Source organism: Equus caballus, chromosome 26 (assembly GCF_041296265.1).
Source record: "Equus caballus isolate H_3958 breed thoroughbred chromosome 26, TB-T2T, whole genome shotgun sequence".
Classification (NCBI taxonomy): domain Eukaryota; kingdom Metazoa; phylum Chordata; class Mammalia; order Perissodactyla; family Equidae; genus Equus; species Equus caballus.
In genome coordinates, this window is record NC_091709.1 from 46,123,284 (window position 1) to 46,251,514 (window position 128,231).

The following is a 128,231-nucleotide window of genomic DNA, read 5'->3' on the forward strand; positions in this document are numbered from 1 at the left end:
TTTGGTTTGGTTTTATGGTTGTTGGTTTGTTTTCGCTTTTGAAAATGCCATGGCTTTTTAAAAACTAACTTAACTACCCAAGTGGAACAGAAAGTTATTCTCCTTGTAAAAATTTAAAAATGAAAAATCACAGATCAGGGTACTTCTGGGTTGGTAAATGCACTCATGTGCTGGGAGGGTGGCACACCCCACCCCGCAGGCACAGAAACGCCACACTCGAGACCCCCAGACCTCGCCCTTCCTTTTCATGTGGCTGTTCATTTCCATCTTTATAATAAAGTGGTAAATATGAAAAAACCCCAACAATTACAGAGCAGTGCTGAAGTCCCTTCATAGCCCCTATCCTGGTCTCTTTTCCCCCCGACATTTGAGAGCTTGGGGTGTGTCTTTCCAGATCTTTTTCTAAGCATTGATGCAAAGATGGACGTATATCCACAGAGTGCATACAGTAATATGTGGGTTGAGTTTCTTCCCATAAATGGCATCATATAACATATCATTCGGACGTTTGGTTTTTGTATTCAACTCCATGCCTTGGAGATCTTTTGAAATGTCCAATATCAAAATCAAATATCAATATCAATAGACGTGACACCAACACGTTTCACCCAGAATCAACGCCCCATCTCTGTTCACATATGTGGATGGGTCTTGCCAGGGTGTTGTAGTCCAGCCAGCGTTTCCATTTTGCCTGTCATCCTGGGTGCGTTCCTGCAGGATCATACTCTCCAAAGACCAAAATTGTGCCAAAATCCAGTAGCTTTCCTTGAATCTAAAGGGAACACTGGATCACAAGCAGTGGCAGTGAGGTGGCACTCACTGTTAAATTCACGGTGACCTCGAAGGGCCTCTCTGTGGGTGCTGAGGAGCACCCAGCCCAGGCAGCCGCGTGGCCTGTCCCTCCCTGTCCCAGGTCCTGTGTCCCGGGGTGAGCGCCTGCTGGCTGTCCGCCCCCATACCCTGTGTCTGATGATGACTCAGAGCACCCAAACTCGGGGTCGGGGCACGAGGGGGGCGCGAGCACGCAGGTGGTACCTGGAGAGGTGATGCTCGGCCAGGCAGCAGCCTGGGGGCCGGAGTCAGAGACCTGAGGGGTGAGAGTCAAATGCAGGCTCGGGAGCTGGACCAGGAGTGGGCAGAACGATCACTCACCCCAGTGGGGATGGTGCCAGCGCCTGGTTCTGGCAGGGAGGTCAGCTGGGATGGGGAGAAGGTGGGTGGAAGCAGATGTGGAAACCTCGCTGTTCAGGGAAGCGCAGTTAAGAGGCTGTGTCCTGAGGCGGCTGGCTCAGGCTGGTTCCCCCTGGAGTCTTGGTGGATGGATGGGGTGTGGGTGTGTCTGATAAGCTGGGCCCCATCCAGTCCCTCCCCCAGGTTGGGAGTTGCTTCAGCCATGTGGCCGGGGGCTCTAGAACAGAGGGCCTGTGGAGTAACTGACCTCCCAGGCCCCATTACCTGGGGTTTTGTGTCCCTCATGTGTTTGTCATCGCCTACGAGTGCAGAGATTGCACCTGGACAGCGAAGCCCAGGCCAGGTGAGGCTGCAACTTGTCAGGCTGTGTCTAGGATTTCCCAGGTGTGGGAGGTTGAACTGTGTCCCCAAAAAGACCTGTTGAAGTCGTGACCTCGGTACCTGTGACTGCAACCGTCTTTGGAAGCTGGGTCATCACAGCTGTAGTTTGTTGAGATGACGTCAGACTGGAGCGGGGTGGGCCCTAATCCGCTGACCGGCGCCCCAAGGTGGAGGCCGAGTGAAGACACGGACACAGGGAGGACCACGTGACGATGGAGGTGGAGCAGGGGGTGATGCTGACATGAGCCAGGGACGCCTGGGGCCACCAGAGCTGCGAGGGGTGGGAAGGGCCCTCCCCCAGAGCATCCGGTAGGATTGCGACACTGCGTTTCAGACTCGTGGCCCCCAGAACTGGGAGAGAATAAATCTCGGTGGTTCTAAGGCACCCGGTTGGTGACGGCAGCCCCAGGAAAGTCATACTCAGGCACTTTGTCTCATGGAAATGGCTTTTTGGCGTATCCTGCCCTGATCCCCATCCCCCAAACACGCCCGGGGATGGAGAAGCACCCGGCAAGCAAATCCTGTAAACCTGTCCTCTTACTCAAGGCCGCAGAATCGAAACAGAGCGATCTGGAGGCAGCAAGGGAAACAGGAAGCCGGTGGTGTAAATGCAAACACATTTCCAAAAGAACCCGCCCCGTGGATGACCCTCCTGGCTTTGGCAACAGGCCTGGGAGGCCTCCTGGTGGGTGACCTTCTCGGGCCTCAGGTGGGCCTGTTCCTGCAGCTCCTGTGAGCCTGGCTCACCCACTCCGCCAGGGGAAGGTTGAGATCAAAGCTCTCTGCCCTCGGCTTCACCGCTGTCCAAGCCAAGGGCCACCAGCTTCCCTTTCTGGTTTCCGGGTTCCTCCCATAGAAGCCGAACTGCTGACCCTGTGCCCTGGGGCTCCTGGGGCTGGGTCCTGGCCCCACTAGCACAAAGCTGGGGCCTCGCTGGGTCACACTGGGTTTGTCAGGAAACTTTCCTTGGCCTTGAGGTGAGCGGCTGCTGGGCCCAAGTCACTGCGTGGACCCCAGGGGCCACAGAGATGGGGCAGGCCCCTCGGAGCCCTCCCAAGTTGGTGCCAAGGCTCCAGTCCCTTGGGCTTCCAGCCTCTGGGATGGTGAAGGGGTAACACTGCTGTCTGTGCCCCCACCTCCCCCGCCCGGGGTCATTGATTACGGCGGCCGCAGGACACTCCCCCGGGCTTGGTTGGGGGCTCAGGGTCAGAACAGGGCTGTGTGTGGCCGTCTGAGCGTAATAAATAAGTCATCTTGTCTGGTATAGGAAGAGAAGGGACAGACATCTCTGCTTCCTTTTCTTGTGAAACCCTGCAACCTGGGTTGCTGAATTTATTTTTATTTATTTGTTAATATAGAGCCTGTATAGCCGCAGTTCTCAAACTCGAGCGTGTCTCGGAATCCCCTGGAGGGCTCGTTAAAACAGAGATCGCGGGGCCCCCTCCCGGGGTTTCTGATTCAGCAGCTCTGGGATGTGGTCTGAGAATGTGCTTCCTCATGCCCAGGTCTTGCTGTCGGGCCGGCCCTGGGGTCCAGCTTTTTAGAACAACTGCTTTATAGAATCGAACAGGTAAATTCATAAATAATTCAGATTATAAAACTCATCCCTGACCTTCCATGCTGAGTGGAGGGAGGAGGAGCAGATAGAGATTGTCATCACCCGACCCCAAACGTTGCCAACACAGCTGGTTTTGTTCAGCGCTTACCCCACCCCAGGCACTGTGTAAGGCCCTGTGGACGTGATCTCTTTTGGTCCTTGCAACCCTCCTAAGAAGTAGGTACTTTTATCATCTCCATTTGAAATGAGAAAACTGAGGCACAGAGAGGTTAAGAAACCTGCCTAAGGTCACACAGCTGTAAATTGCAAAGCCAGGGTTCAAACCCAGAAGACAGGCCCAGACAGGGTGGAAACAGGTTGTTGAAGTTCTGAGGAACACATTTCAGGGGGGTATATGTTAGTTTTTGCCAGAGCCAGGAGAGAGGAGAGAATAGAGGGCAGAGGCTGCTGGGAGGAGCCGGGAGGAACCCTGCTCGAGTTAGTGAAACCCACGGCTGGGCGGGGAGACCGAGGCCAGCTTGCCGATGCGGCCGCCGCCTGGGGAGCAGTCTCTTCCTTCAGACACCGACCGCTCAGACCAGTATAACAGTGTTGATTATTTCAGGAAATAGATCATAATTATTTATAATTAGCATTTCAGTTTCTGTGAGAAGATTGCTTCTAAATTGCTTGAAAATTGTCCTCCGGTATTTTAAACATTCCCTCAGCAATTTATTTACTCTGTCAATTTGCAGTAAGCCACCGCACTGTACACAAAAACTGTGCTCAGCCCAGCACCTGGGCTGACGACAAAGCTCAACCCGCTTGCCCTGGTCGTCGGTGTTGGCCTGTCGTGCTGGAGTCTTAGCTGTGTGGACATGTTTTGGGTCTCTCCATAACCATCAAGTCCCAGAGCGAGGATCGCAAAGCATGGGACCTTGAGGATGTGTGGGGTCTGACGCCGTCCTTCTGCCCACCTGCCAGGGGGCCCGAGGGGGTTGCCGGCCTCGACCTGCCCTGGAGGCCCCAGCTCTCAGGAGGTGCCCAGTGAGCATGTGCTCAGTGGAAAAATGAGGGAGCTCCCTGGGGGTGGGCATCGCCCACTGACTGCAGTGGAGGCAGAGCAGGCTGAGGCCACGCTGGTGGGCAGAGCCACTCAACGGGGCGAGAAAGGGCAGGTTGGGGGGACAGGAGCACATCTTGACGTCCTGGGGGTCAGGGCTTCCACCTACGGCTTCTGGGGGACGCAGTTTGGGCCTGGCTGAGGTGTGCTCGCTGCAGCTGCAGGTGCATTGGCATCCACACCTGCGAAGGGAGGCGGAGGAAGGAGGCTGGGGCAGAAGAGAGTGAAGTGCGATGCACCAGGAGCTCCAGATGGACACTGACCGTCAGGGTGCCCCAAGCTGGGCTGGGATGGCTCGGCTCAACCCCTCGCCCCGTGCCCAGCAACCTCATGACGGCTGTGAGGCAGCTCTCCGTGGCTGAGGTCGACCCCGAGGAGCTGAGCCGGGGCATCTGCATCTGCTTTGGGGGACAGGAAGGAGTCCAGGGGTCAATTCCCTCTTCCTCCTGCCTCCGTGGACACCTCAGGGCACAAGTTCTCCGTATACTCTGTCTGAGCCAAGCTAACCTGGGCGCTGAGACAGAGCAGCCAGTGTGGATGGCACCCCGAATTCCTCCCGCCCGTCCTGTCCCTCCGGCCTCACTTCCTTTTCCCTCCCTCCAGCTGCCCAGGGAAGGAACCTCCAGGATGAAGCATTGCGCTCCAGCCTCTCTCAGTTCTGTGTTCTGGGACCTCCAACGGGCCAAGCAGGAGCCCAGCCCGGAGAGCGTGGACCACAGGGTGAGGGTGTGACCCTCGGCCACAGGCAGGGGGGTTCCTGACGGCTTCTGGGCGTGGCAGGGTCCAGCCAGCCTGCCCCTTAGGAAGATGAAGGAATCCAGCAGCAGCACACGGACGGACGCTGATGTGCTGAAATGCAAGGTGTGGCGAGGCCCAAACGGCCATTACAGAGACACAGGTGGGGTGGTGGCATTGGGAGGGGGCAGAGGTGTAGGGGGGAGGTGCCACGGAGGGAGGTACCTTGTAGTTTATTATCTGCACAGAATGAAGGGTCTGCGTGTTACTGGGATCTGCTTCGAGCCGGGCTGCCCAAGCCACCCTGGCGTACCAGACCCCTATCTGTCCACTTCCTCCGTGGCAGTCACAGAAAATGAGCATGCATTTGCTGTACCTTGGGGAGAAACGATAAGTGGGGTGAGAGCTTATGTTTAGATAAAGTTCAAGGGGATGAAGCCGCTCACAATGCCCCTCCTCTTCAGGGACGGCTTCCATTTGAACCTGGCTCCAGCTGCCGTGCCAGGACGCGGCTCCAAGAGCCCAGGTGGGCCCTGCAGTCTGTGGTCGTCCCCTCCCCTCGGAGTCACACTCGGCCATGAGGACGTGCTCAGGAGATGTGCCCAACCTCCTCCATCCCGCGGCCCCCGAAACACTTCCCGTGGTCTAGATGGAGACCCAAAATTCAGCGTCACTGCCTTCCAGGGGAAGCCTGCTGTGGCCACGGGGCCGTGGACCTCACTACATGCTCTTAAAGCCTGAGAGGACAGGTGGGCCACGTAGAAGGAGGGGTGGTGCAGAGAGCAGCCATCGCTCCCATGTCTGGGGCCCCCTCCTGCCCACGGGGCAAGGAGGCAGTGACCAGTGGGGCGGATGCTGAGATTTCAGATGTGCAGAACTCTTGCAAAAGGTAGGCTCTGCAAAATGCTCAGAATAGGTAAATCTCTAGGGATGGGAAGTAAATGAGTGGCTGCCTGAGGCGGTGGGATGGTGGGATGGCCGGGGCTCACGGGATTAACAGGAAACACGCAAGAAGGATGGAGTCCGGAGGTGGGGATGTTCCACACGGACTTGTGATGGTCACATAGCTCGGGAAATTTATTAAAAACCATTGAACGGCAAACTTGAAATGGGTGCATTGTATGATCTATAAAATGTCTCAATAAAATTATGAATAATAATGTTTTTTAAATGAAGTCGACAGGTTTTGGTCCCAAACTCGCAGCCAAAATGGTTTGACTCAGAGGGAAGATGTTTCCTCCGTTTTTATGTCCTTCCCATCAACTAGCGTTCACTCCAAATGAAGCTTCTAATCTGACTCTTGGTTGCAAGGACAGGAGCATGCTCGTCAGCCTGTGGGTCTTATTCTTCTCATCTATAAAATGGGAATAGTGTCGTGTGGACTCGTAGGCCTGTGCGGATGAAAGAGATGCAGGCAGGGAAGGACCCGGCCGGAACCAGGACAAGCAGGTGCTCAGCGGAGAGCAGCTGTTGCTAGTATGTGAGTGTCACTGTGTGTGGTGCCATTCCACTAGGAGGACACTGGACAGTGTCCAGGACTCTGGCTCTGTGGCCGTCCCTCGCACCTTCAGCAAGAGCAGCGTGTGCTTGTGTGTGTGCATGTTGAGGGGTGCAGAGGCCGGACAGCCTGGGCCTGGGGTGACACAGACGCAAGCACAGCCCTGTGTTTGCTGCCCTTTCCACCCAAACACTCTGCCTCCAGGCATGTTCTCAGCTGTCCTTCAAGGTTCTGTTACATTCCACATCCGAAACCTAACGAGACCATCTCCACCCTGGGGGTCCATTTCCATCTTTCCCGAACCTGCTCTCTCATTGCACTCTGTGCCTGTTTGATCACACTTCTTGTATTGGTGAGTGGGGCACGCCCCAGGCTGGGACTGGGCACCGCCCCCCCCCCCCGCCAGGGTGGGCAGAGACCACGTAGAATCTACCTCTCCGCCCCCAGCTCCTGGCTCAGTGCTGGGTGGGTAGCACGTCATGCCTAAGCGTTGGCGCTCCGTTCCTCACCGTGGGCATCGTCTCAGCGGCGGGGTTTCTGTCTAGAGCTGATGCGGGGGGCCGTGTGTGCTGGAGGGCGGTCTGCGGCCCAGCTGGGTTGTACAGCAAATGGGAATCCCACCCGATTCCCAACTTTATCCTCGCTCAGGCAAAACCGTCAACAAGGTACAGTAATTTAGTTCAGCATGTTCTGAAAACCAGCCCAGTCAGAGGCTCCCTACATCATATTCTATAAAGTTACAAGTCTCGGAGCCATGATTCAAGCCGCCTCCCAGTGGGGTCAGGATAAATGAACAGCACGGGTTTCATTTCCTTTTAGATCAACATTAAGGCCGCTCGAATGCTACAGCAATTTGAAAGCTATCAACTCATCGGAGCTAGGAAAGAACGAGGTGAGTCACAGAAAGCTAAGGTGTTAGTTATCTCTTCCCCATCGATGTCAGAGGGAGAGCATGCTGAGAGCTCTCAGCATGAGCTGGCAGACGGAGGGAAATTAGCTGGTGTCTCAGTTATCTACGGCCGTGTAACAAACCAGCACAAAACTGAGTGGCTTAAAATAACGGTTTATTTAGCCATGATTCTGTGGCTTGGCCATCAGGCTGGGCTCAGTGGGCGAGTTCTTCTGCTGGTTTGGCTGGGTTCGCCAGCATCTGAAGTCAGCTGGTGGTCAGTGGCCTCACCGTCATGATGTGGTGGGCAGACAGTCAGCTGGGGTGACAGGGTGACTGAGCTGTCTGCCTGTCACCATCCAGCAGGCTAGCCCTTCATGTGGTGGATGACACGGTCACCAAGAGCAGGTCCTTTTAAAGCCACTTCTTTTTTTAAAAAAATTCATTCTCTTATTTTAAGTTGTGGTAAAGTACACGCAACATAAGCGCGTTATCATTTTAACCACTTTTAAGCATAGAGTTCAGGGGCGTTCTTTGGAGCCACATCTGGTGCTGCCTTTGCTGTCATCCCATTGGCTCAAGAGAATCGCAAGAGCAGCCCAGGTTCAAGGAGTGGAGGAGGGTGCCCCCCATGACAGGGGGAGCTGAATGGTATTGGGACTATTTGTGCCATTGGCTGCAGCTGGGCAATGGCAGGGCCAAGCGGGGCCATGGAGCCAGCTCCCCTCGGGGGGGGGGGGGGGCGCCAGATGCCTCAAGGCCACCACTGAGGAAATGTGGTGCGGAGTGGCCCTCACTGTGTGGCTTTGCACAGCAAAGACGCCTGATGGGGATGGGGTACTGGGGGCCCTGGCAGGGGCAGTGGCTGGAGGCGTGGACCCTGATCCAGTGTCCTGGGGAACAGGCCCAGCAAGGCAGGTTATCAGGATGCCCCCGACTGGCCTGGCACTTGGAATGGGGCTCCAGCCTGTTTGGGAGCAGGTGCTTCATAGGCGCTCCATGAACACCAGCCTTGCTGTCTTGAGTAATGACTGTCAAAGCCCACCGCTGGGTGGTGCTCACGGTGACATCACACATGCCTGGGACCTGCTGGACACCCCCCACTCCCACCCCGGGAGCTCCCTTTGCAGACGCACAGCCGGACTTTCTTTCCAGACCTGCTGGGAGCTTCAAGGCCAAGAGCCACAGCCAGAGCGGAGGGGGCCTGAAGGACGGGGGTAGGGGTGGGGTAGCTGGTGCTCGTAAGGTCTCCTGGCAGCGACAGTAGTGGGTACTTTCCATTTCACCCTCACAACAACTCTGCACCAGGAATTCTGATTCCCGTGTTCCTCCAGGAGTCAAACATGCCAAGGTCACAAGCTGTGAAGCTGGGAATGCCGGCAGGGATGTGGCCACTGCGGGAGGGGCTGCGCATCTCTGGGAGGGATGGGAGACGGGTCGGCACCTCTTCCCCAGCAGGCATCCTACTTGAGGACCAGAATCCAGCTTTCTCTGGAGCCTTAAGGCTGAGAGGGGCGTCAAGATGGTCCAGGCCGACCTCCAGGCTGACCTCCATGCCAGGGCCTCCCCCGCCTCCCCATCCCTTCCCTCTCAGCCGCTCTCTGTCCAGGCTCTCTGTGCTTGGCAAGTGGCTGGCAGCTCTGACTTGGGAGGGTTTTCCGCCCGGGGTGGAGGTGCTGCCTCCTCTACTTTTATTCCAGCTGTTCCCAAGGAGTTGAGCCAACAAGCTCTCCAGCCCAAGGGACGGGTTTTGACGCCACCCACTGTGTGACCTCGGGCAAGTTGCTCAGTCTCTTTGTGCCTCAGTTTCCTCACCTGAAAACAGGGAGCACAACAGTCCGGACCTCACAGTGATGTCGGGAAATTACGTAAAAAGCACCGAGGCTGGTGCTGCACATGAGGTCGCTTAGCAGGCGTTGGCTGTCCTTGCTGCCTTCACTGTTCTTGTCGTCATTATTATTACATCGGAATTCTTGGCCCTGATTCTGAGTCTCCGGTCGGCAGGGGGCCGGGACTCTGCCTGTTGAAGGTGACCCCGGGACAGTGTCCGAGGTTTGCTCTTGTCCTCAAATTGTTGTTACTCCTGTTCTTGTCTTCTCTTTCCCACCAGACTCCAAAGTCCCTTGAAATCCTGTTCGAAAAAGATGTGAGGCCCAGCAGCAGTGGACGGGTGGGTGGGAAAGAAGGAACTTGCTAATTGACCCGCTAATGAGCCTCCCATTTCCCCTGTGGGCGCTTCTGCTTTCTCAGACGGCAGCTCCTCAGGGTACAGCTCTGCTTCCCCCCCCCCCCATCCTTACGTTTAGAAGACACAGGTTACTTTAAAATGCCTTTCAGTGTTACATAAGTAAGACGTGTGTATTGCAAAAAATAATAAAGAGAGAGAGAGAGAATCCACATCTTATGGGCTGAGTGTTTGGGGGGGCTATGCCACCACCAAATTCATATGTTGAGGTCCTGTATTCCACATGTTAGAAGTTGACTATATTTGGAGATGGAGTCTTTAAAGAGGTGATTGAGGTTAAATGAGGTCATTAGGATGCACCCTCATCACCACGACTGGTGTCCCTATGAGAAGAGGAGATCAGGACACACGCACAGAGGGACGGCCGCGCGCGGACGCAGGGAGAAGCCGGCATCCACACGCCAAGGAGAGAGGCCTCAGAGGAACCAGCCCTGAGACACCTGGATCTCAGACCTCTGTTTACAGAGTTGTGAGGCAGGCAGTTTCTGTTGTTTAAGCTGCCCAGTCGGTGACACATTCCTGCATCCCTGACAAACTAATGCAAGATGTGAAGTTCAGAGCATGCTCCTCCCCACAGACCCGCCAGCCAGAGGTCTCCAGGATGCATTTGCTGCACAGCCTTCCACCTGCGAAAGCGCGTTTGCGTCCTTTCACATAGATGGTGGCGGGAGCCTCACAGAAGCCAGGCACTGCCCAGGGGCTGGGGCGGCGGCTACGGCCAGTGGGGCGCTGTTCCCAGGGAGCCTCTGTTCTAGGGCCCTGCTGGGTCGCCCGTGGAAGACAAGGAACAGGAAGCAAGCAGGAACTCAGATGGTGACAAGCGCTCGGAGGACACTGAAGGGTGGCGATGGGAGAGGCTGGGAGGGCGCCCCTTAGGAGCACGGAGGTCCTCTGGGAGGTGGCCTTGCAGACGACAGACCAGGGGCAGAATTTCAGAGAAAAGTCTAGCCCGGCTTTCCCGTGTGAATCCACCTGGTCCTCCCGGAGACATTTTCCTCTTAGGAATCAGGAGACACGGTGGGTCTGTGAGATGGGTTGGAATTCTCCCACATGCATCGGACATACCAGATCCGAACAGGTGAATTTTCAGAAACTGCATGTACTTTTTTTTTTTTTAACTTCAGAGAATAATTTGAAAAGCAATTTGGTGCAAAGAAAAAAACTGAAGTTTTTGCTTGAGTACGTATGTGTCTGGGTGGGGGTGGAGGCGGGGGGGAGACCTTCCTTTGAGAGGTCATGTTTACTGTGTATTTCCTGTGCACCAACCCTGTGGACAGAAGCCTGCCCAGGGTACTGGCTCCACCTTTACGAGGAGCCTCAACCACTTTACTGATTTCGAGACCCGTGGGCCTTCAGGCGAGAAGAACGCGCACGGGCACAGAAGGCCCACCTCCGCCTGCAGAGTTGGGTGCGGCCCTGGGAGTGCCCTGGTCAAGGCACTTCGAAGTGAAAGGGGAGCGAGGTCTCTTTTGCAGGCTCCTGTGTTGGGTGGGGCCTCCAGGCAGAACGGGCAAGGAGGGAGCTTAGTGGGCAAGGGGCTCCGGGGGATGTTGTGACGCCTGTGAAAGATAAAGGGGGGCAGGACTGGGCAGACCTGAGGACTGGGGCCTCAGGCCTCGATGCAACTGACAAGGCTCAGAGCAAAGATTGCCTGTCAGGGGCATCGGGTCAGGGGCAGACCGGCCCTGGTACCCTGCCCTCTCGGACTTGCTGGGGCTGCCTGGGGAGGGGTCCTCGGGCTGTGCCCCACAGCCCGGTTCTGGTCTCTCTGTCTCTGCTCCTCGGGCTACCCTCTGACCCAGCTGCCCTCCATCTCTACCACCCCCTGAAGCTACCATGGGACTCATTAAAGGACATTGATGACAGTCTGCAGCCAACAGCTAGGCGGCTCTCGTGGGAGCAGGCCCTGAGCTCAGGTCCCAGGTCCTCAGTGCCCGCAACATGGCAACCGTATGCGGAAGTCACTATTATCCTCACTTGGCAGAGTGGGGCACCAGCTCTCAGAGCTAATGCGAGATAGAGCCCGGATTCAAACCCAGGACTTCACCCCTGCACACACGGCTTCCCTGTGTGCTGGACACATGCCCGAGGCCTATCCTCGGCTGGGCACTGGCTTCACCTGCTCTTGTGACCTTGACGTTGACCTCCATGCTGAGCAGGCCAGGCTTCTCTCCAGTGCCCCCTGCACACCACTCCTGTATTCTCAGCTGCCCCTTGGATGTCTGAGGGATGTCAACAATCCCGTCTGACTCGGCCCCTCCAGACTGAACATGGTTTCTCAACAGCCACTGGAGGGTGGGGTCTTGGTGTGTCCCGGGGCTTCCAGTCTCTCTGCCGCAGAAAATCCCTTTTGTAGTTTTTGCCCTTGTAGAAGCCTGTGTTTAAAATAGTTTGTCTTCTGAAAAAATTGCATTTGTCGTCACTGTTTTCCTATTATGTGTTAATCAAAAACATGTAACATTTGCCCATTTCAGATTGGTGTTAACCTGCTAGGGTTACAAATTTCCAGCAAAATTCTTATTTTTAGTTTTGGTCAATTTTTACATCGAAATGTGCCTTAGTCTGTTAAAAATGCCTGAAGTCGCCCCCACGGCCATGACTCTCTTGACACGCTCTTGGGGATCAGTGAAGTCTGGAGTGGGAAACTGCTTGTTTCACAGAAAAGGAACTAAGACCTGAAGGGGTAATGACCTTGTCCAAGGTCACAGGCCGGCTCTGTGCCTTGGGTCTCAGTTCCCTGGGCTGTGGCAACAGCTTGATGGCCGTGTCCAGCTGCCCGGGGAAGCCTTCCCTGGGCCGTCTGCCCACCAGGCCGTCCTCTCTCCGGACCCACCCAGAGCCCACACCTTCACTCCCTGCACCTGGGCCTTCCCAGTTCTCCAATGAGAGCGCCTCTGAACTGGAAGACCCCCCTATGGGCTTGGAGGTGGGCAGCTGTCTGTCATTTGTGCCTTGGGATCAGCTCTCGGGCTCCAGTTTACTTACCTGTGAAATGCGATGCCAGCAAGTTCCTTCTGAGAACTAGAAAAAATAATGAACTGGGGGGGGGGGGGTCCCTCTCCCAGGACCTCGCTCACGCTCATGGTAGGTACTCAAATACCACTTTTCTTCTTTTCATTCATTGCAGAAACCCCTTCTCTCTGCAAATTGGGCCAAATGACAGTCTGGGTAGGAATTTTCCTTTCCTCATTTTAATTTAAGAGCCTGGGGACCCGAGTTTCTGTCCTAACAAGTAAACATCCTTCCTGGGGCCACGAGAAAAGCTACAGCACAGTGGCCGAGTCCTGGAGCCGGGCTGCTGGCTCTGCCACTGCCTGTAGACTGGTGGAAAATGTATGGAGCTTTCTTGTGCCTCAGTTTCTGCAAATGCAGACCGGGGTGCCAGTCATCTCTACCGCCTGGCCTGGTTTTGATAAGCAGGTGAAATGACGCGCACATACACTAAGCTCAAGGTTCGTCCTGGTGATGACCACGTCCCATTAATCTGAGCGTCTGGGCTGCACCGGCCCCGTCAGCGGGTTAGGGCTGGTCGGCTGACTTCCCGTCCCATTTACACGTTACTCTGCTCCTATGCTCAGCCGAGCTTTTCCAGAGGCAAATTCCTGCTCAGCTCAGGTCTGAAGGGTCACAGATTCTAACTGAATATAGGTTAGATCATATTGATGATGCTTTATGCTGTCGAGACAAACGCAGTACTTCGAGCTAATCTAAAAATTCAAAGTAGCTATGAGGAGCCATCCAATGTCTAAATGATGAGGTCCATTTTACCTTGTTTTTAACAAGTAGTTATGAAGTGTGTGCCTTTGATAAATTTAGACATTACCACCTGGCACTCAATAAAAAGTTACTCCTCTCCAGCCAATAACAGTGTCATGTTGATACTTTTGGAAGTCTTCTGGATGTGTATATGCATATATTCCTTTTTAATACAGGAAAGGGGTCATTGTATACACACTGCATCGCCTGTGCATTTTTTAACTTAACAGACCTTGGAGATTGTGTAATATTAGCATATATGGAATTACCACATTAAATTTTCTTAATGTTTTAAATTAAAAACATTATTAAAGGAATATTCTGGAGTTTATTAAACCAGTCTCTTTTGGTTGTTGTCAGGTTTTTTGTACTTATCTGCTGCAAGAACACCCTCGTGTACACATCTGCGGGTGTCTGTGGGCCGGATGGCTGGAAGAAGCCACACAGGGTCGAAGGTCTTACAAATAGTAACTTTCCACCAGCGTTGCAAACTGCGACTTCTTTTTCAAAGGTAAGGGAATTGGGAGCAGAGCAGGTGCACATATGTTTATTTTATTTTATTCTAGTCTAGGTGTTTTCCGAAATAATTCGAGGAGGCTTAAGATAAGGCACAGCAGACAATAAGGGCACCTAGGATTTTAAACAGTTTTCAAATGAAACTTCTCCAACTCAGGAGGTCCAGCTTGGCCGGAGGACCGGAGCAGTGTCAGGTCACATGAGGTATCAGGGAGAGAAAGCAGAGTGGACCCAGAGCAGGACAGTCCTGCCTGGCGCACTCTCTTGGGCTGGTTCCAGACTCAACCCCCCGCAGGTGGCCCGTGGGGGACACAGGTGGCCCTGTCTGGCCGCTGGGGTGACTCTCTTGGGCCAGAAGGGGACAGTGGTCAGTGATCGCGGGTGTAGGGGTGCCGCCGCAGAGGCCAAGTTAGGGTGAATCCCCACATTACTCCCAGCCCCCGCCACCCCGGTGCGGGGAAGCTTCCTCCATATCAAACACCGTTACAATGTTGCCAGCCTGGCGCCAGCTATAAATAAGTCAAACGGCGCCACGCGTGGGTCTGAAAAGCGATCCTGGCACGGAGCACCCGGCTCCGAGCATGGTCCCTACTACGACCCCACCCCCACGGTGACCCCTGGACGACGACCCACGACCCAGATTCGGGGTGGGGGGAGCTCATGCTCGGATACACCCCCCAGTGCCCGCAGGGGGGACTCCTGGGGAGATGCGGGGAGCCTAGGCGGGTGCGCACGGCCCACGGCGCTGTCTCCCCCTCGGTCTGCCTCTACCATGGCACCCCTGCCCCACCCCCCGTCCCCTCCCTGCGCCGCCCACACCGCTCCTCGCCTGACCTCTCGGGTCCCGCACCCAGTGTGCCCCGCCCGCCCTGATCCCTGCCTCGTCCGTTACCAACCTGGCCCCGTCCCCTCCCTGCCAGCGCCCCGCCCAGGCCCTCCTCCACCTGTCTCTCCCGCGTGTCCCCCATCAACCTCGCGTGTCCCTCCTGAGTCCCCCGCGCGTGTTCCTCTGGCCCCCCGCGTGTCCCCCGGGCACCCCTGCGTGTTTCCCCATGTGTCCCCCATCCGCCCTGCGCGTCCCCTTCCATGCCCCCGTCCCCCTACGTGTCCTCATCCCTCGCGTGTCCCCTTGTCTCCCCCGCGTGTCCCCCCACGTTTCCCCCGTCCCCCCGCGAGTCCCCCTCACGTCCCCCTGTCCCCCCCGCGCGTCCCGCACGTGTCCCCCTGTCCCCCCCCGCACGTCCCCCCACGTGTCCCCCTGTCCCCCCGCGTGTCCCCCCACGTGTCCCCCAGTCCCCCCCGCGTGTCCCCCGCCCCGCGCGCCGGCGGAACTGTGGGATCGCCGCGCACAGGAAGTGGCGGGGCGGCGCGGCCGAGGGCGGAGGGCGGCGGGCGGGCGGGGCGGGATGGGGGCCGGGGGCGGCGGGCGCCGCACTCGCTGAGGCCCGACGCAGGGCCGGGCGCCCAGGGCCGGAGCGTAGCGGCCGGAGCGGCCCGGAGGCGACGCCGGCGCCCCGCGCGCGGGGACGAGCAGGTGGCGGCGGTGCAGGTGAGCGGCGCGGCCCCCCGAGGTCGGCCCCGGGTCCCGGGCCGCAGTGGGCCGGCTGCGCTCCGCCGGGCGCGGGGCCTGCGGGAGCCCGGCGCTGGGGGCCGCGGGCCCGGTCCCCCCCGGCCTCCACGGGGCCTTATCCGGCCGGGGCCCAGGCCACTTCCCGGCCCGCTGCAGCCCGGCGCGCTGGGCCCGGGGCGGCGGGCGGGGGACGTCTCGGGAGGGACCGGCGGCGGGGCCGAGGGAGGGCGCGACACCCCTTCCCTCTCCCTGCGGACTCTGCCCGGGCGCCGCTGCTCCACCGCGGGCGCGGTGCGCCCCCCGCGCGGCTTCGGGGGCGCTGGGGACCCGGGCCCGCGCGGCGACCCCGACCCGGCCGCGGCGGCCGCGGCTTAGTTTCACTTTTTGCCCCTGACCCGGAGGGAGGGAGGGCTGCATGCAGGTGCGACTGCCGGGCCGCTGTGTGCCCAGCTCCGGGCTTTGACTTTGGCGTGGGGACCAAAGGCCGGCTGTGAATTTCCACCGTTCCAGTCAGGTGATGGGGTCCGTCAGTGATCCATGAGCCGTTTGGGAGGAGAACCATCGCCACCCCAGGGCCGCCCAGGGGACCCCCGATGGTCTGATCCCCGGGGTCTCAGGAAAGGAGGACTGTTAGCAGTTGAAGCTACCTTGAAAAAATCGTGCAGTGTTGTGGGTTTTTTGTTTTTTTTTTTTTAACTTTGAGAGAAGTTCAGTGGAATAGGCAAAATGCTTTTACAAATGGCTTCCTAGACTTTTTTGTTTTTTAAGCACAATGTTAGAAGTCCTGTCTAAGAGAATCCTTGAGCTGTTGGGTTCTTTTTTGTAGGAAATATGATCTTCTGAGGAGGAGAAATGAGGGCTGTTGGCCTTGAGACAGACTGGAAGGAGAAGCGGCCACCTATATTAAAAATCAAAATCACCGCAGAGCCCAAATTCCTGATTGGTGTGTTGGCGGCTGGTGATGACTGGTGTGCTGGTGCTGGTGGGGCCCAGCAGTGCTGGGACTAAACCGGAAGCTCCCCTATGTGTTTTAATTACAGCTCTGCAGGCTGATTGTACTCATTTAGGGATTGCTAATCAACATTTTCTCTGTTTAAAAGCTTCATAAGGGGTCTCAGTCAGATTCTGAACATTCTCTAATTTGATCATTTCCTCACTCCCCGCCCCCCCCCCCCCATGATCTTGACTACACCCCTCTCCCCCAGGAGGTTTCAGAATTAGCCACCAGTTAGCCACTGTTACAACTCACTTCTGTATCCATTTCTTGGGCCCTCTTAGGAAACTTCTTAATTACATTGTTGAAAAAAGAAGTTACCTGTCATTGACATAACTTGGAAGGCATATGTGCCTTATTGTTTTGAACCAAACTTGACGTGCCTGCAGAGTGGCCGCAGTGGCCGGAGTCTGCTGCTCACCCCGCCTGCGAGGGGCCCTCCCTGGGCATCTCTGCCAGGAGGTCTGCGTCCTCAAGAATGTGCGAGAGCAGGGTTGAAGTGGTGTCGTAGGACGGTGAAGGAAGATTCAGGACTGACGCTTCACCCGCCCGAGTGTGGGTTCTAGCAGGTTGCCCAGATGCTCCCTGGGCCTGCACACACGGTTATTATGAAGCAGTTTCAGGAACGACAGATTGAGTCATAGTCATTTCACTTGACAACTTGAAACAACTCATTTAAAACCTCAGGCGTTCTTTGGTTAATCACAAGTAAAATTCATGAGATTTCTGAGAAATTCTTTTACCAGCTTCAGGCCAACCTTACGGTAATGTAAATTTCTCAGTGAAAAGATGGAGCAACGCAAGAGCTCGGTTCTCCAAGTCGTGAAAAAGGAAACAGGCCGACACGGCCAGTCGCATCCAATGCTTAGCTCTATAGAAATCCATCAGCCGCTTCTTGTTACAGTAACATGTTAGTTTTTGACAAGGCCAGAAAGGTAAGAAAAGGACGGAGGAGGAAGCCACTGCTTTTGCCTGAGGTGGATTTTGATGGTGACAAGGGGCGGACCGCTAACAGTGTGGGCCCTATCCACATGGTCAGCCTCCCCCCCCCCATCTCCCAGGTTCGGTGCGGCTGAGGGTCAGTGGAAGGTATGCGCGTCAGGGTGAAATGGGACTGGACAAGTTAGCCAGACCCTCTTCCCCCAAAACCCCAGTAAATATGGCTCTTCTCAAACACCACTTCTGTTTTTCATTTTCCCTGTTTATGAGGATTTCAACATTTCCCTCCTACTTCTGATTTGACCAGAGCTAAAAATGTACGGACTTTTAGCAGACTGATGGGTCCGAGAAGATGGGAGTCTGTGGGCCTCAGTTTAAATTCTGGGCATGCCGACTTGTGAGCTAGCCTTCAGCAGGTAACTGCATCACTCAGTTTTCACAGACGGCTCTCCCACGCGTCAGGAGCTAGCCTTACGTCGTGGGACCAGGGGAGCGGGGTGAAAAGGGGCAGACCAGATCACTTGGGTGGACAAACTTTTTCTAACTTCCAAAATAAAACAGCTCCTTTCAGTGTGCCTCCCTAGCCCCGGCCGTGTATTGATTCTCCCTGCCGAGCAAAGTGCGAGTGGCTGAAGCAGCAGTAATCTTGGGACGGCCTCTGTGTGTCTCGCTATGGAGGTGGAGGAGCAGAGTGGATGGGAAAGTTGGCCCAGGTCCTCCCTGCAGGGCTGAGGCCGAGCTGGCCCGGCTGCTGTGGTCTCATGGGCCCCGCCTTCTCCCGGGCATAGCTGGAAGGGCTCAGATAGGTTCCGTTGTAGATGTTAGTGTTAGCAAATTGAAGAAACACATGTCCTTCCACACGAGACGGGCAGGATTCCTCCACCTGGCCGGAGCACTTTGTATCACCTAGGGTAGAAGCTAAAGCCGGGCGCTCAGGGCGGGGGCAGCATGCCAGCAGCCGAGAGGTCTGTCCCCAGGCGACTCGGGGAGGCCATGCATCATTGATGTGGACCGTCTCCATTCCTTTCTGAAAGTGGGTGGGTGAAGTCGGTAATAAAGATCAGAAGCAGTGACTTTTACCATGATTGGTGGTAACAAGCTGCTGGGAGGAAGTACCTTTCCCCGGATCTCTCGCTCCCTGGTGATGGTGTTCCCAGGTGGTCGCAAACCATGTGGGGGAGCTAAAGTCTGGAGCTCCCGAGGTGGTCTTTTTCTCTTCACCCTGTCGTGTGCTGACCTGGAAACTTTATATGTATATGCCGATGTTAAATGTGTCCCCTGCTTTGTAACTTAGGCTTCGCTCATTATTTTATAATAACAGCTACAATTACTGCGCCTCTGTGAGACGTTTTATGTGCTTATTTTGTTAATTCTTAAAACGACCCTGTAAGGACAGTGGTGTTGCCCATTACACAGAAGGAGAAGTGGAGGTCAGGGAGCTTGGCCGGGGTTGCTCAGCTAGCAAGCGGTTGACAAAGGTCTGCTTGAGTCCAAACCACCTTGAGGCTCTGAAAACCCAGGATATGAAAATCCACCCTTTTAAAATAGAAACAAAGTGACTGGCTTCACGGAAGTATTCATTTTAAAACTTTTCACTTGTGGAAGCTTACACTCAGTGGACCGGGGAATGAGAAATCCCACCTGAAACGATAGATGTGTGCTAGATACAGTGTGGAATCGGGAGGAAAAGAAATTCCGTTTCTGCAAATTCATTTGTGCTCAGCTTTTCTTTATATACTTGGTAGGAGGAAAATGAAGAGCTGTTGATTCAATATACAGAATGTGTGATGATTGGGTTAAGCTTTCCATAGATTGATTTCTGACTTAGACCCTTGTCCCGGTCTAACTGGAGTGATTGAATGAAGGAATGTGTCTTCTATCAGGAAGATACACTTAATGTTTACTTACGTTCAGAGAGAAATTGATCCGTTGGTGTACCTTGCAAGATATGGTTTAATCGCAGCGATTTTTGCCAAAATGTGACAGAAGTCAACTTGGTAAATGAAGACACATCAGTTTGGGTTATATGGGAGGCAGGTGCCAAGATGAAAAGTGCCAAGAGGTTTACGTGGAGGCTGAAGGGAGGGGGTGGGAGGAGGCGGGGAGAGCCCTCGGACTGCCATGCTGGTCTGACCTCTGTGAGGGGGGACGGGAAGGGTGGAGGACTGGGGAGGAAGAGCCTGGGGTCCTCAGGCCAGGATCATCTCACCCCCAGGGGCCCTGCATCCCTCAGACCGGGCCCTGCCTGAGTGCCCCCTCAAGCTGCCCGTTGGAGTGTGGTCTCAGCTTGTCCCTGTGCTGGGGTGGGGGCCAGAGGTGCTTCACCTGGAGTCTCACCATGGGGCAGGTTCCCTCTTGAGGCAGGTCTGAGTGACAAAGCTCTGTGACTGTCCCAGAGACCAGGCCAGTGACTGCGAAGTCCACAAAAACAGAAGACACTGTAAAAGTAGTCCCAGCTGTTAATCGTCATGTGGCGCGGGTGGAGTTTGGGTTTAGCGTTAGAAAAGCTCTGATGGTTCCTGCAGGTCTCCTTGAGCCGCTCTGTTAGCTCCTTCGCTGTACCCCGCAGTAAGCTGGTGGACGGAAGAGGGTGTCAGGGATGAAGGGGACCCCGAGGGCTTCCAAGTGGAGGCCAGCGCCAGCCCATCTGTTCTCTAACTCAGGGGTGCATGACTACAACTGACGTTCTGGAAACACTGGTTAGAAAACATGTTGGTAGCCCACAGTTCAGGTCTAGCTCCAGGCTGGCAGGGCATTTTCCCCAACTGCTTTGTACCTGTCACTTCTTTTCTTTAAATTTTAGTGATTAGACCCAATTTAGAAAATTAGGTCTCAGTGTTTCTTTTTTGGTAAAGAAAGCTACATGTGAAATTCGTAAACACAGATCCGACCAGGGCCAGGCAGGCGGGTGGGCTGCAGAAGGCAGGTGTGGGCCGGATCGAGCATGGTTCTCTGTCCCACTGGCCAGTGTCTGCGTGGGCAGCCCCTCAGCCCCGTAGCATCGTGATCGCTCAGCTCTCTACCGGCCTTGCTGTCTGGACATCCTTCACCCGGGGCCTCTAGAGCACCTGGCTATTCTGGCTCTTTGCTTTTCTCTGAAAGTGGTAAAATCAGCTCGTCAAGTTTCATGCAAAACTTTGTCAGGATTTTGATTGAAATTGCATTGACCCTGTAGATCAATTGGGGGGAATTTTTCATCTTTATGATATTCAGTCTTCCTGCTGTAAAACGTGGCATGTGTCCTCATTAAGGTGGCTCTTCCTAAATAGCTTTCAGTAAGGCTCTGTGAGATTGCACACACTGTCTTACCCTCTGCGGCTAAATTTATTCCTGTGCGTCCGTATTACTTTTGTTGCCTTCGTAAGTGGTGTTTTTAAAATTTATTTTTGATTTAAAAAATGTTTCTAACTCCTTGCTGGTGTTGAACAGAAATGCAGTTGATTTTGGGTATCGATTTTATAGCCTGTCACCTTGCCAATCTGTTTCTTATAATTTATTTGGGGATTCTCTGCCCAGACATCGTATCCTCCGGGATGGGGACGCTCTGTTTCTTCCTTTAGTGTTTTCCTGCCTGGGCCAGGCCTTCAGGTTGGTGTCAGATGGGAGCAATATGGGGCGTGCTTGTCTTGTTCCTGGTTTTAGGGACTGCTGCCGACGTTTGTCCTTCTGGTGTCAGTACGGACACTGAGGCTGCTTAGTCCTGAACCTTCCCATGGCTCCTCCCGGGGTCACAGGAGGTGAGCAGATGGGAAGAAAAAGGAAGTGATGAGGAGACTACAGACTTCCCTTCATCAGTGAGGACAGAGATGCAAGATACAGCCACAGTGAGATGCCGGCCTGGCCCGCAGGGTGGCTGAGAGTCAAAGGCGTGCCCATTCCAAGTGTTGCAATGATGCAGAGCAAACGGAGCGTGGCGCGAGTGTGCGCGGGAACAGCGCCTCGCAGACTGCGCACCAAGCCTGCACAGAGGCCCCTCCCCTCTCGGTGCTCGCCCAGGACGCGCTCATCAGGACGCGGGAGCAGAGCGCTCACAGCAGCACGGCGCACGATGGTCAAACCCTGGAGGTGCTCTAATGCCCATCTCCGAATGAAATGAAGGAGGAGGTGGTGCGTGTTCACACAGAGGGGAGGAGGATGAACCGGCTGCCACACAGGCAGCAGGTATGATCTTACAGGACGCCCTGCGGGGGCACGAAGGGCACAAGCCCTGGATTCCGTGAGCCTGAGCACAACAGCAGAGCCAGGCCGTGCTGCCAGAAGTCAGGAGGGGTCACCCGCAGGGCAGGGGGCACATGCAGGGGCGTCCAGGGGCCCCGGGAGCACTTGCGTTCTTCATCCATGTGTCGCGTTAGTTTGTGAAAGTTCAAGCTGCACACTTAAGATGTGTGCACTTTCCTGTGTGTGTATTATGCTTAAAAGTTTTGAAAAAAGAGTTAAAGAGAAAATCATAGGCACAGAAGACAAAGGAATCCGACACATGCGTCCTCAGTAACCAGCTATGCATAATCGGGAAACCGAAACAATGCAGCTGGTGGTATTGACACTGCAGCTTCCGGAAGTTTCACTCAAGTGGAAGAGCTGCCCGGGTGCTGAAGGGCCCTGTGCCACCCAGAGGGGGCAGCAGAGAGGGCTCTCGAGCAAATGTCGGAGGTTCCAGCTAAACACCTGGTGGGCATCTGAGAGAGGGTTGCCCACTGAAGAAAACAGCAGACGGCGGCAGCTCCCCACAGGACAACCCACACATGTCACAGCGAGAGGGTGTCAGCAGACCACTTGGCTGCAGACTCTGTATCCTGCCAAACTGCCCTTCAAGGGCCCCTCGGAGCTCAGGGAATGTGCTGGGGGAGCCCTCCTAGAGAAAGCGTCTGAGGGATGAGCGCCAGCACCCTGAGAAGCAACAGTGAGCCAGTGAAGCGGCAGTGGTGACGGGGCAGGGGTCGACTGCAGGGCAGAGGGGCTGGGAGGGTGGGTGTCGCTGAGAAGGAGGAGCACTGTCCAAAGGATACAGCTGACGTGAGAGTGAGGAGGAGAGTGGAGGGCCCTCGCCTGGTCGTGCGGCTGGGAGTCACCGCGGACAGACCCTGCGGTGGCAGTTAGTGTGGTCGGAGCTCGAATGTGCTGTTGGCCACAGTCAAGAGGGAAATGGGATGGAGATGCTCTGATTCCTCAGAACAGGTGGTCCAGCATCCCCGAGTGGGATGCACTCTGCCCAGGAGGCTCTGGAGGGAGTGAAGGGTGCAGCTGCTGGGGGGGGCGAGGGGGCTCCTCATGGTGACCTAGCCACCAGGGCATCTGCCCTTCCGTCTGGCAGCTGCACTTCTGGGACTCATGCTACAGGTACGCCTTTGCAGGTGTGAGCCGACCTAGGCAGGGCGATACGCTTCAGCGCTGGCAACAACCCCAGGGTCTGTCTCCGGGGGCCGGTTGGGTAAACCAGGAGATGCCCCCAGACCTGAACCCTCTGCACCTTACAAACCGAGGCAGCCCTCTTCCCCCCAGGAGAGCTCGTGGGGAGGACCGTTAGGGAACAGTGCAGGGCTGAAGGGGATCAGAGCACCTTTTCACGTTTTCCTGTGTTGGGATGATGACGTACCGGGAGGAAGAGTCGAGAAATGAGCGGTGACTTCTGGTAAAGGGTGGGACAGTGCCACAGGATGGGGTTATTAATATATCTCTTCAGACTATGCTACCCATTTACAACAACGAAATTATAAAAGAGGAGAGGGCTTATTTCCGTATAGATGCCCCCTTTCAGATTAAGAAAGTTCTCTTGTTTCTAAGAATATTTTGCTAAATATGTTTCATCAAAGACTTTTTTGCGTGTGTTGAGCTGATCACGTAAGATGTTCTCCCTCTATCTGCTCACTTGCTGAGGTACGTGAGTAGATGTTCTTGCTTTTCTGGAAATGCCCCAACTTGGCTGTGAGATACAATTTTTTGCTACATTGCTGTTTGGTTTGTGCATATTTTGTCCAGAATTGTTTGCACCTCTGTTCAGAAGCAAGTTTGGCTTACACATGTCCTTTGCTCTCCTGTCCTCGTCCGGGTGGGTGTCTGGATAATGCTGGTCTCATGATCTGAGTTGGGTAATGTTGCCTCTCTTTCTGTTGAATAAAATGCTTGTGTAAGATCGAGATTACACATTTCTTATGTAATTTCTTAGTCTGGGCCTGGCTTTCGTGTTGATTGATTTTTATGTCCTGGTTCCATTTCTTTAATAGTTGTAGATTCCAGGTTTTCCAGTCCTTTTTGAATAAGATTTGGTCAGTTATTTTCCTGGGGAGTGATCTGCGTCCGTTCCCTGTGGCTGTGTGACAAGTGAGGCCCGCACTGACTGCTACAAACAACACGTATGGCCTCACTGTTCCTGTGGTCCAGGAACCTGGCACAGCTAACCTGGGTCCTCAGCCTCAGGGTCTCTCACAGGCCGTGATGGACGCATTGCCTGTGCTGCGGTCTCATCTGAAGGCTCACTGGGGAAAGGCGCCCTTTCCAAGTGCCCTCAAGGTTGTTGTCAGGATTCGATTCCTTGCCAGTTGTTGTTCTGGGGCCTCCCCAGTGTGGCAGCTTGCTCATCAGAGCGAGCACGCAGGAAGAGAAAGAGAGAGCTAGCAGGAAAGTCCTCTCCTCGGAGGTGAGCTTCCATTACTCTTGTTAGAAGCCAGTCGCTAAGCACAGCCACCCTTGGGGAGGCGATCACGTGAGGGTGTGAACCACGGTGTCGTCTTAGAGCTGTTTTCCACAGTGTCCATTTTATTAAAGTTGTTAATTTCTTAGTACAAAGCTCATAATATTTTCTTAATTTTTAAATCTCTACTATCTCTGACGTTGAGTTCCCCTTTCCTTCCTAAAATTGTTTTGCCTTCCTTTTTTCTTGATTCATCTCAGCAGAGGTTTATCTGCTTTGTTACTGTTCATGAAGAGAAGAGCCAGCTTTTGATTCTGTGGATTGTCTCCATGGCGTCTTTGTTTTCCATCCCATTAATTTCTACTTTCATTGTCATTATTTCTTTCTCTGAGCGTTGGGTTTATTCTTGTGTTCTTTCTAGGTTATTGAGTTGAAAGCTTAACTCCTTTCTAAATGTTTTCTGAGCATAGTTTCTTAATTTTCGGAGTTTATTTCTATCACAAGCTTTTGAGGCTGTAACTCTCCCTCTTGGTCCTGCTGTACTGTACTCTGTGTATTTTGGGATGCAGTATTTTCGTTGTTCAGCTCTACGCATTTTAAAATTTCCCTTCTTCTTCTGTGACCTATAAGTGATGTAGTAGGCACTTTTCTTTTCTAAGTGCTTGGGGATTTTACGTTGTATTTTTATCCTTGACTTCAGCTCAAAAGCCTGGTGGGCAGAGGGAAAGGTCTGTATGGCGCTGACTCTGGCATTTTTTGAGACACGATTATATCACGTCGCCGTCTCCTGGCTGATGTTGTTGCTGTCAGGAGTCGGCGTCAGTTCAATTGTCCTTCCTCTGTCAGTAGTAGCTTTTCTCTCTGTCTGCATTTATAGTCTCTTGACCTCTGCTTCTCTTCGGTTTCAATATGACACCTCTAGAGAGGATTTATTTTTATTCATCTTGCTTTGGATTCAGTGTGCTTCCTGAAGATAAAATTTTGTGTCTTTCAGTGATTTTGGAAAAATTGCAGCCATCATTTTGTTGAATTTTGCTTCTACCTTGTGCTTGACCTTCTCACACCACCCTCCAAGCTTCTTAAACTCTTGTTCACGTTTCTTGTCTTTTAGTCATTTTGTGCTGCACTCTAGGTAATTTCTCCAGCTTTCTCTTCCAGTTTGCCAACTCTGTCTTCATCTCTGTCTAATCTGCCGTGTAACCTGCTCGTTGAGCTTTTCATTTCAATGATATATTTTTGTACCAAAAAGTTCTCTTTGGTTCTGTCCACATCTGCCTCTTCTCTTGCTTGGCATTCTTTTCCTTGCACAGACTCACTATCCTCTTTTATCTCAAAACATACTTAGTTTATATACTGCAACTAATAATACCAAAATAATAATAATAATAAATAGAATACCAAAGGCTGAATTTCTTGAGGGTTGAATTCCACAGCTTCTTCTGCCTCTCGCTCCCTGAAGCTGGTTTCTCCCGGATTTGTAACTCTGGCTGTGGGCTTCTGTGTGGGTGAGCTTGGTCTGCAGGTCCCGTGTGGTTCATGGGGCAGAGTCTCTCTGGAGACGCTCTGCCTGTGCGAGGAGCCCGGAGAGGGACGGATCTGGAGCCATTTTTGGTTCATTTTCTGGACTCACAAAGGGGACTTCTAAAAACGTCATTGACTGAGAAGAAGAATGATGCGCAAACAAAACTCTGGGGTTGACAGCATTGCTCCTAGTAGGGTGAATCTATGCAAATCCTGGTGAATGAAACAACAACGAGAGCAGAAGGAATGGCGTGGATTTCGGTAGACCTCCGTGACGGAGCTGATTTGGGGGTGATTTTATCCTGGCCTGAAACCGCCTTGTGGAAGACAAATGTGACATCCGGAGAGTTTACAGCTGGGGGCACCCTCCCTCCCGGCAAATCATTACCAGGTGCTTTTAACCAGTTTGGGGCACAATTGCAAAAGGTGTCTCAGACTTTGCCCTCAATGAGCTTAACTTTCCATTGACTTCTCTATCATCCATACAACTCAGGTGATTTCCGCTCTTTTAGAAAAGGCAGACTGAGTCACCATTTAAGCAGTTTTCTCCAAATAACTTTTTTTTTGGTAGGTGAAAAGCTATCATACATACACAATACATGGTGTCTGCCAGTAATAGTTAAAGAGCAAGATTTTTTATAGGTGATTGATAGTAATTAGTTAAAGAGCATGATTTCTTTGAAGATGATCATTACATCTTAATATGTCAGACTTTGAAACTAGAAAATAAACGTGAAGGAAAAGACTCTTAAACAGCTGAAACGGCCTTAACCTTGGGGCTCTTTGGAGCGGCTGCATGCTGCGTGGTCCTCCATCCCTCCTTGTTGTCTTACTTGCCTGTGAGGCGGTGACCCCAGCCTCTCTCCTCCTCCGCTCTGATTCCTGCACCCCAGGCTGCGTGTTCCACTGCACGCTGCGCATCTTCCTTCAGGTCAGGGAGCCCATCTCATCGGGCCCTTTCCTGTCCATTCTTCCGGCACCCACAGAACTTCCTCCCGTCTTCCCTGTCTCCTGCAGTGAAATCACTGTCCACTGGTGTCCAAGCCAGACCCCTGGACCCTGCCTGCGACGCCCTTTCCTCTGTGTCCCTCACAGCCTCCTCCAGCTGCTCACAAGGTGAACCTCACTGCTTCCACCTCCCACATCGTGCACTCACCCCCCCCCGCCCCCAACTTCCAGAAGGTCTGCACTCGGGTTACTCCAGGGCCCCCTGAAGGCCCCGTGCCTCAGCTCCACTCCCATCAAACTCGCTCCCTACAGTGCATCTGGAGGCATATTTCTACAGCCCAGATGTGGTCCCTGTCACCCCCTGCTCTGGTCCCCCACCGCACCTCCCCACGGATGCCCCACCTGCTCTTCTTTGTGCTCGATGCTCCCCCACCCCGGTCTTCAGGCTTCTCCACTCAGTGTGTTCTGCCTTGGACCTTGGCACACCTGTCTCTGGAACGCTCCTTCCCCCTATGCATGGTGAGTTCTTGCTCATCCTCCAATGTGGCTGTCACTTTGCTAGGGAGGTCTTCTCTCGCCCGAGTGTAAGGACATGCAGGCACACGCATGCGCACGCATGTGCATGCACACATGCGTGCTGGAATTACATCTGCATACCATCTTTGCGGCCGGCTTTCTTCGCTGCACATTGTACTGCTGACCTTTGCCATTTGCCCTGGTCATTAGGTAAAGACCGTGAAGAATGCGCCTGACTCTGTGTGGACATGGGTGTGTGCAGCTCGCATTCACATGTCTGAAAGCGCTTTGTGAAGAGGGGTGTGCGTGCGCGGTGCAGCTTGTGCGTGTTGGAGAAGCGATGTTGCGTGTGGCGGTGTGCAGCAAGCCCTGGCTGGGCTGCAGCGAGAACAATAGCACTTAGAAAGTGACTCAGATGGGTGAGTGCCACACTGTGAAGGGAGAGCGAGCTAGAGCCGAGGGCTGAGCTCTGCCCAGTTTGCCCAAGATCCGGCTGTCCTGCCCTGGGCACCTGGTCATCTGGGCCCCCTAGGTTGGCTCCCTCTGCTTTCCCCTTGGGTGCAGACGGAGAAGCTGGTGGGTGTGTCCACCTCTGTGACTGTTTATTCTTGGAGAAGCTTGAGGGCTTCGCGCCGATGTCTTGCTGTGTCCGGGTGCATTTCTGGAACGCGGTGAGGCCGTGTGCTCCATCGCTGTGCCTCTGGTCCCCCAAAGCCCGTGTCTGTGGTCGTGGTACAGCACATGTTTCTGTGCCAACTCTTGATTTTCCGTGTTGCTGACTCATCTCGTGGCTCAGCAAATCTGCGAGTAGCATCTTTTTTCCCCTTAAAGCCAGCAGTCTGGAGGAGCCGGGCTCGCTGGCTGTGGCACTTGCGTGGCTGTTTGGCGGGACGGGGTCGGGCCCTGTCCGTCTGTCCTCGTGGTGCTCGTCTCGGGGGTGTGAGGGCTGCATCCAGGAGTCACTGGAAGAAGGCCAGCGGGGACTGGGTGCGGAGCCCGGGAGGGTCCGTGCTCTGGCTCAGGTCAGGCTTCCGGGGAGGTGGCCCTCCTGTTTCATTGTCAGGGATTCTCACGGGCTCGGAGGGGTGACTTCCCTTTTCTCAGCAATTCTGTTTATTGCCATTTGTGTGGGGGTGGGGGTCACATATAGGCCTGTGGCCTTTGAAAAATAAATTTCAAAGTTTGTAGTCCCTTCCTGGGAGGACAGGCTTATTTAACAACAGTGGCTTTGCCGCTTATTCCTCTCGTTCCCAGTCACGTCCGTCCGCCGAGAACCGGAGGTAGCACACGGCAGAGAGAGGCCCCGGGCCCGCCCCGTGCGCTACGGTGGAGCAGCGGGCAGCGCCTCAGCGTCTCAGAGCAGCTCCACCGGGCGTCCTGTCGAGTTCCACACATGTGACAAGTGGCAGTGCGTTAATTGTGCATAGCAAGAGATTTGTCACAAGTGCTGGTTTGACTACAGAGTTTATCCTTCCTAGCATGGCAGGGGGCCCAGTGCGGGCAGGGAGAGAGACAGAGAGAGAGACACAGAGAGACAGAGCGAGACACAGAGAGATAGAGAGAGAGACACAGAGAGACAGAGACAGAGAGAGACACAGAGAGAAAATATGTAAGAGAGAGGCTTCTTATAAATAAGAACTTTTTTAGGAAGAAAAGATAATTGAAAAGGAAGTGATGATAATTCTTTATACTTTGTCATTTATCAGTTATTTCTTTCCAGAAAGGGGTCGATTTCTTCTTCTCTTTCCAAATTTTACAGAAGAAGAAGAAAAATTGAAAGTATTTAATAATTTTATCGTAAATTTTATTTTGTATGTGGTTATATTGCATTTCCAGGAATGAGTTCGCTGCTTTCTTAAGTAAGAAATCCTTGAGTATATGAAAACACATAAAGTGTTGAACCCCTCTCCACATCCAGCTGAGGGATTAATTAACCATTATAGATACGTCTGAAGCCAAAGAGTTGGTGAAACCAAAAGCTTCTAAAATTCTTAGCATGTAAATGGGAAGGAGAAAGCAGCCTCAGAGAGCGCGCTGTGTCTGAAGCCATGCTGTCCCACGGGACACGCTTAAACGCGCCGGGCTGAATGGAGCGTGCCCTCAGTGTGCTGTGCACGCCCATTTCAAAGACTGAGTGTGAAAAACAGAACGTTAACTATCTCATTAATGTCCTTTTATGTTGATTAGATGTTGAAATGATAACATTTTGGATATATTGGGTTAAATAAACTGTATTATTACATTACTTTTGTCTGTTTCCTTTTATTTTTTAATGCGGCCGCTGGAAAACCTAAAATTACAGATGAGGCTCGTATTGGTGGCTCTCGTTGTGTTTCCGCTGGGCGGCGCTGGGCGTGGTTCTGAGGAGCCTCAGGAGGGAGGAGCTTGGTGACCTTGGGCACGTCCCTCGTCTTCGAGCCCCTCGCCCCCCAGTAAAGGAGAGGTCGGCCTCGTGTTCGTCCTCACCCTCCCGGCCCCAGTGCCTCCTTTGTCCAACGCAGTTAATCCCCATACAACGCTTAGAACAGGGTCTGCAAGTGCCAACTGCCAAGTGTGTTTGATGTTATTATTCATAAAACATCTTGTAATGTCTCTGACAGTGTAGAAATGGATTTTGTGGATTGTGTATTCCAGTCTGGAGTTACTCGGACATGTCTACACTGGAGGACAGGTGGATTAGCACAGACAGTCTGCCTCTGCTTGGCTGGAGCGCACTGAGAGGCAGGTGGGTGGGAACCCCGGTCCCTTGTGGCGTCGTATTGGGGGTGACAAGGCAGAGAACACCATCCCGGAGGGTCTTGCAGGCGGCTGAGCTCCCGGAACACTGAGTGTGTGGGAAACCAGAGCATGCGGTGTTCGCGCTCAAGAGCAGAGGTGGGGGGGGGGTCTTGGGGGACGGGGGGGGGGGTGGGGCGTGGCAGGACCTCCCATCGCTGTGACAACAAACACCCCCCCCCATTTCTGTAAACGTCCCTGGGGAGCGAGCAGCACCATCCTGTGAGAGCCAGGTCACAGGGCCGCCGGTCTGCGGAGTCTCGGGCCCTCTCAGCGCTGCGCCCCGGGTGGCCTTACGGGGAGCTGCTGCCCAGCTCTGCCTGTCGTCTCTGTCCTCAGGGCCCCGGGCACAGCAGGCCGACCACTGAGCAGTGTCCTGTGCCGAAGCCCCGATGCAGTCTCTCCTTTGTTGTGTGGACCCCCCGTGCCCACGGGAGCAAACGCCGGGTGTCTGTGGGCCCTCGGGCGACGCTGGCTGCAGGGCTGCTCCCCCCGGGGCCCCGAGGAGGAGCGGGCGAGCTTGCCCTTCGTGTAGTGGAGGTTCTGCATGTGGACAGTTCAGAGAAGCCCAAGCTGCTATAGATCTGGAGCTGCGACACGAACAAGGTTGTTTCTTGTCACCACCTGGCTCAGAGGCCACTTGAGGGCTGGCCTGCTTGGGGGCAGCGCTGTGTGGACTCTCAGAGCAGCAGCCCCTGGGTCTCCTGGGGACACGGCCAGAGCAAGGTGGCTCTGGGCTCCTCACCACCCACCTCCCCCGAGCAGTGGGGCCCTGAAGTCACTGCAGCTCCCTGGGTCTCCCCAGGCCGACTTGGCCCTCGGACAGGAAGGCCCATGAGACCGTGTGCCCTCCAGGCTGTGGGCCCTGGAGCAGCCGGTTCCTTCTCCCTCAGCCCAGCCCCGTGTCCTCCACAAGCAGCCCTGGAGGGGCCTTCTTCTCATCAGCTGGCTTTAGGGCTGGGTATCTCTCCCATGGGCATAGATATCTGTCCCCTAAAAGAGGCACCTTTGACCAGCTGGTCACCACTGTCACCAGGCCTGTGTTACCCTGTCTCGGAGTGCACCGTCTTCACAGGGCTGCGGGCCAGGTCCCGGTGCAGCCCTGCCCAGCCCCCTCCCCTCACGTGCCTCCTCCCCACGCCCCTCCCCCTCCCCCCACCCCACCTCCCCCACGGACCCCTCTGTCCCCTGCTCCCTCGCTCCCTGTGCTCCCTGCACTCACCTCTCCCCTCCTTTCTATGTCACAGGAACATCTGAGTGTCAGTGATGCGGGTCCTGCCTTTCCCAATACTTAAGCTTTTCATCACCCGCTCACTGCTTTAAGACCCATCGTCTCTGGTCTTTCTGTATCTCCTCCACATTCTTGCCATATTTTCTGCAGTGTCTCAGTGGGGAGCGTTATTTCCTAATCTAAATGAGCCACAGCAGCCACTCCCCGGGCCCCACCCCGCCTGCGTGGGCCATGCAGCGATGGCAGGCGGGCCGCTGGACACAGAGCTGGGTGTGGCCAGGCACTGGGGTCTGAGGGACAGCTGAGGACTCGCCCTTGGGTGTGGGCAGCCCAAAGCAAATACTGGCTGTTGCTGTGTATTTTGTTTCTTTGTCTCTGCTCTCCCTTTTCCCCATTTCCTTTAATAATCCAGTTGACAATGATGCTCTATTTTTTCTTCAAAAATATAGCATTCACTCCCACAACAGGTTTTGGTTTAATGGAAGCACGGGTTTTACTGAAGAACAACGATTTGCCTTGGCTCAGTGGCCGAGCTCAGCAGCGGGACCATGGGCCTGGACAGTCGGTGGACACGCGAGTGTTCGGTAGCCCCCGGACCTCCAGCGCCTCCCCCTGGCGGCCGCCCCTCCTTCAGGACCCCCGCAGGGTGGGCACTTGGCCCCGGAGCACAAGCTCTTGAGCTGTCTGGCAGACAGCTCACCGCCTGCCCCTTGGTCCCTGACCGCCAGGCAGACGGGAGGTCCCCGTCTCCATGCTCCTGGCTGGTTCTTGAATAAATAACTTCCAGTTTAACTGTTTTCTCTACCCAGGATTGCCAGTTTCTTACCTAAGCTGGTCTGGAGGAAGCCTGTGTCCCCCTGTTCTGCAGGTCTACAGGCCAAGGCTCCCGCCCACCAGGCCAGGAGACGCCGCGCGTCTGCAGAGGGCAGCGTCCCCACCCCAGGAGGGGGGCCCAGGGTTTCCAGGGCTCCCAAACGGGACTTCTGCTCCAGTCTTTGGAAGGTTCTAGTGTTCTTTGGGTTTCTGTGTCTTAAGTCTACTTTTGTCAATTATTCTTCCTAGGGATTTGTCTTTCTACCTGCATTTTCCAGTTTATTGCTGTAAAGCTCTTCATAATCCTCTTTTATTTAAAAAATTCTGCAGTACGCAATGGTGCCCCTTCTCTCTCCTGACATGATCCATGCTTCTCTCTCTTTCTCTTGACTCCCGTATCAAAACGCTGTCAGTTTTATTGATCCTTTCAAAGAACCAACTTTGTGGCTTTCTGTCTTTTTCATTGATTTCTACTTTTTAAATCATCTCCTTCCTTCCTTTTTAATTTACTTTTTGTTTTTCTGACTTCTTATGTTTTATGTTTGTTTTCAGCCTTCTAAAATATTCTACCACACACTTAAGTATGACCTTCCGTCCCTTTGAGAACTGTTTCAGCTTCAGCCCATAAGTTGTGGTATGAAATATTTTTGTTACTATTCCATTCAATAGATTTTCTAACATCTAACTGATTTACTTTTTGATTGTTGATAACTGTTCTGAATTTCTAAAAATATTCCCAAATATCTTTTTGTTGCCTTTTTTTTCCCTTCACTTCAGTGCGTTGTGATCTAAGAAGGTGCTGATTGATGGCTGTCTTTTGAAATTTGTTGAGACTCGCTTTATGGCCCAGCATATGGCCAAATTTGGGAAATCTTCTGTGTGTCTGTGCAAAGGTCGTACTCTGCAGCTGGTGGGCGTAAAGTTTTGTGTAGGTTCATTAAGTTTGTTAATCACGGTGTTCAGACTGTGTGTAACGTGTTGGCAAACACAGGCCATGGGCCAAATCTTGCTTGCCGCCTGTTTGCAGAGAGAGAATGTTATGGGATCCCAGCCACAGCCGCTGGTTTAGGTGTTGCCTGTGGCTGTTTTGCACTATGACCTCGATAGAGACCATTTGGCCGGAATAATCTAAAATATTTACTCTCTGGCTTTTTCCAGAAAATGTTTGCTAACTCCTGTATCTTATTGATTTCTCGTGTCTACCTGTCCTGTCAGTCACTGAGAGAGTCTGTTAGAGTCTCAGGATTTGTCAGTTTATTCTTGCACTTCTCTCAGGTTTTGCTTTCTGTATTTGAGGGTTGTGTCATTGGTGCTACAGTGTTAACATTGTCGCGTCTTCCTTGTGAATGAAGAGTCTATTATTATGATCTTCTGGTCACTTCTCCTGCTTTCCGCCTCTAACTCTACTTTGTCTGAACTTCTCGCGGCCGAACAGCTGCCTCTGGTTCGCGTTGGCTTGTATAGCCCTTCCTATTCTTTTATTTTTAACCTTTCTGTATCTTTCTTTCTTAAACGTGTCTTGTAAACAGCATGTGAGGAAAGTTTTTTTCTTTAACGGAAGTTTGACAATCTTTTTCTTTAAAGTCTGGCAATTAAAAATATTTTAACTGGAGCGTTTACCCGTTTCACCTTAAACGTAGTACCGACAGGAGTGCGTTTGCGCCCCGCCACGTACCTGCTGACTGTTTCATCTGGGCTAGCTCTCCCCCTTTCCTCCTCCTTTCCTGCTTTTCTAGAGTGCTTATTGATCCTTTCATTGTTTTGCGCTCTTCCAGTTTGGAAGTTATAGACTCTTTCTGTTCTTTGGATGGTTTCCCCACAAATTACAACATTCTTACTTATCAAAAATCTAGAATTAAGCAATCCTTTACGGTTCAGGAAGACCCAGGGGCCTGAGAACGCCCCCCCCCCCCCACGGGTGCATCGTCGTGTGTTTAACTTTTTTAACCTTACAAGACGTCGCTGCGGTGGTATCAGCCTTAGTTCTGGTTTTGGATTTGTACACATATTTGCCACTTTCTTTGCTTTTTACTCTTTTCTGCCTCTCTGACCTTCCGCCTGATCCCTGGCCCCTGCCTGAAGTGTGCATGCGTTGGACATGCCTTCTGAGAGGTTCCCCGGGTGGCAAACCCTCACTGCGTGGGTTTGTCTGAAGGTGTTGGTTTTCCTGCTCCTTCAGAGGTGAGCTCGCTGGCTGTCGAGTTCGAGGTGGGCAGTTAGGTTCTTGTGGCGCATGGATGCGGTCGCGCAGGCCTTCAATATTAGTCATTGTCAGGCTGTCTCCCTTTGAAGGTAACCTGCCTTTTTCTCTGGCTTCTTTTAAGCTCAAAATTAAAAACCTTTGTTCTTCAAAGGACTCCATCAAGAAAGTGAAAAGACAGCCCACAGAATGGGTGGAAATATTTGCAAATCACATATCTGACAAAGGATTTGTACCCAGAATGTAGAAAGGTCTCTTGGAAGCCTGAGCTCTTTGTGACTGAATGCCAGGATGTTCTTGCCTTACCCAATGCCTCGTGCCTACCATGAAGCAAGGCCAAGGCCCTGCCTCCCACTGCAGCATGTGCCTCTCCTCGTGAGCAAAACCCTGCAGTGGTTCTGAGACTGCGTCCTGCTCTATGCTGCAGCCCTGCGCTCGCCCGCCCCCACCTGCTCCACGTGGTGGACGACCTCTGGGCATCTCTTAAGGTTTCTCAGGCATCGCCTCTTCTGTGCAGCTCCTTCTGCCCCAGCCCTAGGTCAGAGGGAGAAAAGGTGACGTGAAGTGGTGAGCTATTCGCAACTGTCAGTGATGTTCTGTCCTTACTGAATAAATTGGGAAGAGAGAATGAGCTGAGAAGAAGGGCCTTGAGCATCTGGGCGTTACCGAGTGCACGTTTGGGTCCTGCCTCGTCTCCTGGCTGACTGACTGCGGGCTCTCCGCCATGCTAGACGGACATGGGCAGGCAGATCGTCCTGATGCTGTATTCTAGACCAGCACACGTGCTTTTGCTGCGAGGCTTCCATTGAGAGTACGTGACCCACAAGGGGAGGAAAAGGTGGGTGTTTTTGTTCTTTTCAAGGACGGCGCCGGTTAGCTGTGCCGTAGGCAGGAATTTTCTGGAGACTGAGGTTCTGCTTTAGATGTACAAGTCAGTGCTTCTCAGATAACATACGTTGGTCCAATCCATTAGAGATGCCCATTTTGGGTTAGTGAAAAATGGAATTAAAAATGCAAGATTCCCTCCTCCGCTTCCAGCCATGATGGGATGACAGGGACCAGATTTCACATCCCACCTCCAGCACCTGGAAAACCAAACAGCAGAACTCGAGGCTACAGATTTCAGACACTGCCCAGGAGGAGCACGGGACGGTGATCCCCGGAGAGGGGAGGAGCAAAGGGAGCCCTTGGCCCCCCAGCTTTCTGCCTGCAGGGTCCACCTGAGCACAGGGAGAGGGGGCCCAAGACTGGGTGGAGGCAGAGTCTGGCACTGAGGGGCTCCACAAAGCCTAGAATGTATGGAGAACGTGCTGGAGAGGGTGGGGCTGCCTAGAGAAGAGCTCTGAGAGCTGAGGGGGCCTCTAGTCTTTGGCTGAGTATCCATCTGGGTGTGTGTGCAAATACCACCAACATGTGGGGGGGCCCTGAGAGGAGGAGAAGCAGCTACTGTGGGCACACAGGGCTGGGAATGAATCGTATGTCTCACCAGCTGGGTGGAACCAGACCTCACCATTCAGGGGTCGTCAGGTAGAGTCCTCAAAGGTCATCCCCTGAGCCCTGGACGCAGGCCTGCTCAGGACTCACCTGAAGGAAGCGTAAAGCAAGGCTTGAAAGGACCAAACTGATGCTAAGTGAGTTCACAACATCCCAAAACAAAGGCTGGCAATATTTAAGGACAACATCAAAACTCGGCCTCCAGCATGTCAAGTTTACGATGCCCAGGAGCCGATCAAAATTATTCACCATCCAAATAAGCAGGAGAATAATGTGAAATGCACGTTATAAATATGCACGTGTGTTCGGTGACACAGGAAATAAGGACAAGAGGAGGAGAAAATGGAAGATATGCAAAGACCAAATAGTGCAACAAAGGAACAAAGATGAAATGGCAGCAGACTTCTCATCAGAAGCTGTGCAATCCAGAAGACGATGGAGGAGCATCTTTAAAATACAGAAAGAAAAAAAAGCTTCAACCTACAGTTCTGCAGCCAACAGAATATCTCTCCAAAGTGAAGGCAAGATATAAAGACTTTTTCACACCTTCAAAGACTGAAGGAATTTCTCAGCAGCAGACTTGCACTCTAGGAAATAAAGAGGAAATGATACCAGGTGGAAATTCAGATCTGAAGGAATAAAGAGCAGCAGAAGTGCAGGCAAATAGAAAAGACGTTTGTCCTCTCATTTGAAAAACGTCCTTTAAAAGAGGTATTTTACTGTTTAAGGTAAAAGTAATAACAATGTTTTCTAGAGTTTGTAATATAAGTAGAAGTAAGAGGTATGACAGGAATATAGCATCTAGGAGGGAGAAAATGGAGATTGTTTAAAGTTCTTAAAATGCACGTGAGGTGCTATAATGGAATTGGAAGGTAGACCGTGATATAGTGGAGAGGCACAGTGTAAACCCCGGGGCGGCCATTAAAAAAACAGCAAAGAGGGGCAGCTAATAAGCCAAGAATGGAAATACAATGGAATCATCAGAAAAATCGCTAATCCAGAAGAAGACAGAAGGAAGGAAAAAAATGAAACAAACAAACCCAGATAGAACAAATAGAAAGATGGTAGGTTTCAACCCAACCATACTGACCATCACATCAAATGTCCCTGGCCTGAAAACTCCAAATAAAAGGCATTTTGTCAAAGAGTGTCAGACCAGATAAAAAAGATTAGGTAAAAGTGCTCTTCAGATTAAATATAAAGACACAGATAGGTTAAAAATAAAAGATTAGGGGCCGGCCCAGTGGCACAGCAGTTAAGTGCATACGTTCTGCTTTGGTGGCCCGGGATTCACTGGTTCAGATCCCGGGTGTGGACATGGCACGGCTTGTCAAGCCATGCTGTGGTAGGCGTCCCACATATAAAGTAGAGGAAGATGGGCACGGATGTTAGCTCAGGGCCAGTCTTCCTCAGCAAAAAGAGGAGGATAGGCAGCAAATGTTAGCTCAGGGCTAATAAATAAATAAAAGATTAGAAAAAGATAGACCATGTGAACGTGAATCAAAAGATAGCCAAAGTGGATATATTGGTATCAGACAAGTTAGATTTCAGAGCAAGAAATATTTCCAGGAATAAGAAGGATATTTTATAATGATGAAAGGGGTCAGTTCATCAAGAGAATGTAACTTACTGAATATGTGTGCCCTTAATAACAGAGCTTCAAAATATATGGAGCAAAAACTGATAGAACTGAAAGGAGAAATAGACAAATGCACAGGTGTAGCTGGAGATTTCAAGACTCCTCTTTCAATGATTGACAGAACAAGTAGACAGAAACTCAGTAAAGGTCCAGAAGACTTGAACAGTGCCGTCGCCCAGTCTGGGGAGTTGAGCCCCCCGCCCAACAAGAGCAGAGCACGCATTCTTTGCAAGGGCACGTAGAGCATTCACCCAGACAGACCAAATTCTGGCCGTAAAATGAGCCTCAGTAAATGAGAAAGGGCTGAAACCATACAAAGTATTTTCTCTGACCAATAGAAAATTAAACTAGAGATCGGTAATTGAAAGATATCTGGAAAAATCCCCCAATATTTGAAAACAAAATGAACAGACTTCTAAATAGCTCATGGGTCAAGGAGGAAATACAAAGAAGTTAGACAACATTTTGAACTGAGTGAAAGTTGAAACCCAATGTATCAGAATTAGTGGAATGCCGGTAAAACAGTGCTTAGAGAAGAGTTTATAGCATTAAATGATTATATTAGAACGTAAAACTGTTCTCAATCAGTGATTTAAGTTTTGACCTTCAGGGAAAGTTCACAAAAGAAAGAAATAACGAAGAGCAGAGATCAATGAAATAGAAAACAAACAAGAGGAAAAAATCGATGAAACCAAATGGTGGTTCTTTGAGAGGATCGTTAAAACTGGTAAACCCCTAGTTAGACTGATCAGAAAAAAAAGAGAGAGAGAGAAATCTCCCAAAATTAGAAATGAGAGAGGAGAAATCACTACACCTCCCACAGATCTTAAAATGGTGGTAAGGAAATATTACGGAAAACTTTATGCCAGGGAATTTTACAACATAGATGAAGTGGACAAATTCCTGGAAAGATACAGATCACTAAGACACTAAGTCAAATTTGATAACCTGATAACCCTGTATCTATCAAAAAATTAAATTTTTATATAAAAACCTTCCAACAAGAAAACTCTCGGCCCAGATGACTTCATTGGTGAATTCTATCAAACATTTAAGAAAGAAATAATCCTAATTCTACACAAAATCCTCCAGGAATTAGAAGAGGAAGGAACACTTCTCAACTCATTTTACAAGGCCAGCATCACCCCGACACCAAAACCAGACAAAGGCTGTGGCCCAGTGTCCCTCACGAACAAAACCCTTCATGAATTAGAAAGTTTTAGCACATCAAATCCAGCACTATATGAAAAGGAGACTGCCTTAGAAGCAGGCGGGGGTCATCCCAGGAATGCAAGGTTGGTTTAAAATTCAAAATCAGTCACTGTAATTCATTATATTCACAGACAGAAAAAAGAAAAACCATATAACTGTCCCAAAAAAGTGACTGTGCAAGAAAAAAAAACAAACACTTGACAAAATGTAATGCTCATTCGTGGTAAAAAAGAATTCTCAGCAAACTAAAGTAGAAGTGGACGTCCTTGATCTAATAAAGGGCATCTAGGAAAACCCACAGCTAACATCATACTCGGTGGTGAAAGACCAAAAACTTTCTTTCTAAGACTGGGATGGCTGCTCTCACCACTCTTATTCAACATTATATGGGAAAAGTAGGGAAGAAAAGGAGATAAAAGATAGACAGAATGGAGAAGAAGTTCAGTTGTCTTTCTTTACAGAGGGCGTGATGGTCTATGTGGAAAGTCCTCAGAACTCTACAAAAAAGCTACTAGCACCAACAGATGAGTTCAGTGAATTTACAAGATACAAGGTCAATATAACAAAACTAATTTTATTTCCAATACTAGCATCGAACAATTAAAAACACCATTTACAATAGCATCCAAAATATGAAATTCTTGGATAAATATAATAAAAAAAGTCTCAAGAGAAATTACAGAAGACCTATATAAATGGGGAGCTGTGCTGTATTAATGGACCAGAAGCCCCAATGTTATTAAAATGTCAATTCCACCAAAATTGACGTATAGACTCAATGCAATCACAATAGAAATCCTGGCAAAGTTTTTTGTAGAAATTCACAAGCGTATTCTAAAATTTTCATGGAAATCCAAGGATCTAGAATAGCCAGAATCATTTTGAAGAGGCAGAAAAACTGCCAAGATTTAAGACTTTCTCTCTCGCTGCAGTAACTAGACGTTCTGGAAGGTCAGTGGAATGGAATAGATTTCAAGAACGAACCCGCGCATTTACAGCCAGTTCATTCCCAACAGAAGTGCCGGTGGAATTCAATGGGGAAGCAGCAGCATTTTCAACCAGCGGTGCCAGGACTGCTGGACACTCAGATGCACAAATGTCAAACCTTCGCCCTACTTCATCTCATCTTACAAATTAACTCAAAAGGCATCACAGACCTACATGTGAAAGCTAAAACTATAAGATTTCTAGAAGAGAAAGTGTGGTATAGACATGCAATGGAATATTATTCAGCCTTAAAAACAAATAAAATTCTGACACCTGCTACGACGTGGATGAACCTTGAGGACATCATGCTGAGTGAAATAAGCCCGTCACAAAAGGACAAATACTGTATGATTCCACTTATGTGGGTCCTAATGGAGTCAAATCCACAGAGACAGAAAGTGGAAGGGTGGGTGTCTGGGGCTGGGGGAGGGCAGGGTGGGCAGTTACTGTTTAATGGGGACAGTTTCAGTTTGAGAAGATGGAAAGTTCTGGAGTTGGGTGGTGGTGATGCTTGTGCAACAATGTGAATGTGCCAAATGCCACTGAACTGTGTGCTTAAAAATGGTTAAAACGCGGGGCTGGCCGGGTGGCGTAGTGGTTCAGTTTGCGTGCTCCACTTCAGTGGCCCGGGGTTCACAGGTTTGGACCCTGGGCGCAGACCTAGCACGACTTGTCAGGTCACACTGTGGTGACATCCCACATAAAACAGAGGAAGATTGGCACAGATATGAGCTCAGGGCCAATCTTCCTCAGAAAAAAAAAAGAAGAAAGAAAAGAAAAAACTGATTAAAATGGTGAATTTTATGTATATTTTACCACAATTTTAAAAAACAAGGACCAAAATTAGCCAGTCAGCCTGGGGTTTTGCTTTGTTGCTCTCAGGCCGAGGCTGTGCTGGAGGCGCTGGGTGGCCTGGAAGGAGCTCCACACAGGGCCTGGGCTTGGGAGGGAGCGAGAGTGCACACGGCGACAGGCACAGTTGCTGCGCCCGGAAATGCAGTCTTCGGTCCAGGGCCCCAGAGGCCTGGAGGCCGTTGTGCTCCGCATGGCAGGATGCCCCCCACCTTCAGCTGTTCCAGAGCCGGCGGGGAGACTGAAATTGCTTGGCAGTCTTTTCTGGGCGTGACCACGGGATCTCTCTGCGTCTGTTAAGCGAGGAGCCATCTGTTGGGCCTCCTTATCAGGCAGTGGGAAATAACCGCCCTCGAAAAGGCCCCAGTGGGCTGTGTCTCTGGTGTTTGCTTAAGTCGGTGGAAGATTCAGTTCATCGGGAAATCAAGTGTGTTCGGAGTTGTCCGTTTCCCCGACCTGAGTCCTTTTGCACGTACTTCAGTCACCGCCTGTCTTTCCAGTCTGCTGTGACTACGTCTGTCTCTCTGTGTCTGTGCCTTCCACTTCCAGGCCTTCAAGTCGGAAACCTAAGGACAGTTGCTCCTGCTGGCCCTGCTGACCCTGTGCCTCAGTGAGTCAGGAGAAGAGGCGCCGGACGCCTGAGCCGGGTGTGTGTGTGTGTGTTTCTGTGCCCTGGAGCCAGTCCCTCCTCAGCGATCTGGCCCTGGCTCTTGCTGGTAGATGCAGAAGTCCATCCGCCTTGACACAGCTTCAGTGACACTGAACGACCATGTGGGCACAGCGAGGCCTTAATGCATGGTTGATTAATTTTCTGAAGTGCTGTGTACTTTAAAGTTTTCTTCTAACCAAAGGATATTTATCATAATCAGTTCCCACTTGTCCAAAATCCAAATGAAAAAGTTCAGGTAATACAGTTTCCCCTTCTGTTCTTTCCTGTGGGATGAGCTGAGGAACCAAGTGACGATGCTGCTGGGTCCGAGGGCGTCTGTGTGGCAGAGGTTTCAGCGCAGCAGTGGACCTGGTCTTTGCTAGCAGACCCCGAGGTCCATGTGTCTCTGTGAGATGGGTGTAGCCATCCAGTTTAGACGCCCACAGGCGGCTGTGTGACCTGGTGGTCGGTGGACACGTTTGCCAGGAGAGGGAGAACCTGGTGCCATGGGGCGGTCTGCTCCTTTAAGAGCATCCTCGGGAGGCCCGGTGATAACCAGCGGCTTTGGCGGAGAGCACACACTGGGGGACCTCGTTCATCCCGGCCTGAGGACAGAGCCCATCTCGCAGAGTGACCTCTGGTGACCCGAGCGCTTCTCCCCTGTTCTCCTGTGTCCTGACCCCATGGGGTCCAGGACCATCTTTTCAGGTCCATGCTGACCCCCCTTATGCGCCCACACTCACTCTTGGGATCTGCTGCTATCAGGTGACGCAGCAACAGGTTCCTTTTATATTCCTCAAGCCTCGAGCACCTCTCTGGGCGCATCACTATATACACTCTCTGGTGTACATCACTGTATTTCAAGTTCTGTATACACTACACCGTGTTGTAAACCTGAAATTTATGCAGTGTTATACACCAATGTTACCTCAAAACCAAACAGTGATAAAGTGCTTTCTGCAGAGAGTGAGTCCCAGAATTACATCTGAAAGTTTGCGAGTTCACCTCACGGTCCCCATCCTCAGTGGGCAGGGAATGTGACCCCCTGCGTCGTAATTACACCGGATAGTGCTCTCAGAGCTGCTAGTCGTAAAACAGGCTTTTCGGATACGAGCAGGATTGATGCAACCCGATGCCAGCCTCGTACTTTTTACATTTATAGTCATGACTTGTTTAAAATAATGTTGCTCAAATATATGAATCGAGCACAGCGGTATCTCCTTAGTTGTCAAATTAAAATTACCTTGTTCAGCGTCTCTTCAGATTTCAGTGTTTCAGTATGAGTGCGTGTTTGATAACTGGTAACATAAATGTGATACACATGGCAGCTCTCTGCTAACTAGCACTTTGAGCCTTTTGTCGCCAACATTCTGAATCAACAAGTTTGTTTGCTTTTTTTGCTTGTTATTGATTTAATAATAGGTAGCTTATGGTGTCGACTGTTAAATTGTTGCAGGCTGCTGTTCTGTGCACAAGAAAATCAGACGATATTGTATCCTCAAGCGAGTCTCAGTGTGTTCCTTCCCTTTTGGTCGTTATCGGGCAGTAGCTGAGCTGAGGGCTCAGAGGATCCTCCTCACAGTGGGGCCGGAGGTGCTGGAGCCCGGGTGCAGCCTGCGACGGCCAGCCAGGGCTGGGGGTGGCACCGGGGGCTCGGATCTGTGAGCACAGTGCACTGTGCATGGCAGACGTGCGTCGTCCACGATGGTTTGTTTCTGGGGGAGGGTGGCTGAGGGTCACTAGTCATCAGCCAGACCTCTCCCAAAAAGATGGAATTTGGGGAAGTTAGAAATGATCTCCCTCATTTGTGGGGACGGGGACCGCAGAGTTCTGTAACAATTGAGGGCTGGGCAAAACAGTGGGCAGGAGAATGGCGAGTTGAAAACAGTATGCTTTTTAGGACTAGTAATAACTAAGGGAAATTCCCAGATCAGATTTATAACCAAGCATCTGGTGATTAACTCAACATTTACGAAACGAAACGACTTTCAGTTACACATATATAACTTAGCACTTTTTTTAAAACTGAAGTGTAATTGACATACAATATTAGTTTCAGGTGCACATCATAATGGTTTGATATTTTTATACATTACAGAGTGATCACCACAGTAAATCTAGTCACCATCTGTCACCAGACAGTATTATTGACTGTATTCCCTGTGCTGTGCGTTCCGTCCCCGTGCTTGTTTTATAACTGGAAGTTTGCACTCTTAATCCCCTTTACCTGTTTTGCCCATTCCTCCACCTCCTCCCCTCTGACAACCATCAGTTTGTTCTTTGCATCACTGAGCCTGTTTCTGTTTTATTTTGTTTGTTCATTTGTTTTGTGCTTTAGATTCCACACGTAAGTGAAATCACATGGTATTTATCTGACATTTCACTTAGCAAAATATCCTCTAGGTCCATCTGTGTTGTTGCAAATGGCAAGATCTCATTCTTTTTTATGGCTGAGTAATATTCCACTGTATGCGTACACTACATCTTCTTTATCCATTCGTCCATCAGTGGACACTTAGGTTGTTTCTGTGTCTTGGCTATTGTGAATAATGCTGCAATGAACCTAGGGGTGCAAATATCCTTTCGAAATAGTGTTTTTGTTTTCTTTGGATATATACTCAGAAGTGGAATTGCTGGATGATATGGTAGTTCTATTTTTAATTTTTTGAGGAACCTTTATATTGTTTTCCATTGTGGCTGCACCCGTTTACATTCTGGCCAACAATGCCCAAGGGTTCGCTTTTCTCTACATCCTCAGCAACACTTGTTAATTCTTATCTTTTTGATAATGGCCATTCTAACAGGTATGAAGTGGTATTGTGTTTTTGATTACATTTCCCTGATGATCAGTGATGTTGAGCATCTTTTCATGTGTCTGTTGGCCATTTGTATGTATGTCTTCTTTGGAACAAAGTGTCTTTTCAGATACTCTGCCCATTTTTTAATCAGACTGTTTTTTTGATATTGAGTTGTATGAATTCTTTATATATTTTGGATATTAACCCTTTATTGGATATATTGCTTACAAATATTTTCTCCCATTCAGTAGATTGCCTTTTCATTTTGTTGGTGGTTTCCTTTGCTATGCAGAAGATTTTAGTTTGATGTAGTTCCACTTGTTTATTTTTGCTTTTTGTTGCTCTTGCCTGAGGTGACAGATCCAAAAAAAATATCGCTAAGTCCGATGTCAAAGAGTTTACTGCCTATATTGTCTGCTAGGAGTTTTGTGGTTTCAGATCTTACCTTTAACTCTTTAATCCATTTTGAGTTTCTTTTTGTATACAGCGTGAGCTAGTGGTCCAGTTTCATTCTTGTGTGTGTGGCTGTCTGGTTCTCCTACCCCGTTTGTTGAAGAGCCTGTCTTTTCCCCACTGGATATTTTTGCCTTCTTTGTCGTAGATGAATTGACCACAATTGACCACTTTTAAGAAGCCAGAATGATATAGCAAAACAGGTCCCCCCCACTAGTAACCGTCAGTATTGAACTTTGAGGCAAATCATTCATTTATGACTTGAACCAGCACCTCTCGAAAGAAGATGTCCAATGTCTAATAAACTTCTGGAAAGGTGCACAACTTAATTAGTTATAAGAGAAATGAAAATTAAAAACCACCAACGTCATGTCTGTCCAGAAGCAGAATGGCTAAAATGACAAAGCACTGAAGGTGACAGTGGTGGGACGGTGGGCGCTGGAGCGTCGTGGGGCTGTGGCCTGGTCCCAGTCACCGTGGAAAACTATTATTATTATGCATGTCAGCTCCGCACTGACCACTTTAAAAATCCCTCATTATTCCCTTCTCTTCCCGCCCGTGTTGAGCGAATCCTATTCTTCGTGGGTGGGGTCTCCGCATAAACGATTTCCCTGCCCTCACCCGCAAGGGCCGTGCAGGATTCAGAGCCCCCTGCCGGGCCCTGAGGGCAGGCTGCGTCCATCCTGTCCCTGCCAGGTCCTGGGGTCCTGGTAGCCGCTTGTGCCGGCTGTCCCGTCCTGTGCCAGCCCCACAGACAGGAGCAGGTGCTGCCCTGGAGCAGGAGGCTGGTGGGAAAAGCCTGGCGGGCGGAGGACCCCAGCTGGCGGAGCTTGTTCTGGGCATCCATAGGCCCCTGGGACGGAGCGTTCCCGAGCAGGCCGCTCCGCGTGGCCCCTGCGCAGAATAGCTCGTCCCTCTGCCCCGTGGCCCCTTCACTCACAAACAGCAGAACAGATCCGCGCTCCTATATAACTGTGACTGCAATTTAGCTCAAGCTAGTTTTCCACTAATTTTTCCGTACATGTCTTTGGATGATTTGAAGCTTTTCCTTCGTCTTTCTTGGGTCCTGCCATTGCAACGGTGCCTGTCCGACGTGCGTCCTTCCCGGCCCCCGTCTCCTACCTCGGCCAGGGGTCTGCGAGAGCCTGGATTCCAGCGCTGCCGGCCGGCTATGGGCACTGCCCTCTGCAGCGGGAGGGGTGAGGCGGATGGCAGCAAGGGTCCTCTCGGCCCTGAGGGCTTAGTCCCCTGTCCTGCAGAGTCTACTGAAGATGACCCCGGTGGGGCCAGGGCTCCCACCGGGAGTGCGAGGGTGCAGAGCGAGGCCCGGGGTCTCTGCTCCCAGGGTGGCTGGGGTTGGGAGCCCCGGGAGACCCAGAATACTCTCTGAGGAAGGTGAGGCTGGTCTGTGGTGCTGTGGTCTTCCATGGGTGAAGCAGGCAGCCTCTCGGATTGCTGGGGTGCCTCTGTTTTGTGAGTTCTAGAGTGAAGGGAACCCCAAGGCTTAAGGTGTAGAGGTTTGTACCCCCAGCCTCTGTCTGCAGAACAGTTGTTTCGTCGTGACCAAGACGGAGGCCAGGCTGGTCCTGCACCCCTGCTGCGGCCCACGTGCCCCATGAGCCTCAGTCCCGGGCCCTGAGGCAGGAGGCGCCTGACAGTGAAGGCGAGGGGTGGCACAGGGCAGGGGCGCCCTGAGAGGGCAGGCGGGCGGGGGCCAGGTGCAGCCGGCTCGGCTGTGGGTCCCCACGCTGTGGCTCTGCTGGAAGGATTCTCTTTGCTCTGAAGGTGACATCGGGCCCAGCAAAGGCTCCGACTCTGACCAGCTAGGTTGTATCTGGAGAAGGCATATATCCTTCAAGGTGAACTTTTTCCCTTAAAAAAAAATCTTATCAGTGTTCAAGATAATTGATTAGATTGTCGTAACTACTATAGAGACAAAAGGTTAGAGCTTAATAAAGAAGCAAGCAACTTTTTTCTTAATATTTAAATTTTAATTATAAAAGCACTACATGCTTGTAAAATTAAACGCAGAGCCCAATCTAATAAATAATCAAAATTTCATTCTTCACTCCATCCCACTCTTTTCCTAGAGGGAGCTACTATAAATGGTTTGTGGTTTATCCTTCCAGAACTTGTAAAAATACACATAAGAACATACATACACAGGGTTTCTAAAAGTGTATTCATGTGTCATAGCATACATCTGTGCAACTTGGTTTCAACTTGTCCTGGAGTCTTTCAGTACATATCGATCTACCTCATTTAACAAGGCTCCTTTGTGTGCGAGCTCTAAAGAGCATGCATGGACTTACACATGTACACACACACATGCGCGAGTTACAGGAAATGTCTGTGTGGTCATTTCAGAGCACGGTCACCGATCGTCAGTTTGTTAGAACTGGAGTATGCTTTTAGCGCTTGGAGTGAGCATGTGGCTCAGAAAGCGTTGAACTGGCATACTCATTCTTGCTGATGAGCTGGCGGGGATCAGGCACATGCAGTGGAGACAGTGTCTGTGGAGAGGGGGGACGCTGGCCCTCGCGCTGTGTAGCGTGAGTAAGCCCCGCCTGGCCCGGACGCCTGACCCAGTGAAGGTGGACTCTGCCTCCTGGTGTGGAGCCAGCTCTCCGTTTCTGTCTGTGCTGTTCCTAGGTCGGCAAGGGTGATGGGAAGGCTCTACCTGGACGGCGGCCTGGGCCAAATCCCTTCTCTACTGAGGAGCGCCTGTTTTCTGAAACACTCCACACTGTGTCCCTCTTGTTGGAACACATGTACAGGGTCATGTGCAAGCACATTTACAGGCACTTTATTGCCTGGATCTGCAGCTTTCGTGAGGAAAGCTGTTTTCCTTTGAGCATCTGAAGTGCAGGCACAGCAGAAGCAGAAGTGGGTCTATGGCCTCTGTCGAACTCTGCTTGGCCACGAGGCCACTGTGTCAGGGTGCTGTGTCTTGTCTCACAGACACTGTCTGCCTGGCAGCACCTTATCTCTTGGTGAACACACGTCTGCCTCAGAGCCCCAGACGTCTCGCCACTTTGGTGTGGCTTTGTGCTGAGGGGCTCTGGCAGAGCAGAGGTGGAGCGTCTCGGGGTAACCTCATCTGCAGCCCCCGAGCTGTCTTAGCCGCCCTCAGGGACTTGGCACTTGGTATTGCCTAAGTTCTCGCCAACTTGCTTCCGTGTGAATTGAAATTGGGAGGCGTATCCGTAGAAGCACCAGGACCAAGCCGGGAGGGGTGGTTGAGCTCGTGACCTCCAGCCTCAGATGCAGAAGAGGCGGCACAAGTCCGAGCAAGCCTGCCCTCAAATGAATGTCCCGCGCGTGTGGCCCTTCTCACTTCTAGCGCCACTTTGCTGTCTTCCTTGTCCCAAAGTGACAGTGACCTCCGTCAAGGACACGTGCTGGCTGCGAGCAGACCTAGAGAGGAAGGAAGACGATGCCGCGGCTGCAGTTTTGTTGATGTTCTCACCCAGCGACTTCACTGACTCGCGGTGTTTCCAACAACTTGCCTCAAGAACCTCTCGGATTTTCTGTGTAGACGATCGTATCATCTACGAATGATGAAAACTTGTTTTCTTCTTTCTGATCCATATTTCTCTTATTTTTTTTTACTCGTCTTTTCCTAGCGGCTGCACTAGGTTCTCTGAGGACTTGACGCCTCGAGGGTAGGTGTCCTTAAATGTTAGGAGTGGTGTTAACTTCATCTGTTGTTGCTGTCCTTTGATCTCTTACTGTCAATCATTAGAGTAACTGATTCCTATAGTAAACCATTCCCGGGCCCTGGTATAAACCACACCTGGTCATGGTGGTGCTTTGTTTTTGTGACTCCGTGGCCAGGGTCAGTTTGCTAATATATATTTATTGCTAGTATTCCATCGATATTCACGCATGTGATTGGCCTGTTAAGTAATGGGCATTTCGTATTGTTCCTGATGTCCACTGGAATGCCTCTAGTGTTTCTCCGCTAAGTAAAGGCTCACTTTGGGTCTGAGACATTGTCACCTGACAGGGAGCTATATAGTGAGTGTATCACCGTAGGGGAAAGCATATGAGTGTGCACAATATATTAAATTACTCCTACTTTATTGAGTGTTTTTATCAGGAAGTGAGGTTGGATTTTGTTAAATTATCTGCCCAGCATTCTTATTAAAGAAAAATAATGAATTTTGTTAATAGATTTTCTACTATCAAACCATCCTTGCATTTCTGAAACAAACCCCACTTGGTTGTGGTGTATTGTCTTTGTAATGTGCTGTTTGATTCTGTGTGCTAATTTTTTAAGGAATTTTTGTATTTATATTCATAAGTAAAGAGCAGTGGTTCTCAATTTTTTGATCTCTTTATGCTCCTAAAAAATTATTGAGGACCCCCAAGAGCTTTTGTTTTTGTGAATTGTGTCTGTTATGGTTCTAAACTAGGGGTGATTCCCCCCCCACACACACACAGGGACATTCGACAATGTCAGGAGATGTTTTTGGTTGACGTAACCAGTGGTGGGGGGTGTCACTCCTGGATGATGCATAGAACTAGCGGGTAGAAGCCTGGGATGCTGCTAAATGTCCTGCAGTGCTCAGGAGAGCCCCAGCAACCAAGAAGCATCTGGTCCAAAATGTTAATCGTGCCATGGCGGAGAAACCCTGCTGTTGATATATACTGTTTTAGAACTTAACATTGAGAACATTTAAAAATATTTACTTAAAATAGCGGCAATAAACCCATTACATGTTAACATAAATAACATTCTTTTATAAAGAAAAACTGTAGTTTCCAAAACTGAAAAAAAATATAGTGAGGAGAATTGGCACTGTTTTATATTTTTATAGTGTAGGAAATCTCTTTAACATCTGACCTAATAGGAGACAGCGGAAATGATCTGCTTCTGCCTTCAGTCTGCTGCAGTGCCGTTTGGTTGAGGTACATAAAGAAAAATTCTGCGTCACCAGCACGTATTTGGAAAACAGAGGACTCTCAGATCCCTGACAGGGTCTTGGGGACCCCTGGGGTCCTCGCCTCACACTCGGGAACTGTGGATTCAGACACATTGCCTTCCTCCCTTCCTTCTGCATTCTTTCTCACATTGTGAATTTACTGTCATACTTGCTTCAGGAAAGGCATTTGGTAGTTTTCCTTCTTACTCTGTGTTCTGGAAAAAGCTAAATAGTGTAAGATGGTCTGTTCTTACAGGATTGGCAGAATTCTCCTGTGAAGCCATCTGGGTTTGCTATCTTTCACTAGAGGTAACTCTGACAGATATCTTTTAATTCTATAAAAACATCTGCTCAGACTTTCTATCTTTTCTATGGTCACTTTTTTGTAAGTTTTTTTCTCCTAGATTTCATCTGGTTTTTCAAATTTATTTGCATAGAGATGTGCAATTATTTCCATGATTTTAAAAAAATGTTTATATTTTCGTTTGATGGTTATTCCCTCTTTTTTATGCCTTTTTATTCTTTTCCTTGATTAGTTTTTTATTGCTATAGATGACATCTATTTTATTGATTTTCTTCAAAAACCAGCTTTTTAAAATTTAGCTGTTAATTAGAATGCTTTTTTCTACCTCATTCTTTTTTGCTCTTACGTTTATTAATTCCTTCAGTTACTTCATAGTTTTCTTTTAACTTTTTGGAGGCTCACCTCTCTTATTTGCGTGCTTTCATTCCTAAAGTTTTTTTTTTTTTTTGAGGAAGATTAGCCCTGAGCTAACATCTGCCAATCCTCCTCTTTTTGCTGAGGAAGACTGGCCCTGAGCTAGTGTCCGTGCCCATCTTCCTCTACTTTATATGTGGACGCCTACCACAGCATGGCTTTTGCCAAGCGGTGCCACGTCTGTACCCGGGATCCGAACTGGCGAACCCTGGGCCACTGAAGCGGAACATGTGCACTTAACCACTGTGCCACTGGGCCGGCCCTCATTCCTAAAGATTTAAGGTATTTAATGTGATAAATTTTCCTCTGAGCACTGCTTTAGTTTTCATTGTTTCCTAGAAATTCTGCAGCTTTGGTTTCCACTTCCCCTGGAGAAGAACATCTAAGAGGAGAGTGTTTTCACTTCAAGGAGTGGCCCTTGCTGTTTTCTGACTTTGTTTTTAATTTCCAGGGAAGATTGTTTGTGTTTTACTTACTGTTTGGAAATTGTTGAAAATTTCTTTGTTGCTTAATGTGTGGGCGCTTTCATGAACGTTCCTGGGGCTGTTGAGAGGAAGTGTGTTCTCTCGTATCCGGTCCAGGATCGACTGTGTCACTTAAGATCCACTTCATTAAACTTGCTGTTACGTCTGCTGTGCCTTTGTCTCGTCTTGACCACCTGTTCTTTCTTCGGCTGGAAGAGAGTTATTGATGTCTCCTGTTCTCAGCATGCTCTGATTTGTTTCTACAGCATCCCCGGTAATTTCTGCTTTATGGAAAGCGCTGCTGGATTATTTGGCACGTAGATATTAAACTGTTATATCTTCTTTAAGGATTTTTGTTTCCAGCATTATAAGTAGTCCCACTTTGTCTCATTTAATTTCACTTGGACTGATATTTTATTGTCTGATACCAAGATTTTGAACCCTCCTTTTTTCTTTTGCATTTTCCCAGTATACATTTATCCATTATTTTCAGCCCTGCTGAATTGCTGTGTGTGGGCTTTCTCGCAGACCTAGCAGAGCTGGGTTTGCTCTGTAAGCCAGCATGAAGCTGTCTCCCCGTGTTGGATGCTCTCAGCCCATTTGGATTTGTGCTGTCGGTATTTTGTGTATTTGGGGTTACGGGTAAAATGTGTGCACAGGCAGCAAGATGCTCACAGCACAGACACACACTCTTGCCGCATGTGGTGTATGTTCTGCGCCTTCCTGGGGCTTGTTTTGTGTATTGGTGCTGTTGACCTGGTAGCTGGGGAGTGTGTGTTTGTCTTAGTGGTTACCTAACTCGAGTTTCTCTATGTCAGATCCTTAGTCTATGGTTTCTCCACTAAGAGCGACAACAAAACACCCTGGAACCGCCTCTCCCCGTGGCATCGCCTTCCCTCGCACCTGCTCGCACACACCTGGCCTTGACCTGCCCGCTCTGGCAGCTGCTCTGCTGTCATGTACCTGCTGCTGCGTGTGAAGTGCCGGGGGCTCACTCTCTTCCACGTCCCCACGTTCCAGTTAGTTGTCAGAGCAGGTGACCCTCACCCGCCGAGCCCTCGGCCCTCTGGCCTCCGTCCTTCTCCAGTTAAACGCGTCAGAGCTCAGCACTGAGCATGGTGGCTCAGGCGTGTCCTCCAGCTCTGTCGTGGCCCAGCTTTGGACCATTCCAGCAAACGGAGCTGCCTGTTGCATGGCCCACTGTCTGCATCTCTCCCAGACCTCTTGCCCGCATGTCCACTTCACACCTGTACCTGTTACCCCAGCGTCCTTCCTGTGGGTGTCTGTGTGTCTTTCCTGTGCCTTCAGTGTCTCTCTCTGTGACATACTGTTTTAGCTTTGTTTGTCTCGTGGAAATCTAGCAGATGGCTGCATTTTAAACTACTGTTTATACTTACTGTGATTACTGACATGTTTGGACTTTCTGCTTCGTCATCATCATCATCATCATTTACCATCCTTTGCCTGCCTTCTCCTGGATGTAATCTATTAAATCTGTAATCTATTTCTGTCCTTGAAGTGGTACCCTTACAACGTTAGGATGCATGGTTGTCTTAGCTGAAGTTCATCTGTGTGTCTACTGTCTTCCTGAGTAGTGTCGAGACCTTAGAACCGGGATTTTGGCTCCAGAGTGTTTTCAAACCCTTGTTTCCTGGGCACGTGCAGCACGGCACTGAGCACTTGCACTTCTGTGCTCTCCCGGAGTCCTCGCCTGCTCTCAAGACAAGACAGACTCTTGGCGTCATGTGTAGACGAGGGCCCTGGAGCCAGAAGTGACGCTGGAGCTGGGGTGCTTCTTCTGTGGTGTAGGTCCCTAATGTTGTACAGGCTAGAAAAATACCACAACTAGCGATGTGTGTTGTCTTTTCCAGAAGTCAAGCTGCCTGTAAAGAAGCATGCCATTTAATGCTTTGAAAACCCACATAGCTTTGACGTAAAGACAGACTTTGGGTTTTCCATGGCTGCTGGAAGGGGCCCATTGATCTGTGGATTTGGAGCCTTGGTGTCCAACGTGGCTTGTCGGAGATGAGAGGACCTGGGTCGTCATTTGTGGACTTGCCAAGGCCCCTGGGGAAGGGCCCCCATAGGAGCCAAGCACCCGGTGCGCACACAATGCCAACCTTCACTGCCCTCACGTGGCATAGATCTTATTTAATGATCTACCAGCTTGAATCGAGGGCCAACCACGTGCCAGACGACCCACTCTGTGTTCGGGGCAGAGACGAATGACCTGGGGACCTCAGTGCCTGTGGCTGGCACAGGCTCGTGGCGGGAGTGACACGGATAAACGTGAACCATGTGTGAGGTCCCGCCCTCAGCCCATCTGTTGTCCACAGACTTATAGGGGCCCCTCTCAGCCCTGGGGGCTGCATCCCTGGGCAGTGGGGGAGGCGAGGGGACAGTGATCGACAAAGAAACAGACACACACGAACGAACTGCCAGGTGACCAGTGCTGACGAGGAATCCACCTGGGGGTCTGGGTCGGGGGTGAAGGGACCACCCCTCCCAGGAGGTGGTGGGAACAAATGCCCCCAGCAGGAGGGAGCTTGGCCGGGGAGGGAGGGAAAAAGGAAGGATGTGGTGAGGCTGGTGGACAGCTGGGAGAGCGCGGACCGCAGGCCGGAGCAGGCCAGGGCTCCCGGCTTTGTGGACGCCAGGGCAGTGGCTTCTGCTCTTGGTTCAGTGGGAGCCACCGGGCAGATGCGGGGCTCTGGTGGGATCTGCACTGGGCAGGGAAAGCCCTGGCTTTGCTGCTGTGGAATCCGGAGAGGGCAGCACACCTTCGTGACCAGCAGGCAGGGCTCTGGGGGCAGAGGGCAGCCCTTAGTCTGTGCGTGGGGAGCCTGTCCCTATTCACCCTGGCTTGAGCCCCAGGGTGGTCTGCACACCGCTGGCTGGGCCCTGCTTGGCGGGCATGCGCCTGGCCCTTTCCCTCTGATGCTCACGGGAGAGTGTGGTCCCCAGGAAACCGGCTGCCAGCGTGCGTGCCGTGTGAGGAGCAGCGAGGCCGGAGAGCACGGTGCTTTTGAGGAGGTGGGAGTGGGCCCGGCCATGCTGGGGGTCGTGCTGGGTGCAGCCTCCATGGCCTGCAGACCTGCGCACACCAATGCATGGCCAGTGTAGACCTCCTGCTTGTGCACAAGCGTTACCAGTTTCACCTCACTCTGGTGCGACTCTGACCCCCACTGGGAGGGAGCTCTGAGGAGGGGCCCACGGGTGGGCCTTGTACACGTAGTCCATCCTTCCTCGGAGGGTTCTTCCTGTTCTGTGTCACAGATTTGAATCAAAGCCGAAGCCGAGTGCTCAGCAGCACAAGCTTTATTCAACGGCCGAGAGCGGAGAAGCAGGAACAGAGTCCACGAGTGAACCCTCTGCTCCTGGGGCGGTTAAGCAGTTGTTATAAAGGGTCTGGGGATGCAGGGGAGGGATGTTCATAGTTACTCGGGGAACTGGGCAGGCTTTTCTGGGGAGCAAGGGGGCCACCTCTTCTCTTGCCTTCTTTGTCCGTATGCTGCTGTCGCCGTGGCAGCTGTACACTGTCGCGGCGTCGGTGGGTGTGTCCCACAGTGTGTAAGGTGTTGGGCGGAGAGGATGGGGCCGAACAGCAGGAGGAGGAAAAGGGCCACAAGCGGGCCAAGAGCCGGGGAAACCGAGTCATCCAGGCGTCCAGGACCTCCTGGACTCCCTCCCAGAGCTGGTCCGCCCGTTTGTGTCGGGTTAGGTCCTCCAAGTTGTGAGTTGCCAACTTCACCCTCTCTCAGCTCCGATCGAGATGTCCAGAGCTGTGAACGTGGAAGCAGCAGGAGGTGTTTGCTGGGGCCCAGATTCCCCCTTGTTCGGCGTGGTCGTCGTGGCGCAGGCAGGGACAAGGCAGACTCGTAACCCTGGAGCAGGCTTGGGAGACAGCGGGTCAGGCTCACAGCAGTAAAGATAACGACTCCGCGTAATATTCCCGGTAAAAAAGAGAGACACGCATTAAGGAACGGGCTCCCCCAGAAGGTGGTGAGGTTTCCCGAGACTGGTCTGCAGCTGTGTTGTGCAGAGTTGATGGAGTGTTTTTCAAAGTCTCCAGCTACCTGTCCCTGGGAATGTTGAGCCCAGGGAGCGATCCCTGTAACTTAATCAGTGGGTCACACGAGGACGAGATGTTGGGACTGAGACAGGGCGCACCCGAAGGCAGGACCTGGAGGTGTGTCTCCCTGTTCATGAACTAGGAGGTCGTGTGTAGCTCAGGATATAGTTTTCTTCGATTCAGGTATCTACCACTTAATACACGTTTGTCCCGGAGTTCCACACGTGTTCAGGCAGGTTCAGCCCACGTAAAAGTGAGGTAACAAATCAGCGCAGGTCTGTTTTTCTCCTGTTAACAGTAAGACAGCCCTGGGCCAAGCTAACAGCTCCACAGAACCACAGCCAGGCTCCCTCTGATATCTTTTTCAGCCTGCAGCTTCTGTTCTCCTGATTATGGCTTGCTGGTCTCAAGAAGGCTGCTCCTCTCTTGCCATTTCATCTACGTTCCAGGCAGGAAGGAGGAAAAGGGCATATCTGGGCCATTTCATTTTGAGGAGCTCTCCCCAGGCTCTACCCAGCAGCTTTCACTCCATCTCCCTAACTAGACATGGCCGTCCCTGCAGGGTGGCTGGGACCTCACCTTCTAGGCTGGGCCCAGAGCCTGCCTGGCAGAGTGTCCATCCTGTTGGTATGGAAGCAAGGGAGCATGAGTTTCGGATCAGCAGCCAGCTCCTTCCTACCACTTGGCAGAGTAGTCAGTATTTCAGAAACTGTGTGTATCCTTGACCTCTGCCCTGAATCTGACAGAAAGAAGGCTTTTCCCCATTTCTTTGTGCTTCCCTCTCTGCACTCCACATGCTCGAGCTGTTCTGCAAATGTTGACTTCATTTCTTTTCTCGGTACGGGGGCTGGTCTGGTCCTGGCTTTCAGTATCTTCATGAAAATAAGAAAAAGGAGGAGGCACCAGCCGCCGTCTCAGGCAGGACTTGTTCCCTGCCACTCACCTGCCTCAGTTGGTGCCAGACCAGCTGGGTGTGGGCAGCTAGGTGCTCTCCCCTTGGCCCTGCAGCCGTTGCCCCAGGCCGTGCTCCTGGCTGCTTCTGCCTCCTGCAGAGTTGAGGTCATGGGTGAAAGGGACACTGTGAGCCCCCCTCCTGGCAGCTCCCGCCCTCCCGCCTGACTGGGAGGGGCCAAGGGCAGGATAAAAGCCGGCCACCTCTGGGTGTCTGAGGGACCGCCCTGCAGGTCCGGCCCAGGGAGCCCGCAGGTAAGGGCACCACTCGCCACGCTGCTCTACACCGGGGCCTCCTGCCTCCCCTGGACGGGGTGAGCCGCCTGAGCAGTTGCTGCAGAGAGAATGGGAGCTTAGGGCCGTGCTCCTCAGACCTCACAGTTTCCAGGTCTGCACCCTCCATGGTGGGTTCAACCTCTCCTGAGCTGTGGCCCAGGTGAGCGGGGCTGGGGTGAGCTAGTTATCCGAGGACCCTCCCCACCTCTGGTTGCCCCAAAGAAGAGCCTCAGCTCTTAGTGAACGTGCAGAAGTCCCTGTGGCTGTCTCTGTCTGTCCTCACCCTGAGCTCCAGGAGAAAGGCCGGGACTGAGTGAGTAAGACGTTCTGATCTGTCTTATGGCATCTCCTGCTTCAGCTCGACACTGGACGCTGTCAGGCTGTAATAGCAGAACGGTTTCCGCGTCTGTAGCGCCTGCATGATCAGGGAGGTCAAAAGGTTTGTCGGCCAAAATGTCATATGGGTAACTGAAATGACAGAGCTGGATGGTCCCATGTAGCTGCCACGGCCCACGTGTGGCCACTGGACCCTTGGAAGCAGAGAGGCGAAGTGAGAGGTGCTGAGAGGTAAACACCCACACAGCCTTAGAAGACGAGGCGGGGTGGCGTAGATGCCCCAGCAGCGCCTTTTTTGTGTTGAGTGCACCTCGAAATCATGATATTCTGGCTCTCTCGGGTTAAATAAAATCCGCTATTAAAATTAGCTTCACCTTTTCTTTCCACTTTTTAATGCAGTTCCTAGCACCTATAGCTGACGTCCCTGGCACCCTTGTTTCTCCGGTGGGCCCGCAGGAGAGGGTTGTCTGGAAACTTCTGCCTGGACAGACTCTTGCTGGCAAAACACACGACCGTGTGGCTCTGCATGCCAGGGGTTGTGAAATCTGGAGAGTTCCTGAGTCACGTGTTCTCTGGCAGCGGAGGTGGCTGGTTGGCGGTCACCCCTGCCTTCCTTGACAGAACGAGCTGATTCTTTGGGGATTATCATCAGGTTAACTCATCAACGAGGAGGAGGTGGTTCAGCAGGGGGGGCGTGTCCTCGAGTCCGTGTGGTGGGACAGGAGTTCATTTTATTGGGGTGCTTGAGGCTAGGTCAACCCTGGCTCAGGTGTTCGGCTCTCAGAAAACAGGCGTTTCTCACTCACCTGCCTCAGTTGGTGCCGGGCCAGCTGGGACCGTGCTTGTGTGAGAATGAACATGGGCCAGTAAGTTCTGGTGGGTTTTATGCTGCAAGAAGCACCCACACATTTCAGAGAGAAGACTTCTTTGTGGTCTCTCCAGCAGTTTAGTTTCTGTGAGCTGAAATCGACTGGGTACAGGTGAGTGTGGGGTGGGCTGAGACCTGGGGCCCTGGCCGCCCTGCCTGGCAGTCCTGTGTGATTCTGGCACAGATTAGCCGAAGGCCAGGCCTGGGGTCCGGGGGCTGGGCACATGCGCCACCTCGGGCACAGTGGCAGGAGGTGAAAAGATGTCCTCATGAATTAAGCTGTGCGCCCCCTGCCCCCGTTCAACGGGTCTCTGGTGAATGATAGTAATCGTCTGTGGCAGAGCCGCCCATGTTTCTGCGCTGTGCACGGTGTTAGGACGGTGAGTACTGGGGTGGGGAAGAGGTTCTTTTCTGCAAGGACTCCCCCCGCGGTTACTAGGCATCTAACTAGATGCTTGCCTTAAGAGACAGCTGTCAAGCGGTGGTTCGTTTCACAATCATTTGATTACTGTTGCTGCCAGGACCTGTAGGGTGAAGGGCTTGCCCACGTTTGTGGAGGAGCAGGTGTGGTGGTGGCCCTGGGGTGGCGGGCTGTGCCGGGACCCCGAGGAACACACCGAGAGCCATGCCTGGTCGGGTCGGAAGAGCCGGATGCTGGGAGGGCCTTAGAGCGGGTGTCCAGGGCCTCAGCAGTGGAGCGGGCGCTGGAGCCAGCCCTGCCAAGTCCGCTGCGCCCACCCTGGGCCCCGCAGGGTGGGAGGCTCGATGGAGGCAAGAAGGGCTGAGCCTGGAGAGCCCGGCCCGGGGCGCCCAGGGCTGCCATCGTCACCCGCCCTCATTAACTGCTCTGCGGCGTTGCCTGCGTCAGCCCAGCTCTGGCTTCTTTAAGGAGCACTGAGCCCCGAGCACCGCGGCTGCCAGCAACTCTCTAAGTGCGGAGTCCTCCAAAGGCCCGGCTGTTTCTTCCGTTCTCACGTCGTCCCTCCCTCAGTGGCTGGATGGCTAGCTCCTTGGATTTACAGATATTTCCAGGGGAGCCAGTGTGATGTTAATGGGCTGACTGCCCCCTTCTCCTATTTTGACTCATTTCCGTGGCCTCTGCATTATTTCATGAAGTTATGCAGCTACGGAAACAGTGGCTGCCGTTAGTGAGTTAGACACAAACACAGTGATTCCTGCTGAACTTGGAGCTCGAGGGGGCAGGAGTGTGAGCCGCTGGAGGACAGTCGGCTGGGGGTGCACTCAGCGCCGTGGTTTCCCGGGATCAGGGGGCCGCGTAAGGGCATTTCTGCCGTGTGTGGAAAGCACCCGGTGGGCGCCCAACATGAACGTGGGGTCCTGTGATCAGTAAAATGTGAGCAGACGTGCCCACCCCCCACGGAAACCAAAGCAACGGAGTGTCTGAGTCCAAAACAAGGTAGATAAATGCCCAAGGTCCAGAAATGGAACTGAGATGCAAAGCAGGGGGGACAGCCAAGGTGGAGGCTGTGGAAGTGCCACCTGGAGGTCCCACTGGTCGGAGGACAGGGTCCTAAGTGCTCTGCTGCAGAAGGGGACACACATGGCCAGCTTGTTGCTTGAAACCAGAGGTTGGCTTGGGGGAGTCCTGCCGGTGAGGGGGCCCAGGTGGGAGGGAGGGCTGAGCACAGAGTGACTGCTGACCTGTCACAGCAGCCACGGTCTTCTAGGGAGCTGGGGGCCGAGAGGGCAAGCGGGACAAGGCTCTTGATGCTGCAGAGTGCCACACCCTTGGGTGCCCCTCTGAGCTGCAGCATCCCCAACATCACAGCACAGCCAGAGCCCCAAGCGCTGTTCTGTGCCCGGTCTGGACCAAAGGCCTCAGATGGTCAGACGGAGGGGGCTGCACCCAGAGGGAGGGAGTTTCAGCAAAACAGCTCGAAACTCCCGACCAAGGTCAGGGTCGACGGGAAGTCTGACACCAAGACGGCGCACAGAAACCGAGGTCAGAATCGGATTTCTCCCCAGGTGGAACTTGTTTTGTGAAACAGTTTGGAAAGAGGCTCGAAAGTGTGCGCTGTGTTCAGGATGCTCAGAGAGGGGGATGAAGCTGTAGCACCTGTCAAACGAGACGAGAGTTGGAGGCAGAAATGGGCGAGTGAGGGGCTGGTAAACAACCCCGGTGTCTCTGATTTGGAACTGGGGGAGGTAAAAAAATGTCAGCTTTGTCACTAATCTGTTGAAGAATGTGGCTTAAATGTCCCGCGATGCTGGGCTTGCTGATTCTAAGCCCCAGGGCCAGCCAGGTGTCCCGCCAGGTGTCCCGCCAGGTGTGGCAGCCGTGGGCAACTGCAGCCCACCACGGGGCAGGGCCTGCCCCTGCGATGCTGGGGCAGGAGGGCGAGAGGGTAGGGGCTCCATAGGCAGGGGTCCCGGGGAGGAGGGGCTGCCCTGGACTGAGTGCTCAGTGGATGGTGGGGTGAGCAGCGGCCTCCCCAGAGGGGACTGAAGGGCCGGCGCCCTCTGCTCCCAGTGTCAGAAAATGCAGCCACACGGGGTGCCGTGGCCCGTCCCCTAGGCCAGCCAGCACCAAAGGATGGGCTGTTGATTCACCTTCCTGCCCAGCCTCGGGCCTGGCCCACCGATGGAGTGGTCCTCGGGGGCCCTGGCGCCCTGTGTGAGGGTGCTGCTCTCCCAGCGCGGGGTGTGGCGCCCCTCCTGAAACAGGGCTGCTCTCCAGTCACCTGTTAATGGAGCAGGCCTCGCGCTGTCTCCTGTCTCCATTCTCTCTTAAAGATTACAAAAATAACACTGCCCACTTTCAACAATGAAGCACTTTAGACTTCCTTCCCCTGGGTCCTGGGCCGCATCTCCCCTCCTGAGCCTGGAGCGGGGGCAGGGAGCCGGGGCCCCCCAGAGCACCTGCACCACAGCTGGGAGCTGGGGAGCTGCAGGAGCCTGCCTTTCGCCAGCTGTCACTTTGTCACTTCTGCCCTCCGCGGGCAGAGAAGGGGCCGGCCATCCGCCAAGCTGGTCAGACTCCGGGTCAGTACAGACCGTGGGTTCGACCACTGGAGGTCTGGGGGCTTTTCTTTTCTCTTTCTCTTTTTGAACATTAGAAAAATAATGCATCCCCATGTTCAAAAATAAAACTAGGGAGCTTTCTTAACCAAGGCTTCTGAGCACAAAATGTCGGTGCTCCGAGCCATGGGGCATTGCACAGGGGATGAAGTTACTTGCGAACTTCAGTGCGTGAATTTTCGTGGAGTCTCTTTTGGAGGGTCTGCCACCGCGGGGGGTCAGGCGGCGGTTCTGCCCTCTCCGTCATGGGCGGTTTGATGCCTCCAGCCTTGCTGGCAGGTGTGCCGTGGAAACCACCGTTCGGCTTGGACAGAGTCACAGTTTCAGGGAATGTGGGCATAAAGTGGGGTTTGCACTAACTGCAATTACAGATTGACAAGGATTACATGCACACCCATGACTTGGGGGAAAGACTTTGGTTCTCTTTCTTTCCTATTTTTTCCTTGCTAGATTTTTTTTATTGCTTAGGAGAAAATTTCTCTAAGTAAAAAGATGGTAATTTATATTACTTTTTTATTTTGAAATCTAAGGAAGCTTTGATCAGAAAAATCGTTCATGGACTGACTCCTAGGTATTAGGGTAGAAACAGCAATGAGCGGAGCTGGTGTTTCTCCCCGGAAACCGGGCATCTGAAAGCCTTTTGTGTGTCAGGTTGAGTCCCTCTAGCAAATTTTCATTTTGTAAATCTGCATGGTAAAAAACTTCTCTTTCAAATTTTTTTCTACACGCTGGGCTGACTGAGGGTGGGGAGACCTGTTCCACAGGTCACACTTGGCAGCCCTGGTTTCACACTCTTGTTCTGAGAGCCCTGTCTGGCCTGGAGACCATCGGTGCACCCAGCTGGGGGCCGAGTCGGGGAGGCCAAGAGCTCCAGGCTGTGCCCAGCCCTGGACAGTTTGACGACACTGGCTCAGATGCCAGTCCCTTAATTACGCCTGGAGAGAGTGCCGTCAGTTCTGTGAGAGGGGCTCAGCCAGTTTGGGAGAGTTGTCTAGGACGGAGGTGGGAGTGTGGGGAGGGTGGGTGGGGCCAGCCCTCAGGGGCCCTCAGCCACATCCTGGCACCTCACTCCCAGGGGCCTTGCAGAGGGGCGGTTTGTGTTCACGGCTTTGTTTTGCTGTAAAGTTAAAAAAAAAATGGTTCGCCTCCGTTTTTTGGAAAAGGTTGAGTGTCAACTGGCGACATACAGGTCAGGAATTTTATACCTGGCCCCCGAGTGCCCTCCCGCTGGGTCTCGAGTGGTGCTGTGGGGACCCCCTGTCCATCCACCAGGGCAGACATCCAGGCCACAGTGTGGAGCACGGAGTGAGAAAGTCCAGTCTCAGAGCCGCAGCATCACAGTGAGGGTGGCATTGGACACCCACATCCATCGGAACAGACCCAGACCCCACAGCTGTCAGCCCTGGGAGGGGCTCTGGCTGGGAGACCCCTTATTACTGTGCGCCTCTGTGCAGTTTCACTTTTTTACAGCAATAATGTCTTACTCTCTATTAATCTACAAAATCTCATCAATTTACAAAATCTTTAAAAAACAGAGCTCAAAAGTTGGACTCTCTTACTTGCAATGTTCTATCTGAGCTAAAGCACAGGACGGGCTAGTTGACTGCAGGCTGGGAGCGGGTGCAGCCTCTCGGGGTCCCGGGTTGGGTGGGGGTCTCTGGCGGTCTGCCCCAGTCTGTTCAGACCTGATTCTCGAGGTCAGCGGAGGAAAGCTGCTGCTTCACCGCCTTCTCCCGGGCGTGTCTTCGCCCCTCCCTTCGTGAACCACAGCGGGTTTCTCTCCCGCCTGAGGCTCGCGTGTTCTCAGCTTGAGAGGAGGTCCACCTTTCCGTGGAGATGAGAGAATAGGCATTTCCGGAGCATCTTGGTTGGGTTTTGCTCCTTAGCTCTTTAGGGTGCAGTTTTTGTTTGTGGAAATGGTAGTTTTGCAGTTAGATGACCTGGATTAGAATCCTGATTCTGCCACCTACTCGCCGTGTGACTTTGGGCAAGTTGCTTAACCTCTCTGTACCTCAGTTTCCTCATCTGTAAAATGGAGCTTGTAAGAGTGTCCGCCTCCTAAGAGTGCTATGAAGAGTGACTGAGCAAATGCATGCAGAGCCGTCGGGTGCCCAGTGACAGGGACCAGCGCACACGCAGGGGCGCTAGTTACAGACAGCCGTCACCCCGCACAGGACGGTGACCTCCAGGGTCTGCTGCCTCCTGTGGGGGGCTGATAGGTGTCAGGCGGGTCTGCCAGCCACTGGGCACTGCCTGCCACTCACAGATGCAGCAGGCGCGTGATAGCCACTCAGCTAACGGAGGCGGCCGTCCTCGAGGGATGACAGCCCCTGTCAGCAGAGAGGGACGGCGCAGGTGGTTCAGGCCCCAGCCGAGCGCCCCATTCGGTGATCGTGGTTCAACGGCTTCCAGCACATCCCCGACGCGGTCTGCTCTGCTGCAGAGGAAGCGGGACGGAGCCGAACTGCACTGTTTGGAAAATGCATACTGGGAAGGTTGGAAAGGATATCAAGGGACACGCAGGCCCCTGCCACCTGTGCGTCCATCCAGGGAGAAAGAGCAAGTGTGCGGGTCCATGTAAGTGTGTGACACTTTACTGTGGGTGTCACCCTGTCCTTTCGCCTCAGCGGCCTGGAAGGTCCCTCTCTTTGCCCCTTCACGGCAGCCCAGAGCGCGTCACTGACCCATTGCTGGCCCGGAATCCCCTCTGGAGAGATGCGTGGAGGGCCCAGGCACGGGGTACTGACGGAAGCGCCATGGGGCTTCCCTCCTGGGCTAGCAGCTTCGGGTCTCTCTGGGCCTCCCACCCCCCTCCTCAGTGTTCCAGCCCCTGGTCCTGCTGGGGAGGGGGGAGGTTGGGTCCAGCCCAGCTTCCTCCTCCTCTTGTAAGAGGCTGTCCCTGGGCGTTATGCTGCCGCTAGGGTTTGTTGCATATGATGGTTCTCACTCCTCCTGCCACTTAGTACATCGAGCATCTTAGAACCGTGTCCTAGGTCACCGCATGGTCGGTCTGTCTGTCTGTCATTTGAACAAACGCACACCGTTGAGTCAGATCAACACTTGGGTATTCCCTGTTCCCCACTCCAGGTTCCTTCTGTGCCCCAACTCCTGCGGACGTGGCAGAACGGACCTGTATGCTCACAGTGTCACACCGGGCACAGCTCCCGGCTTTGTTTTCTTGAATTAGGGTAACTTTCATCAAGGGATTGGAAGCCCAGGGTGACAGCTCTCTGGAGGGCTGTGTGCGCCCCCAGACTGCCGCGTCCGCATGCCAGTCACACAGCCTGAAGGTTCAATAGAAATTTTAATAGTGATTTTTAGATGAAGTGGTTAGGAACATAGCAAGCTGATGCATATGAATTTTAAGATTCATGATCATTGTTCAAACAGATTTCATGTCTGAAACTATATTTTGTTTAGAAGTTGCTTTCCGTGTGGGAGTTTTCTGTCTGGAGTGAGTTTTAAGCTGGTGGTGCCAGTTATGGAAACAGTGTCTAGTTTATGAAGATGTGTCGGCTCCACGCGGAACGCCGTGCTGTTTGGTTCCATCTCATAACAGGCTGGGATTTGCCACACACAGCTCTCTTTCTTGCCATTCTGTGGTTTCACTTCTTCGACAACCACTGGCTGGTTCTTGCAGGAGCCTCAGTGCTGTGTGCCCGTCGTCCTCACCACGTCCACCGCTCACGTCACTGCCTCGTAGAAGGTCGCACAGTGAGGAAACAAAGCCTGCCAACCAGTCCCAAAATGCAGAGTCTTGAGAAAATAAGTGTCTTCTCATTACCTGAACACCTGGTGCCCAGGGTGGCTGAGGGCCGGAGAGCCCGTCACAGGCCTCGGAAGACTTTGCAGGGTGACCCCCTGTCAGATGGGAGCTGGTCGTCTTGTAGCCCACCCTTAGCAAGCGAGCCCCACCTACGAGTGTGGCGTTATCCAGGACACCTGCTCCTGGGCACGCCCTCTGAGCGTGTTCCTCCCCCTGGCCTGCATCAGCACCGCAGAATAATTGCGAGTTGCACAAACAGCGTCTGGTGTAGAAAGTTTCTGAATACGCTTCAGAGCTCGGGAGACCTGGCCGCTGGTTTTCCTGGGCTCACACCGCAGACTGTTTACTCGTGTTTGGTTTGCATAGTAACCTGTGTGCTCCGTGTGTCCCGGGGTGGATTGGAGGGGCGCTGCATCAGCCGGTCCCTGAGAGCACCAGCCCCGTTCCCAGAGCTCTGCCACCAGCGGCTTCTTCCCCAGAGCGAGTCAGGGCGAAGAGCCTTTTCCTGTGGGGCTTTATTTTTGTTATTTATTTGTGTATTTAAAGCTGTGCAAGGGCAGCTTGGGTTGCAGAGCGGAATACAAAACTGCCTGGCTCCTCATGTGAAGCCAGGAAGTCGCCTGCTGTAGGCGCCACCGTTGTGTCCTCAGCTGGGCCCTCGGTTGTGTCCTCCAGAACAGCGTGGACGTGCGTGGGACCGGAGAATGCTTCTCTAGACGGTGTGGGGCTGCGGACACTGCGTCTTCCTCTTCTTCCTGGGAGCAGAGGGGAAAACTCAAGAAACGCACAGCGTTTCCTAGTAAGTGCAGCCAAAAAGCACTGGGAGCTCCACGTGCCAGCAGCGGTCAGTGGGAAGACACCCTGGGCGGAGCGTGAGGCGGGCTCGACGTTCTCAGCAGGAGGGAGCCCTGTGAGGCCTTGGGGAGGCCGGGGAGTCTTGAGCAAGTGCTTGTGGCACCTTTCCCCCTTGTTGGTCGTCCTGCACCACGTAGCGGGCATCACGACGTCCTCTCCCACTTCTAACGCTGAGCCAAATCTGGATAAACAGGCTGGTGAGATGACGTTCCCAGTGGGCTGGCGGCGTCTTGTTAGCCTAATAAATGCAGTGGGACTTTGGAGGGGGTGCGGCTCGGCTGCCTGGGACAACTGTGCTTGGCGAGTCCTGAGAGCCAGAGGTATAGAGCAGAGCCATAACTGCTGAGGCTCCTTTCCTTCTGGAAGCTCCGCCTCGTCACTGCTATTCTGTGGGTCTGGGCAGGACCCATTTTCTCGAGGTTTCTGATGTCAGGAATGGACATGTGTCTCTGGGGAAACCACGGGAAGAAGGGTAACGAACTGTGATTTACCAGCCAGCGTCTGAGGCTCGGAGCAGCTGGGACACAGCCCTGGCCCCTGGGAGCCGCTGGAGACAGAAGAAGCCAGGGTTCACCCCTGGGGGGTCTGGGGTAGGACTGGCCGCACCGGGGGCAGGGAAGAGCTCCGGGGCCAGCGTCAGCGCAACCTGGGTTCAGATCCTGGTTCTGGCTCTTTGGGATCTTGGGCAGCATCATTGGAGTTGGCGGGAGTGCCGACAGAGCAGAGCTGTGTGGTCTTTGAATGAGTAACTCCTGTGTATACCTGTCGCTTAGTGTGACCTTGGCGTGGCCTCTGTGGCCTCTCGTCTGTGTCTGGGCGTGGTCTCCCTGACCTCTCACCAGTGCATCTTGGCCTGCCTTTGTGGTTTTCTTAGTCTCCCCGTTGCCTCTGTGCTCTCTCACACCACAGTGTGAACCAGCCCTCCCAGCTGACTTACAGGTTGTCAGCACCCGATTCTGGGGTGTTTCCAGATGGGGTCCCCCTGGACGGCCGGGACAGGAGGGGTGAGGCTGGCAGAAGCTGGATCCTAGTTTCTGTGAGGGCCCAGGGTGAGGCAGGGGAAGGGTCAGAGCTCTGACCCGCACACATCTGGACTGCAGGTGAGCAGAGGGAACAGGGCAGGGGAGGGGGTGGCTCAGACGGCAGGAAAAGTGACAGAGGGAATGGGAGGGGCCAGGCCCCGGGCGCTCAGGCCTGCCAGCAGGCATGGACAGGGCTGGTCGCCGCTGTCCCCACCTGCCCTCCGCTAGAGGGGAATCGTATGTCTGTTCTGGAAGCTGGCTAGAGGCACGGCTCGCTGCATGGCTCCTGCAGGTGCCACCGTGGACCCCGCGAGCACCGGCAGCTGCTGCACGCCCACATGGGTGGCCCACAAGGCCAGGCTTTCTCTCTTCCCCCAGCCTCAGGCACCCCTCCCAGAGGTCGTGCTTTAGCTCCCTCCTGGAGGTTCGCTCTCTGAGGTTCTACTGCATGTTTAAGTGGCGGTTGCTCCCTGTTTCCCAGGGCGGGAACTCGTGGGCTCAGCAGGTGCTGGGTGAAGGGGCGGCTGACTCTGCCTAGGGACTCCCTTCGCCGTGCACCTCACCGTCTCTGGGCAGACAACTTGGGGTACCCCACTGGATGGGGTGGGTGTCAGCGGGGCTAAGAATGAGAAGTTCTCTTTGAAACTACCTAATAATAACTGCTCACTTGCCGTTGCCTGCTTCCCCGCTGGCGGTCCAGCCGTGCTGCTGGCTAAGTGGGAGCCATTGCCTTCACCTGAGTTTCTCTCAGTTACACGTGTAACAAAGGGAGAGCAGAAATTTCATGAGGACGTTTATCTAGTCTAAAGAAGGTTTTGTCAAGTTTTTAAAACATCCCTTTTATGTTGCTGCTCTGAGGAAATCACCAGGAAATCCTATCAACTGATTCCCAGGTCTTCTCTTTTGATATTTTGGTATAAATCATTCATTTTCAGGTCCAGGGAAGTAATGCAGAGATATTATATTCCTGTGACATTTTCTTGTGCAATGCATTCAAATTAGTTTTGTTCTCCTTAACCTTAAAAAAGAGACGTGGAGAATGACAACCCCAAGAGTGACACAGAGGCCGGGGTGAAGTTGGCAGTGGGTGTGGCTCTCAGGCCAAGGAGGGTGAGGACCCCTGGTCGATGGGGCCTGAGCCCGGGCTTGCCGCACAGTGGCAGGCAGGACCCCAACTCGGGGGTGTCTCCACTCAACAGAAACACTACGGGAGGAGAATTTTGACAAAATCCCAATGTCAACATTTCAAAATAAGTGAAACCAAGACTCTAAACATTCTAGGCTTGCTGCGTTTTACACGAATAATTAAAGAGCATAATAAGAAGCAGCAACCATCTCCACATTCCATGCAGTTAATGTAACCACAGACAGGGCCGAGGTTTTGTTTCGGTCCTGTCCCTAGCCTGGAGAGACATCGTGGGGACACCTTGTCATCTCTGTTGGCTGTCTCCTCCACGGCCAGAGGTTTGGGAACGATGGTGACATCATCATCAGAGATAACCGTTTTCAGCATTTGCCATGCCAGGCCTTTCTCTAGTTGCTGTCCCTGTGTAAACGCTGCCACCACCCATTGCCATGGGTACAGTTATTACTTGCATTTTGCAGTTGAGGAAACTGAGGCTCAGCCAGGAACTGGGGGCGGTGCTGGCACTGGACGCTAGTCGGATGGCCAAGGCTCGCTGGGACCCTCTCCTCTGGGGCTCTGTCTGTGATGTGCTGAAGACCCCAAAGTTCCACAGTCCAAAGCAAGGGCAAGAGCCTGGGCCGTATCAGCAGACCTGCGCCCTCGAGCCCGCCCGCGCTCAGCATCGAGAACCAGGAATGGCACAGCCTGGAAATGATGCAGGTGCAGCCGACTGTTCCTCTGTTCTCTGTCCCCAACCCATCGGGAGCTCCGTGCTCAGGGACGATGCTGAGCCCCGGGAGCAGAGGGCAGGCCCTGTCACTGCTCCCAGGGGCCTAGAGGCCAGCAGAGAACGGGAGAAGGGAACCCAGCACAGCTGGGGAGCCATGGTGCTGTTGACAGGCCTGGAGGCAGCCCCAGGGGTCCAGTCTCCAGGACAAGGGCTCAGAGGGGCCTGCAGCAGTGTGGGGTATGCAGGAATCCCACAGGCCACCCAGCCTCCTGCCGAGGGGCCAGCCTGCCTCCCAGCCTGCAATCACAGCAGGACGCTGGGGACAAGGACAGGATGTGGGGTGAGTCTGAAAGGGCTGGAATTCGGAAGGCGGCTGTTGGGGGGCACAGTGGCAGCCGGGGGTGGGCCATGACCCGATTTCCACTTTGGACATGTTGTTCTGGCTGCACTGTGGAGGAGCAGGTTGGCACAGTGAAGTCCTGGGGGCTCCCGAAGACAAAGCCTTTCTGGCGGAGGGCAGAGCCAGCCCCGGCCTCAGGAAGTCCTCACAAATGCCTTTTTAAATGAGAACTGGCCTCGGGCAAAGGCCGACTCCAGGTGCTGCCTCCCACCGTCCAGTCAAGGGCCCCGGCCGCCCTTCCGAAGGCCTGAGAGCGATGCAAGGTGGGGCTGCACAACCTCGTAGGCCGGCGTCCCCACGGCTCGGGCACGCCGAGGCCCCCAGAGGTCTTAATGCTGCCTCTGCCCGACTTTGGGCCGCGGTCGTGTAGACGTGGAGCACTGCACAGCTCTCCGAGAAAGGAGAGTTTCTCGTTATTGTTTGTTAGAAAGGCCGAGGTCCGGATACAGCAGGGCACACGGCCTTGCCTCTCAGGCCTCCCCGTCACCAGGAGCGCTGTCACCTCTAGGAGAGCACGCACGGCTGCTTAGGAGGGGTCCTCCCGGGTCAGCAGCTTCTCGTGCTGCTTTGGGGATTAGGGAGTAGGAAAGCCTTAGCCAGCAGTGTGCTGCTCAGGGCAATCCTCCGAAGCCCCGTCAGGGGGCCAAGTGGAGGAGCAACGCCCGCCTGTCTCCTCGCAGCCTCTGGGCCAGAGGCCAGGGTATGGGCGACAGACAGATGCCTGTGGAAGGAGCCTTACAGTAACCATCCAGAGGGCCCAGGCCCAGCCGCCTCTGGGTCCCACGGGCACGTTGGCACACTGCAGACCCCCTGGGGAGCACAGGGGGCGGGGTCCAGTGTTTCCAGCCGTGGGGTCCTCCCGCTGTGCAGGGCGCAGGTGGGGTGGGAGGGGCTGTGGCCAGGTGGGCGCAGGTGGCCTGGGCTGTCATCTGTTTGCAAGTAGGTCTTTTGTGTCACCTGCCACGGGAGATGCACACAGCAATGACTGCCATTTTGTCCCAGTACGGCGTGATGCCCTGAAGGAGGATCCCTCAGCCAGAGGATCCAGCAGATGCTCTCGCAGGAAGACCTCTCTTCCTGTCCCTCTTGTGTCTGTTGAGGGCCTTCTGCACTGGGAGCAGGTTCTGGGCACGTTTGTCCCTTCATCGCTTTCTCTCGTTTCAGCTCTGTCATTGCAGATCTGACGGGGAGCCATGGGGAGCAGCCGACCTGTGCGTGTCTGCTCATCCACTGATCCAGTTATTCAAGGCCGTTTTCTGGAGAATGAGAGGTGTGCCTCTTCCCCACAGTTCTTCACTCGGGAACAAGGGGCCTGGCGTCGGGAACGTGGTGTCACATGTGTGGCCTCTGGAGCCCTTGTCCGTCCGGGTGGGGAGCCTGGGGAACCCTTGAGCAGGGACCTGGCCCCACATAGAGGATGTCTGTCCATCCCTCGGAGGCCTTTCCAGGGTCTTTCTGGCCCAGTGGACAAGCTTGGGCTGAGCCTCCCTAGCTCACCCTGTGACCCCGCCCCAGGCCATGCTGGTATCAGAGTTGTCGTGCTGTCGGGGTCTCCGTGGCTTCTGAAAGGTTGGGGGACGGATGTACGCTCTGGGTCTGCAGGCCTGGGGTCAGGTGCAGGGGCCGCCTGCAGACCTGCATCCCGGCCGGCCGTGACGCCACCTGTTTACAGCCGCGCCAGCAAAGCCGCTTATTGGATTAGCGGCGCCGGCAGAGCCCACAGCGGCCGAGGAGAGGCCACGTTTCGTGTGCTGCCCTCAGGGATTCCTGTCTTCCTGTGAGTCGCTCTCTGGGCCTCACTTGCAGGTCGGAAGGCACGTCCAGAGTGCGCGTGCCCCTCTCTTGTGGAGCAGGTGGTCTTAGCAGCCATGGCCCGTGAGACGTAGGTGGCGGGCCTGGGTAATCCCTCTTCCTCATCCTCTGGCGAAGGCTGACCCCACTTCCGCCTCCAGTCTCCTTTCCACTGACCTTCCGAAGCTCCGGGACAGGGGGTCCGAAGATGCTGGCCAGCTGCTCGGCCTGCCTCTTCTCAGGGGTGTGCGCCGCCCTGGTGGCTGTGGCTCTCGCCTATTACTTCTACTGGTGAGCGTGGCGGGCTGGGCTGGCCAGCCTGGGGAGGGGTTCCTGGGTCGGGGCTTGCTTCCCTCTGCTCTCCCCCTCCTGTTTTCCACATGTCACAGACGTCCTGCCCCCAGGATGGGGACCCCGTGGTGGAGACGGAAGCACATTCCCATCTTCTGGTTACTTCCAGAGCGCAGCTGGGCTGACCCCGCCTCGCCAGGTCCTTTGGGGTTATCCTACCCTTCGGTGAAAATTTTTTTGTCTGAAATGTCCTGCAGAAGTTCAGAGTTTTAGCCCGTCAAGTAGCATATGGGTGGGGCTCGTACGTTCAGAGAAAGAGTAAAGCGGATGCTCGAGCGAGGCCGCCCCGCTGCTTCCCCATCGCTCTCTCCCTCTTAACTCACGTCTCCCGGGGTGGGGGTGGGGTTGCTGATTTACAGGGTGGTTCATAAATTAAGCAGAACACCCTGCTGCACCCATAAATGACGAGCTGGGTTATGGTGAATCAGCCACGACCCTTCCCGGCGGTTGTGACTGGAGCGCACACGCGTTCTTGCTGCGAACGTGGGAACCGGTGAGGTGTCATGGCCACACCAGCCTGGGCTTCCGGGGCTCGGCTCCAGCCCAACCCCATGGGAGGCTGCGACGGTAAATGGGCGTGTGTGCACTGAGCCCCAGTTCCCGTCTGTAGAATGGATGCCAATCTCTGCCCTGTCTCTGTGCGGTGACCTGTGCACACGGGGCCGACAGTGCTGGCACTGCAGGACAGAGCGGTCCAGGCGGGGCGGTGCCCGCATGATGGCCGTGCTCTTGGGGTACCTGTGGGAGACCCAGAACCCTGGGTCTGCACTGACTTTATTTTCTAGAGCTGGATAATGGGGTCGCTTCCTGTGAAGAGACGTCGGCTGTCCCACAGGCTCTGGCTCTGGATTATTTTTGTTCCTCAGACGCGCCTGGGCGGTTGGCAATTCTCTCTGGTCTGGAAGCTTCCTTTCCTGTCGACCCGATTAAGGCTGCTTCCCCTTCTGAAGAGACCGTGGCGTCAGGGCAGCAAGGCCGGCAGAGGCAGGGCTGGCCCGTCCTCCTCCGATTGGGTAGTCATTTACTTCTTAGAGTGAATTTACGCCCCAGAGGTATTTGCATTTTCGGCCTTATGTGAAAATGATTGGTAAGATTCACAAAGAGAATTACAAGGAACCCAAGCCTGGGTTTAGGGGAGGAATTAGCCCAGCTGAGGGGACGAGAGACTTCTGTCCTTTGCATAAGGAATTGCAGCCTCCACGAGCATGGGGTAGGGGCTGGGGTTGGTAAGGGGGTTCCTCAGACCCCAGGAGCCCCCGCAGGAGGAGCGGCTACTTACCTGATCATAAACCTGGAGGCGCTTTGGGGAGTGAAGGGCCCCGCACAGGTGGGCAGCCCCACAGCCTACAGGTGGCTGCCGCGTGGGGCCACCCTCGAGCCCCTGGTGGAAGGAGGTGTGTGACATCGAGGGCTCACCCCCCTGGTCACCCATTACCCATGGCCGCCAAGGCAGCACCAGGAGAAGCGGCTCGGTGGGTTCCGAAGGCCGCCTCCGGCTGGTCCCGAGTGGGGCAGGGCAGCACTGGTCAGAGTTGGGCTTGACCGGGAAATGGACACTGTCGCGTGCCCACCCAGCAGACCTCCCCCCTCGCCAGGGGAGGTGCACGCGGGTTCTCTAGCCCATCTGTCCTCTGACATTTCCGCTGCTAACACCCATCCCAGCCACTAAATAATCGCTTGATCCACAAACAGGGAGAGACTCTGTTCAGAGAACATTCTTGAAGCTTGTGACCTGGCTGGAGGAGTCAGTCAGCCACACCTAGGTGGTTCTCATCCCTGACCTCAGAGCTGGGAGAAAATGTTGAGGTTTTGTTCTCTGGGTCTTTGGAACCGTCTTTGCCCCAGCGAGTACAGGACTCGGGGCTGCCTTTTCAGCTACAGTCTCCCGGGTGACGGCGTGTCCCGCTCTGGGCTGGCTCTGGCTCAGAGCTGGCGTGGAGGAAGGCCCTCCTGTACAGCACGCCCCTCCTGCCCCCCGTGACCACTGACTGGGAGCCCGGCCCCCACGTGACAAAGCCCCGGCCCTCTTCTGCATTGGAAGGTGCTGGAGGGGAACCCTCTGTTCCTCTGAGGCTGCTCGCCTTTGCGAGTTTGGAAGCGCTCCAAAGAGAAGCCTCATGACCTCTGCTGGGCTGTTTTGAGCTGCAGAAAATATAAATCTTGGCTCCAAGGTGCTGGCAGGGACCCTCGTTCTTTCCTATGCCCTGCCCCATGGCATCTTCCTGCCACGCACGGGTGGCCACAACAGCTACAGCTGCCCACCCCTGACGTCACAGCATCCAGGAGAGGGGCCCTCTCCTCATCTGCTGTTCTCATGGGAGAGGATGCTTTCTGTAGAGGCTGCCTCTGGTGCCCAGGTGTGAACCCATTGCTAGCAAGGGGACTGGACATGATCAGTGTGTGGTCTGGGAGGTAGATGTCCCCACCCCGTGAGGGCGGGTCTCTTTCTGAAGGGAAGTCTGGCAGAGCTACACGGTCACAGAAGGTGCCACACAGAGCCTCTGACCGGATGAGCGAGGGCGTGGGAGCACAGCCACGTCCCCTGCGGGTCTGCAGAGCTGCCACGTCAGGGCACAGTGGCTGGGCTGCACCTGTGCTTTGCTCAGTAAGCCCTGGCCCAGCCTTGGATGTTAGAGCCCAGGACCCGCCTAGGACACGGAAGAAACGTTGGTTCCAGCTCCCAGCTGTGCATCTGCCACCTCTCGCAGGTCCCCGTTGTTTTCATTCAGCAGTGTCACCAGTAAATGCTTTCAGACACTGCATTCATTAAGATTCATGACGTGCGCCCTGGACCATAAAATCTGAGCATGCTTCTTTAAACTGCTCAATAACGAGGTTAAAGTAACCTGCCGACCCACATACTGTTGGGCACCACCCGAGAGCCGATAAAATGCCCTCTGGCTGCGCCCGCCCGCCGCCAGGGAGAGGCGTGTGCCGTCGCTGCTGGAGCAGGGAGGCCGTCGGGGAGTTGAGGTGGCGGCCAGCCGCCTTCTCTTTGGGGAGAAAGTGGGAAGAGCTGTGTTGCCCTCCTCTCGAATCTTAAATATTTACTGAGTTCATCGACCTTGTTGCTGAAGCTGTTCAGTACCTTGGCTTACGCATTCTCTTCATCCTCAAAGAAAAGAACTCCCGCCCCTGAGCGATGGCCTCATGTGAGAGAGACGTTTTCGCAGCTCGTCTACAGTGTGTGGAGATGTGTCGGGAGGCCCTAGCGGGAATCGCTCTCAAGCCACTGTCCTGCATACACACATGTGCACACGCGCGCTCACACACACACACGTGCCCACACACCCCGCCTGTGTGTCAGGGGTGGTCAGTGCCACCTGTCAAGGGCTCCCAGACCTGGTTTGTTGGTAAGTTTCCCCGTTTTCTCACTTAAAGTGTGGTCAGCCCACTGGACTGTTTTCAGAAAGACAAACTAGCACCAAAACCCATATTTGAAATTACAGCAGTAGCTGTTTTCAATGTTAGTGATTTCTAACCAGGTTCAAGAACCGGATTCCAACCGTGCCCTTCAGGACAGCACATTGTGTGGATGTTAAGAGCTCGCTAATGCAGAACGCCTGGGGAAAGCGTCTGAGGGGTGAGACTGACAAGTGAGAGAGCCAGGCTTCCCCGAGTGTGCAGCGTGAGAGAGTAGCTGGTCGGACCGTGCTTGCCTGCAGAACTTCCCAGAGTACGCATCCATTGTCTCAATGGAGTGGGGCGCGCGGAATTTCCCAAACTAATGTGACTACGCAACCCTCTCATAGCAAGTCACTTCTTGGGGTTAGCAGCTGAATTACGCAGTTTTATGATTGCTCAAAATGATTCAAATATCTGTTATTCGCAGAGAAAATAGCACGTTTGTTTGCTGGCCTGGGAGCCTGACCATCCTTTTAAATTTGGCCATTAAAGGATCTTTCAGACCTCGGTCTGTTTGTAAGGCAGGGAGGAACTCTCTCCCTTGAAGATTTTTCAGGAGTTTTCATGCATGCCCTTATTTAATGCTCAGAGCCAGCCCGTAGTACTGGGAGAAAAGTTTATCTTATTCTCATCTTTGAACAAGAAACTGGAACTCAAAATGATCACGTCATGTGCGGAGGCCGCAGGCGTGGGACAGGAGCCCGTTCCTGAGCCCGGGCCCGAGGCACTTGCTGCAGGCAGGCTCCTCCTCTGCTGGAGAGCTTGCCAGGGCGCCTGCGGCTGGCAGCGGACACGGACATGTTGACTGAGTGGAAACCTTCTGCAGGTCATTTTTACTCGACTGAGTTACAAAAGGACCGGCTGTTCATCGTTAAAGATGATATCATTTCATAATCAATATTAACCCCTGCGCTAACATGTTTTTACACTTCTGTCACGATAAAAGTCGTAATGTGCAGTGGTTCAAAGGGAAGTCAGTTTCCCAGCTGCCTCCTGCTCACACCGCTGCCCGGCAAAGGAGCCCGCTGAGAGTGAGTCCTGGTCTCATTCTAGATAGTTTGCACATGCCCCTGTTTCTTGATTTATTAGTTTTATTCAGCTCCCCGACTGATATTTACTGAGCGTTTCCCATGTGCCCGGCACTGCTCTGGATTTCTGGTGGTCGGTGAACACGACAGACAACCCCTCACCCTCGCAAACAGTACTTGTGTGCAATGAGGGATTCAGGCAGCTGACGCGCCTGCTGCCTTCTCTCCAACTCTGCCGCCGAGTTTGGATATTTTATTGTTTTTAGTTATTTTACTGTTCCCTTAAAACCTTGATGTAGTTAAACTTCCACTTTTTCTTGCATCAACTTAGACAAAAATCTCCTGACCCCCATTATGTAAAATAATTGAGGCTTATGATGTTTATAGTCTGCTCTTTAATTATAAGTAAGTTCTCCATGCTTCTTTCATGGGTTGATTCTAAATATTGAAAGTCCAGAAACAGCATTCACAATAAAATTGTTAAAAATTAGTTGCTGCAGACACTACAGAGAAGGAACTAGAATGCTGAGGCGTTAACTCTTTGCTGCTGGAGGAGGAAGATTTAAGCTCTTCATTAAACCGATTGTGGGAAATCATGCCCCATGTTAACTGGATTTACATTTGGATCACAATTTCCTTGCATACCATTTTTTATTCCTTGAAAATCTTAATTGCTTTGCTTTTTATTTTTGAGAAAAGAAGCGTATTCTTTCTTCAATACCAAAATCTTCCAGCTCCTTAATCTTCTTCTTTGTTGAACAAATTCTGCATTCTTCCTGAGAGACTTCTGTTCTAATTTGGACCGGTTTCCTTCCAGGGCAATCTATAAAGCTGTTATCCAGGCGTTTCTCTCATTGCATAACTGGGCCATTTCTTCTTTTTCTTAAATCCCGTGTCTTCCTTTTCATTGGATTTTTCCTTCTTTTGCTCAGCTACATCCTCAAGTAGTCTTCTTACAAAGGATGAGCGGAAGTTAAATTTTCTGAAGCCTGGCCTATCTTGAGACTGCCATAATTTGTGTTTTCATTCTTTTTCAGGGTCCTGAGAGAAAACAAAAGGTATTCGAACTGTGTAAAGTGAGGAGGATTTCGTTAATAAAGGGGCTGTTTACAAAGGTGTGGGCAGGAAGTAGGGAAAGTGATAGGAAAGTTAAAAACTTGAGTCAGAGCATTCTTGCTGAACATGTGCCTTATTTCAGCCACATTCTCACGGGGAAGGGAAGGGTCCTGGGGAAAGTAGGAGGAGTGTCATGGAATGAAAGTTTACTTTTCTTGGTCCCAGGGTCCAAACTCCGTGACACGTGTAGAGTGATCACACTTTGGATTGTGCTCAAGCATTGGATTCTAGAGAAAACCTGGTTGTGTTCCACTGCTGTTGTTCTGAAGGTCCCGGCCTGCAAGTGCATGTGAAATGGCAGCTGCTGGTGGCATCAGTGTTTCAGGACGTTCATGATGAAGCAAGGCGTTCGTAGCAGGAGGGCGTTGTTGTTTTCTTGTTCAGTCAGCAGGCCTGTTCTTTGTTACGATTCAGAAAAATCAGTGTCCCGGGAGTGAGGGAGTTATGCAGGAGAGAAGAGCAATGATTCCGGGGTGCATTTTCCAAAGGGGACTGGGCAGAGTGGGTGCAAGTGTCCTTCTGTTAGAATGTTCCAGCAGTTCTGTGAGGTGTATGGGGAGGACTTGGAGTGTCTATGCAATTAGAAGGAATTAAAAATTAAAAGCAATTGAAAAAATTTAAATGTTGCAAAATCATTCCCAAGTCGTTGGCGTTTTTTAGATAAAAGCTGTCTTATTGTTGGAAGATTGATTGGAATGGTTGAACTTCCGGGCAGGTTCCGCCACATATCTGGAATCGGGGGGCCCTGTGTTGACCATTTAATTGAAAACACACGTGGAGCCAGCAAGTTCTAGTCTAACTTTTTAGTTTCATTTAATCTAAGAAACATCCCTAAAACTAGTGCAATGGATAAGCCACCTCTCTAGTGGTGGGGCCAACACGCCCAGCGTCCTGCGTTCCTCGCAGCCTTTGCCATCCTCTTTCTGGCTCCCTCCTTCACACCCTCCGCAGACAGGCCTTGAGGGCTTCCCCAAGAGGGCGGTTGCTTCTGAGCGTTGTCTCGTTGCTTGGTGTGGAATGCTTGCCCAGTAGAAAGGGCAGCTTTATCAGAAGGTGAGCTCCTAGAGGAGCAGCAGGCGGTATCAGACGTCGCCAGACTCGCTGGCAGAGAGCAGCGCATGCGGGGTGCCCCTCACGGGCCTGGGGGCGGTGCTGCTAAGCCGGGCCAGGTTCAGAAACGGTTAACTTACGCAGTGTTGTCCGTGAAATATTTCCATCGTTATCTGCTATCAATGACTCCTTAAAGCAGTTTTAACTTCAAAGATGACTTTTTGCTTTTAATACATTTATAATTATATAAGTGATAATTAGTCTGTGCCAAAACAGTTGAATGAAAAATAGAAAGGTACCCCAAAAGTTCCTACTGTTTCATGACCCAGAGACACTCCCGCGGCATATTGGTTCAGGTTTTTCCAGGGTGTGTGTGCGTGTCGCGTAACAGCAGGTGTAGGCACCTTTTCAGCCGCACTGTGGTGGACGCATTCTTCATGTTCGTCAGTCCTCGTCACGCTTGATTTCTGACGGCCAAAAGCACCCAGCGAGGTGGCTTTGCGCCTCGTGGCGCCCGTCTTTTGGTGTCACCCGCAGCACGCATGACTGTCTGGAGACAGTCACCTTCCCACTCGGCTCCTCGTTTCCTTAGGGCTCCCTAGCGCTGAACTCCGGGCTGAGGCCGCGACTTTTGAAGGACAGGAGCGGGCGTGCAGCTCGCCCTGCGGAAGAGGAGGCGTCCCGAGGGCGGCACTGCCCGGTGTTGTTCAGCCCGCGCCGGCAGGAGTCCGCGCTTCTGTTTTTTTTTTTGAGGAAGATTAGCCCTCAGCTAACTACTACCAGTCTTCCTCTTTTTGCTGAGGAAGCCTGGCCCTGAGCTAACATCCGTGCCCATCTTCCTCTACTTTATATGTGGGACACCTACCACAGCATGGTGTGCCAAGCGGTGCCATGTCCGCACCTGGGATCCGAACCAGCGAACCCCGGGCCACCGAGAAGCGGAACGTGCGAACTTAACCCCTGCGCCGCCAGGCTGGCCCCCGCCCTTCTGTTTTAAGGCTCCATCCTAGGAAAGTGATTCATGGAGCTTGAGCACTCTCAAGGCGTCTTCAGAGTTATGATGGCCTGTACCAGGGGCCATTCCGTGTGCTTGCAGTGCGACCTGGAAGCTTCTGGAACCCATGGGCTCCCATGGCCTCTGCTAATCCAGTTTGACGTGCAGGGCTTGTTGGGGTTGGTTTTTAGAGGGCAGAGACGTCGAGCCTCAAGCTGGTTGCTCGGCCCTCCGGAGAGAAGAGCCTGTGTTTGGCAACACTGTTACAAGGGGACATGGACACTCGTGTCCCATGGTCACCTCGGCCAGTTATTTCCAGAAGTAGAAAGGGATGCCGTGGCGAGAGGGCCAGTTTTAATGCCACATTTAGTGAAGGTGGGAGAATGTTTTTAGCAAGGTCAGAAGATAGTTTTATTTAAGTCCATCATGAGGAGACAACCAGATGGAAAGCTTGCTGTGGGTGATCATGCTGTGTGACTGCTTTCTCGCCATGCTCGATGTCCCCTGGGCTCGTGGCTCTGGGTGTGAATGGGGCTACGTCAACAGGCAGGGCCATCAGGAGGGGGCTGGCGGCACCGCCTGGGGGAGGGAGGGCCGGGCCTCGGCGTTTCCCGAGCTCCCCCAGATTTGTTCATTGTCCTGTCTCGCTCCTTCCTTCTGTGACCAGCTGCGACCTCAGTGCCAAGTAGCAACGTGTTTGCAGCACAGCAGTGCCCCAGGCCCTAACATGCCACCACTGGAAGAATGCATGTCCCCATCCCACTCCCGGGACTGGACACCCCAAGAGCTGCTCTCAGAGATGTGTAGGGAGGCCCCTCGCCCTGGCGGCCCACCCACTGGTGGCTATTTTACGCTCAGGAGGTGTGTGCTGTGTGGGCCTGGGGCTGCTCCCACCCTGTCCCTGTGTCCTGCCGCCTGAGTCCCACGATGTCACTCCCAGCTCAGGCCCTGGTTGCCTGAGTTTTTGAGTGGAGGAGAGAAAAAGATGGAGAAAAGGCCAGGGAAGGGGCCAGCCCCCTGCAGGTGCTCTGTGTCCCCGGCTGTCCCCTCACTGCCCTGCAGGTGCTGTGTGCCCCCAGCTGTCCCCTCACTGCCCTGCAGGTGCTGCAGGTCCCCAGCTGTCCCCTCACTGCCATGCAGGTGCTGCAGGTCCCCGGCTGTCCCCTCACTGCCCTACAGGTGCTGCAGGTCCCTAGCTGTCCCCTCACTGCCCTGCAGGTGCTGTGTGTCCCCGGCTGTCCCCTCACTGCCCTGCAGGTGCTATGGGCCCCCGGCTGTCCCCTCACTGCCCTGCAGGTGCTGTGTGTCCCCGGCTGTCCCCTCACTGCCCTGCAGGTGCTGTGTGCCCCTGGCTGTCCCCTCACTGCCCTGCAGGTGCTGTGTGCCCCCGGCTGTCCCCTCACTGCCCTGCAGGTGCTGTGTGCCCCTGGCTGTCCCCTCACTGCCCTCCAGGTGCTGTGTGCTCCCGGCTGTCCCCTCACTGCCCTGCAGGTGCTGTGTGTCCCCAGCTGTTCCCTCACTGCCCTGCAGGTGCTGTGTGCCCCCAGCTGTCCCCTCACTGCCCTGCAGGTGCTGTGTGTTCCCGGCTGTCCCCTCACTGCCCTGCAGGTGCTGTGTGTCCCCGGCTGTCCCCTCACTGCCCTGCAGGTGCTGCAGGTCCCCGGCTGTCCCCTCACTGCCCTGCAGGTGCTGCAGGTCCCTGGCTGTCCCCTCACTGCCCTGCAGGTGCTATGGGTCCTCGGCTGTCCCCTCACTGCTCTGCAGGTGCTATGGGTCCCCGGCTGTCCCCTCACTGCTCTGCAGGTGCTATGGGTCCCCGGCTGTCCCCTCACTGCCCTGCAGGTGCTATGGGTCCCTGGCTGTCCCCTCACTGCCCTGCAGGTGCTGTGTGCCCCCGGCTGTCCCCTCACTGCCCTGCAGGTGCTGTGTGTCCCCTGGCTGTCCCCTCATCCCCCTGCAGGTTTGCTGGGGCGGGGACGGGACAGAAGGTCAGTCAACCTGTTGCTGTGGGTTTTCTCTGAGTTTTTAGGGAAGGATGTGGGAAGAGGTCTGCTCTGATGGGGCTGTCTTCCCTAAGCTGCTGGCCTGTCCTCCGTAAGCAGGGTTGCATGAAAGGGTCACAGAAAGAGGTTGGTTCCCTAGGAAAGAATGAAAAGCAAGGCTTATTCCTCAACTGCAGCGGTGTTCTCTCGGGAGCGTCTCAGCACATTCTCTGGTCGTTCTCTTCCGAGATCTGGAGGTCTCCTGCCCACCAAGGACGTGCCCATTTCAGGAAGGTGGCTGAGGCATCGCGCAGCCCCGGGGACCCGTCCCCAGACGCCTGCTGCCATCCTGACCGCTGTGGAGTGGCATTGTTAGGGATAGACTGGAGAACACAACGGCTTTGGTGTAAACTTTTTGGGATTTGGGGAAAGCAGAAGAAAAGAGGAAGCGTGAGAAAGGGGTGAATTCACGTTCGAGGAAACAGAGTGAGCACGAATGTCAGCATGCCCTCCACGTGTCTGTCATCGTGTCTGCCCTTTGAGGAAGGAGTGGGGTGCTGGTCAGGACTCGCAGTGGGGGACCGCTTACAGACTCTCATCAGATCCACCGCAGTTTCCTATTTTCACTGGGAAAACTGATTTCAGAGTGAGAGAGGCTCTCATCGTAGCGGGAGGCAAAAAGGGAGTCGTTTCTGACCTCAGGCCCCTGCTTCTCCCCCACCCTGCAGGCCAGCTCTCCCCCTGTTGCAGCCAGAGCCCAAGCCCCTCCCCCTCCCTGAGCCCCCGAGGGGGCAGGGCAGCCTGCTGTGGGCTTTGTCTCACCCGGTGCGCTGGGGCTCCCTGAGGACAGTCTGCAGTTCACTTTCTACTCAACATTGTGTTTGTAGCTCTGATTGTTTTTAGAAACTATCCTCTACTTCACCTCAGATATTTGTGTATCTGAGATGCTCTGGATTTGTATTCAGCTGGGAAGTTCAAATGTGAGACAAACGGCCGAGTGACAGGTGGCTCTCCTTCTATATCTGGGGATGAGTCTGACCTTTTCCAGACCACGCCGGGATCAGGGGGCCACTGTGGGACCCTTGAAGTGACATGAGGGAGGAGGAGGACATGTGGGGGCTCTGAACAGAGCCGAGGATAGGTATTTGAAACCCATTTAGTTTATTCCATTTTGAATCCCTGCCTTTTCTAGAATCTATTTAATTTATTTTTTAGTTTTTATTCTTCTTTGCTGGGTAAGATTCACCCTGAGCTATATCTGTTGCCAATCTCCCTTCTCTCTCTTTTTCTCCCCTCCTGAAAGCCCCAGTACATAGTTGTATATCCTAGTTGTAAGTCCTTCTCGTCCTTCTGTGTGATCCACTGCCACAGCATGGCAGCTGACAGGCAGGAACCGAACCCAGGCTGCCAAAGTGGAGCACACTGAACTGAGCTGGGCCACCAGGGCTGGCTCTAAGATCTGTTCTCTGAGTGAATCATGATGCCTCTTTAATAGCAAATGTGAGAACGCTTTTTTCCTTGTAAATGGCCTTTTTCCTCCTCTAAGGTTTGTGTTCTCACTATAGGAAACACTGTTCAATACCTATGCACTCTGTAGGTGGCTTTGTACGGGAGAAGCTCTCTCAGGACTCGCCCGCATCCCTGTAACGCCTGGCGGGGGAGGATGGATGGGGTCACCTGCAGGAGATGAGCCACCACCGACAGCCCAGGGGCCTCCCAGCCTCCCAGCCGCGTGGCTCCCCCGGGTCTCTGCTGCTCCAGCTGAGTGCCTCTTACTCGCGTCCCATCCCATGTCTGCCCCAGGGAACCGAGGCTCAGTCCCACCCCCCACAGGCTCCCATCTGGCCCGGATTTCCTGTTCGTTGGTTGTCCTGTGACCTCAGACCTCTGATGGGGCCAAAAGAAGTCATGAACTACAATGTGTCTGGCTTTATTCTTGTTGTGAGAGTGGGAGTGACAAGCTCTCTGCATTCCCGAAGGGAAACCAGAACTCCTATGTAACTTTTTAAATTGTGAAATATAATGTAGCTGTAGAAAAGTGCATTAACAACCAATTTATTGAATAATCATAGAGCAAACAATATATATAATTATATAGAGAGAGAGAATAAATAGTATAAATGATTATAGAGAAACACTCCTCTGTTTCTCTAAGAGTGAAATGTCATTATTACAGCAGGCAGTTCATTGTCACAAGATTATGTCCAAGTCAACTTAGCTGTGACTGTTTTGTGTGTGTGTGCACGCATGTGTGCATGTGTGTGCATGTGCACAGGTGCGCGTTTTGGACCGCGGTCCTACAGTGGGCCCCTGTTGCAGAGCACTCTTCTGCTCTGGCACCGCCAGGCTCCCTGGCGTGAGGGGCGCCTGCGGTGTCCTGCAGGCCCAGGGACTTGTCACAGGTGTATTGTGCAGTCACCAGGCCTAGGAACTGTTCACCTGCCTCCCACCTCCCACCGCAGACATCACCACTGCTCAAGCCGGTGAAACCATCAGAACAGCCTCAAAAAGACAAAAGATTCTGCAACGCAGGGAATCGGGGTAGGTGGGGTGTGAGCTGCCCTGGAGGTCCTTCACAGCTGCCTCTGGTGGCACTGTGGCCCCCTCTGTCCCTAGGGTTCTGCCCCACGCCCCCACTGTCCACAGGCTGGCGTAGGCCTTGCCCTCTCCCTGCCCAGCCACCCCCTCCCTGCTGGGGCCCACGTTTCCGTGGTGGAGACAGACCCAGAGGCAGACACCACTGGGGAAGTGACAGCTCTCTGCCGTCCTGGTCCTTGTCTGTGGTTCACACTCCCTTCTCTGACAGCACCTGGCTGGGAGCTTCTCACCTCCTTTGGAGGTGGCCTGGGGCCCCAGGGACCCGTAATCCACGTGGCTCCTCTGGTAACCTGCGGTCAGGTTGGGTGCCTGCTGTGCATGGCTCCTGCCCTTCAACCCGGGCCACCCATAGGTATTCGTTTGACCTCTGCTAGCTGGAATGATGCCCCTACGTGTCTATAGTGAGATCCAGAGACACGGCATTCTCCCTTCTCCTGAGTCCAAAGTCACTTCCTCCTTCTAGCAAGCTGGACTGGCCTGTTGCATGTCTGACAGGATGTTGCAATTCTCAGATGAGACTGTCAGGTGAAGTGCTATACAAGCTTTCTTGCCACGTTCTTTCAGGAAACTTCTCGCCAAGGCAGCTCATAAGACCTGTGAGTGGCGCAGGATTAAGAAGTCATGCTGCTGTTTGTCACGTGTGTACGTATAGCAAAGATGAGGCATCCTTCGGCAAACTGGGACCCAGCGCCAGGATCTTGTATGCCAGACCCACGGGAGTAATAGTCACAGAAATGACGGGGGTGCACCAGGGGCCATTTCAACCGCAAGTCACAGAAACGGCACCTTAAGCAGCAGCGACCCTTGTCCTCTCTGCCTCTTGAAGGGACAGCCGCTGGCTTGGACTCAGCTGCTCACTGATGCCTCAGAGGGCCTGGGGCCTGCCACCTTCTGCCCACATGGGGTCTTTTGTCCTCATTCTTGTCTCTTCATGCTCCTCAGGTGGCTCCTGCACCTTCAGACCCCCCCCCCCCTCCGCCCCCAACTCCAGGAGGGCAGAGAGGGAAGGGGCAGTGCTAGAGGGATTTCTCTTGTCTTAAGAAAGCACACGCCTTCCTCGAGGCCCTGCAGGCTCCTCCCTGATGTCCCACTGCCTGGAACGGGGCCGCGTGCCCAGCAGTTGCTCGAATGGAGATGGGGTTACCTTTATGGCTGAGATCTGGGGCGGGACTCCCTTCCCGGGACGTGCACAGCTGCAATAGCAGAGCCCTCTCATCAGGAACCAGGTGGCGGGAGGGCACCCACGGCGACCCCACTCTCCAAAAGCAGAGTTCTGCTGTCGAGGCCTGGAGGCGTGGTTGGGGGTGTCATTTACTTACACCTTCATTACCCATTAATGGAGAAATTATGTAATGCTAAAGGATTCCCACGAGCCCAGTAGTGGTTTTAAGTTAATTCTGTATTCTATTTATTGTAACAGTGTCTAAATACTAATAGAAATACAAACTTGCCTAAATACAGATACAGCGGAGAGTGCTTACATGGGCGAGGTGTGCTGTTGGTCTGGCCTGCCGCAATGCTCAGTGCACACGGACTCCAAGTCCCCTGCCCGCAGCTGCAGGTCACACCTGCTCCAGGTGCCCAGGGCCTCTGGACGGCCTCTCACAGCCGCACACTGTTGGCTAGTGTGTTTCATGGGTCTGCGAGGCTGTTCAGAGGCCAGGACCACACAGTAAATTCTCGAGGCTTCGTAGTATGTGGTGATGTCTTTTAGGGCTATTCCTTGGGTCTTTCTCATGCCTTTTCTTTCCTGTTTGCTTTTCCACGTGGACTGTAGAATCTGCTTGTCTGGATCTGGGGGTGACAGGTGGGGGACCTGTTGAGATTTTAATTGACTCAATTACATTTACAAATCAACTTAGAAAGAATGGTCTGGGTGTCATTTATGTACTAATATCTAACAAACCACCTCAAAATGTGGCCAATTAAAACAACCATTCTATTGCCATTTAACCAATTTGAAGCCGTTTTATTGGCTCACAATTCCGTGGGTCTCCAGTCTGTGCTGGGCGCAGCAGGGTGTTCTTCTGCTGGTCTCTCCTGGGGCATCTGGGTGGCTGCGGTCGGCTGGCGGCCTGCCTGGGGCTGTGGATCCATTTCCGCCCCGTGTGGCCCATCTTCCTGCAGGCTGGCCCAGGCTTCCTCACCTGGTGGCCCGGAGGGTAGGGGGAAGCTGCATGGCCTCTGAAGGCCCAGGCTGGGAGTCATCTGGGGTGAGCCCTGAAGCCAGCCCCGGTTCCAGGGGCCGGGCCCAGGCTGTGTCCTGATGGGAGGGCCGGGGCGCAGCTTTGCAGAGGGCGTGAGCACAGGGAGGGTGATTGTTGCCACCTGTTGCGCAGTGTTTTTCCATTTCTTCTGCTTTTGTATCTTTCAGGATGTTCTAAGGTTTCCTCTTACAGGCTTTCTTTATGTCTTGTGAAGTTTGTGACTAGCCCTTTTGTCTTTTTCTTGCAAATGTGCCGAGGTCTTCTCCTCCACCGTGTCCTCCGTTTTGCATGTTCACGTGGAGCATGCCCACTGGGCTACACTCCCCTGGCTGCCTGGACACTCGACGGGGCTGTGTGTCCTCATCTTCTGATCACTAAGCGCTTGGACTGTGAGCTTGCACCCCACTGGCTGTAAAGAAATCCCTCGTCCTGGACTTCCCGTTTCCCCCTTTCTGCCTGCTGGAGAGGGACGGTGGAGCCACCTAGGATGCTGTGCACTAAAGACCTGGGGGCTCCCAGCAGCTCCCAGTAGCTGGGCCCCAAATGACCACAGGGGCGGCGCTCCCAGCAGCTGGGGCCCAAATGACCGCAGGTGGCGGAGCTCCCAGCAGCCTGGGAGCTGAGACCACGTGCTGGGAGCTCCCCCGTCTTCCAGGCATGGCTTTCTAGGTTGTTCCATTCTCCCAATGACCACCTGGGGCAGCTGACCTAGAACTGGTAAGTCAGAAAGAAAAAAACTTCTCCATTGTCTTAGTGCCTGTTATTACTTCAGTTAAAGCTAGTTATTGAAATTAGTAGAATGTTGATTTCTGCCTACTGTATTAATTTTATTCCTCTCAACATCACTGTGATCTCTCACGGTTTACAGTAGCGTTTTGGTGGCAGTGAGTTCTCTTGGGTCTATAGGATACAAACTTACCATCTGCAAATAGTGATCATTTTACTTCCCTGTTCCGTTTCCTGACCTCTTGGTGATTCCAAATGCTGATGAGGTGGGACTGGCAACAGATGCAAAAAAAAATGTCATGTTTTTCAGCCTTACTGAAAGATAAGGTGGCCCCTGTAAGTGAATTTACCCAAGAACTGAAGTTGGCCCCTTTAACCCTCAACAATAGGATTACGTTTGTCGAATGTGAAACTCTGGTTGGACTCGTGGAAACGCCTCCCCTGCTTTCCAGTCTTCTTCGTTGGCCCGGGCGTGTGCTGCAGCCCCTTCTCTCAGCGCTGTGCGGGGTTAGGGGGACAGTTGCTGCATTATGTTCTCATTAGTGATGTCATCGAGCGGCCGCAGGGTCTGTACACCTGGTCCCAGCACTGGACCCTCTGAGGTGGTGCCGTCTCAGGTCGCGGGCTTGCCGCCGCCCCGTGTGCTGCCGTCAGCAGGATGTCTGCCTCCAGCATCCGCCTTTCCCTCTGTTCTCATCTGGTGCTTCGGATTGGCTGTGGGCCGGGGAAGCCCCCGGTCACGCTGGTCCCCACTGTGCTTGACGCAGGAGCGGGAGGGGCGGCTCCGGAGCTGAGGAGCCCTACTGTGAGTAAAGTGTGTTCCCTTTACTGGCCATACCTAGGCTGGCGGCTCAGAAGGCCTTGGGGGTTATGCCGGGTTCTTGGCTGTGTTCTAAATAGTAAACGTTGCCACCTAAATTATTTTAGGATACTTTAAAAATATTTGAGATGATATCTCTCTACTATCCTTTGTGTCCAATAGTCAGTCCTGTTCATAGACTTTCTCCTCCCGTGTTTACTGACTTGGAAACAATAGAACTATTCACACACAAACAAAAAACCTAGGACTCAACCCCAGTGTACTCCCCTCCCAACCTACCGTGTAGTCAGCCGTCATGGCCTTTCCATTCAGCCACCTCGCAGCAGACCAGGTCCGCTCTGCACACTGCACGTATAGGCACTCAAATATGGGATGGTGGACAGGTGGATGGGTGGGTGGGTGGGTAGAGAGATGGATGGATGGATGGATGGATGGATGGTAGATGGGTAGGTGGGTTGATGGATAGGTGGGTGGATGGGTAGGTGGGTAGGTGAATGTATAGGTAGATGGATGGATGGATAGGTGGGTAGATGGGTAGGTGAATGGATAGGTACATAGATGGATGGATGGGTAGGTGGGTGGATGGATGGGTGGACAGATGGGTAGATTGGTAAATGGATGGAAGGAAGGAAGGAAGGGTAGATGGGTGGGTAGATGGGACAGAGGGAGAGAAAGAAGGAAAGAGGGAAGGTAACAACCATTTCTTGGTTCTCCTTCATTATGGACTTTGAATTTGGGTCACTGAAATTCACATATACCTGAAAAGTTCCTTAAGATTTTTTCTTTACTTTTTCTCCCCAAAGCCCCCCAGTACATACTCGTATGTTTTCAGTTGTAGGTCCTTCTAGTTGTGGCATGTGGGATGCCACCTCAGCATGGCCTGATGAGCAGTGCCATGTCCGCACCCAGGATCTGAACCGGCGAGACCCTGGGCCACCGAAGCAGAGCGTGTGAAGTTAACCACTCGACCACAGGGCCGGCCCTGAACAGTTCCTTTTATCCTATGATTCAGACCTCCCAGCCTGAACATCAGAAGTGATGCACTTTTGGCATATTTAATGCTTCCTTCCTTCCCATCACCGTCTGCTCAAGGTTAGAGCTGCTCTTGGAAAGTCCACACAGACGGGGCGAGGTGAGGCTGCCCGGCTCTGAGCACGCTCACAGGGGCGATGGTCCCAGGGTGGTTCTCCACGGCTGTGCCTGCTCCCTGGGTTTCAGGAACCCGGGCAGCGGGTCACCTGAAGTGGGGCCCATGTGCTGGGCCGCTCCTGCTCCAGCGCTGTGGGTGGCACTTGCTGTTGCTTTAGGACGATGGTGCAGTTTGGGATGGGGTGCGGCTCCCCGACTTGTGTGATTTAGACCATTGGCAAAGGCTGGAAAGGCACACAGATGGGTGGACTGCCGTGGAGCCCGTGCGTAGATGAAATAGCAGTCCTCCACACCCAGAGAAATCCGTCAACGCTGCAGAGAGCGAAGAAAGGAGGTGGCTGGGCGCCCCTCTGGATAGCGTGGAGCATGGTGGACTCTCGGCTTCACTTTCTCTTTCTGTGGAAAGGCTTTGTTGAGAAGATGGGGATTTCAGGAAAGACGGGGGGTGCCTTGGAGAAGATCTGAAGCTCAGACCAGCTGACTAGCTAGTTCTTGAGGACCCTAGGGGCGCCTGGTGACAGACACTGAGGCAGGAGCAGGGGACTGGGTGTCTGCCCTGAGCGCAGCGAGGCTGGGCCGGGGTTCACTGGCGGGTGGTGGGCCACCTGGGCAGCAGGGCCATGTTTACAGCAGGCCATGGGGAGGGTCCTGTGCACGTCCAGAATTCCGTGACCTGGGAGCGAAGAGGCCTGAATATTTGCAGGAGAGGTGTGTTCATTCGCTAGGGCTACCATGACAAAGCACCACAGGCTCGGGACTCACCCAGCAGACATTTGTGGTCTCACAGCCTCCAGGTGTCGGCAGGGCTGGTTCCCCCGAGGGCTGTGAGGGAGGATCAGCTCGTAGGCGCCGTCTTCTCACCGTGTCCTCCCACAATCGTCCCTCTGTGCGCGTCCGTGTCCTGATCGCCTCTTCTTAAGGATATGGGTCATGTTGGATTAGGGCCCACCCTAATGACCGCATTTAACTTCATTACCTTTGTAAAGACCGTATTTCCAAGTACAGCCACATTCTGAGGTACTGGGGGTTGGGACCCCAACATATCTTTTTGGGGGGACACAATTTACCCTTAAGAAGTGCCAGCGTTGGGTCTGAGAGTGGCCAGGGCAGTGCCCAGCCGGCGGGGCCAGGCCCTCGCGAGATGGTGGGGGCTGGTCCACGGTCTCCAGGCTCCCGGCTCTTCCCTCCACGCCAGCCCTGAGCCTCCAGCAGCTTGGCCACGGGAACCACAGGCTCAGAACCAGCAGCAAGAGCGCCTGGAGGGAAGTGTCAGAACTGCCAAGCACCCCCTTCTCGGGGGCTGGAGCTGGGAGGAGGGTTGGTTGGCGTTCCCAGCCCCTCCTGCCCCTCAGAACTCTGGCCAGCCGCCCCAGAGGGCCCGGAGTTGTGTCTGTCCCCTGAGGATGAATTTAGAGCCGAGCATCGTGTCACTTCTCTTTAAGGCGTGCTGGCCATGGAGCCATGTTCCGCAGAGCCTTGCTGAGCCACTGGCCCATGCCGCCTCTCCAGCTGGTCAGCAGTCCGTTCTGTCCCTTTTGTGCCGAGGGGACAATACCACCCATGTCTCCCCTTTGGGGCGGGTGAGTGCAGCTCGTCCCCTGCCCTCAGAAGGTGGGGTCCTGGTGGCTTGTACGGGGTCGCAGAACCCAGGAGGCAGCCGCCTCACCCTCAGAACCAGGCTGTGCAGGAGGTCTGACAGTCCGCCTGCTGTCTACTGAAGGGACTGAGAACAGGCTCAGGGTCCTCGCGTCCCAGCGGCAGCATCTGAGCATGAACGAAAGGCACCAGCGAAGGGGCTAGGATGGTTTGTGCGTCTGACACGTGAAGACTGGGTGTCATCAGGGGTTCCCTTGAGAAGAGGCCAGGCACCCAACTCTTCCCCTTTTCCCATCACCTTGATTAAATGGGAAAGAAAACCTGGGTGAGCCCCCGGCACCCCCAGGGCCTCAGACGACACCAACCACTTCTCTGACCTGGGAGAAGAGCCATGTCCTGGTGATCTCGGGGCCTGGAAGGTGAGCGGCTGGCCTATCCTGCAGTGGGTGGCAGTCGGGCTGCGAGAAACTTGTCCCAAGAGCAGGGGTGGCTCTCTGGGGTTCTGTGGATGGACTAGACCAGGTCATGGGACAGACCAGGGACAGGCCACTGCACAACCCCGAGGACGGTGCCCGTGTCCACACAGACTTGCGCGGGTGCTCGCTGAGTGCATCTGAGCTGTGTGAGTTAGACCTCCAGGAAGTCGCTTTTAAAATCAGGTTCTTGTACTTTATGCCCAAGTGATGGAGTCAGCAGGCCTGGCGTGGAAGCTGGGGATGTGCTTTTGACAGCATCACAGCTGATGTGCCCGTCTGCGGGCTGGCTTCTGGGGATTCTGGTTATTCTGGCCCATGTGGCAAAGCATGTGCCCCGACCCAGGATGTTGGCGGTGGGGGTAGAGCCGGTCTCCAGGGGCTGTCTCCAGGGGCTGTGGGGTGCAGAGAGCCAGCTGGGTGCCAGGCTGGGTGCCAGGTGATGGGTGGCAATGCCAAGTCTGGTTGAAGCCATTATTTCTAGTGCCAGAAAAAGTGCCACCTAAGGGCTGGCCTGAGACTCTGCCTTACAGAGGGCACCCCACCCATAGAGGGCCCCAGGAGGGAGCGAGGGCTCAGATCTCACTGCCTGGATCAGAATCCTGCTCTGCTGGTGCTCACTGTGTGACCCTGAGCAAGTCTCTTAACCTTTCTGTGCTTCCGTTTGCTCACCTCAAATGGGGCAATGATAATGTCCACTCACCGGGGTTTGTGTGAGTTCAAGAGACAGTACGTGGAAAGTGTTTGTGCTGGACCCCAGTTCCGCATCGAAGAAGCATCCTTACGGCCCCGTTGTGTTAGTTACCTTTACCCGCTGGAGCAGTGAGCTAGTTTTCTGCTGCTGTGTAACAAATGGCCCAGCACAGAGTGACAAGGCCACACTACACACCCATCCCCCTCACAGTTTCTCGGGGTCAGTACTTCAGACATGACTGGCTGGGCGGGCCAGGGTCCCTCATAGGGCTGCAGAGTCTGAAGGCTCGGCGTGGCCCTGGGGGTCAGCTTCCACGGGGGCTCCCTCGCCTGGTGCGATGACTCAGCTCCTTCCACATTCAGGGCCCGCTGCTCTAGTGTCTTCCTGACGCGGCAGCCGGCCTCCCCCAGAGCCAGCCACCCAGGGACCCAGAGCCGGGCGAGCCGCCCCTCGCACAGCTGGGCCTCGGAAGTCACGTGGCCTCCTATCCTGCATGGCCGGTTTGTTGGAGTGGATCCGCGTCCAGCCCACACTCAGAAAGGGCAGCGTCCGGCTCTGCCCTCTGAAGGCAGCAGCGGAAGCGTCTGCAGACGCGTTTTCAAACCGCAGCAAGCAGCCGCGGGGAGGAAGAGGAGCTGCAGACCGGGCTGGGCCGCGAAGGGCCCGAGTTTTGGGGAGAAGTCACAGTCCATGCCCTGCAGGTTTGAGAGCGTCCAGAGGGGCCGCAAGGCTGACCCGGCGGCCGTGGGTCCCAGTGCGGAGGGAGGCGCCTGCCCGCAGACTCACGCGGGTGAGGGAGGGCACAGGCAGGCACCCTGTTGGCTCAGTGCCATGGTGAGGACGGTGAGGCCGGCCTCGGTCCAAGCTGGGCGATGACGGGCGCTGTGGGCAGCCGTCCCTGTGCCCCTGGTGTGCTTGGCACAGGGGGTGAAGCAGGGCTCCCCTGGAGGATGAGGGAGCCTCTGTCACCCTCCAGAGCCAGCTTCACCCCCCGCCACCGCGGAGAGCACGGGGCACCCGGGCCAGCCCTGAATTGGAGTCACTGCTCCCCGTGTGTCTCCGTCCACATCGGAGCATAGAGCAGCTCGCAGAACGAGCACGGCCAGGAAATGTGAGCTTCTGGCTTCACCTTTGAAACCAAGACATGCGTGTTGAAAAGGGGAGAAAACCAGGATACGTTCTTGGGGGAGTCACCACTTTTGTGTCAGAACCAAAACAAAAGCCTTTTAGCTTAAAAAAAGTGCACAACAGCTTGGGAATTAAAAGGCTTTGTTGAAGTCTTGTGGATCTGTTTTTATAGAAATCTCGCATGCAGTTTTGATCTTTTAAATAAAATACTGAAAACACAAAATAAAAATTACCAGTCATCCTTTACCTAGAGATAATCACTGTCAATACGTGGATGCATTTCTTCTAGTCTTTCCTTTCTTCCTTTCCGGCGTGCATGGGTGTGTCTGTGTGAGTGTGTGTGGTGTGTGCGTGGCGTGAGTGCGTGATGCGTGACCAATGACTTCGCCTGTCTGCCCTCTGTGTTACTTTGAGAAGGGAGAGATCCCCAGTGCCTTGAGGGTAAGCCGTGCGCTCGGACGCGGTGGATCTGGGCTCTGTGTGAGGACCGTGGTTTCTCCTCCTCCTGGGCCCTGGGTCTCTGGCACAGCTCCTGACCGCTGCCCCTCCCTTCCAGGACGGCCGTTCTCAGTGAAGGACCTTGCGCTCGCTACTGAGTAGCGACCATGGGCCTGCTCGCCTACCTGAAGACGCAGTTCATAGTGCACCTCCTCATCGGGTTTGTCTTCGTGGTGAGCGGGCTGGTCATCAACTTCGTCCAGCTATGCACACTAGTCCTCTGGCCCCTGAACAAGCAGCTGTACCGCCGGCTGAACTGCCGCCTCGCCTACTCGCTCTGGAGCCGTGAGTATTGCCCACCCCGAACACTGGGAGCTGGGGGCCCGGCAGCAGGTCGGGAAAGCAGAGCTTGCTGCTAGATGATCCCCAAGGCAGTCCCACGCAGGGGCTCCTGGGGGGGGAACACTCGCGATGATGTGACGTAAGGCGTTGGGCCTGGCTTCCTTCCCCAGACTGGGAATCGAGGGCCTGAGGGGGAACACAAAGGTTTTTTATCCCCAGCCAGCAGATGTGCAGGAAGGCGCTCAACCCAAAACTCTTCATCAGGTTGAACTTGATGACATTCCACCATTTGACCATTGAGAACACAGAGCTGGCAATTTCATATGGTTTAACGTAGTACTTTGGATACTGGAAAACAAACAGAAGTAGAGAGAATGATAAACTCAGTTTGCCATCAGCCAGCTCCGGCAGCTGCCAGGATGTGGCCAGTCTTGTTGCACCTCGACGCCAGCCACCCTGACACCCTAGTATTGTGCAGCCAACCTCAGGTGGCCTGTCATTTTGCTTGTGAATATTTCAGTATCTCTCTCTGAAAGACAAGGACTCTCACCCCCTTAGTTTAACGTGTGTGTGGAGACGTATCTGTTTTCTGCGTGTACTCGTGCATGTGTGAGTACAGTCAGTCTTCAGTGTCGGCTGGAGAGAGACTCAAGGACAAGACCCGCCGATGGCCGCGGCGGAGGCTCACACCGTGGGTCAGGGTGCACCCGGCACGCCCACGAAGGGCAGTTTGCCAGGGGCTGTCGGCAATCTACATGGTCGTAATTTTTGACCCAATTATCCACAAAATAAGAATGTAACCTAGAGAGATATCTGCAAAAGTACATACCTGTGCAGGTATTCTCATTTTATCATTTTTATGTGAGCACAGGACTGGCGGCAGCCTCAGTGCCATTGGGGGGACTAACTGGTCTGTCTGCACAGTGGAATCCAGTGCAGCCACAAAGAAACAAGGGCACTCTCTCTTCACTGACAGCGCCAGCTTCAAAACACACTTTTAAGTGGAAAAGGAAGGTGTGCTACATAGTATGCTCCCGTTTGTTTATTTTTAAAGACAACATGCGTCTGGTGCGTGTGCACTCGTATGTGGCTAGAAAAATCCTGAAAGGATGAAAGAGGAAACTGATGTCCGGGGCGTGGAGGAAGGCGGGGACCTTGGCCCTTTATTTCTTCCTGCTGTGCTCCTTATGTTTCTAAGCATGAGCACGTATTTCTTTATAATAAAGGGAAGGTAATACACATTTTCTGTCCCGTGGGAAATGGTGAGTCCCCGTTAGCCCTCCCAGTTCAGGAGCAGGTGAGAGGAGGCCGCTGGTGTTGGCTGAGCCGTCTGCACAGGATTCTCCGCGGCCATGGAGAGACCAGCGCCCCAGGCCTTCCTTTCCGCCTGCCTTCAACGTGTAATAGCTTCAGTTCCCAGGGGTTTTTTCCTACATAAAAGTCTGCTTTTTTGTGGGAAGGGAGAGTTAGAAGTCCTATCATGTAACACATACCACTGAGTATTCCTGAGCATAACTGGGCAAGGGGAATGCACACCAAAAGGGCACCTACTAACTAACAAAACCTAAATTCTGGGCTCTGCTTCCAGCAGTGTTCTGAAGCTAAAACCACTACAAAACAGCTAAATCCTGGGCGAGACCAGCTTTTAATGCATTGCTGGGTTCCCAGTAAGTGAAGGAAATCTCTCAGCCCCGCCTCCCAGCCCCTTAACCCAAAGGAGGAGGTGCTGAAATCGAACATCAACAGTGCCTGGGCCAGCTGGGAGCAGGACTGACTCTGAACCAGGCCTCCCGAGGGGCGGCTGGAGGGGGGTGGGCTGGCGGTGCCCTGTGGGCTCAGCACCCGCCAGGGAAAGGCAGGGCCCACCGCACAGATTAAGATGATGAAGCAGGAGCTCCTGGTCACAGAACAGCAGACGTACAGCAGACTCAGACAAAACTGCCCCAGGCACCCAGGGTGAAAAAGAACCAAATAGAACTTACAGAAATGGAAGTTATCATTGTATTGTTTAAAGTAGAGCCTTAGTGAACGAATTTTACATCAGATTAGACACAGCTAATGGGAGACTGGGTAAACTGGACGTTAAGTATGAAGAAGTCATCCAGAGCACGGCCAGTGACAGAGGAAGATATAAACAGGAGCTGGAAGGAGTCAGGAGAGGAGAAGGTCTGTGTATACTCGGAACAGGCCTCGGCCTCCTGTCCCGGGAGGAGCCGGGGTGGTGGTGGGGGGGCGGGGGAGAAGCAGCTGGAAGAGAGGAGAACTGATGAAAAGCAGGACTGTGTAGCTCTAGGACACTAATGTGTCCCAGGCAGGGTGAATAAACAGAAATCCACGCTCAGACCCCTCACGGTGAAATCACAAGCCATCAGGACAAAGAGGAGATCTTAAACCATGAGGGGGGAGAGCTGGCACCTGCGAGGATTGACAGATGGACAGCACACTGGGCACAGCAGTCAGCCCAGAGACGAGGAATGCCTCCACCCTGAGCGAGGTGACCGTCAGCCCAGAACCCCACATCCAGCAGGGTCACCTTTCAAAGGAGAAGGAGATGAAGACAGTTGTAGGGACCCAGGTGGGAGCACGCACTGCCTGTCGAGCGTCGCCTGAGGTTTTAAAAAAAGGCGAGAAAGCAGAAAAAAGCATAAGAACATTGGTTAGAAGTTAAGATTAATATAAAATCCCCCCATATTTGGAAGGAACACAGACACTATGGAAGCACCAGCCGTCCCCTGTGCACTGAACCCACGTGCCCATGGGATTCCCCCAAGGGATCTGTTGAATTTGGGGGTGTTCTCCACCTGGGTTTATTTCTTAAATCCATGAGTCGGAGTCCTTCTCAAAAAGAGCTGAGTGGAGCCTTCCCGGAGTCCATGGGTGTATGGTGAGAGCTAGGACCGCATTAGTGTTTTAATAACCACTAATAATGAGCCACTGTTTTATTTTCAACGCACATTCCAGTTCTCATCCTATGACACCTGGGCCTCCTTGCCGCCCAGCCAGAGCCCGTTTCCAGTGCGACTCTCGTCCAGCCCACGGAGTCGTCATGCTGTGGCTCAGGCCGTGGCTCCCTGCTGACCTCGGCCGAGGTTTTAACTCCCTGTCTGTAAAACAGAAATGAAATCACCTATCTCACAGCTGTACTATCGAGATGAAATGAATGCAGAGTGTGTACAACAATGCGCAATAAATGATTACGATTATTAGGTGAATTTTGAATTTTCTTTAAATCAGTGGATGAAACATGCAGAGAATGCTTGCTCATTGTGTGTAAGGGCGAGCATATATTTGAATGAAGGAAACTGCTAAAAGAAATTAGTGCTGAGCCCAGGAGCCAACCAGCAAAACTCCTAATTCCGAACACTCCCAGCCTGACCATGAGCGGATGTGCAGACGGCAGCCCTGGCAGCTGTGTGATGATCTTCAGAGACCCAGGCCTCCTGAATCAGCTGAGAAGGCCCCTTCGTGTCCTGATAGCCGATGGAAAAGAGCGGCCTTGAAATTGCACCTTCCCGCAGGCGAGCCTCCGATAGAGACTTTGTGCAGGACGGAGCAGGCTTGTTCTCCTTGGAATGTCTGTAGGGCGTTTACCTTGTCTGTCTGTCTTCTCTGCATCCCAGTTGCTCACCTGTGCTTCCACCTGGCAGTCGTGACGACCTGAAGATGCCTTAAATGCGGTGGGAATGGGCATGCGTCCCTATGTTCTGACACCGTGTGCCTGGATTTCCAGCGCCTTGGGGTGGAATGCAGGCCTCAGGTGGTTGCCCTCTGCCCACCTGCAGAAGCTGGCAGGCTGATATCACCAGTGTCCTTTCCAGCTGTTAGCGGTCAGCACGAAGACCCACCGCAGCCTCGCAGACGGTACACATTTATGCGCCAGGAGGCAGCTGCTCTGGGCCTGGGTCACGGTTTCCTGCGTATGATCTGCAGGTTATTTCTGGGAGGCTGTCGTGGAAACAAGGGGCGTGTAGACAGGGATGTAAGTGCCAACGGGAGTGAGGCACATGTCAAGCCCAAAGGAAGAAATGGCTTTGGAAAGTAATTTTCTTAGAAGATTCAGTGTCTCGGGGGTGGTGCTCTTAGAGTTGCACCATTCCTCCTTCCTTCTGGGGTTTCCACGTGTGTCCACCTCCGTGTAACACAGGGCGGCCCCGAGAGCCTGCATGTCCTGAGCACTCACCGTGTGGCGGGCACGTTCCCAAGCGCTCGCGCGTGAGCTCTCCCCACCCCTGCTGCAGCCTGCCGGGTGGGGGCTGTGCTGCGCTCCCCCGGGTGGGCGCTGCGCCGCTGACAAGGGCTCGGGCTCCTCCAGGGCGCTACTCCCCCATCCTTGTGTCTGTAAAGTCAGTAGGTTGAGCTACGTGATTCCTCTCAAACCAATGATGAGAGAATCCTGCGTGATTCCACTCACACGGGGACTCCAACACAGGCAAACTCGGAGCAGAGAGGGGATGGCTGCCGGGGCTGGGGCGGGGAAGCGGGGAGCTGCTGCTGGAGGGTGCGAAGGTTAACTTACACAGTGTGAACAGAGTCTAGAGCTCTGCTCACGACACTGTGCCGACAGTTAACAGGACTGTGCTGTGCACTCGAGGGGCTGTCCGCTGAGAGGGAGGACAGGTCTCCAGTTAAAGGTTCTTCAATAATGAGAGAAAGCTTCTCCACTCCCTAGGAAATCGCTTTAGAAGCCTCAGTCTCTTTCCAGTTCACACGTAGGAGTTTGGCCAAGCCCTGCTGGAGGGCCGTCAATTCAATGAGTCGGCTCGAGAGGGGGAGCAGGACAGAGCAGGCACCAAGCCGCATGGGTGTCGTCTGGGCTGCGGCTCCTGGACAGAGGTGGAAAGGCCCCCAGGCTGGGCTTTCAGATGCACAAATCGCCTTACCCTGGGCCTTCTCTTCTTTCCTTAAACAGCTTTACCGAGAGAAAACTCACCCATTTAAAGCTCACAGGCCAGTGGCTTTGGTATAGTCATAGAGTTGAGCAACCACCACTACAATCTAATTTTAGAACATTTCACCCAAGAAGAAACCCGTACCCGTTAGTAGTCACTCCCCATTCCCGCCTCCCCCAGCCCCTGGCAATCACTCATCTGCTTCCTGTCCCTGTGGATTTGCCTGTTCTGGACACTTCATATAACTGGAATCCTACAGTATGTGGTCCTCTGTGTCTGACTTCTTTCACTGAGCGTGATGTTTTCAAGGTTCATCCCTGTTGTAATGTGTGTCAGAATCACATTCCGGTCGCAGCTGAATGATGTTACACTGTATGTACACATTGTTCGTCTAGTCATTCGTCAGTGGATGAACATTTGGGTTATTTCTGCTTTGGACTATTGTGAATAATGCTGCCGTGAACATTTGTGTACAGGTTTTTGCGTGGACATGTTTTCCTTCTCTTGGGCACATGCCTAGGGGTGGAATTGCTGGGTCAGCTGGTAACTCCATGTCTGGAACAGTTTTCCAAAGCAGCGGCACCGTTTTGCGTTCCCAACCACAGTGTGTGGGGTCCGACGTCTCCTGTCCTTGCCAACACTCGCCATTGTCCGGCTGTTCGATGATAGCCGTCCTAGTGACTGTGCGTGGCACCCCACTGTGGTTTTGGCTTGCATCCTCCTGATGACTAACACTGTGGAGCATTCTCTCGTGTGCTTGTTGGCCATTTGTATGTAAGCTTTGGAGAACTGTCTGTCCAGATCTACCTGTCCTTCATTCCTTGTGCCTTTACTCAGTGCACCTGAATGTTGGCTGGAAGCAGCCAGGGCTGACAGGTTTGTTGTAGGTGCTGAGTTCACCCCGTGACAAATGGCCTTTTCTGTTGACCTGGCCTGCGTCCCCTCAGGGCCCTCTCTGGTCCCTCGATGGTGCTCATGGTGAGCTTGTGCTTGGAGCTGACCCCTCACTGCCTCCTCCCCTGATTGGCCCTTGGGGAAAAAGGACCATGGCTCCTGAGTGTTAAGGTGTTGCCTGGGTGACAGACCTCCCGTCCGATTCCCGCCTTGTGTTGAGGAGGGAGCTGGGACCCCAGAGGCCGTGTAGTCAGCAGCATGTTGGGGGCAGAGCTTGTGCATCCCCCACTTCCGCCTAGGCTGATGGGACGTTGGTCAGGAAGGGGAAACCAGCCTCGGTCCTCTGGTTCTTGGATGTCAGTGTCACGTGCCGTATCTTATGTCTCCTATCGGGAAGCCACTATTATCCCGTTTTTATAAATGGGAAACTGAGGCCCAGATAGTCAGGCTCAGAGCCCACTCCCGAAGCCCTGGCCTGTCTCGTCAGCACTCCCTGGCCTCCGTCCCCAAGGGCTAGTCCCCCCAGGAGTCCAGCACACAAAGAACAGGGCTGCGCTGTGGCGATCCTGAGCCCAAAAGCCACGCTTCCTGGTCTGTGAGGTCACCCTTCTTGGATGCCTGACTATGGCTGGCGTGATGCCACCAGCAGTGGCTCCAGCACAGCCAGGGCTGCCGGCCACAGGGGTCTCGGGGCTGGCTATGTGCACGCACCACCCCCCTTCATCCTGTGGATGAAGATGTGCCAGCCCGTCAAGCCGGAGCACATGATGGGCATAAAGACGTGGGGTCCCTCTGTAGTGATGGCTTTCCTCCCTCTCCCTGCGCCTCTCGCAGCGTTCTGAAAGTTTCATTTGCCTTCTCCCTTGACTTTTGCTTAGAGAAGGGAACTATAATTTTGGAAAACTTATTTTATTAAACATAAACCATCAAAACTCATTTCTAACAGAAAATCCCACTCTGACTGAAAATGCCATAGAAATACCCTGCCCTGGGTCTCCCCTCAGCATCAGGGAGCCCGGCTGGGCCTGGCCTTCCTGCAGGGAGGGGGCCTGCCCCTCACTGACAACCCGCCGTGTGTCTGCAGAGCTGGTCATGCTTCTGGAGTGGTGGTCCTGCACGGAGTGCACCCTATTCACCGACCAGGCCACCATGGACCGCTTCGGGAAGGAGCACGTGGTCATCATCCTCAATCACAACTTCGAAATCGACTTCCTCTGTGGGTGGACCATGTGTGAGCGGTTTGGCGTCCTGGGGGTGAGCAAGGAGGGGGTGCCGGGAGGGTGTGGGCAAGCCGGGAGGGTATGGGGGTGAGCAAGGAGGGGGTGTCGGGAGGGTGTGGGGGTGAGCAAGGAGGGGGTGTCGGGAGGGTATGGGGGTGAGCGATGTGGGGGTGCCGGGAGGGAGTGGGGGTGAGCAAGGAGGGGGTGCCGGGAGGGTGTGGGCGAGCCGGGAGGGTGTGGGGGGTGAGCAAGGAGGGGGTGTCGGGAGGGTGTGGGGGTGAGCAAGGAGGGGGTGTCAGGAGGGTATGGGGGTGAGCGATGTGGGGGTGCCGGGAGGGTGTGGGGGTGAGCAAGGAGGGGGTCCCGGGAGGGTGTGGGGGTGAGCAAGGAGGGGGTGTCGGGAGGGTATGGGGGTGAGCGATGTGGGGGTGCCGGGAGGGTGTGGGGGTGAGTGACATGGGGGTCCCAGGGGCTGGCATGGCTCCCTGGGGTCTGGAGTCTCCACAGCTCTGGGTTTTTCTTCCCTCCAGTCCTAGCCCCTGGTCCCTCTTAGCTAGGAGTGGAGCACACACCTGACCAAGGGGGCCCCGGGGCTTATGCTGCATCTCCCCCCATAAACCCTCACTCATGTCTCCGTGAGTCCCCCCAGGGCTCCCTCACTTAGCTAAGCTGCCTCCTGTGAAATGTGAACGACCCCACTGAGTTAGCCGAGGTGTCCCCTGCCGTGAAAGCCTGTCAATGGCGGCCCCAAGCCATCTTTAGGAAGGCCCAGGCCTGGTGGCCAGAGTGGTCCTCAGAGTCCAGGCCGGCCGTGTCCTGGGCCCCCTCCCTCCCACCAGGACTGCCCGCTGCCCACCAGGGCTGTGCCTGGGCTACCTCAGCTGTAGGACAGCGCCCCTGCGCTCTCGGGGTCGTGCTGGTCCCTGCGGTGCCACACTCAGAGTCAGGGCGTCCCTGGGGACTGTGACGTCACCCAGCACCATTCCAGTCCTGGGGGGCAGTCTGAGGGACGCTGCTGCTCTCCCTCCGCTGCAGAGTTCCAAAGTCCTGGCCAAGAGGGAGCTGCTGTACGTGCCCCTCATCGGCTGGACGTGGTACTTTCTGGAGATCGTGTTCTGCAAGCGGAAGTGGGAGGAGGACCGGGACACCGTCATCGAGGGGCTGAAGCGCCTGTCTGACTACCCCGAGTACATGTGGGTGAGTGCCCGGACGGAGCGGCTGGGACTGAAGTCCATGCGCTGAGCTTGGTTGACTTTAGTTGTCATGACTACAGTTTAATAATAATTGAGTTACTGGTTATAAAGCCAACAAGAACCCCTGAGCACAGGGGATGCTGGTTCACAGCAGGGCCCGCCCACCACCCCGGGCTTGGAGGCTGGGGAGCCCATCTTGGGCCATGTGCTCCCACCTGTCTCCCCTGGGAGCCAGCGCCCTGCTGAGGGGCCCTCCCTACACCCCCGGCACCCCGGCCTGCGCAAAGGAGCATGGCTCGGCCGCTCTGGGGGTCTGCCCGGCGCCCCGCCCAGTCCCAGGCTGGGGCTCCTCTAAGGGAGGTCTGGGCTAGAGGCGGGGGTCAGAAGCAGCCCCAGTGCGGGGGAAGCTTCTCCCTCAGCACACGTGGACTGACCCTGCGCTGCGAGCACCCCCTCTGATGGCGTCTCCGAGCCCCGTGGGCGGGTTGACGGGGCAGCCATCTGGAAGCGTCACTGCCCTTGCTGTGAGCATCATTTCTCTCTCCACCCTCCTCTGGTCTCTGGCAGTAGCTCTGCGAGGCAAGCGCTTCCAGCTCGCCTGTCGCCTGTCGCGGCGAGCGGGTAACAGAGTTTACAGTTCCTCTCGCTGGTCAGACAGCTGCTGCCCGGCACGCCTTCCCATTCACTTCTCTCTGGAAAGAGCTCTTTTGCACCCTTTGGGGAGAAGTGAAACGCTGTGGGCTGTCCTGTGAGGGACCTCGTGTGGCTGTAGTGCGGGTCGCGGCCCGAAAGTGAAACAGCGTTCCACACTGCGGTGTGCCCCATGCTGGGCCATCACTCGAGGGACCTGTCACCGACTCAGTGGCAAACGCGTAGCTACGGTGGAGGCGGCAGGTGGGGGGAGGTTCGAGCCCAGCAGGGCCCGTCCCCGACCGGCCGCCCCGAGTGACCCTGACCCCCGCTCCGCCCCAGTTCCTCCTGTACTGCGAGGGCACGCGCTTCACCGAGAAGAAGCACCGCGTCAGCATGGAGGTGGCCGCCTCCAAGGGGCTGCCCGCCCTCAAGTACCACCTGCTGCCGCGCACCAAGGGCTTCACCACCGCGGTCCAGTGCCTCCGCGGGACAGGTAGGAGCTGCCCCGCCCGGCCGGGAGCCCTGCTCTCGGGGCCCTCAAGAAATGAAAACAGGGATCTGTCCAAACTGCACAGGTGAACTACACGTAAAACACAGGACACGGTAGCATAACAGGGAGAATCAGTAAGTGAGTTAATGTGTTACAAGAGCCAGGTATCATTTTTGAGGCGATAAAATGCTGCTTAATGGCAAATAGCTGTAATAATGATGAAGTATATAACTGAAAACCTTCTAAGGGGAAAAAAAATATATCTAATTAAGCCAAAAGGAGGCGAGATAAAGACAAAGGCCAGACAGGACACGGAAATCGGCCAGGCGGGAGATGTCCACGGAGGGTCAGTGAGCGCAGTGGGCGGGGTCAGCTGAAGGCGCAGCCAAAGGAGGAGAACTGGCAAAGGAAGACGTCGCCTGTGTATAAGGCCTAGCCGGGGCCTGCCCCAGGGTGCAGGGGAGGGCCTGTCCACGTGGCTGTGTCACCCTCTGCACCTCTCCCCCACAGTCGCCGCTGTCTACGACGTCACGCTGAATTTCCGAGGAAACAAGAACCCATCTTTGCTGGGCATCCTCTACGGGAAGAAGTACGAGGCGGACATGTGTGTGAGGTGAGCTCCGAGAGCTGCCCACAGGGGCCATGGGGGGCCACATGGGGCCATGGGGGCATGTTGGGCCTGACCTGGCCGCCCTCTCCCCAAGGCTTCCCAGCTCCAGGACGGAGGCCTCGGGAGCTGGCTTGCTGTCAGCCCTTGACACACAGGCTGGTCCCACGCCCCTGGCTGCCCCCACATGGAGGTGGTGCAGACTTGGGGACAGATATTTCTAACGGTCACACAAAGTGAATGAGTGGGGCCGGGGGTGAAGGCAGAATGTTCCGGATGCTCCAGGGAGGAGTGACCCCTCCCACTGGAGGGAGCACAGAGGCTTTCTGAAAGAGGCATCTGACCTAAAACTTGCACAGTGACCAGGGTTTCCACAGGCAGGAGAAGGACAAGCTGTCCCAGCCCAAGGGGGATGCCCACGTGGTGCCGTTTGTGGTGTGCAGCCAGGTAGACCCAGGGCACACACAGACCGCCCGGGAGGGAAGGTAAGGTCAGGGCCACGGGCTGACCTCAGTCCCACTCTGCCTCCAGCTCCTGGTGAACATGGGTCTACCAGCAGGGTGTACCCAGCCAGCCTCAACCCCTTTGCCAGAGTCAGTCCTGCCGGAAGGAGAGGTGAAGCTGGTTAATGAACAGCGGCTCAGCCAGCTTACAGACTCCCAGAATCCCCAAGAAGTGAAACTCAATCTGAGGTAGGGCCCTGTGGAGCCCTTAAAACATCCTCAGATTATCAGAAACAATTGCCGTTAATTTGTGCAGTGAGCATTTATTGAGTGCCTACTGTATGCAGAGCAGGAGGCTCGAGGCAGGGATGGGGTGGGCAGGTAGAGGGATCAGAGAACCAAGTTTCTGAATGGGATTCGCCATGAGACGGGGGCAGGTGGCCCCTCCGGCTTCCGGGAGGCCTGTCTGAAATGCTCCCCAGGGTGGAGAGTCTCCTCCGGCCCTGCCGGGCAGGCAGGCTGTGTCTGAGGGCCACTCTGGCGGAGCACCAAGAAGAGAAAGTGCCAAGCCAGGTGCTCATTTTTTTCCAATTTCGTGTTCATTCCTCTGGGGAAATTGCCGGGCCAGACGTGCTCACGGCAGCCCCACCCGCGCCTCGGCGTGGACTCTCAGCTCCAGCGAGAGAGGACCCGCACTTTAATCTCATCTCGCCCTTTGGGGCAGAAAGTGTGGGGCTGTGTTTTACCTAATCTCATTTTAGTAGATATATTCTTAGAACTTCTAAAAGCATCAGCTTGCTGTTTCGTGTGTTGTTGAGTAAAAGCAATATTCCAGTGAGTCCACACAGATGTGTGATCCAACAAGCCGAGGTTCTCACGGCCCGATGGCGTTTGCCCCGTCTCCTGTCCGCGACCGAGGGGCCTGTGGGATGGTGGCCTGGGGCTCTCCTGCTTCTCACTGGTGCTTGGGGCAGCATCCTCAGAGTGGCTGAGTCCACTCCAGGAGATGGAGGCTCGTATTTGTATTTATTTCTTGCTCCTCATTTTTCATTCCAATTTTACATGTTTCACACCGTGTGTGACAGACATGCAGCAGACCCTGGATGTGGTGCATCTCTGATATATGTATGGAATCAAGGGAGGAGGCGAGTGAGTTGGAGACTTTTCAGCAGTCATCTCTCTGCAGACAAACCCCTCGGAACTTCCTTTCCTTACTGAAACGGTCCATGTGTGTGGCAAATCCTTCTGGGGGCCCCTGGAGGTCCCCAAGACCTTTCCAGGCCAACAAAGTTCAGCTGTTTTTGTTTACAAGGAGTTTATATGCCTCCCTCAATCCCTTTGAGACACAGGGGAGTTTCCCAGAGGCTGTGTGACACGTGGCACAGCATCGCTCCCACATCTGATCTTGTGTGTGCTTGTGAAAATTCTGTGTTCATTGCTGATGTGGTCAAGATTGATAGCTATAATCCACAGAAACCAGCGTTCTCAATGCTTGGAGACAAAAAGATTGAGACACCTTAAAACGTGGAGATTTACCTCCAGCCATGGAGATCTCTCCTGGCTTTTCTCTCACTGTGGGCCCCGAGATGGGCAGCCAGGCCCCAGTGATGGCGTGGTCCCAGCTGACTGTCCCAGCTCAGTGTGCGCTCGTGGCCCCTGCTGGCCGTCTTGAGGTACTACAGTTGCCGTAGATGGCTGTTCTTGCCCGTGTATCTTACCAGGTAGCCACCTCCGCTCTTGGGGCTGGTAATCCAGCTGGTGATTAGGTTTATAAATAAATTAGTGTCCTAACTGAAGTCAGCTGTTTGTTAATCGAGATTAAAGTACTAAATCTCCATTGCTTTTCATCTGTGAGGCAAGTGGATTTCATTGGTGAAATAGGTAATCTTCTTTGCCTAACGAAAGGCACTTTCCATCATGATTATTTCCAAAGAATGAACTATTAGGAGAGATCCAAATTCCTGCAGAGGCTCATGAATGATCACCCTTCACAGTGGAAGTGGGGGCATGGTCTGCTGAGTAAACGGCTCATGCATCCCTGTGAAATGCTTCCGCTGCGCACAAGCATGCACGTGTCTCTCTGCCACCGGGTGCTGGGTGACTCCACGGCACTCAGGCGGAGCCCGGGAGCTGCTCTGATGCTTGTGTATTTTCGAAATCAAGAGTGAGACTGGAATGGAAAAGGCCAGCCAGCAACAGCCCCGAGGCTCAATGACTGACTTTCCCCGGTCAGCTTGATTTCTCTAGTCATTTACTTTGCTTTCAATCTTCTCAATTAAACAGGAGGTTTCCCCTGGAAGACATCCCGCAGGAGGAAAAAGAAGCGGCTCAGTGGCTTCATAAACTCTACCAGGAGAAGGTAAAGGTGCTGCTTCCCCTCGGGGTCTCTGAAGAGGTTCCCAAGGGGCAGCTGGTGGGGCGGGCAGGGGCACAGTGACTTCCTCTGGAGACGAGAGTACGTGCAGTTCCCAGATGCTTCTTTCTAATCTTTCTCTTCTTTTTTTTTGTTTTAATTGTCTCAACTTTTGAGAAATTAACAAACTGAAGAAAAGTATGAAGGATAACACAACATTTATATAACCGTGGCTGATATTTTATCACATTTGTTTCATTTTTTTCTTGTAAAAGAAATGATAGATATTTAACACACATGTGTTATATGTGTGTGTGTATGTGATTTAATATATGAGACACAACGTAGATGACATGAAAGGATTCTATGACAACCACGTCCAGTCTCTTCTCCATTCCCCTATAGCACACCTCATCCCTGGCTCTTACTTCCAATTTATTTTGTATACACAAACCCGCGGGACATTAGGTTTTCATTTTCAGCATTGTAGGAGCTTAAATAATCAGAAAATCCTCCCAGTATATAACAAATATCTTTTTAAGTGCATTGGCGAGCTCTCAAGAAAATACGGGAAATTTCTACGATCAGAAAAAGAAACGGAACTGGAAGCCAGGTGGTAGCCTGTGAGCTGATACTGCCACACACTGCAAACAGGGTCCCCTTAACCTGAAGTCTTTCGTTTTAATGCCTACCTGGGAAAGAAGATAAAGGTTTGACCTCATTCAAAGCAGGAAGTTAGAGCTGAAAACCTCACATAAAGGTGGGAAGCTCTGAGAATTTTGTCCTCAGAAAGGTTAAACTGAAAAAAATTTTCCTGCCAGCACAGGGAAATGACTGTGAAGCTCTCCTTTCTCCTCCTGGTCTTAAAAAGGTTTCCCCTGGTAATTCACAATCACAGGCCTGTCCTCAAACAGGTGTAGGATTTGAATTTACTCTAACAACATAATTCAAGAAGAACACAGCCAAAATGTCAACATAAAAAGTGGTTCTGGGTGAATCTCTCTGGAGTTCCTGACAGAAGCAAGTGCAGAAGTAGAAGAACACAGCTCCAACCTGAGCTGCCCGGGTTTCCTTGGGTACAGTTCTGCTGGAGACGAGGTCATCACCGAAGTCTGTTATGGGAAGGTATGACAGACATAACAGACAGAAAAATTAAACCCTCAAAAACCTCAGCTGAAATGGACCTATCAGATGGAGACTAAAATCAGTATGTTTGAAATGATTAAACACAAAAGAAGGAATTGCAAACAAAAGACTGAGACCTATGAAAAAATGAGATGGACTGGAAAAACCGAGTAGAATTTATAGGCATGAAGAATCTAGTCATTGACAGTAAAATCTTAATTAACAGATTAAATAGCAGATTAGATACAGCTGAAGAGAGAATTAGTAAACTGGAAGGTTTTGAGGAAATTACTCAGAATGCATTACTCAGTATTGGGGCATTGGGGCTCCTGGAGAAGCAGCTGGGAAGTAGAGGGTACACCTGCAGGGAGGGGGATGTGATGACGCGGGAGGCCCAGCAGCCACGGCTGTGCTGCCTGGCCCGAGGAGTGTGGGCTGCCTGGCGGGAGGGCCAGCAGGGCCTTGGGAGGTGGAGGAAGGTGGGGAGACACGCAATGAGGGCAGCTTGTCTGGTTGTGTGTGGAATTGCTGACAAGTCAGGAAAGGTCAGAGGGCAGCAGCACCCCAGCCTGAGGGTTCGCCCCATAGAGAGCCTCACCACGGGGGAGAGCCTGGTGTGTGGGCAACGAGGAGGGTACTGGTGAGAGCTCGACAAGCACTTCTGTGTCAGGATCACGTGTGTGTGTGATTCATCTGATCAAGAGCAACAAAGCCTGTCGTGCTCTCACCCGGGGGAAAGCTCCTGCCTTCGCGTTTCGTGGTGTTGTCGCGGGCCCGTCGTGTACCGTGAGATGCTGTCACAACACGCTGAGAGGCCTGCTGAGCCGGGCCCTGCACTGGAGGGGCGACAGCTTCCCACACCACCTGTGCAGCTCTGGGCGCAGGCAGGCGCAGGTCCTGTTCTCGGAGGGTCGGGGTGGTCAGAGCGGGGATGGGCAAACAGCTTGAAAATGGCTGGAGTTTTCCTGGGTCGTGCCGAGAAGGGCCTTCCAAGTGGGGTGGGGAGCATGTGGCATCGCCCTGAGGTGCATGCGGGAGTGTGGGGGTCACAGGTCCTGACCACACGAGGCCCCGTATCGCCTGCCCTGTGCCCCTCGAAGGGCAGGGCAACTAGTGCCTCTGCACAGGCTGATGAGGCTGCGAGGCTGGTGTTTGTTGAGCGCCCCCTCATTTTTATATAGTATGAAACACAGCTGTGGGAAATTGAGTGCAGAAAATAAAATAGAAGACAATAAAGGCAGATGACACTCCACGCCCCCAGGATCGCCACCAAGATCCTGTTGTTGTGCATCTTTCCAAGCTTGGTCTCTACAGACGGATGGTCACACATTGTGTGTCTCAGTGGCATCATGTGGTTCTTAATGTCTTCCTTCACAAATCTTGAAGCATCCTGGGTCTCCCTGTTAACACACCACTGCGTTACGTATGACGGCCGCAGAGGGGTCGGAGCACCAGGCCTCGCCGACCGTCAGCCGCACTCGGTGTGGAGCACTTCCCAGTCCTGCTGTCGTGCCGGCTCTGACAGAGTCCTCTCCCCGATGTCTCCACACGCTCACCTCTCCTCCCATCGTCAGCCTCCAGGAAACAGAGACCGAGAGGGTGACCTGGAGCTATGGAAGGTGCCAGGACTTGTGCCCAGGCCGCGAGACTCCTGGCGGGTCACAGCCACCAGCCCCCCTTTGAGACCCAGCAGGGGTTGCAAGGGGCCTGGCCAACGCCGGCAGTCCTGGGGTCAGAGGTGCCTCTCATGTGCTAGGTACAGACTGATTATTTTCTTAGGAAACTTGCCAGTCAAAGGGTTTGTATTTTTTCATGCTTTGGATACAAGCAGCCAAGGCACGAAGCTCATGCCAGCTTCCCCCCCCACCTACAGCATGCGTAACCCGTCTACTTTATTTATGGGGCATGTTTATAATCATTTGTAAACAGGAGTCATTTTTCACTGTCAACGCTTTTCTCTAGTGTTAAAAGAATAGCATATAGGGGCCAGCCCCGTGGGCTGGTGGTTGAGTTCATGCACTCCGCTTTGGTGGCCTGGCGTCGGAGCCTGGGTGCAGACCTACACCACTCATCAGCCATACTGTGGCGGTGACCCACATACAAAATAGAGAAAGATTGGCACAGGTGTTAGCTTAGGGTGAATCTTCCTTAGCAAAAAAAAAAAAAAAAAAAACATGTAAAGAGACCACTTTTCTTGTCGACTTTTTCAGGATGCATTGCAGGAGATGTATAACCAGAAGGGGGTGTTTCCAGGGGAGCAGTTCAAGCCCACCCGAAGGCCGTGGACGCTCCTGAACTTCCTCGCCTGGGCCACCATCCTGCTGTCTCCTCTTTTCAGTTTTGTCTTGGGCGTCTTTGCAAGTGGATCTCCCCTCCTGATCCTGATGTTCCTGGGGTTTGTTGGGGCAGGTAACGAACTTGGGTGACTACACAGCCCAAGGTCGGGTCTTCCGTGTGCCGGCCATGGGGGCGGCCTGGAGACTGTCACAGTCACGCTGGGAGCTGTCCAGGTGACAGCCCGTGGAGAGCTGGGATCCAACCTGAGCCTTGCAGGCCCCTGAGAGCGGGTCTGGCCACGGGCTGCAGAGGACACCTGCCCCCCAGGACAGGCTGATCGGCAGGCGCGGGGAAGGGGGAGGAGGCGGGAGCCCCCCTGAACCACTTTTCCAGCAAAGCCATCACTCTAACCTCCCCTTTTTCCTGTCTTAAAGCTTCCTTTGGAGTCCGACGACTAATAGGAGTAACTGAAATAGAAAAAGGCTCCAGCTACGGAAACCAAGAATTTAAGAAAAAGGAGTGATTAATGGCCATGATTGAACACACGTGACCGGACGGTGGTATCCACTTAACTCAATTAAAAACAGAACAACACACAGAGCGGAAAAAAAAGACACTTAGAAACTATTTTTCTTATTAACTGGTGACTAATATTAACAATAAAACTCGAGTGGAGGGTAGAGGAGCGGCAAGGCCTGCAGACGGGGCCGCCACCCGCGCCGCACCGGCACCAGGCGCCCGGGGAGCTGGGCTCCGAGGTCGGCTCCGGACCCGGCTCTCGCCCGCCCAGGCCACGGCTCCCGAGAACTCTGCCTGCCGGAGGGAGCCTCTCGATGCCTCCTCTTCTTAAACTTAGACCCCACTTTCGTTTTTATCAGTTACTTCAGGAACTGACCCCGGCCCCTCGCCTCTTCCCCGCACCCCCTGTGAACTGTCTCTTTGCGACTCTTCCTCTGTCCTCCCGGGAACGGATGCGACAGGGTCCGGCCCCGAAGCGCCTGCTTGCTGCTCTGCTCGGCATGGCACGGCACCTTCGCTCCCAGACGTGGGTTGGCCGCGGAGAGAGTTCTCCTGGTGATAAGCACACACCGAGCGTTGGCTGGGTCCCCGGGGTCGGGTCGTGGTCCTGCGCCAGGCTGGCTGCAGGCAGACGCCCCGCTTTCTTTCCCAGAGCATCTCGCCCGTCTCCTGCCTAACCCTGGGTGTGAACACCTGAAATGTGGTTTTAAAGTGAACCGGCCCCTAGGACTCGGTGAAACGCACAATCCTCCCTTACCCGGACCTGCGCTGTCCCTTCTCCCTGCCGCCCTCAGACCCCAGGCCCTCCGCCGGGCCTAGGGGGGCCCGGGCCCTCCGCCCCTCCGCCCCGCAGCCCAGGAGCCCCGCGGTGCTGACCTCTGCCCTGCAGCCCACAGCACTCTCGGATGCTTTTTAAAAAGCGGTGTCACCGTGAAACCTCTGTCCTCCAGAGGTGGTGGGAGACTGTTAACACAGAGCTCTCGGGCTTTTAGAGGTTTTATTTCTACAGTTGATTTGTTGATGGCTCTCAGCTTCCTGAGGAAAGCTAGAGATGGTGAACCCCCGCCCCCCGGGCCCGCGGGCGTGCTGGTTCCTCCTCGGCTCCTCCCGCCGCAGGGCTGTCTCCAGAGCGTCCTGCCAGCCTGTGCTTGGCTTCTGTCCTCACAGCGTTCCCTTTGGCTCCCAGCCCTAGAGGGAGCTGTTTATTCCGCACATGAAGGCGCGAGTATCAGTGTCCGCTCGGGGGGTGGGCCAGGGGCTGGAAGCCGCGGGGGCTGGTTGGAGGAGTGGGCAGACCCCGGCTCTCCCTGGGCTCAGCTAGTCATTCCACCAGAAACCCCACCTGCACTGGACTTTTCCTCCTAAACCTTCAACTTGCTTTTTTAAAGTGACACTCCCCTCCTGTTTTTTTAGCAAGGGAAAGGAAAATAATGGGTGTTCTCTCTGATACACTGTAACCAGCATTCTGAACGGAGGCAGGCTGAATTTTCTAGAAAAAAAAATAGAGGAAAGAGGCATGGAAAAAATTAAAAACTAAATTGGGAAAATGATGATGCATTGGCCCTAAGTATGTATTTTGGGAAGCTTCCTCGAGGCAGCGTCTGCTCTCTGACCGCGACCCTGTGCTGGGCTGTGCTCGGTGACGCTGCTGGAGACAGGGCGCAGGCTGCGAAGGCACCGCGGCTCTGCGTGCTCCTGAGTGATGGTGGATGAGGACAGCCCCTTGCGTGCTTGAAGGGGTGAAACAGCTTTAGAATGCTGGTAGAAGGGAGCTCCCCTCCATCTTAGGGCATCTCCCCTCCTTCCCTTCGCCAGCGCCCGTGGCGGAGCCGAGCAGACAGTGCCCCTCCGCTGCGAGGGCCGGTGAGCGACGACCTGAGGTCTGCTCTTTCTTTCCGTAAATGCTGCTCCTCTGTGTCTGTCTCCTGTCGTTCGCTAACTCACTAACACCTAAAGAATCTTAGGAAAGAAAAGCCGAAGGGTACTACCGTGCAGATACATTACCTGGAAAACGCAACTTGAGATCATTTACCATTTAATTAATAGTCCTTGTTTCCCAGATACGTTCCCTCCCCTTGAAATTAATACGTAATGTGTGAACTCTGCATTGCGGCGGTGAGGGCGCTGTGGAGACTCCCGGCCAATGGAGACTGAGGCCACGGCCTGGGGTAACCTCAGCTGCTCCTCCACGTTTAACCCAGTGACCCCATGCATTTGAATACCCAGCCCTTTGAGAGCAATAAAAACTACACTATGAATGTTTGGGGTTTTTTTTTAGGGAGAGGTGGATTTTGCTTTTGATCCACTTCAGGAGAGAAGTGGAAAGGGGGAGGGGAGCTCCTTTAATTTTTTAAATTAAATTAATAAATCACAGAATAGTGCTTTTTTTTTTTTCCTTTTCCTTTACACCTACCACCGACCTTCATTCGTTGCTGATGTTGTCATGTCAGGCTGAGTGCTGGGACAGTCAGGCTGGTCACCGTTGGGGGCAGTGCGCTTTAGGCCCGAGTCGCGGTGCCCTCCACACCGGGTCCTGGGTCCTGCCAGGAGGGGACGTGTTTGCTGACCCCCTCTGCTGGGGCCTGCTCTGTTGCTTGCTTCGCGCCTCCAGAGCCACCCCACCTTGGCTGGAGGCACAGAGAGAGGGCCCTGGGCCCTTCCTGTGAGGGTGCAGCGGGCTGAGCGCAGAGCCTGGGCGCAGCTGGCCGGCATGTTTCTCAGCACAGGCCCAGGCCCTGCTCTCAGGTGCCAGGCGCCGAGTCAAGACATCTTCCACGCGTGTATCCTGGCCCTGCCCAGCGAGTGGAGTTTGAGTTGTGGACGCTCCCTATGCGTCCAGCTGGGGAGAGGGCCGCAGATCTGTCCCCCTCTGGCTTCTGGGGTCCTGTGGCCTGTGGCAGCTACCAGCACCTAGAGACTGTCTTCCCTCTTTGGGGTCTTCCTGATGGCACTGTAAGCAGTGACTATCCACACTGCGTGCACGTGAGCAGACGCTGGGGAAAGCCTTAGCTGGTCATGGGAAAGCGAGTCATAGATGTGTGAAGGCTCTCTTTCTGTGCGCCCGCCTTCTCTCCATGCTGAAGCCTGGAGGAGGGTTTGAAATGGCTACCCGTTGATAAGAGTTTTAACCCAGAGAAAGAAGTGACCCTGGTCACCCGGTGCTTGGTGACGGCGTGCCAGCTGCATGGCCCGATTATGGTCTCTGTCCTCAAGAAGCGCAGAGTCTGGTGGAAGAGATGAGCTCTGAGTAGACAAACTACTCAATGAAACAACAGTGTGAACAGCACTTTCTTGTATAAAACAGCCATGATCCTGGGTCAGTTTGGAAGCCCTGTCTTGTTGTCCCTGTTCCTCCTGCTCTGTGGCGTGAGAGCCTTCCCTTACAGACCTTTAGTCAGTGAGCACGGGAGCTGAGGGTGCCTGCAGTCACGGGCAACTCCGGAGCCTAGGCCTTCCACGCCGTGCGACCACCGACTGGTATCCCACTGGGCGTGAGGAATCAGGGACGCCCTGCATGTCACTTTGTCTCACCTGTAGGACAAGCCCAATAGACTCTGCTCAGCCCGCCTGATTTTCAGCAGAATTGTTCAATCCTGTGCGTAAACTCATGCTGCGAATTTCTCACTAACAGCTGCATGCTTCCCCGGCATGCAACACTTAGCATTAAATGGTGTGTGTGGCTTCTAACCCTGCAGCAGTGTAACCAGGCTTAGGGTTAAAATGGTGGGCCTGACATGACCACCTGCCTTCCCTCTGGAGACAGCATGGCTCTGGCCCATGTTTCTGCCCCTTTCTCTAGCCTCTCCTAGCATCTGGGCCTGGGCTGTGGGGCCAGCCACACCACTAACTCGCCCTGGCTTTGTCCCAAACCCTGCGTGGGGCCGCCAGGGTGCATGCAGACATTCGGGTCCCACGTTCTTGCATATCAGGGCCAGGACGCAAAAACACAGGGATGGTTTTTGGGTCGAAGATGTCTCGCTGAGTTTTGCTCGATTGAGGGGTGGACACATATGAATTCAGTTTTCCCACAAGTATTTGCCGCTAGCTAATTCAGTGGAAACGGTGGCATTCTCATAACCCACTCAGGAAATAAAGGACAAGAACCCTTTTCGGGAGCCTAGGAGATTTCCCGAGAGGTTGACAGAGTCAGCCCCCCGCGCCCCGGCAGCAGCACGTATTCTCAAAGACAGCTGAATTGCTTTACACTTTGTAATGACAAGCTCACCCAGAGTTTTCTTTTCCTACAAACTTCTCAGTTTCTTAACTTTTTGTTGAAAAAGTATTTGGACAGAAGTCGAACTGTGAATGATACTGAAATGCACTAAATTTTATTAAACTGGAGTTACTTGATACAATGAAGAAATGCATCTGATCTACTTGTATTTATTGTCTCAGAATTGTATGTTGTGACAATCAAATGTTCCTTGCCTAAACGCCAGGAAATCCAACGGGCTTCTTAATCATAAAGATTGTCAGTAAGTACTGTAACTGTAAATGAGAATCTCTCTCTTTGGAAAACCACACAAACCATTGCTTAAGCGCGTGTGACGGACGTTGGGGTTCTTTTTCTATTATTGATACTCTGCCATACCTGACCACTGGCCAGTTTCAAAGGGTGATAATTTGTACACAGGGTGCGAATGTATTATATGGAGGGGTCGTTTTGTACACTTCATTTTTACAAGTTTTGCTACTCTCGGGCTTTATGTAGTTGAGGATAGCGGTATTTTTGGTCTCTGGGAGTTGGTGGAGGGTAAGGGTGGGGGGACTAACTTGGACTTTAAAAGCCTGTGTCCCAAAAACTGGCTGTGTTTGCCATGCTCTGCAAAGATCACCTCATACATGGGCCTGCGTGAGCGTGCCTGAGTGCCGGTGTTTTCTGGATAAAATGCTGCAGGCATCATACTTGTTATTAAAATTGCTGCTGTGAAAGAGAGGGATAAAATGTCCACAATATACGAGAAAATGATTGTCTGCCTCCTTTCGTCCCTTTGTTTCTAGTCCGCGCAGATTTTTCCCAGGGGAAGAAAAGACCTGCGTGCACTCGGTGTCTGCGGGGTCTTCCGCCTGCACAGACCCGCCGGCGTGGGGCCTGTGCTCCCTGAGGCCGTCCTGCCCGTGAGCGCGCTCTCCATTTCACTTAAGTGGCTTTCAGAAGGGGAAATCTAGAAGGAGAGCCATCACCTGGCCAAAGCAAGGGACAAATCAGTTGGTGCATAAAGGATGTGCCTAAAAATGGGTCTTAAAGCCATCAAGGACAAAAGGGTTTCCAAAGTAGGCATGTATATATCAAAAACTATTTTTTGTAAAAAAAAAAAAAGTTATTCTGTGGAGAAAACCAAGGAACCCTTTTTCTTCTTTATAAAGAAAAGAACTCTTGTTCGAACCAAGAGGTATTCCAGGGTCTCATTTGTCTGTCTTCTGAAAATAAATTGAGCTAAAAGAACCGTGGTGTCATTTATGCTCTGGGAACAGCCTCTGACGATGCGCCTTTCTGCCCCCGGACCATCTTCTTCCGGTGGTACCAGCGGCAGCGGGGATGGGCCCCCAGCCATGCCCGGCTCAGGCCTCCTGAGAACCGGAAAAGCCCATCTCGGACAGGAACTCTGGAAAGTTCCACATCTAGCTGTGATTTATTTTTAAAAATATATCCTGAATTCAGAACACGCATGCACCAGCGCATGCACACATGTACCAGCACATGCACACATGTGCACATGCACGTCGAGACACATGTACATACGTCCACCCGTGCACCTGCACGTGCACACGAAGACACGTAGGTGCACGATTTGGGGGGATGTGATGTTTTCCCAGGGGACCAAGCCAAAGGGCCCCAGGACCGCGCGGCATATTGCAATGGCCGGGTTGGGTCAGACCCTTGACCGAGTCTCCAGGGACAGGTTCTGGGAAAGCAGCGGGGAGCACAACTGTCAGGGCCCTGCCTGAAGCCACTAACCAGCCGAAACCAGTGCATTTAAATCACAGAAACATCTGATTAAAACTCTGTTCAAATAAGGGCAACTTGAGGACCCCAAGAGTAAGCAAGAGGTGGTTTCATTTACTTTAAAAATGCAAAATCAATGGGGACAGCCCAGTGGCATGGTGGTTAAGTTTGCATGCTCTGCTTCAGCTGCCGAGGGCTCACCAATTCAGATCCCAGGTGTGGACCTACACATCACTCATCAAACCATGCTGTGGAGGTGTCCCACATATAAAATAGAGGAAGATTGGCAACAGATGTTAGCTCAGGGCCACTCTTCCTCACCAAAAAAAAATAAAAATAAAAAGCAGAATTAAGAAATTTAGGGCCCAGCCCCATGGCCTAGTAGTTAAGTTCACACAGTCCACTTTGGCAGCCCAGGGTTTCACCGGTTTGGATCCTGGGCGTGGACATGGGACCACTCATCAAGCCATGCTGAGGTGGCATCCCACATAACACAACCGGAGGCACTCACGACTAGAATAAACAACTATGTAGTGGTGGGCTTTGGGGAGAAGAATCAAAAAAAAAAGATTGGCAACAGTTTTTAGCTCAGGTGCCAATCTTTAAAAAAAAAAAAGAAAGAAGAAATTTATAGGGAGCGAGATGGGTTACTTCAGGAGCTGAGGTGAAATTCCTTCAGAGACTCAGTCACGTCCCCGGCCCTGCTCTCCTCTCACTGTTCCACTGGCTCTAATTCTTCCAGCACGGATCGAGAAGTAACCTGGGGACACGATATATCAGAGGATAAACCCAGTGGCCTGTTCTTGGTGCGCACGCTGGGATCCTGCCTGGAGGCCATCATGGGGAAGGTGAGACCACGTCCTGCAGCCTTTCTGTCCAGGGCCTTCCTGCCACCCAGCTGGAGCCACTGTGGCCACACAGCCCATTTAGGCCTGGACTAACGGCCACTTAAAAATGCCTGACCGCGGCTCCTGCCAGTTCCTCGGCCATGTCAGGAGGAGCCAACCCGAGGTCTCTCCGGCAGGGCCCTGGGGCCTGAGGACCTGCATGGGCTTCAGTCTCCCACCCACCTTCCCTTCGTCTCCTAGGGGCCAATGCCACCCCCCCTGAGTTTTGTCAGAGGTTTCACTTGTTCTGTGACGTTTCTGCCAACGAGGCTGCAGGACCTGCACGTGTCCTTGGGCATTAGGACGGTCCTGCGGCTGTGAGGGCTGAGGCTCCTGTCTGGCCCATTTCCCACTCAAGTGCACCGAGGAGCATCAGCAACCCCCACAGATGCTCCTCGTTGTCTGCTCTCCAGCTGGCTCCCAGGGTGTACCGGCCTCAGCTCAGGCTGCAGGATCTCGCTCTTGCATCCTTGCAGGGCACCAGATCGGAGGACACTGAGTGGCTATTGATCCCAGGCTGAGAGCACTGCTCAGGGAGGAGCCGTCTCCTGGTGCTTCTCTGCTTTCAGAGCGGCCCCCTCGAGTCCGAATCTAGGCTTCTCTTGCAGGACTTTGCTGTGACCAGCACAGCCAAGACCTCAGGGCCCATGCTCTGCACCCCAAACCCAGTGGGTGTCACTTTGTCCGAGTACTTGGTCATCCCATAGCAGAGCCCTCTGCCTGGGTGCGCAGGATGTCCCTCGTCTCTCGGCCAGGCCCACAGCCTGCAATCTGTGACTCGTGGGCAAGTAACAGGGGACCCTGCTAACAGTGGCCTGCACATGGAGTGGAGAGCATTCTCTCATGATGAGAATTGAGAGCCAGGTCCGTGCCCACCTGGCTCAGCAGCTTAACAAGGTGAGGGGCAGCATCTGGCCTGGGAGATGACCACCAGCACATCGTTGACCAGCACGGTGTCCACAGCCAGCCCAGGCCTGAGGGGGGGCTGGGAATGTGCACACTTGGCCTTCCAGTGTCTGTGGTGGAGGCTGTGGGTAGGGCGGCGTGGGGATGCCTGGAACATGCGTCGACATCCCAGCACCTGTGTTCTCAGGAGTGCCACCATCCCCTGACCTGAACCACCGGAGTGTGTGAGGAGCTTTAAGAGCCCAAAGCCCCAGGCCCAGCCTCCAGTGGTGGAAGTGAGGCCTGAGCAAACTGGCTGGAGAGGTATTTGGGAGTTGAGGGCCCTCTGTGGGCCCAGGACCCTCCAGCATGAGGGACAGCTGCCCAAGAAAGGCCGGCTTGCAGCAGTTGCCATGGTTACCGTACATCCTCTGCCAGCGCCACAGCGGTCCAGCCTCCGAGGAAAGGGCCTGCCTGATTTATTATTAATTATAAAGAACCTCAAATTCACCTGGTTTTATTTAGTTAGGAGGTCTGACTGCATATAAAGTTCAGATGAGAAAAATCACTTCGTGCCCAGGAGGGTTCTCAAATGATAGGAGGGGTTAACTAGAGTCCATTTAATTTTTCTGAGTACTTAACACATTCATTATAGAGCCCGGTCCACACAGAGAGTCCCTGTCTTCTGGGACCTGTCTCCCCCAGTTCTTTCCCCCACTCCCTGTGGCCACACATCTCTGAGCTGCTGGTGCTCTGATCCAGCCGATCGAGGGCGAAGGCGTTGTCATTTTGATGGCTGCCTTTCATCCTTCCACCAGCAATGCCTGTTTCCCACTGTACCCCGTTGAGTGTATTGTCACACTTGGATTTTTGCCAATTTGATGGACGTGAGATAATAGAAAATATATATTGGTCTCTGCCTCCGGTTCCTAACATGGGGCTCCTGAAACCCTTGTAAATTCCTAAGTGATAAGGAGCATCTTTCGTTCTATTTAAGTGGCCCTCCGTGGGCTCCCGAATGGGGGCTGGTCTCCAGAAAGAACAAGCTGTGATAAGAAGCTTGGAACTTTCGGCCCTGCCCCCACCTTCTCCAGAGGGGAGAGGGGGCAGGAAACAGAGGTAACGAGTGATCGTGCCCACGTGAGGAGGCCTCCATGAAATCCCGACAGCACGGGGTTCGGGGAGCCTCCGGGCTGGTGAACACGTCCGTGCACCGGGAGGTGACACACCCCAGCTCCATGGGGACAGAAGCTCCTGCACTCGGGACCCTCCCAGACCTCGCCCTGTGTGTCTCTTCGTCTGGCTGCTCACCTGCACCCTTTATCACTTCCTTTACTAAACTGTTCAACATAAGTCAGCGTTCCCCTGAGTTCTGTGAGCTGTTCCAGCAAATTAATCGAACCTGGGGAGGGGGTAGTGGGGACCTCCGATTTGTAGCCAAGTCGGATAAAAGTTGTGGGGAACCAGGGACCGCCTCCTCGAGATTGGCATCTGAAGGCGGAGGACTAATGTCTTTACCCATTTTTATTGGGTTATTCTTTTTCTTCTTGATTTTTAGGACCTAATATATATATGTTATATATTAAGAAGATTAATCCTTGTGATACGTTACCTTTTTTTTTAGCTTGTCTTTTTTTTTTTGAGGAAGATTAGCCCTGAGCTAACATCTGCTACCAATCCTCCTCTTTTTCTTTTTTCTGAGGAAGACTGGCCCTGAGCTAACATCTGTGCCCATCTTCCTTTACCTTATATGTGGGATGCCTGACACAGCATGGCCTGACGAGCGGTGTGTAGGTCCGCACCGGGATCCGAACAGGTGAACCCCGGGCCGCCCAAGAGGAACGCGAGAAGTTAACCGCTGCACCACCGGGCCATACCCTCAGCTTGTCTTTTATCTTTTGACTTTGCTTATGATTTTTTTACAGGCATATGTATTTATTTTTACACAGTCAAATTCATCAATCTTTTATTTTTTTGGTCTCTCGAATTTGACACATAGTAGAAAGGCCTTCTCCGCTCCAGGATCATTAAGGAATTCATCAAGCTTTCTTATAATTTCACGGTTTCCCTTTCCATTTCCTGGACCGTACCCTGGCGTAGAATGTGAGGTGTGTGGATTTAACCTCATCTGTTTCCATTTGGGTACTTAGTTGTCTCAACATAATTTATTAAGTGTCTGTCTTTGTCATGACTTCTTCCAATATCTGATAAGGTTCTCAAAAGCCCCATCAGACTGGTGTTGATTCCATTTGATAAACAGATGCACAGCGATAAAATGGCGATAAGATCTATCTTATGAGGGGCTGGGATTCAGTGAGATAAATAGACCCATATGCCCCGGCACAGAGTAAGTACTCATAGACAGTATTTTTTAAACCACGGTACTAAATCAGAATGACTCAGCTACACAGAGTCACAAAATCAGCCTGGGTGGTGGCAGGGTGGCAGCATGGCAGCAGGCGCGTAAATGGACGGGAACGTCTTGTCCTGATGCGCTAATTCAGCTCTACTCCTGAAACCAGTGAGAAAAAGAACAGCAATTCAGCTTTAGCTTCTTTGCTCAACGCCTCTCAGTGCTGGCCGCTCCTAAGACTTCCAAAACATCTTCATTTAAGTCCGTTTTTACACCCTTTGGTTTGAAATTCCAACTTTATCACTTACTAAATTCGCATGTTATGTTTGGAGAAATGTTTGTTTGTTTGTTTTTGTTTTTTTGGTGGGGAAGATTGGCCCTGAGCTAACATCTGTGCCAATCTTCCTCTATTTTGTGTGTGGGATGCCACCACAGTGTGGCTTGATGAGTAGTGTGTAGGTCCACACTGGGGATCTGAACCAGTGAACCCGGGGCAACTGAAGTGGAGCATGCAAACTTAGCCACTCAGCCGCCCGGCGGTGCCGCCATGCGTATTTGGGTCTTTGACTTCCTAATTTTGTTCCGCTGGTCTGGTGGTAGTGTACTGTCTGTACCACTCTGTTTTAGTTATTCAGGCTTCGTAGAGTGCTTTTCTGCCTAACGGGGTTTGCTCAGTACTTTTCCTTTACAGAGTTTTCTTGGCTATCCTTTTTTTGTTTATTTTTCATATCATTTTTGAAATCAGCTTTTCTAGTTAAAGAAAAATAAGCCTGTTGGTACTTTTTATTATAAGGATTGCATTAAATTCAGAAATCAACTCAGGGAGAGTTGGCATATCCACAATGTCGAGTCATCCCAGGCAAGAGCATGGTTTGCATTTTCATTTGTGCAAGTCAACTGTGGGGTCTTGGAAGGTTTTCCTCATATATCTTTTACACATTACTTGTTACATGTATTCCCAGATATTTATCTTTTTTTTGATACTGTTGTGCGGGCCTCTCTCCCATCATATGTTCTATATGGTGCACATGCACACACACACACACACACACACTATCTATCGATCACTATGGATATAGAGGAAGGCTATTGATTTCTGTATATCAGTTTTAATTCTACAAGTAACCTGCTCAATTCTCTTATTACTTGTGCTCATTTAAGATGGATTCTTTATCAGACATCTAATTTCCCAAATAGTGATGGCTTTTGCACCTCTAATTTCTTTCTCTTGTCTAATTACACCGGCCCGTATCCATTCCAGTGTTAAAGAGTAGTAATGGTTTTGGGGTTTCCTGTTTCTGGCTTTAATAGGAATGACCCCAGCGTTTCCTGATTAAGTATGATGATGACTTTTGGGCTGGTATTTATATGATTATAACGTTACATATGTTGCCGTGTCAAAGAAGAATCCTTCAATTCTTATTTTATTAAGCATTTTTTAAAAGTCAAGAATGACTGTTGAATTTGGTAAATGCCTTTTCTGCATCAATAGAGATAATCATAAGGTTTATGATTTCTCTCCTTAAATCTATTAATATGATGGGTTATATCACTAGATTTTCTAATATTAACTTGCCTTTTCACTTTTGCAACCAACGCCCCTTGGCACTGGATTGCTCTTTAGCAGCCGGTGGGTTTTCCTTGCTAATATTTTCTTTAAGACTTCGCATTGCTGCTTGCAAGTTACATTGGTTTCCAGGTTTCTGAGTGCGGTCTTTATCCGGTTTGGGCATCAATATTGTACTTCTTTAATTTAAGAAACTTATAAATTTTCCTCTTTTTTTTTTTACTCTGGAGTAGTTTAAAGACAGGCAGACTTCCCCTGGGAAACCATCCGGTTGGGCGGGAGGTTTTTTTTTTTGGTGGGGTAGGGGAGAGGCTCTTTAACAATTTTTTCTATTTCTGATGTGGAAATTGTCTGTTTAGTCTTTCTGTATTTCCCAGAGTTAGTTTTTTCCTAGAAAATTAAATTTCCTACCGGTTTAAAATTTGTTTTTAAACAAATAGTTACTTAAATGAAATTAGTACAAATTAGTTACTTAAAAATGTTTTTTTCTTGCCTCTGTGGTTATTCCCAACTTGTCATTTTTTACTTCGTGTATTTGTGTCGTCTCCACTTTTTTCCTTCACTCAATTAGCTCATCACTTTTTTCCCAAAGTGCCAGACTATTTCTTTCTACTGTTTTCCATTTTCTCATCACTTGCTTCCGCTCGTCTTTATTGGCGCCTTCCTCCTACTTTCCTATCATTTATTTCTGTTTCTCATTTTCTACTGTTTCAAGTCAGTGCCAAATTCATTTATTTCCATTCTTTTTAAAAAATTGATATGAATTTTAGGCTGTTTTCCATGAAGCCCTGCTCACAAGTCCTAATATGTCATATTTTCATTATCTTAGGTTCTTGCAAATTGTGCAAGTGGGTTTATATTTGCCCTTTGACCCGAGAGTTGTTTGGGAGAAAATGTGTAGATTTCCGAGGAGAATGGCTTTTTTGTTCCCTTAGTTTGTTAACAATTTCTGGTGTTACTGCACGATGACCAGAAACTGCTGCTGTATTATTCCCACATTTTGGAAAGTTATTGAGGTTCTCTTGGTGGCCTCGTGGATGGTCAACATTTTTGAGTATTCCAGGGCTGTGTACAAGGTGGTGCATCCTGGCCGCTGAGCTGAAAAAGCTCCCTCATGTCTACTTCATTGATCGCCTTGCTGGGCTTTGAATATGGGTGCTTTTTTTAAAAAATAAATTAGGCAAAAGTTTCCTTTTTTTTTTTTTGCGAGGAAGATTGGCCGTGAGCTAACGTCTGTACCAGTCTTTCTCTATTTTGTATGTGGGACACCACCACAGAGTGACTTGATGAGCAGTGTGTAGGTCTGTGTCCGGGATCCAAACCTGTGAACCCAGGGTTGCCGAAGTGGAGTGTGCAAACTTAACCACTATGCCACTGGGCCAGCCCATGGTTACTTTTTGTACTGGTTCTGCCTTGGACTAAGAGATACAGAATAAATTCTCCTACTACTAGTGGGGTCAGCCTTTCTCTTCGCACCTCCTGACATGAGAATGTATCTTAAAGATCTACTTGTTTCCTCCATGCAGTAGCCTCACGGGAACAAACGCTCTGGCTGAAATTTCGAGGAGGACAGTGTGTTTCCTTCCTTTACTGTCTTCTCTGGTTGCATGTGTCTGTAGAAATCTCTGCAAAGGAAGGAAGAGGAGGGGGCGGGGGAGGAGCCCTGGGGGTCAGAGGTGGCTGCTGGGCCTACGGAAGCAGCCCTTGAGGTTGGACACCAGCAAGGGCCACCTAGATGACAGCAGGCCCTTCACTCAGAAAACCCACCTAGTGCCCTGTGCCGGCTGGGGCCAGAGCAGGACACACGGGTCTTGGCAAGCTAGCCACCAACACCGTGCCAGCCCTGCTCTACAGCCGTCCGTCTGTCGCCTTTGGTCTGGAGCTCCTGGCCTGTCCTGCCAGGGATAGCTGGCTGCTGGCTTAGAGGAAGGCCTCGAGTTCCCACCAGAACTGGGCTGAGGCATGCGGGCAGCCTGTCCAGGACAGCCAACTGGCCCCCTGCAGAGCTGCAGTCCTCAGACATTGCTTGTACATTCATTTAAAGGATGCAGGAGAAACTGGGTTTTCTATTAATAACAATTATTTACTCTGCATGTTCAAAATGACGCATTTGTTATGTGTGATTTTCTGAGCCAGCCAAGTTCCAGGGCAGCATATTAAACATTTAACATTTAGGTAATAAATGCATCATTGATTTCAGGAACCAGGCCGTGGATGCATCTCTTTTGGACTGTGGGGCGGTCACGGTGCCCCTCTCGGGGGGTGCTGGGCAGCATGCGTGCCCCGCAGAACCTTGTCTGTTAGCGACTGGCTGCACCTTAGGTGGAGTATGAGCAAGGACTGGGCTGCACGTGGCTTATTTGCCAGTGGCCCCAGAGGGAGGAGGAAGGGAGTGGGGAGGAGAGGCGTGGGAGGACAAGGAGCCGTGACAGTGACTGTTATGGGGCTGGTTATCTCTGTGGGCTCGACCCCGCTGGGGCCCTCTCAGAGGCTGTGCACAATGCACTCCGAGAAAAGGACGGTTTGCACATTGATTCACCCCCTCGATGAGGGAAGGCCTGGTGGTGTCACTACCCCAGCTTATCCTGTGCAGCCTGCTCTGGGCCCTCGGAGAAGGTCTGGGCCTGGGGCAGGAAAGGGGCTCCCCTGGCAGGTCCCTGAGGTGGGACCCTCCCAGTGCCCTGCGCCGCCCAGCTTTAGTTGAATCAGAGTGAGCTGCGGGCATGCGGTTTGGGTACCCAAAACGTCTGCTAGAGTCTGTGCGTACCACGCAGGCCTCTGTGACCGGACAACTTTACACCGTGGCCATTAGGAGGGAAGAGACCCGTAGAAATTGGGGTTAAGCTGACGCCACCCCTCCCGCCTGTCCCAATGAAGTTTTGGAGGTTGGCATTCTGGGCAGCCCAGCCCTCAACCTGCCCTTCCTTCCCACCACCCTCTTCTGCCCCTGTCACCCCGATATTAGACGTGCCGGAGGCTGGCACAGGAGGTGTTGGCCCCGCCCTCATGGCTAGGCCAGGCCCCCGCGGGCGTCTGCCTCCAGGCTGGTGGTGGCTGCCTGGGTTTGAGAACAGCCTGAAAAGGTGGCTGGAGGACAGATGACGGCCTCCTGCAAGGTGGGACCGCCCGCCCCCATCGAGCAGGGACACAGGTGAGGGACAGGAGGCTTGGGCGTGGACAGGCCTCCTGGTGGAAAATCTCAGCTTGGAAGGAGTGAGCGAGAATCCTGGCTGTCAGAAAGCCAAGAAAAAAGGCAAGTGAGCTAAAAATAGGAGCACTGAACAGAATGTCCAGAAATGCCATCCACAGCGCCAGGTTTGATTTCATTATTGCTAACTGTTCAAGTCACGTTGTGCAGAACAACCTGGGAAGAGGATACTGTTTCTGTACAAGCAGCTGTGGAGAGTGAGTTCCTTACAAAAAGGATACACAGAGAGAGCAGCCGTTAACAGCGTGCTAAGTGCGTCACTGAGAGCCAGGGGAGGGCAGGTGGGGCCAGGGCCTTGGCGGCACCTAGCTCTGCCCTTTAACCTGCTGTGCCCCCAGCTCCTCCAGTCTAAAATGGGATGACAATAGCAGCCCCACTTCCTGTGCCGTGGCCTCCACATGGCGTGAGCAAGGGGCTCCCGTGTCCCCGGCGTGGCTGAGCGCTAGGGGTCTGCGATCTGAGCTGCCTCTGGGAGAGCACTTACCCTGTGTGTGCCTCTGTTTCCCCATCTGTGAAATGGAGATGGGAATAGCCCCTCACAGGGATTTTGTGGGGGTCAATTGCATAGAATACATGTTTTGGAGTGGAAAAAAATTCTATCATGAGCCCTGCTTTCAGACAAGAAAACTGGGACTCCTAAATGAAGAGTAATTTAGACCCCAAGTAGCCCGTTCAGAATCTGCTACCTTGACCACTGTGCAGCTCTTTTTGTGGACAGGCCGGCTCCTCACCAACAAGGGGGAAGTGCAGAAGGGTGGAAAAAGAGCAAAGAGGTTGCCTGCTGTCCAGGACAGTCAGGCGAGCATTTTGATGCATTTCCTTCATATCACAGCTTCGCTTGCCTTTTAAGGCTTGTTGGGGTTTTTTAACTTTTTTTTAAGGATTAGCACCTACGCAAACATCTGTTGCCCATCTTCTCTCTTTGTTTTCCTCTTCTTCTTCTTCCCAAAGACCCCAGCACCTAGTTGTATATTCTAGTTGTGATTGCCTCTGGTTGTGCTACGTGGGGTGCTGCCTCCGCATGGCCTGATGAGCGGTGCCATGTCCGCACCCAGGATCTGAACCAGTGAAACCCCGGGCCGCCGAACTGGAGGGCGTGAACTTAACAACTCGGCCACAGGGCCGGCCCTATTTTATCTTTCTAAAAGCTTTATTCCTTTTAAAATGCCCAAAAGACTTTTTAAAAGGTCCAAAGGCCTGGGGCTGGCCCCGTGGCCGAGTGGTTAAGTTCGCGTGCTCCGCTGCAGGCGGCCCAGTGTTTCGTTAGTTCGAATCCTGGGCGCGGACATGGCACTGCTCATCAGACCATGCTGAGGCAGCGTCCCACATGCCACAACTAGAAGAACCCACAACGAAGAATACACAACTATGTACCGGGGGGCTTTGGGGAAAAAAAGGAAAAAATAAAATCTTTAAAAAAAAAAAAAGGTCCAAAGGCTTAAAGATATCCAGGTTTCAGATGAGATTATAGTCAGCTGCTGACTTGGTTTCTCTCTTGCTAAAGCCTAAATTTCCACCTGCTCGGTTCTCTATGGCCATGATTGTTCCAGTTGGGGAGGGGCGAGGTCACCACTCCAACAGCATTGAGAAAAACAACGGCAGTAGCGATCATTGTCATTGCAAGGGAGAGAGTTTTATGATCCAGGATCAACTTTTATCAATTAACATTGTGAGCGCTTCCTGGACTATCATAAACCATTTCCAAACACCGTTTTGAGGCTGATATCATAGTTCACCAAATGGACAGAGCATAATCTGTCTAACACGGCCATTGATATTTATTTTAGGTTGTTTCCAAGTTTTGGCTGATGCTGCAAATGATACTGCAACATGGGTTTTTATCGGTCAAGGTTTGGGAGAGACTGTTTCTGTAAAGAGATCCAGAAGCGGAGTTGCTGGGTCAAAGGAGGAAAGGTGGTTACTGCTTTTTAAAAAGCTGGCACCTCAGAGAATCTATCAACGCTCACTCCGAGCAGGCTGGATGGCTTGTGTTACACACCCTCACCTTCCCCCGCTCTTCTAGGATTTTCTCTCAAGTTTTTGTTAATTCTGTAGGCGAAAAAAATATATATATATTTAAAGATTGTATTTTTCCTTTTTCTCCCCAAAGCCCCCCAGTACACAGTTGTATATCTTTAGTTGTGGGTCCTTCTAGCTGTGGCATGTGGGATCCTGCCCCAGCACGTCTCCATGAGTGGTGCCATGTCTGCGCCCAGGATCCGAACTGGCGAAACCCTGGACTGCTGAAGCGGAGCGTGTGAACTTAACTGCTCGGCCATGGGGCTGGCCCCCCAAAACCCTTTTTTTAAGGTTTATATGGCCTTTCCCTGGTTCCTCATGAGGTAGATTATCTCCCTAAGCTATTATTACTACTTCTATTTCCCCTTTTGTGGACGAGTTGCTCCCTGAGGACACTATTTATGGACGGCAGTAAAATGTGCGTAAGAAAACATAGAACCAGAGTGCCTGGACCCCTCTGCTGCGCCCAGCCCAGCACTGCACATGGAGATGCTCCTAAATCCTGGAGGGTGAGTGAAGCGCAGTTAAACAGAGGGGTGAGCACAGAGTGAAATATTCAAAGCAACACATAGTTTACCTTGTGGCTTCTTTGGAAATTCATGGGTTCCTGCTTTAGAGTCAGTGGGGTTTTTTATTAAACCTTTATTTTGAGATAACGTAGATTCACATGCAGTTTTAAGAGGACTCCCATGAACCATTTACCCAGTTCCCCCAGGCTGGCATCTCGTAACACTCTAGTACAGTATCACAACCAGGATGTTGACATCAACACAGCCCAGACACGGAACATTCCATCCCCACAAGGACTCCTCATGCTGCCCTCTTATAGTCACATCCGTTTCCCTCTTTACCACAACCCCTCCTTAACCCTTGGCAACCACTAATCTGTTCTCCATTTCTATAATTTTGTCATTTCAAGAATGTTATATAAATGAAGTCATGCAGTGTGTAAACTTTTGGGGTAGGATTTTTTTCATTCACCATAATTCTCTCAAGATCCACCCAGGTCATTGCATGTATGAGCAGTTGATTCCTGTTTATTGCTGCGTAGTATTCCATGGTGTGGATGGACCACAATTTGTTTAACTAGTCACCCCTCAAGGGACATCTGGGTTGTTTTCAGTTTTCGGCTACTAAATAAACGTGCTATGAACTTTTGCTGGCTCAGCATCCATTTTGGCGCCCCCTCTGTGGAGAGGGCCTGAGCAGGGGGGCAGTGTAGATCTTGTGGTGCCTCGTTTGGACAAGGCATATAAAATATCTCGATGCATAATTTAACAGGCTCTTTGCAGCCTGGAGACAATGTAATGGGCAACCTGGAAAGGTCATTCAGGCTTAAGTTCCAGCAACTTTTAAAAAAAACAAATGCTGTCTCAGGAGAAGAGGATCTGAAAACAGAATGGACATCGATTAATAGGAATAGCATCATTTTCACCATTATTGAAAAAGAATTGCTAAACCAGTATTTGTGCTGAATTCAAACATTTACTAAATTCCTAAGTGGGAAAAAAACAATCTCTGATGGTCTGCTTGGCGGGAATATAGCCCAGGAGTCTGCTTACTGCCCGCGAGCCAGCACGTTGCCTGGAATGGAGTGGGAGAGCTTGCCCTTCCCTCCCTCCAGAAAGAAAACTCTCCCAAACGAGAGCTGGCCGGTGCGGCCGGGACACAGCATTTGCGCCGTCATGCAGGAAGAACTGTCAGTGCCTGTTTTCTCAGTCTGCACTTACTTCTCTGTGAGAAGAGACCGGAGACGTGGGGACCTGGGCCTGGAGTCTACGTTTATCATGTCCTTTTTTTAAAAAAAAAATTATTTTAGCTATTGAGTAGATGTGAATGATATGTCATTGTCACCTTTTTCTTTTTTGAGGAAGATTAGCCCTGAGCTAACTACTGCCAATCCTCCTCTTTTTGCTGAGGAAGACTGGCCCTGAGCTAACATCCATGCCCATCTTCCTCTACTTTATATGTGGGACGCCTACCACAGTGTGGCTTTTTGCCAAGTGGTGCCATGTCCGCACCTGGGATCCCAACCGGTGAACCCTGGGCCATCGAGAAGTGGAACGTGCGAACTTAACCACTGCGCCACCGGGCCGGCCCCCTCATTGTCACTTTACTTTGCATTTCCCTGATATCTAATGGAACGAGCATCTTTTCGTGTGATAACTGGCCATTTGTGTGGGTCGTCTCTGATTTTTATTCTTCTGTTGTGCCTTTCCTGCCTTCTTTTGGATTGATCAAATATTTTATATTTTTCCATTTTATTTCTTCTACTGGCTTCTTAGCCAAACCTTTTAAAGTTATTTTTTCAGCAGTTTTGCTCTAGGCTGAGTATATGTGTCCTTACATCAAATTCTAGTTAGAGTCGATATTGTCTTACTTCAATCTCGTCTCTTCATACAAGACCCTCCTCATCTCCCACTTCGCACTTCACACTTGAAATTCCCACTTCACAAAAGTAGCAGCCTCACCAATGTGGGGCACCCTTTATCCACCCCATCTTTGGGCTGTTGTTACCATGTCTTTTACTTCCTCACACATTTTAAAACCGTCACACAAAGTTATGCTGTATGTTTTAAACAGCAAGTTGTCTCTTAAGGAAATTATGAGAAGAAGAAAAAAGCATAGCAACTGAGATTTCCCCATTTCTTGATCATTTCCAGGGCTATCCTTCCCTTCCTGTGCATCCAAGATTCCATCTGGTACTATCTCCTTTCATCCTGAAGAACACCCTTTAGCATATCTCGTAGTACCTGCCTACGGGCCTCAGGTTCTCTCAACTTTATCTGAAGATATCTTTATCTGCCCTCATTTTTTAGAGTACTTTTGCAGGACATAGAGTTTTGGCTGGTTTTTTAAATGCAGCACTTTAAAACTTTTGTTTTCTGGCTTGTGTTGTGTCTGATGAGAAGTTAGTGGAAATTCTTGCCATTGTTCCCCTGAAGGTGTGTCTTTCTTTGCTGGCTGCTTTCAAGATTTTCTCTTTATGGTTGTCAGCAGTTTGACTGTAATGTGCCTGTATGTGATTTTCTTTGTATGTATTCTACTGAGCTTTTGCTGAGTTTCTTGATCTGGACATCAATGTTTTAAAATTAAACATGTGGATTTGGGGCCATTATTTTTCAAATAAATTTTCGGCCCTATTCACACTCTCTTCTCCTTCTGGGACTCCTGTTACGTGTGTGTTAGGCCA

At 52.9% G+C, this 128,231-nt stretch overlaps 1 protein-coding gene and 3 long non-coding RNA genes across 16 annotated transcripts; 2 read left to right on the plus strand and 2 right to left on the minus strand.

Moving 5' to 3' along the window:
* The first annotated feature begins 1,709 nt into the window (after nt 1-1,709).
* LOC138920892 (uncharacterized) lies at nt 1,710-6,138 on the plus strand. Its single transcript, XR_011432865.1, has 2 exons — nt 1,710-5,093; nt 5,432-6,138. It is a non-coding gene; the product is annotated as an uncharacterized lncRNA (long non-coding RNA).
* A 9,141-nt stretch (nt 6,139-15,279) lies between these two features.
* Nucleotides 15,280-113,618, plus strand: AGPAT3 (1-acylglycerol-3-phosphate O-acyltransferase 3). Of its 12 annotated transcripts, none has more exons than XM_023630261.2 (10): nt 81,789-81,899; nt 82,521-82,598; nt 91,306-91,532; nt 98,397-98,566; nt 99,568-99,729; nt 100,698-100,851; nt 101,359-101,461; nt 104,182-104,257; nt 107,587-107,785; nt 108,088-113,618. In XM_023630261.2, exons 3-10 carry the CDS (start codon nt 91,355-91,357, stop codon nt 108,174-108,176), a joined length of 1,131 nt encoding a protein of 376 aa, XP_023486029.1. In that variant the 5' UTR covers nt 81,789-81,899; nt 82,521-82,598; nt 91,306-91,354; the 3' UTR covers nt 108,177-113,618. The 12 variants fall into 12 exon arrangements, with proteins under 12 accessions (XP_023486028.1, XP_070108299.1, XP_014591900.1 ...); XM_070252195.1 differs by lacking the exons at nt 81,789-81,899; nt 82,521-82,598 and adding exons at nt 85,437-85,694; nt 86,542-86,841; XM_070252193.1 differs by lacking the exons at nt 81,789-81,899; nt 82,521-82,598 and adding exons at nt 85,453-85,694; nt 86,542-86,801.
* On the minus strand, nt 29,148-31,149 carry LOC138920891 (uncharacterized). Its single transcript, XR_011432864.1, has 2 exons — nt 30,985-31,149; nt 29,148-30,352 (listed from the first exon to the last, which is right to left on the minus strand). It is a non-coding gene; the product is annotated as an uncharacterized lncRNA (long non-coding RNA).
* On the minus strand, nt 83,338-85,430 carry LOC102150889 (uncharacterized). Of its 2 annotated transcripts, none has more exons than XR_011432863.1 (3): nt 85,285-85,430; nt 85,083-85,161; nt 83,338-83,750 (listed from the first exon to the last, which is right to left on the minus strand). It is a non-coding gene; the product is annotated as an uncharacterized lncRNA (long non-coding RNA). The 2 variants fall into 2 exon arrangements; XR_289583.4 differs by having other exon boundaries at nt 83,338-83,772; nt 85,285-85,409.
* Nucleotides 113,619-128,231: the final 14,613 nt, after the last annotated feature.

Excerpts from the sequence above, each read along its gene's own strand:
- AGPAT3 (XM_023630260.2), top strand. The coding sequence starts at position 91,355 with ATGGGCCTGCTCGCCTACCTGAAGACGCAGTTCATAGTGCACCTCCTC. Across the intron at positions 98,567-99,567 it reads AGCGGTTTGGCGTCCTGGGG|AGTTCCAAAGTCCTGGCCAA; the intron begins GTGAGCAAGGAG and ends CCTCCGCTGCAG. Across the intron at positions 101,462-104,181 it reads GAGGCGGACATGTGTGTGAG|GAGGTTTCCCCTGGAAGACA; the intron begins GTGAGCTCCGAG and ends TCAATTAAACAG.